The following is a 144,179-nucleotide window of genomic DNA, read 5'->3' as shown; positions in this document are numbered from 1 at the left end:
ATTAAGATCAGAGTTAAACACGCAGAGTCTGTAAAAGAGTTTACACACCATAAACGTTATTATCTCAACCACAAAAATTGTAGAGAAAACAAAACATGGTTGAAAGCTGTATATATTATTTCCTGAACAATATTCTAATCCAATAAATTAGAATGTTATTAAAAGGTCTCATTTATTTGCATTAAATTGATTAATTACAAACAGATGGATGTCGGATAAAGCCTTTATTTTTTGTTAATTATGACGATTTTCCACTTACAGCTAATAAAAATAAGATATTCAAAATTATTATGTAATATTACATCTGTTGTTGTATCAAACCACTCATTTCTTCTGGTTCTGGTTTTGGTCTGCTCTGCATCCCCAAAACCAGAACCAAACATGAAGAAGCAGAATTCAGCTTCTGCGCACCACAAACTTTAAGAAAACTAAAAAACAGCCAAAACACTGACTAAAAACCCACCTGTTTTGGTCTGCTTTTGATTAATAAAAACTGGAACATTGATCAATATATTTGACATGCCTTGATGATTTTCAGGATGTTTGACAAAATGTCAAATTTATTGCTTGTTCATAATTGGTGACTGATATTTTTATGAACTTTAAACTTGTTGCTGAAATGTGCTAAACAAATAAACTTGACTTCACATAAGATAATAACATTTTAAATACATAAATGTAGCCTTCATGGAAAGTATGGTTAATATCTGCTTAAAGGTTGTCAATTTTCATAAAGTACTGAATGCATATAAGAGTTTCTGCTGTGCATCTCTACAGCATGATGCTGATATTTCTTTTTCATAGTTTGTTACAAACTGCAATATTACAGATACCAATGTGCTTTGAAGAACAGATTTAAAAATCTATTATATATCCAGAGTTGGGTAGTAACTAGTTACATTGACTTAAGTAACTTTTTTGAAAAAATATACTTTTAGGAGTATTTTTTACTATGCTGTACTTTTTACTCTTACTTGAGTAACGTCTGGATTTTCTTCCCACTGAATGAAAAACAAACATGTTTTAACCAAAAAATTACCAGACACAGACACACACCTGCAGTTTTTGTTAAAGTTTCATAAGTTTTTTATTGAAAGAAACTGATTTGGAAAAATTGTCTTTAGCCTGATTTTGTTATTTTTTGTTACTTATATGAATTGTTGTCATTTCTGTCAGAATTTACACTTAACTTTATAGTTTGGTCTGTCTGATGATGCAACTTTTAAATATTAAATGACTTTTTACTTTTACTCGAGCGATTTCTTCAATGGCTTCTTTTTACTTTTACTTGAGTAAACAATTGCTGAAATATACAATTTTCAGGTACTCTTCTATCCTCTGAATATATTTAAATCGAGTCAATCTCACCCAGATTCAAAAAGAACTACTAAAAAAACTACCAGCCCTTCAAAATGATACTGATTCAGAATCAAACTTTAGCGTTTATGTTGGTTAATGATTTCTGAATCACAAACCCAGCTACTGCCCAAGTATTTTCAGAGTAAATATGTTGTACTTGGATGTCCAGAACGATATGAACTTCAGAAAATATGCAAAAATGTGAAAGCTTAGAATAATAAACGTTTAGAAATTATGATTGAGAGAAAACAAAAACTCGCTCTATAGCACCAGAAAATGAACAGGAGAATTTATTACAATATGAGAAAACAAAAACAGCACCAGAACAAACCTTTGGGCAAAATGTCTTATTGAGTATTTCTACAAAACAGAACTTAATACATTTTACAAAAATGACCTGTAATGAAAGAATGAACATCTATTGTTAAGTAAAGTTCCTGCTTAAAGAAAACTATTGGTGGTAAAAATGCAAAAACTATAATTACCTCCAAAATGCTCTAAAGCGCAGAAAGGATAGCGGCAGTGTCATACTTTGTAGATGTTTTTCATTTAGAGAACCATGGAAACTAGTAATAACAAAACAGGTAGCAGTAAGAAAAGCAATAAACTGTACACTTTACAAGAAGGTTTTTTACTGGAAGAGTGAACAATAATAACCTGCTGCTTAAAAAGAAACAAAAACTACGAGCAAAAACTCATCAAGCATGAGCACAGAGAGATCAGGATGTGCTACAAATGTAAAAACTCCCTCAGTGAAGCATGCAAGTTGCATTATACAGCAAGATAATGGTCACAATGTGAGAAAGGATAGCTGGAAGTAAGGAAAATGTAATTTTGAAGAACTAAAACGCCACATAAATCCACAAGAAGAAGAAGAAAAAGTTGCATCCAGGATAAACCTTCCTGTTAATTTAATTTCTGTAAATGTCTCCATGTGGAAGAACCAGGACTGCAGTGGAATCCTGCAGGAAGTTCCTGAGCAGTTCTTGGTCGGTTTCAAACTACCGTCAGCTACAGGTCTGTGTTGTACTTGTAAGCACGTTGAAAACTGGCCGTAAAGATGCAAAGTGAAAAAACTGAGACAGTCATCTATGGCCTTACAGGAAAAAACAGCTTGGTGGCGTCTTTGCTGTTGCTCTGGCTGTCGATCAGAACCAGCAGGTTCCTCTGGTGGTTCTCTATGATGCTAGAGACGCTGCTGAAGAACTGAAGGGTAAAAACACAGAGAAAAACAACCGGTTTATTAGTTTGACCTGGATATGTTAAAGCCTGAATGCTGTGATGCTTAGTGACAAAAATATTCCCATATATCTAATAATATTAGGACATTTAAATGCACAATTATCATCTGCATAAGGTTATGTTTAATTTATTCAACATATTTATTGTTGAGGCATTCAAAACGTTTCAATGAATTGTAAAAGCAAGAAATAAGTGGACAAGTTTGAGTCATTTTGAATATTCTTTGTTCCATAGAACATCTGTACACCTTTGAAAAGCAGAATTAGAGCCTCCTGCGCAACCAGCAAGAATGCACCAAGTGTATTCTGGATGGCAAGCCAACAACTAAACATTTGTTTTCTCCAGCAGCCATTGTACAGCACATACGGTGGTCAGACCAGTTGACCAAATGTGCTGGAGTTCAGCTTGGGTTGCTAGGTAACGGGCTGAGCTTTGCTGGAGTTGCTAGGTAACAGGAAGTTTTTGCAAATTTGTGACGTTTTTTTCCCCAGACGTTTTTGAAAAGGCTCATTTTCCAGACACCAAAAAATATTAATTTACTGTCAACAACAGATGCATGTTTTTTTTAAATTTGAGATCCAAATGGGAGCACAAAAATGTGCAAAATGTGAATTTTGCATAATTAATATGACATTCATCTTCAAGACAAATGTGTCTGCAGTGAATTTAAAAGTAGTTTGATGTTAGCAGCCCAAATGAAGGCGCTGTACCTCCTCTCCCTTCTTCTCTCTCCCCAGCGCGTACTGCTTGGTGCTCGGCACGAAGCGGATCGGGATGTTGTAGACTCTGCCTTTGTAAAACACCACTAACGTGTAAGGTTGCTGCACATCCTGACCCGAGCTTTTTCTCACCATGAACGCACCGTCCTGAAACAGAAAACACTCCCAGTCAACCCCTACGGCTTTCATGGACAAACACTTTCATACGCGCTCGCATCCATTCAAACCTTATTTGATTGCAGTAACGCTTCATCTGCTGTTTTGCGGTCACACCCGTTGGCAAACCAGGGTTTGTGATAAACATCTGCATCCTGAAATTAAAGCAGTTACAGAGCTGAAACATTTAAATCAACACTCTTTATATAAAAGTAGATGTCAAAGCCTACCTTGTCCTGGTCTGTGGAACCATTTTCACCAGCAATGCAACCCCGCTCAACTGGTTCTGGGAAAATAACTTGCATCAGTTGATTTGGAAAAACAGAGATTTAGTGTGAATGGTTGCGAACTTACGGATCAGAACTTACTGGGTGGTGTAAACTGTGGCAGGGGGATTCTGCAAGGAAGTAAAAAAAATCAGCAAAATGCAGTAAATACACAGACAGAAGCTGTGATTAAAGACAATTCATTATCAGTGAAGTATAAATGTAAAATTTGAACGTAGAGCGCCTTACTTTGGTCGTTTAAGATCCAGTGAGAAAGCTTTAGGAGACGGTTTCTGTTCTGTGTGCATCACAGGCAGGGAGGTACCTTTGAAAATGCAGACATCCTGAAATTAGCTGCCTTCCTACTTAGTTATTAGCATAATGACGGTTTCCAAAAATAATCATCTAAAGTTCTTTGCAGAAGTATTCACAGGCTTTCAACTTTTCACATTTTGCAATGCCAGAACCAAGAGGAATAAATTTGTAACATATCCACAAACTTTAATGTTTACATGCCTTGTGTAAGAGATGCCTAAAGTTTGTTCTTTGATGCTTGTTTCTAGTTTTTATTCACACATAAATGCAGGGTAATGTTTTTATTTTAAGTTATTGCATAATTAATTGTATTTAAGTCCAGTTTCTGTTTTCATGTAACTTGTTTTTGGCTCACTTCTGTTGCTAATTACACTGCAAAAACACAAATTCTACTGCAAAAACACTAGAAATAAGACAAAACTAATTTACAAGTAACTTTTGATTAAGCTATAGAGGCTTGTTTAAGTAAATAATCCCTTAATATTGATGAAAAGGTTTTAGTTGAACTGGGAAATTATTTCACTTACTACACAATTGTTACCGAGCAGCGCCAGCCAAGCTCTGAGCTGTTACCTAGCAACCCAGTTCTCGTTCAATTGGCTGATTATTTCACTCATAACAAGACAGTTTTGCCAGTGGAAATAGTACGTTTTCATTTCTATTAAGAATTTATTTACTAAAAACAAGCTAATATAGCTTGCTGAAAAGTTACTTGTAAGTAATTTTCTTATTTTTTATTTCAAGCGTAAGAAGATATTTGGACTAGAAACTAGACCAAAAAAACCTTTGATTTTGTGTTTTTGCAGTGCAGCGATGCATGTGGCTAACTGAAATGGTGCAGAATTAGCCACAATGGCTAATCATTTTTGACTACATGTTAGCCATTGAAAGATTAAAACAATACATCATATTTTTAAATGTGGAATATAAAACATGATTGTAATTTATTTCGATTTTATGTAACACAAAGTCGCTCACAAATCTGAAGCAGAAGGAAAATTATAAAATGGTTTTCAGGTTTTTTCATTCTTTAGACTAGATTTAATATTGTAGTATCAGGATAAAAGTGAGCTGAAGTCTTTTTTTTTTAAAGCATTTATTAGTAAAATAAAATGAAAACACACATTAATAATTGGGAAACAGAAGGAGAATGATGCATGATTTTTATTTGTGTGCATGTGAGCTTCATTATTAATGAGGTTAAATGAATAAAAGCACACAATGACAAATTTTCTTTACTACTTTACAGATATAAATTTGCAATAGTAAAAGTGGTGGATTAGCAGTGTAATATTGTGAACTATCATCTCTGCTTCCTGATAATTGAATTGTTTAAAATTTATTTCCCTTTGGGATTAATAAAGTTTTTTTTATTTGATTTAATTGAATTAGCATGTCAGGACGGTCAGTAACAGTGTCTTCTGTAAGAGGGCTCTTCAGATTAGCTGCAAGACTGACTGCTACTGGAAATCCTTCCTGCCCACAATGATACTTGTTGATAGGAGTTACAACAAAATTTAACTTCCCTTTAGGATAAATAGAGAATTTTTTAACTACTGAATGTGTTTAAGTTTGTAGTTGTGATCTGATAACATATTTTTAAAAAAACAACTGCTTTGAGTAATTTAGCTGTGAAAAAAAGATCTTTAATCTGTTGATGATTTACGTCAAAATAAATGTACTCCTGCCTAACTTTTGAGAAAAACAAAAATAAACATAGCACCAAGAATCTTTCAATTGAATTCACTTACTTTCAAATTGTCTTGGTTTTATGTCTTGTCTCTGCAATAAGACAGAGTATTAGAGTTGGTATCATAAGGTGAAAATCAAGTCGAAAAGAAAAAGCAACAGGGATGTCCAAACTGTGGCTCGGGGGCCATTTGCGGCCCGCAGGAGGATTTGGTTTGGGCTCTCGGTCCATAATTCAAGAACATAGCAAATTTGTGATTAATTTGAGATTTTTACAAATAAAATCTTAAAACAATATAAAGGATGTATTTTTTTTATTTTATAGATATTGAGGACAATAAATCCCCAAAAAAGTTTTAAAAAATATTTACCTGTTGTTTAAAACAGCAACTGTCCAAGACTGGGTTTATATTTTGGATCGACAAAGATCTCCAAAATGTTAACTACTTTGCTTGTGTATTTAGTATATTATTGAAGAGATAAAAACAATAAATGTCTTAAGTACTCTCATCTTGACATTTCTGGCCCTAATACCAAAAGGTTTGGACACCACTGGTCTGCAAGACTTTATTATATTACTAATTTATCAGCATATTCTTACCGGCAATAGAGGCGGCTTTGGTGACCTCCTGTAAACAGATCAGATACAATTTTAACCTCGTCATCAAGTAAATGATGTGTTTCCAGGGTGAGTAATGCTTACTCTCTCTGTACAGGTTTAGGTAGACGAGGGGGAGGACCGCCTGGAGGTTCATGACTGGAACCTATGAGCGGGCAAACAGTGCAACTTAAAATATCATTTTCTCTTCTAATTTACTCAAGTTGCATATTGTTGACTAAAAGCCCACATTTTTGACTAATTTTATTCTCTTTTGAACTAATACTCACTATTATCACAGAGTTCATATTCATCATCATCTGTGGGTTGCTGGATCTGAAAAATATGCAGTTTGTGTCCAAGTTCAGCTGAGTCAACAATTTTAAATCTACTGTTCAACATCTGATGACACTTACAGGACGCGTGGGTTCCCATTTATTCAGCCTGTAAAAACAGATTGGTATGAGTAAAATGTTGGCAAAACAATAGCTTTAGTTTGAGCTTTTGACCCTTTGCACCTGGCGTCACGCCCTCTAGAACTCCGCCCACTCCGCCATGACAGACGTCAAAACAACCAATGCTTTCATACTCTCATGTATGATTTATGTATGTTATATTCTGAAAAACTAATATATATATATATATATATATATATATATATATATATATATCCATCCATCCATCCATCCATTGTCTGTTCACCCTTGTCCCTAATGGGGTCGGGAGGGTTGCTGGTGCCCATCTCCAGCTACGTTCCAGGCGGGAGGCGGGGTACGCCCTGGACAGGTCGCCAGTCTGTCGCAGGGCTATATATATATATATATATATAAATCAATCAATCAATCAATCAATCAATCAATCAATCAATCAATCAATCAGCTTTATTGTCAATTCCTCTTACATGTCCAGACATACAAGGGAATCGAAATGACGTTTCTCACTATCCCACAGTGATACAAGACAGGGCGTTACTAACATTGAGTAACAATAAAAGACACAGTCTAACTAAAATTATCCTAAACAATTAATAAATAGATTTCCTTTGCTTTCCAATGCTTTCCTTTAAAGTTAGTCTAAAAACAGACATCTGTAACCTATTTTTTTTTTTTTTTTGCAGTTTTTTTTTGTTTTGTTTTGTTTTGGGTGTAGGGTAATATACATTTAGCATCCCGGTCAACACTCCACTCCAGTAGATGGCGGTAATGCACATCAATACCTTCCTTGTCAACCACCATAAAAGAAAAGAAAAAGAAGACCTAATATTGCTTCTATTTAGTTGATTTCACTTTAAAATGCTCATAGCATGCTGCGCGGTCGGCTTCACAATCAGACAAGGATGAAAAGCAAACTTTTGCATTTTACTTATAACTTTTAATGAGGAAAGATACGGCGGCGACCATGACTGTCAGCCCTCGGTGTTACCGCGGATTGGCAGCGAACACTTTGTAAAGGTAAGAAGATCAACTTTGATATACTTTAAGTATGATTAGAAAGATATCAAATGTCGCATTGTGGAAAAGGTACGTGTGTAACCGTTAGTAACCATGGAGACAAAACCGACACCAAAAAAACTGGTTAGCATCTCGTCTGTTGTGCCTTTGTAACGCTGCTCAGGTGTATAGGCAAACACTGTTTATGACATAATGATATAAATCTTGTGGTTTGAATTCAGGCAAAGTTGGTAATTTGATCAAAATGTCAGGAGGGAGGAGGTATGGGTCGGTTTCTAAGCTAGCTATTTCAGCTATTTTGTAAATACGGCCGTCTATGAGCTCCAACCAGGTGTGTCACCTTCATAGTCAAATTAGCTCGACTGGAACAAGTGGAAGCCAGGAATAAACTGGCCAAAACAATTCCAGTCGCTCTGAATAATCCTTCACTTCCTACGTTCGTCATGGCGAATGAAACGATTTAGTGACGTAGTTGCTTAGGGTCGATTCCTACCTGGGTGTTGGTTTTGGTAAAGAAGGACCCGGTTTGAAAAGAGGTGGACAAAGTCTATAAAGAGAGAAAAAAAAGATGTTAAATGTATTTATAAAGTTTTTCATAACCATAAAATAAAAGAGGAGTATTTTAATTATTTACTGAAAACCAAATACATTTTTTTATACCGCTTGAAGTTTTCTGCACTTTTTTCATGTTAAAAACACAAACTTGGGTTTTATGTTTTAAACCAACATAAATCAAAGCATAATTGTGATGTTGAAGGAAATTTTCACATTATTATATTTTTCCAATAAGAATCTGAAAAGCGTGTGCAGATTTACTACAATCCCTCTACTGCCTTTACACATCTATTGAAGCGTTTGACTATTCTTGGTTGAAATGAATGAATAACTGTAGGTGAAAAATACATTTTAAAGAATTGTTCTCAATGGAATATAGGTCAGAACTTTGACTGGGCCATTGTAATGCCTGAAAATGTTGTGATCAAACCATTCTGTTGTAGTTTTGGCTGTTAAGTTTACTAAACTTGTCTAGTAATGGGAATCTCTGCCCAAATCTAAAGACTATTAGAGCCTCTAAGAGGGTCAGGCAGTTTTTAAATGTTCAAAAATGTAAGGAAAAAGAATACTCTATATTATTTTCTTCCACTCCACAATTATGCACTATTTTCATATAATACAAATAAAACATAGATATTTGTGGATGTAACAAGACAAAATGAGGAATAGTAATGGAAGTAATACTGTATAAAACAACAAACCACTATTTAAAGCTGACTGAAATAGCAAGTATTATACACTTTTCATCACTATGCAACCAAGATTTTATAATTAGTAGTAATTATAAACATATTTTTTCTGCAGTTGTAGCTTTTTTAATCAACTAATATTTCTCAAACTTGTGGCCAGATAAATTAGAGAGATTCTGGAAGAAGAAATACTTTTCTCAAAGGTACATTAAGCTTTTTGTATAACGTTTTGGGGTTCAGCTCTTTAAATTTGACTATTTGAGAACGATATAAAGGAAATATTGCTAGAATTTTCTTCTGTCAAAAGCATTAATAACCCTTAAAATGTTTCATATTATAACCACATCCTTAAATGTTGACATAACATCCAGACACGGGTTAAATATAATGGTTTAGTATTTAAGACTTGAAAATGTATCTTTATGGACATTCTCCATCCAGTTTTATGCAATTGTATACATGTTTCTGTCAAATTTAAGATTACACATGAAGTATAAAAAGTAACAAAACATGTGGAAATATACTGTAATAAAGTCTAAAATTGACCTGTTTCTCTGTGGAGACGTAGACGGTTCCTGTAAAAGTGACAAAAATTATAAGTAAACAGCAGCATGTTCCACATATTATTGTTCCTATCGAGTAATTATTGTTCACAGAAAATTAGTGAAGTTACAGCAACTTGCCTCTTTCTCAGGTTCTTCATATAAATCTGTCAAAAAAAAAACAAGGGAAGAATCAGTCACGTAGCAGAAGTTACCTTTGCAACTGAATCAACTATCTGACATTTTCATTTCTATTTCACACATATACAAGCACCTAACAACATGTTTCACTAGCCCTATTTCTTAGCTAATTGTCTTAGTTTCACCTTTAGCAACTTAGCTTTTAGCTATGAGCATTAGTTTTGCCAAATAACCCAGTAGGACTATTTGAAAACCGTTAGTCTTAAGTTGAGCCTGTTTAAAATTCATTAGCAAATATTAGCAGGTTACCAAATAAGTAAATGTTAGCATTCAAACATGGTGGCATTTGTGCATGCTAGCATGTACAATTTAGCATTTGTAGCTAGCGACCGCCACACACTTTAAATTGACATAAATAAGTCTTATTTCTTATCCTTAAAATTAGTTTAACCTGAAAAAGAAATGTTAATTTTTCTGGGACGTTTATAACTGCAATTAAAAAGATGCAGAGGAGATTTTGTCAATTTGTTACTTATTCACTAAACTAAATAACTGCACAAAGAATTTATTTTTTATTTCATTTATTTTTTTACAAATTATTTTGAACAACATCCTGCTTGATGACTACTATTTAGAAAGGAATATATTTTTCTATGAAATGATGCGAGTTAAAACAAAAATGGTTCTTAGAAGAAGACTATTCTGATATCGCCACGTTGCGCTTGGCCAATAAAATGTTCAGTGTGGCAAATTATTCCTTGCGATATAACTATTTAAAAAATATTCTTCTTCACAAGCAACTGTACATCTAACAACCTGTTGCAAATCTGTTATTTGCAGAAAATGCTGCAGAAAGTTAGGGTATTAGTTGTGAGTTAGTTATTTTTTGGGGTAAAAACTAGCTTTTCCCTGCCTGTTTACAGTGCATATTCACATTTGAATTTCTTGTGAACTTTGTGCTGCATGTCCTTAAGTTATTTGTTGCTTGTGTATGTGATGTCAGCTAGTAATGCTGCAGAAGAGGGAATCATTTATATTTCTTTTTGTAGCACTTTGCACTGTTTTCATGCAGAGCTCCTGCAATTTTTGCAACTTTTCCATTATGTTGCTTTATATATTTGTTGTCTTTTTTTGAAGCACTACATACAGGTAGTTGTATTTATGGGCGCATTCACACCAGTCCTGTTTAGTCTGCTTTAATCAAACTTTAGTTTGTTTGCGTAGAAAGTCCGTTTAGTTTCTGATGTGAACTCTGGTCCGCCTAAACCTTGGTCTCGGATTTGGTTGAAGTGAACTGTGGTGAGGTTCGAATGCATATGTGCAAAAACAGGAAGTTCATTACAGCCCAGGGCATTCTGGGTAAATACAACCAACTCAAACAAGCGAGTCTAGCACTAGCGGGAGAAATGGTTCATGGTCTTTTACGACAAAAGAGAAATCCTACAACCACTAAAATCTGACGCTACTTCATTTTTAAAATATATTTTATGAAGAAGGAAATTGCGCTTGGTGTCTTCTTCAGAGGTTTTCATGTCATTTGTTCAAGTGGTTCTTGGTGCAGCACCGCCACAGGCGAGGAGGGGAGCAGGTTTTTCAATTAGTTTGGATCATTTGACTCAGTGCAGTGTGAAAACGAACTGCAGCAGCTGTAAATGTACCAAATGGTGCAATTTTGGTTCCCAATTGAACCAAGTCCACCCTAAGAAAACACCCTAAGTTGACAAAGTGTAAAATAACTGATTCAAGTTTTACTTAGCAATGTTAAAAGTAAGGTTTCATATAATCAGCATATTAAATAAACTCACATTCAGGACTGGATGGACGATCTGGTAAAGCTGGAGGCAAAATGGGATAGTCACCTCTGTTTCCACCTTCTAACATGGAGCGTGAGGAAAGGCAAGAAAAACACTTGACAAATTATTAACATTTCATATATATAAATTCACATTTTCTGCCAATTGTAACCATATGTTTCTTTTTTTTTTATATCTACTTACTTGGAGATGGATTCTCTGTGGGTTCTATGTAGTCGTCCTCACCATTAGCATCTGGGTCTACGTAGTCTTCCTGCAAAACAAAAAAAGAAAGTTTTAATAAAGGAAGGCATTTTACCCTACCCTAGCTTTTAATAAAGGTTAAAAGGAGGTAAAGAAAGCGGCTTCACTTCTTTGTCGCTCCATGGATGTGGCGGTTCAGGAGGAAGTTGTTTGGAGGCTTTAACAGGACGGATGGGCTTCTTGGGAGGTCGGCTTGGTCCGGCATGACTGCTGTCTGGAAAGAAGAAGAAAGACAAGAAACAAAATATCAAGGTATTTGTAAACAATTGACAAAATAAAAAAATATTCTTTGTTCAAGTATCTAGCTCAGTGCATTAGTAATAGACGAACTCTCCTCTGTGTCCCAGAAATGTAAACATTTCTTTTTCAGGTTAAATTATTTTACTTATAAGCAACAAAACTTATTTGTGATGGTCGCTAGCTATAAATGCTAAATTGTAAATGCTAACATGCACAAATGCTACAATGTGTGAACGCTGACATTTATTTGTTAATCTGTGTAGCATTAAATTTTAGCATGCTAACATTTGCTAATAAATTTCAAACAGACCCAACTTGAGACAATTGGTTTTCAATTAGTCCTGCAGCATTATTTGCCAAAACTAATGCTAATGGCTAAAAGCTAAGTAGCTGAAAGTGAAGCTAAACCAATTAGCTAGTGAAACATGTTGTAAAATGCTTGTGTGAAAACCTATTAACTTATGAAAAATGTTTTTTCTGATTATTTTACTTACAATTTTCTGGAAAACAAAAACACTTGAAAATGACTCGTATTGTGTGGAAGAAATGAGTCAATGTATCAGATATTTTCTGGCTGCAGTACTGACCGAGATACTCCCCCTTTGGTAAGGAAATGAAGGGACTTCTGGTGAACTCTCTGTGGACCGGAGGAGGCTCGTAGCTGTCATCATCAGGCGGGTCATCGCATGGCTCGTTCTGGAAACAACACATTTGTAACTCTTCAAATGAATATCTGGAACCAAAACGACTGGTTTTGAATTCATTTAAAGTGACTTACGTATTCTGGATCAGAGCATTGATCACTGTCTCTGAAATCTGCAAACAGAAATTAATTTCATCATGAATGGAAACTGAAACTCTTTAAATTTGCAGCATATCTAGAAAACCCCCAGTCATAGGTAACATGCAGGTGTTGGAGCACTTTGTCTATTTTTAGAAAGATGCCTGGGCTTTGAGTGCACCGTCCTGTTGTAGGGGTAAGCGGAGCGCGCCACCTCACCTCCCAAACTTCAACAGATTTATGATGGATTAAGACAGAAACTGCAATAATTTAGCTCATAAATTCACTCAGGCAAGCACTGAGGAAGTGAAACTGCAGTCAACCAAAATCCCTAATCTGTGAATACAAGTCCTGATAAAAACATGTTAACATCTTAATTGAAAGCTGTGCTTTCATATTTGTTATATTTAATTAATGCAGTCATGCAGCACCATTATTTTTTGTTATTAATATTATTTTTTACATACATTGAACTGTTATTGCTGAATTCTTACCTCTGTAGTCTCTGGCAGGAACGTTCGGACGAGGTTTGTTTTTCAGTCTGTTATAAATAAAACAATAAGAACAGGAATAATTATTTATGATTATCAATTTATTGAGCTTTGCCACATCTGTGAAGACTTTTTCTTTGTAAAGTCTCGGCTGTGAGACTTTACAAAAACCAAACATTGACAAGAACCACTCGGAAAGAAAAAATACAATTCTAAAAGCTTATTTTCTTTTTTTTCCATCCATACTAATTTATCAATTAAATAATTGATAAATTATTAGTAATAATGGCTTCATTATGGGGTTTATGTCTATTAATGTTGATTATGGCCTACAATGAATATTACATAAGACTAGGGCAATAACAGTCTTATTAAATAACCGCGTCTTCACTGTTAAATTAATAACAGTGAAGACTGTTATTGATTTGTTGGACAATAAATGGACAACAAATATCTTGCGATAGACACGTAATCAACATCAATAGATAATATGTCAGAATATTCAATATTATAAATGTGGAATATTCATTGAACTCTGCACAGCATTCTGGGAGATGTAGGCAGAGAAAAGATGTTAGCCTCTCATCCTCTGAGTTATCTGCTTGACTGCTGACAAGTCACCAGCCCCTTACTGCTTAGATAATATCAGAAGATTTCTCTATTAAAAACTGATTAGTTATTGATCTTTCTCAATATTATATTTTGGGTTTTCTTATGTTCGTCTCTCTCATCAGACATTGTTTTCTAGTCATTTTGTTTGTTGTTTTCGATATCGACTGCTAACCATTGCCGTAATCATTGCATTTGTCAGAAACAAAAGCTTAAAATAAACCATTCTGTGTGTAATAAAACTGGAGTCTTACTTTTTGAACCGAATTACTGAAATTAATCAGATATTTGCAAAGCAAGGTGAGAACAAACCGACTCATTTCAGGAAAGGAAAGTGAGAGAACGGCCATCTGTTTTAGGTATTTTGGTCCATGCGCCGCTCTCTCTTTCCAACGTTTGTGAAAGAGGAATTGGCGTTGTCCAGTGAAGCATGCACTGTATGCAAACCGCACGGAGAATTTTTAGATCAGCCGACTTCGAAAACATAAAAATCCTCCTACATAAAACAGACAAGTGGACAGAAATGTTTCAATCATTGCTTGTAGCTACAAGCACTTTTAAAACAATGCAACTGACAAAAGAAGTGAGCAGATGTTGAACAAGAGAGTTGACGCTGATTTAGTTTTAGTGAAGACGTTGCTCCACTGTAAAACATTTGAGTCACGTTTAGTTGTGTCTGCTATCTTCTACTTTTTAAAGTAAATTCAGCGAGTTTTACTTTTTGAACCTAAATGTGTGACTAAGTGAAAGATGAATTTACAGTAGTAAGTTGTGCTAACGTTTTATTAATTTTGTCAAACCTCCAAGAGTTTTTAGGATAGCACTTAAAAAACTGAAAGAAGAAAAAGAAAGGTGTGGGAACTATTTCCCAGAATGCTTAGCAGCATGTTTTTGTATCCTGAGATGGAAGTGTGTTACATTGATCTGACTCTGATGTTATTATGGCAAATGTACATTTTTATGTCCTGTTTTTGAGCAGAATTCACTGTGATGTTTAATAAAATTCATAATCAGGTCAGAAATTTTGTTCATGCAGTTTGAAACAAGAATTTAAATTATTCAGAAGTAAATTAATTAGTTATTTTAACTCGACAATGTGTGAAAATAATACAGAAATGCTTTTTAACTCGGTGAAGGCAGTTTCTTTCTTGCATATTGTGAAATAATTATTGGTTTAAATTGCAGCATTAAGTTAAAACTCACAATTAAAGATTAATGAACAAAACAATGTTTAGACAACTTGTTAAATCAATTTCATGAACTTTGATTTCTGAATTAAAAGCTAAACAATTTTTCTGTCAACTTAAATAGCATTTTCAAGGCAGCAGGTGAACTTTCATTTTCAAGTTAAACCACCTTCAAATGTTTTACAGTGTGCAACACAGCTCAAAAGTTCCATAAATAAATTTTAAAACACATTTGTTAGTTTATAAGTCACTGAATAGTTTAGCACCAACATACATAATAAGGATCTGTTGTGGTATGAACCTATCAGGCGACTCAGGTTTTCTGGTTTCTAAGTTCCTCTGCTCTGGAGCAAACTTCCAGAAAACTGTAAAACTGCTGAAACACTGAGTTCCCTTAAATCAAGACTTTAAATCAATTTGTTTAGATTTGCTGCCTTTGATTAATAACAATTGGAACATTATAAAGTGATCAATCTGTCATTGTTTTTCCTTACTCTGCCACTGTAATGGATTGTTTTCTTTTTTTGCTTGCTTGTTGATTTATTTCTGTCTAATCCTTTAAAGCACTTTGAATTGCCTAACTGCTGACAGTGTGCTGTACAAATGAAATTGCCTTGACTAAGAAACAAATGGAAGATGTTATAAAAGCAGCTTTATTACCAAGACGACAGGATATTTCAGACACTGACCTTCTGATTTTATTCAGCAGACTGCCGTCATTTTTCTTGATGTCTTGAACCATTTTCTGAAGTTGCCTGAAAGACACAACTCTGCCATTCAGAAATATGTCCTCAGAACATAAATTCTTCTTCACAAAGAGTTTTTTTCCCCACTCTTATTTAGTTAGAAAAACCTTCAATATCTATTAGAGAAACCCGATAAATTTGTGCTCACAGCTTGTTGAACAGCAAAAAGTGACCAGGAGTACAACTATTAAAAATTTAAAATGATCTTCTTACCGAATTTTTGCTGTTGCAGGCGCTGCAAGTTTATTCAACGTATCCATATTTACATTTAACCCAAGAGTTGACATTTTCCGAGCTTTATTCCTCTCGTAGGTTTGGACTGAGCTGCCGTTATTAGCAGGTTAGCAAACGAATGCTCTGTATGACTGTCAGTCTTGAGAAAAAAAAGGGAGTGCTTTTGTTCCAGTTGCCTGAGTCTGAAAAAAATCACTTCTTGTTTTTGACCACACTTTCTTGCATCACATGATGCTTTGTGATTTTCTTCAATGTCGCCCGTTTTTCTAGCAGCAGAAGTTGCCCTTTTAAAACCTTCACAAGACAATATGTAATAAAAAGACAACTTTGATAGAAATGTATTGAACACTGTAAAAACACAAAATCTTGCCAGGTATTTTTGGTCTGGTTTCTACACTTGAAATAAGACTAACTTAAAAGTAACTTTCTCGTGTGATGTGGGAGCTTGTTTTAAATAAGTAATTCCTTAATATTGATGACAAAATACTTTTTGCTTGCTTGTTAATTTAAATTAATTTCTAACATGAAAATATATCTTGCTAAAAATGAAATGTATCTCTATCATGCTAAAGTTACTTTTAACAAGTGTACTAGGATATTTGCACTAGAAACTTGGTAAGATTTTGTGTTTTTGCAGTGTAGCAATTACAAAACGATATATTAATGTATCAAATAATAATCCATTCAAATGTATTGATTCTTTGAAAATATTATATAAGCTTTAGAGCATTCAGTAGAGAGATAAACATGTAACTTTATCTAATTTAATGTGGTCATGTCATGGAAAACACTGTGTTGCAATCCCAAGGTTTTGCTATTTATAGTAACCTAAAGAAAATGAGTCTGCAGCCTTTCCTGTCAGGAAGATTACCACATGTGTGGTTGTCATGGCGAATTTTTTTTTTTTTTTACACTTATTTTAATTTGCCAATATAATTGCTGGCACAGCACATGATCACAAAAACAGGAAGCGGTTTTTGCGAAACGTCCACATAATTCTCTGACCAGGCTTCTGGATGTTTAAGACTTTGAATCATGAGAAAAAAATGGACTTTAGATGTAAGAAAGAACAAGAAGCTTCATGTGGTTTTTCTCCGAAGCGACTAAATTTTGACATCCTGTGACTTCATTTCCTAAGGGAATAAGTTTTAAAGTCTCCACACGTAAAAGGAGATATCATGCTTCTCCAAAATTAGCTTCTCTTTATTTTTAAATCCAGAGTCTAATTTTAAATTCTCACTTTGTATGTGTGAAGCTCTAAATGTTCAGACTGCAGATTAACTGAACGATAAAAGCAGAAAGAGTGATAAAGTTTTTAAACATCTAGTTCTGTGGAACAAATTTTAAAAGTTTTTTTTTATCTGTAAGAATTATAACATATTTACCTTTAAGTCTAGAACTTTACTTTTTTGATTATATTATCTTGCCATAAGTTTAGTTTTTTTCTCTCTCTTCATTTATGCATTATTTGCTTGTATTTCCCATTTTTAGCCTTCAGTTCTCTCATTTGTTATTTCTGCTAAAGCATAGTACTTCTGTGTTCGGATGAGACTATTTCCTGGACAATGCATTTAATCAAGCTGATTCATACACCTAGGCCAGCATGTTTATGTTTACTATGTTTTCTTGTGTTTCTTCCATGAACAAAGCTTGGACAGCGCTAATGCTGCAGCTAACTCTGTCTGCGTTTTTGTTTTTAATGTCTCATAATAACGGTAAACTTTATGTAGTGTGCACCTGAAACATATATGTCGCCATTTTTCCTTACAGGTTCAAATAAAATCTAGAATCCATGTTTAGCTGAATCTCTTTCCTGTATTGTTTCCATTGACTGTATGATTGCACCATTTAACATTTTGAAAATAAATGGTCTTCATAGAAACATAACAATTTCGAAATTACTCAAGTTTTTGGATAAAAATTTTTATCGCTAGGATGAAGTTTTTTTTTTGTTTTGCTGTATCAAAATTGGTTTATTTTGCAAAATTGCTAAGGAAACACTTTTTTCACACGACAACAGGAGTTCTTAACAGGATGTTGCCACTGGCGGAAACCACGAAGAAGACTATGACAGGAAGTAGTTGGAGGATCATGGCGCTGCTTGTTTTTTTATTATTACTTATTGCATGAATAAGTTTATACACATGGATTTAAATTAAGTTTTTAGTAAAACACCGCAATTGCAAAATTTATTTTTTGCGAAATTAACAGAATAATGACAAATATTGACAATACAGAGTCTATTCCCACTCATTCTTCCCTGATTGCGATTATTAGCACTATTTCTGCCAATACCTGTGGACTCCTTGTTTGTCAAACATGCACCTGGTCTGGGGCTTGTTTTTTTTTTTGTCTACTTCCTGTCCTCCCAACCTCCTGTTGGTTGCGGCAGATGGTCATACTCAGCCTGGTTCTGCTGGAGGTTTCTTCCTGTTTGAAGGGAGTGGTTCCTCTCCAGTGTCACCAGATGTCTACACAGGATGTTTACTTTAAAGATAACTTTTTTAACCAACAGGCAATACATGCTCAGCTGCAATTATTGTGTTGCATTGTGAAAATATAATTGCAAAGAGATTATTTATTTGGTTTGGAATTGGATTTTACATGAGATGATAGTCATTACAGAGAAGATTCTGATATATTTACGCCCAGTGGAACATGTTGCAACATCATGGTACAGCAGGATCAGAGGAATAATTTGAGTGGTTGTTATGTTTAACACCACAACACAATAAAAAGACAAGTCATGACATGCTATGTTGCTTTAAAACTTAATGTCCTGGTTCAACAAGTGCACAATGAGCCACAATAATACTGAAAATGGAAATGTTAAGTGGTTGGTCGGAATAACAATTTGTATTTGCAAGGAAGACTCTGTAAATCCACTATATTCAAGAAAACCTTTCCCTTGCATGTTAAAGGCAGGCTGATGTGGAGTGTTACCCTTTTCTCTGCTGAAATTGTCTTACTTGTAAGCCAAAAACATCAATTTATGCCTCATCTGACCAGAGAACCTCCAAAAAATGTTTGCTCTGTGTCCCAAAAAGCTTGTGCAACTCCAAATGGGAGCACTTCTTTTAAAAAATGGTTTTCTTCTTGCTACTTTTCCACAAAAGCCCAAATTGTGGCATGCTAACTGTCTCTTTGACTGTAGCAATTCTTGTTCGGCTTGCATTTTTACCTTACTCTTCACATTTTTGACAAATTATTACCTCAAAATGCTTTAAAGAGGCAGTATTATGTATTTTCTAGCACAATCAAGTAACTATGTCATGTCTAATTGTTATAGATAGAAATTAAAAGAAATTTGACTTCATAATTTAACGCCTTGAAATTTGGCCTGTCTCTTTAAGAAACTCCTGTTCTCTCTGAAACTCCGCCTTCAGGAAGTCATCTCAACAGCTGAATGGTAGAGATGGGAGAATCAAGGGTTTCTCAGACATGCATGAAAGAATCAAGGCAACACTCCAGGTATGTTTTTGATGAGAAAATAACTTTATAACATGATGTAAAGCTTAAAAAAAAGAGTCAATTTTACATTACACCGCCCCTTTAAATCTCTAGTGAACGGTCTCCCTGGCCTGTATGCTGTGTTTGGTCTTCATGATGCTTTGCATTCACTACTGTTCTCATCATGGTCCCCCATCTCTAAATGTTTTAAAAGCATCCCTGTGTGCATTTTGACAAAGTTTACTATCTGTGGAACATCCTAATACATAAGAAGTTATAAATGACATTATGTCACACTACTAATATACAAAGTACTTTAAAATAACTTGCAGCTTTCCATGCAAAAAGAAAAAAAACTAAACTAAAATAAAGAAAGCACCATCTCAAACCAACATCTCAGATTGTGAGATGTTGATGACTCAAAGTCTTCTGGAGAGAAATGTTGAGAGCAGAAACAGGTTTTTCTTAAGTTGTTTTTGTCTCTGTAAAAAGTTTAAAAAAGCGATTTAAAAACAGACAGTGACGTAGTCTGCCTGATGTTCTTTGGCAAGTCATTTTTCCACATTGTGGTTCCACATTTAAGTTGAACTCTATATAAAGGGGAAAAAAAGCTTCCTTATTTATAGAAATAGCTGATGTAATATAAGCTGCAAAGTTTAGCATTTGAGTAATCACTTAAAATAATCCACAAATAGTTGTAACGATACACTTTAATTGAGAAATATTTTTTAGATGTAAAGACAGCATAGTAGAGATACTGTAGGCTGTTTACTTTTTATAAAATACTGTCACATGGATGTTGCCATGTTGTTTACGTTGCAAGGCATTCTGGGTAATGCTTGCTGAGTTTGAGTTAGCTTTGTTCCCTCTGACCGTCACTGTTGCTCACACTCCAGTCCAGTAGGAGGCGGTAAATGCACCTTAAGTTGGTTTGTCATCTGCCAATAAAATACAAAAGAAGAAGAGCTAGCTCCGTCCAGCCAAAACAGCTATAAGTAATGTCATTAAGCCTTTTCAGTTTGAATGGGAGCATGTTTAAATCAATGGGAATGTAGAAATCACAAGGAGTAATGAAAATGAGAAGGACCAAATGGAGGAAGATGAAAAATTGGTCCGAGTAGCTGCAAGTGTTTGTGTTGCTACCGTCGCCTTCAGCTGGATAATGAAACAATGAATGAAATGTACCTCTGGTCGGACTACGATCCGGTAAGCAGTTCTGTAAGTAACGTTGAGTCCGGTCTGGTAACGGCTGTTTAGGGTCCAATGTCTGTTGTGGTTTCACATTACGTATCAGTGGCAGTAGCAATTAGCTCCATTTGTAGTAGCAGTTAACTGCATCTAAAACAGCTTCCAGTGCTGCCTGTCTGATGTTTCTTCTTTCGTTTTTTGCAGCGGCTCTTTGTGGATAAAAACTGTGGCACTGCATTTATTTTTTTTCTCGTTAAGGTAACGACCATTTGTTGGAGCCTTCATCAGTTTTGCTCGAACAAATCACTCAATGGCTTCGGAGAGAAATGTTGAGAGCACAAACAGGTTCTTCTTAAGTTGTTTTCGTCTTTTTCCCCTTGCGCTCTTTTTTTATGTAGGAAGCGATGCAGATTCACCTAAATTATTATTATTATTTTTAATTCCAGTCAACAATGACACCTTGTGGCCTTATCTAAAATTACACCAGTCAAACGCAATATAATGACCAACAACTCGGGTAAAGTTAGTTCCAGTGTTTACTTTGTAGATTCCGCTACAGAATGGAATCTGTGTCATCAACCCAGCAGATGAAAAAACAGCAACCTCCATGGGTGAAAAATATAACAAAAGGTCTAAATGTTTTGAAGTAATTATGTTTTGACGTACCTCAAACAGCATTTTTTTTAAGGTAATAGGCAAATTACAACATATTTAGGTCAACATGTTCAACTAACCGTGGATCCCACTAAAGCACTAAAAACTTAAGTATGAAATTACATATTCTTCTAAAACTGCAACTTTTGCAATAAATTAACAAAATAAGGAAGTGCATTTCTATTACTTTTGTTATTTAAACATAAATCTAAGAATCCAAGAAATTATACTTTTTAACAAAAACAACATATTTAAATCTTCCCTATTAATCTGAACAGAAATTCTTATTCGGCAAAGCTGGCACCGCTAAACGGGGAATTTGTTTCAGGTTGGCAAAAGGTTACATAACCCATAAATAAAGAGGAAATGAACATTTCAGAGTAAAATGCATATGCAGTCGGCCATAACCAAATCTCTTCTGTCTGTCTCTTTCTATCTGTATAACAAAACCAGCTGCTGCACACAGCTGTAAACACGTTTGCTCTTTCCACTATATTTCCAGAGAACTCAGAGATTTTATAGCTTCAGTGGGATGGGCCGTGTTTCTCACTTGAAGCTCTCTGAGAATCACAGCTAGTCTATGACTTCATGTCTTTTAGCAGCATTTATCTTTGGTTCATTTCATAAGAAATTATCAGAAATTTCAACACTTTTTCTAAGTGACACTGAATTTTGTATACTATTTTCTGTTCTGCGAGTTCTAGCTTTCGAACCTAAATGTGAGTTTGAGAAAGATAAACTTACAACAGTAAGCTGTGTTAACTTTTTATTAATTTTGTCAAACCTCCAAGAGTTTTTAAGTTAGCACTTTAAAAAAAAACTGAAAGAGGAAAAAGACAGGAGTGGGAATTACTTCCCAGATTGCTTAGCTGCATGTTTTTGTATTCTGAGATGGAAGTGTGTTATATTGATCTGACTCTTGTTATTATTGTTATTATTTTATTCATGCAATTTGAAACAAGAATTTAAATTATTCTAAAGTAAAATAAATAGTTATTCTAACTTGACAATGTGGGTAAGTTGCATTTTCAAGACAGCAGGTGAACTTTCAAGTTAAACCACCTTCAAATGTTTTACAGTGTGAAAAAAAGCTAGAAAAGTTTATACACTTACAGTATATAAACTATAATTTTCACTTGAAAAAGTTAATTTTACTTAGAGACAAAACATTTTTAAATAAACACTCTTGGGTCAGTTTTACTGGCACATTTTCACAAAATGTAATCTTTTATTTTGGCAGTAAAAATGAGAGAACGTAGTGGTTGTGAAAATGAAACGACTCGCTCATAGAGCAGTTTGTTTTGTGTATGCAAATGAAAATACAAAAAATATCTCATAAGAGCTGCACTGCTCTGAACCGATTAAGTTTTGGGTTCTACCTTTTCACCTTAAACACATTAAAACAATTTCTTTGTGACAAATTGATAGCCAATCTCGAATATCACCTCAAATATTCTAAGTTAATTTTTAAAATGTTTTTACCTCAGTAGAGCCTCAGCTTGTTTAGTATGATTCTGTAGTACTCAATAATTTTCATAAATTAATTTTCTGCATTAATAAAAAAGTAAGCTGGGGGTTACTTACGGCTGCTGAAGGAGGCTGAACTTTCTGATGTCGTTCTCAGTGAGATTCTGTCAAAACATGAAATAAAAAGAAAAAACGAATTTACAAGTGAATCTCAATTAGAAAATCATCACAAAGGGAATTTATTTCCGTAAATGATCTCTGATAGAGCTCTACGATTTTCTGGTAGATGGCTGGAGGGACTTTGGACTTGATAAAAGAGCTTCTCTGCTCTTCTTTCTGACTCTGGGATCTCGATTTTGAATTTAAACAAAAACTTTTGTCAGTGGGATGGGCCCAAGTAACGTTTCTGACATCCCTTCTTAAGGAACAGCTTAACACAAGAAAACCCCTAAATGGGTTTGTTTCACAGTCCTCTCCTATCCCAGTTGCTACCAAACCTTTTCCTTCCACTCAACTTTCCACTGATATTCTTATATACAGCAGTCTTTGAGCATCCAGCTTCTTTTATGATGACTCTTTGTGGATTTTACTCACTTTTTGAATCAAAATAAAGAAATGGATATAATTTTATAGATATTCTTATTTATTGAGCTTTACATTAGAAATTAAACTAATTTAAGCAGGTGAACAGTGAACGCAATATCTGCTTAATAACAGCAGATGGCAGCATATCTCTGAAGGCTATTCACAAACAGAGCTCAGTTAAACACTTAATGCACTGTTTGAAAGCTCATTTGAATTGCCTGCAGATCAGAGACACTTGCAAACATTATATTAATAAATTACATTTTCAACAATTGTATTATTCTTTTGTGGACTAGATTTACACAAACTGGAAGCTGAAATGCCTAAAAACCCACCACAAAAGGGACAAAATGCCAAACATAAATAAAAACATGTAAAAAAAAATGTATTTGGCTTACCATTTCAATTAATGACATTAAGTATTCAAATAAAAACATAACCAAAATGATCAAACATTGAAGAATTAATGTACCTGCCTGTTGCACTGTATTTTATTTTGTCATATTTCAACATGTGCGTTGTTGCAGGAAGGCAATTGTCACTCCTAAATGAAAGGAAAAATGATTAGGATAAAATATGCAACTAACCCTGCTAAATTATGTATTCCCCTCTTCATTCATAATTCATGGCTCCAGGTCGTTATTTGCTCTAAGTCGCTTCAGTTTCCAAAATTGCTGTAATGTGATGAAGACCCATGATGGCAGATTTCTGAAAGCCTTTGCATTGAAGTTTGAGGGATGAGCAACGACAGAAAAGTTTGTCTTCGGCTGGTTATGCTAAGATACAAATTAAATACAAAATACGTATCAATGATGTAGAAACTGGCCATTATGAGCCGAGTATGTGAGTATTAAATGAACGAGCAGTAAAGGGCGGGACCACCTGGCAGACCACTCCGGACATGAAGGGGGCGCTATTTCCTTTTATTATATACGGTCCCCCTTTTTTATTTTCTTTGACAGCTGACAGTATTCATTGATTGGCTCCTTATGGGCTCTTTGCACCTCAGCTTCCGCGTTTGGGCAAAAGCGGCTCAATCGTTTCTGATCTATTGAAAAAGGCTCTTTACACCGGGTGTTTGCAGGGCTTGTCCAAGGTAACAGTTAATGATGTACATCGATCCGAAGCCCCGACAAGTAAGCTGGAGAAAGGTTTTAAGATGTACGCCTCGTTATACACAGATACGAAGGTAAGTTTTACTTTCTTTAAACTTTGCGGCTAACATTAGCTTTAGCTTATGCTAGTAGGCAATATTCTCGGACATTTTTCTTGTAAAAATGTGCTATTTAAGTATCTAAACATTTTTCATCCATTCTAACAGACAATGTTTTTACCTTATGTTCAAGTATATTATGTGCGTTTATTGTCGTTGGTGTCAGAGACCAAGTAACGAGGATTTTACGGCTCAGACTTTTTGCTTCTGAAGCTTGAGGAACAACAAGCCCATAGCTTAACAGTAGAGCAGCTCTGGTGTCGGAGTTCTAGTTCAGCTAACTGTTCAGGTTCAGCAGCGTGAATTAGCAGCGATGCTAGCTAAAGAGAGAAACGGTGCAGCTGTGGTCAGCTTTCTGATGGAGCTGCTGTTTTGTGACAACTGTGAAACTCTGGACCTACATAATGTTAAATTGTGATGTTAATTTTATTTTTCATTTGGATTAAAGAGTAATAATAAAGTTTAAGCGTGGCTATTGATTTACATATGTCCAAAATGTTGCATATTTTAAAAAATAAAGTGCCAGGATGTAATTATAGTGAAATAATCAGCTGATCTGAACCTTTATCATTATGTCTGGGCCACCTATAAATTTCTGTAAGACAAAATGAAATATCTGGGTTTATTTTAGTCCATCAGAATCAGAACCCTCTCCATTGCTGAGTGTTGCTGAAAACGTCCACGGAGAATTGACCACAGCTGCTGCTGCTCAGGTCCTGCCCACAACCAGATAATGGAACAGATTAGATAATGGAAAAGCTTGCTGCCTGGTGTAAAACCAAACCGTACATTAACCGGTTAGAGCGCGACTTGCCAGTGGAAAAGCGCCTATTGTGTTCAACGAGTCAAATCCTTTGCGGTCCCAATTGTATCTGGTTCCGGTCAGAATACAATGAAGGACAAACAAAAATGTTGTGAATTGTCACAAGTCTATGATGTAAGATTTTATATCTGAGTTACATTAAAATGTTATTTTTTACGTTGTTTTTAGGCTGGAAACAGTCCGTCAGATCTGGCAACCCTGAGCTGTATTATCTCTAGGAATACGCCCATAGCATAGCTTGGAGCCCTTTAGGCAAAGCTTGTGATTTAATCATTTGTAAATCAGAGAGAAAGATCACTTAATACGAAAGGCTTTACCTCCTTCAAAGAACTGAACCTTGGCCTGAGAGAAACACTTAATCATAATTCTGGCTCACAGCAGAGCAAAAAGCATCTGTATAAAATCAGACTTAGCCTTTTGCCTTTTGACACAGAATGAAATATCAAATAGTCTACCCCAGTGGATACTCGGGTACTACTCCTAGCGTGAATTATTTATAGGAGTGTCTGTGCTTGTTTTAAATGAGACACAGCAGCCACTTTTTTTTTTTGCTCCACAGACCTGGAGTCTTCACGTTCAGCTTCATTTTTATTCTCCAAGTGCTTTTTCAGGTTATATCCAGTCCAGAACGTGATCAGAAAACACGTCCATGTGGCCCTTCACAGCTTGAATTCTTGGATGTTGTTGAAGAACGCCTTCTCTGTTTACGTTGTGAGAAACTTCAAGGTTTCTGGAATGGCAACCTGGCCTCAGGGTTCTGGTCAGACTAATAGCGATGTAGGAATGTTGATAAGGGAAAAAATCCCAAACTCTAGCTTTAAATACAAACTGCATTTATAAATGATTAAATTATATATTCTTTCTGATTCAATGTTAAATTAACCAGAGGAGAATTTGAACAGGCTTTGACTTATTAAATTAAGTCAATTGTTGTTTTGTATAGGACATTTGAGTGACGGCTGGGGCTGTAAGGATTTCTCGAATGATTCGAGTACCTTGATTATTAAAAATTCCTAGAGGAAAATTATCTTTCTCAAAGCTTTAACTTATGTTTTATTATTTAGGGTCATGCTCTGGCCGGGTGATTGATTATGTTGCGCAAAGCTCTAACTTCCACCTATGAGTTGTTGACGAAAGCTAAGTGTTAGCATCATAACATCCAATTTTCAAGTTCAAAGAAGATGAATACAAAAACTAAAAACTGGAGTATAGACATTTTTATAGAAGTGTCCTTGTGAGCCTGGTTGTTATTAAATTGAATATAATTTCAGATATTTGTCTAACCTTTCTTCAGGTTAACTTAGAAAGTGAGCTATTATTGTTACAGGTTAATTTTCTAAACTACAGAAAAGTTGATGTTAGGGATGCTCAAATGTGAAAAATTGGACTGATGTTGATATCCGATATTTATTTATACTGCTGCTATGGTGGAATTTACCAGTGTTTTATTCGATCAAATTTTTACTCAATTACTCGGTTAATCATCAGAATAATCAAGTTAGTACTTGATTACTAAAATAATTGTTTACAACAACCCCAGTGACAACACAGTTCAAAGTGCTTTGTGTCATAAAAAGTCATCAATTGTGAAGCAAGCAATAAACATTTAATCAAAATCAAGCCTCAAATATGCTGATCAATTTTTATGTCAATATTAATCAAAACCAACTCTAACCAGGTGGGTTTTAATGAGCTCAGTGTTTCAGCTGTTTTTCAGTCTTCTGGAAGTTTGCTCCAGATGTGAGCTGCATAGACGCTGAGTCTGCTTCTCTAGGTTTGGTTCTGGTTCTGGGAAATAGTTGTGAAAATACGTAAATTCAGCATGTTGGTGGAAATAAGCTAATTAGCTATTTGGAAGCAAACTGTTTTTGAGGTTTTTAAATTGTATAATGCGTTCTATGTTAACTTGAAGGGAAAGATTTCCAACAGGAATATTTTATATTTGTTGTCGAATATCAAAATTTGACATTTCCAATTTAGAAAACTCAACTGCAGGAAAATCAGAGGTCCACCACCAACCTGAGGCTTCACAATCCAACATAGCTGCCATCTAAAATTATGTAATAATTATGTAATAAGTCTAATAATCAACTGTTTATTTCCAATTTTGACCCAATCTTGGATAAGCACAAGACAACAGATGGATGTTTTTTATGTTTTTATTTCCTCTATAGGTATAATAGTTAGAGATGTCTGTAATTCAAATTCTTGTCCAATAAAACTAATTTTGATTCTGATTGATCAGCTAACAACCCAACATTTCTAAGTACAAACACCTGAGCTGGTATTATGCAGCTTAAACGCTGAACTAAAACAATGAAAACCTGGATTGCTAGTAGTGATAGTTTCCAAGCAGGAATTTAAATGATTTCTGTTCCTCTTCTGATTAAAATTGACCATACATGGAAAGAAAATAAAAAGCTTTTGTAAGAGTGAAATCTCGGTTTCAACCAAAAGCAGGCACGAGGAATGCGGCCATTGTTTCTGTACATGTGGTTTGCTGGTGAAATGTCAACCCAGCAAGTAACACTGCTATTCACAGGTTTGTTCAAACTGTTTTTTTTGTTTTTGGTAAAAATGAGTTTAATTTTGCAGCAGACAGAACAGTTTCACAGCTACATGCTCACGTTATTACCTCTGGTTCTTTCATCACCACTGCATGACGCCTCCTGACCCCCAACATGTTCACAGGGCGGCTTTAAACGCTCCCGAATCACCAATGTGACAAGCTAATTCCAGGGAGAAGTGTTTTATTTTTCCTTCCTTCATGACCCAAAACATTCAGTCCATATTTGTTGCTTTTCCATCATATTTCGAACCAAAATGAGGATAAAATTTGATTCAAGCAACATCTAATCCAGGAATGTCAAAACGTTTTGCTAAAAAAACCCCAAATGTAGCAACAAAAGTAGTTTGATATTTATTGTAGATCCAAAATTTTAAAGCGTTTTTATTTATGTATTTATTTTTGTCCATTGTAGATAGAATAAAAGGAGTAAATTTCCACCAAAAATTCAGACATTTTGTGATTAATCTCAGAATTTGTTTTAGAAAACTTATAAGAAATTTTTTGACATTTGAAATTCAGAAATGTTCTACTTTTTTGTAGAAATGTTCTGATGAAAATCTAAAAAAATAGTTTTTTAAAGAAAATTTCTGAGTTTTCTTTGACAGAAATGTACTACTACTTCAATTTTGCATGTTTGCTGTATTAAAAGAAATGCATCTAGTTTTCAGTTTATTTTGGGTTCGATTGAATAAATTTATTTTATCCAAGTTAAAGAAAGAAAAAAAGCTGCTTTAGGTGCAGCAAAGTTGACTTTTCAGTAAAAGTCCCTGGACAAACTTAGTTTTACCTTTTGTTATAAACTTGGTTATAAAAAGACGAATACTTTGTGTTGTACTTCATATTTTCCTAAGTAAGAAAATTATATTAGTTACAATTTTCACCCTGATTCCAAATTAAAAGTCTTTGTCTGCATCTACGGACCAAATGTGTATAATTTTTGAACTGCAGTCGGAGGCCTCACAAAATCAGTCCGAGGGCCACAAATGGCCCCTGACCCGCATTTGGACACCCCGGATCTAATCCATAAAAGCTGTTCCATCTTTTAACAGAACTACGGTTTACATTTTTAAAACATCTAATGTGAAACCCATCTCTTAACCTGGATGCTGTAATGCGTTTATTTAATGTGTTGTCATTGACGGGCTGTCCTCTATGACTGGCCTTTGTTTGTAGTGTTGATGTGATACACAAAAGCTAAGAGTAACTTCCTTACAAAGCTGCCAAACAGGCAGCGTCCCAGAGATACAGAGTGACACTTCTTTGATCTGCTACATGTATTTTCTTCTTACCTTCTCTACCTGTGTGAGCAAATCTGACTTCAAAAAGAGAGATTACCTTTATCTTCACTGTGCTGACTGGCTGTCGTCCTCAGCCCTGCTGTAGTACTCTGAATTAGACTGTATAAATCCACACCTTTCATTCTATCTGATAAACTGACAGGGAAAGTAAGAGGCTAACTTTGAATATTTTTCATGGCAGAGCCAGCTGCCACCATAAGCTAACAATCTAAGGTGTATTTCAGGTCTTTGTATATAATAATCAGTAGGAATTTTAGAATAATTTTGGACATTTTATCACTTATTGGAACTTTTTTTTTTCCAAAGTGGAACTCAAAGAGATTATGGTGTACATAGATGAACAGACTGAACTTATATGGCACTTTTACGGTTATTGTGACCGTAAAAGTTAACGCACTAAAGCCAAAGTGCTTTAGTGCATTAACCCAGGCAGGGGCGCCTTCGAGATATTATCGGAGGATAAGCCCAAAACTATCACTGCACTTGACCCACAAGAGCACAACCACATTTCTAACACGCATCATGTGCGTGTCGCACAAGCCTAAAGTTTGCAGCTGATCAAAACGCTGCTGCTCGCATTCTCCCTGTTTAACTCTCCAGCAGTTTTAGCGCAACGTTCAATAAAAGCGTGGCAGATGTTACAGTCGGCCAACCGGGTGAAATGTTTCCTCTTCAGTTTGCGAAACCACAAAAGAAAGCCGACCCCCACCCATCAGAACTACGTAGTGGTAAAAACTTAGGTGAGGTCCACTCACCCCTCTTAGAACTACGCTTATTCATTTTTGGCTTACGAAAAGTGAGCCAAGCTGCCAAATAAATAAAAGTAAACTGACCAAAAACATTTAGTTTTAAGACGGACACATGTCCCTCCCAGTACAAGGCGTACAAGGCTACAAACAATGTTTTGACAGAAAATTTCTTTTTTCTCCAGAGTTTTGTTAATAATAAAGAGGGTTGGATAATAAAAAAAAACAACTATTCTTTTAAACTTAAAGGAAAATTTGAAGATATGCACAGTGCATACAGCTGCAGGCGCTAGCTACTGAACCCAGGGGCACATCGACATGTGACAGTTGAAAAACAACAACTCTACCCACTGAGCCACGGTCATCCCTTATGTACTCTTCTTGGCACAAATAGTAGAACAAAAGTAATAGTAGAGTGAAACTAGTTGGTTTCCTTGGAAAGACAGGGCTATTAAGGATAGTCCATAAATTTTAAATAGGGTTCACTTCTGGGCCAGACGCTTAATGTTGGTCTACTTCCTCCACTCAACAACCATTCAACTCTGCCAACCTTAAACCTTGTGTATGTTTTGATGTGAGGGGAGGAGAAATGCTTCATATTTCACACATTTTGCAGTGAACCAGAAAAAACAGAACCTTACTATGAAGCTACCACCACCATACTAAGTGTGTTAGTCTGGTAGACACGGTTTGATTGGGGACCAGAGTGGCTAAATTTGTTGCTTTCACACTGCACTGTGTCAAACAAACCACAACGTTTTGAAAAACCTGTTCCCCTCTTCGCCTGTGGTGGCGCTGCATCATTGACCACTGAAGGAAATGACACAAAAACATCTGAAGAAGACATTGAGCACAACTTCATTCTTCACAAAATGTAAACAAAAATGAAGTGGCGTCAGATTTTAGTGGTTGTAAGATTATTATTTTTTGTCTTTGCCAAAAGACCACGACCCATTTCTCCCACTAGCTCTAGGCTAGCATGTTTGTTTTGGTTGTATTTACCCAGAATGCCCTGCGCTGTAGTCCGCTTTCTGCTTTTGGAAACTGCGCCAGAGTTCACTTCAAACAAACTCTGGTCCGCCTGAGGCTTGCAGGTGGACCAGAGTTTTTATTTTTTGATCCGAATCAGAGTCTGATTATGCATTCACACTTCTCCAAACAAACCAAACTTTCTCAGCAAACAAACTAGAGACTGATTAAAGAAGATTCAGCACGGCTGGTGTGAATGCACACTTAGAACTGGTGCAGTCTGATAACTTTATGTATCATGTATGTTGGCTTTAGAGGAACAGGGAGCAGGCAGCTTTATATCAGAAATGATTTAATGAAAGATAATGCCAAACTTACCAGCAGAGTTCAGCAAAGAATGTTTAGAAACAGGAAGTGAGACTGATTAATTGAATAAATTATATCTGAATGGAAGCATAAACTGAGCTAACTGAGTAGAAAAATGGCAAAATATAAAGACACCACCACTATTAAGAGATGAAACATCAAATGTGACAAAAGAGATCAGGAACAGATGTTAAACGGAAAACAGAATATAAATAAAACTCATTGCAACTAGTTTACTAAAAATAAAAAACAAAAGTATAGCTTAAAACCGAACCTAAGCCAACACAAAAAGACCTAAAGTGCAGAACAAAACCTTACAATTAAGATGAAATCCTTCAGTTTGGACTTTAATCGAATTTCCATAAACATGCTACTCGCTGTCCCTCATCTGATTATAAAACATTTCTCCAGAAGGTGTTTGTCTTGTCCATATGGACAGCCTCAATTAAGCATGAAGGTGCTGATTTTTCAGCATTGACACATTTCCTTGTCAGCACAGCGTTATCTTTGGGAAGTCTTGGACATCATGAGACGTTTGCTTTAATCATAACGGGACTGTTTGGGTCGGATGGTTGAAACTGGGACACAAATGAGTGCTGCAACAGGACAAGATGCAAAACAATCATTAAATCTGATTCTGGAATAGTATTTGTATGGACTATGCTGAAAAACTAGGTTAAAACCAGAAAACCAATTAGATTTACTGAACTCCATCTTATTTATGCCTTTAAAAGGTGTTGAGTTTCTTGCTAAGAGAAACTTACTGATTCTTACTTGTAGTTGGATCAGTGAAAAACTGATAAATTTAAAACTGCAGGGCATCAAATTCATGTTTTTACATCTTTGACGTTACATTTTTAAAATCACTCAAGCTCCTAATTAATCCAACAAAACTAATAAATGTTTCTTTTTGCTTTTCTCCTGAAATCTCCGCTCGCTGAGCACCCAGCTGCTTTACATTGGTTAAAACTGAAGCCTTCCTAATTATGCATGATCTGAGCTTTCTGATACTGGAGATGAAATAAAACATGTAGAAATATTCTCGCTATATCTCTTCCTCAAATAAAACATGGAGTTGGAATGTCTCAGGATTTTTCTACATCACACGTCCATTCTGGGCCGTTGTTAGATTTTCGCAGATGTAACACAGAATCCTGCCAGAATGTTTTTGCAAAATAAAGGAACAGACATTTGACTGCCAGACGAAAATTCAAGCCGCTGAAAAAAGAACTGTGTGCCTTAAAACCAAGTGTCTTTTACAACAACACATCCAGCGGAAATGTAGCTTTTAAATTTTACTGCAATATTTATACTTTTGTACAATAATCCATCCATCCATCCATCCATCTTCTTCCGCTTATCCGAGGTCGGGTCGCGGGGGTAGCAGCTTCAGAAGGGAGGCCCAGACTTCCCTCTCCCCGGCCACTTCTTCCAGCTCTTCCGGGGGAATCCCGAGGCGTTCCCAGGCCAGCCGAGAGACATAGTCCCTCCAGCGTTTCCTGGATCTTCCCTGGGGCCTCCTCCCGGTGGGACGTGCCCGGAACACCTCACCAGGGAGGCGTCCAGGAGGCATCCTGACCAGATGCCCAAGCCACCTCAACTGGCTCCTCTCGATGTGAAGGAGCAGCGGCTCTACTCTGAGTCCCTCCCGGATGACTGAGCTTCTCACCCTATCTCTAAGGGAGAGCCCAGCCACCCTACGGAGAAAACCCATTTCGGCCGCTTGTATCCGCGATCTCGTTCTTTCGGTCATGACCCAAAGCTCATGACCATAGATGAGGGTGGGAACGTAGATCGACCGGTAAATCGAGAGCTTCGCTTTTTGGCTCAGCTCTCTCTTCACCACGACGGACCGGTACAGCGCCCGCTTGACAGTAGACGCTGCGCCAATCCGCCTGTCGATCTCCCGCTCCCTTCTTCCCCCATTCGTGAACAAGATCCCGAGATACTTAAACTCCTCCACTTGGGGCAGGACACCCCCCCTGACCCGGAGAAGGCACTCTACCCTTTTCCGGCTCAAGACCATGGCCTCGGATTTGGAGGCACTGATCCCCATCCCGGCCGCTTCACACTCGGCTGCGAACCGCTCCAGCGAGAGCTGCAGATCACGATCTGATGAAGCCAAAAGGACCACATCGTCTGCGAAAAGCAGAGATGAGATCCTGAGGCCACCAAATCGGATCCCCTCAACACCTTGGCTGCGCCTAGAAATTCTGTCCATAAAAGTGATGAACAGAATCGGTGACAAAGGGCAGCCCTGGCGGAGTCCAACTCTCACCGGAAACGAGCCCGACTTACTGCCGGCAATGCGGACCAGACTCTGACACCGGTCATACAGGGACCTGACAGCCCGTATCAAAGGGCCCGGTACCCCATACTCCCGGAGAACCCCCCACAGGGCTCCCCGAGGGACACGGTCGAACGCCTTCTCCAAGTCCACAAAACACATGTAGACTGGATGGGCGAACTCCCATGCACCCTCCAGGACCCTGCCGAGGGTGTAGAGCTGGTCCAGTGTTCCACGACCAGGACGAAAACCACACTGCTCTTCCTAAATCCGAGGTTCGACTGTCCGACGGACCCTCCTCTCCAGGACCCCTGAATAGACCTTGCCAGGGAGGCTTAAGAGTGTGACCCCTCTATAATTGGAGCACACCCTCCGGTCCCCCTTTTTGAACAGGGGGACCACCACCCCAGTCTGCCAATCCAGGGGAACTGCCCCCGATGTCCATGCGATATTGCAGAGTCGCGTCAACCAACACAGCCCTACAACATCCAGAGCCTTAAGGAACTCCGGGCGGATCTCATCCACCCCCGGGGCCTTGCCACCGAGGAGCTTTTTAACCACCTCGGCGACCTCGCCCCCAGAGATTGGAGAGCCCAACCCAGAGTCCCCAGGCTCCGCTTCCTCAGTGGAAGGCATGTTGGTGGGATTGAGGAGGTCTTCGAAGTACTCTGCCCACCGACCCACAACGTCCCGAGTAGAGGTCAGCAGCACACCATCCCCACTATAAACAGTGTTTGTGCTGCACCGCTTCCCCCCCCTGAGACGCCGGATGGTGGACCAGAATCGCCTCGAAGCCGTGCGGAAGTCTTTCTCCATGGCCTCTCCAAACTCCTCCCACGCCCGAGTTTTTGCCTCAGCAACCGCCCGAGCCGCATGCCGCTTCGCCCGCCGGTACCCATCAGCTGCTTCCGGAGTCCCACAGGCCAAAAAGGCCCGATAGGACTCCTTCTTCAGCCTGACGGCATCCCTCACCGAAGGTGTCCACCAACGGGTTTGAGGGTTGCCGCCGCGACAGGCACCGACAACCTTGCGGCCACAGCTCCGATCGGCCGCCTCGACAATGGAGGCACGGAACACGGTCCACTCAGACTCCATGTCCCCCACCTCCCCCGGGACGTGTTCGAAGTTTTGCCGGAGATGGGAGTTAAAGCTCCGTCTCACAGGGGATTCCGCCAGACGTTCCCAGCAGACCCTCACAACACGTTTGGGCCTGCCAGGTCTGACCGGCTTTCGCCCCCACCACCGGAGCCAACTCACCACCAGGTAGTGGTCAGTGGACAGCTCCGCACCTCTCTTCACCCGAGTGTCCAAGACATACGGCCGCAGATCCGATGAAACGATGACAAAGTCGATCATCGAACTGTGGCCTAGGGTGTCCTGGTGCCAAGTGCACATATGGACACCCTTATGCTTGAACATGGTGTTCGTTATGGACAATCCATGGCGAGCACAGAAGTCCAGCAACAGAACACCGCTCGAGTTCAGGTCGGGCGGGCCGTTCCTCCCAACCACGCCCCTCCAGGTCTCACTGTCGTTGCCCACGTGAGCGTTGAAGTCCCCCAGCAGAACAAGGGAGTCCCCAGGAGGAGCACTCTCCAGTACCCCCTCTAAGGACTCCAAAAAGGGTGGGTAATCTGAACTGTCGTTCGGCCCGACAGTCAGAACCCGTCCCCCCACCCGTAGGCGGAGGGATGCTACCCTCTCGTTCACCGGGGTAAACCCCAACGTACAGGCGCCGAGATGGGGAGCAACAAGTATGCCCACTCCTGCCCGACGTCTCTCTCCCTGGGCAACTCCAGAGTGGAAGTATGTCCAGCCCCTCTCGAGGAGACTGGTTCCAGAACCAGAGCCATGCGTCGAGGTGAGACCGACTATTTCTAGCCGGAACCTCTCGACCTCACGCACTAGCTCTGGCTCCTTCCCCACCAGAGAGGTGACATTCCACGTCCCAAGAGCCAGTTTCTGCAACCGAGGATCGGACCGCCAGGGTCCCCTCCCTTGGCCGCCACCCATCACACAATGCACCCGACCCCTTTGGCCCCTCCCACGGGTGGTGGGCCCATGGGAGGGATATTTATACTTTTGTACAATAATATGTGATTTATAACATAGTGAAACAATCAGTTCTAAATTCTTTGGCAGGCCATTTAACATAAAATCAGCTTGGTTTTTTGTCTTAAAATAAAGGAATCTTTCATTTCAATTGTATAATTTTATTTATAAATTCAGATTCTAATCAAAGTAAATTTATTATGTGAAGAAAAAGGGGTGTTAAAAAGCAAATGTTTTAAAGCATTAGGCCTGTCATAATAACAAATTTTGCTGAACGACAAATTGTCCCAGAAGTTTTTGCAATATACTATATTTCCATTTTGAGACCAAATGGTAAAGGCATATCAATGCAAAAAAATACATTCTCAAAGATCAATAAACATTGAATTCTAATGAACATTTAGCACTGAAACTGGAAGACATTTTAAGTACCCAAATAAATAAACAATAGAAGCAACAAATAAAATGAATTATGAAGTCTCTAAATAAATTGTCCTTAAAATATTGGCTAGTTGAGACTAAAGCATCCGACTGAAGACTTTTATCAAGTTCTTGGTAGAAAGAGAGAAATTATTGAGCTCATTTTAATTTGTCATGCAATTAATTGATTTATTGACTATTGTGACAAGCCTAAGACTGACGGCACAATTATTGGTAAACTGCCGATCGATTCTTTACCAACAGTTCACTTCCTTAGCTGCAGTACTGCATCTTGTTTTGGTACCTAATCATACGTTCTAGGCTAAGATGTTTTTTGTACCCAGATAGCAGTTGAGCAAAATTTCTTCCTTTTTTGAATTTTGCAATAATACAACATATTAACAAAGCTTAACAAATCCAAACAGCCCTACTAAAGCTAAGGCTGTGTAGATTATTTTTGCAAAGTTTGGCATAGTTTCTCATGGTTACCACCAGAATGGGAATCAAAATAAAAGCGACACGACATCCCCGAAGGTTTGCTCCTTTTACTTATAAACTAACACTGTCTGGATTACATTCAGTCAACGCGGACACACGTTGTGGTGCGTTTTGAATGTCTAGAGCTCCGCAACTGAAGCGTTTTGAGCATCCGACGTTAGAGTTTGAAAAGCTGAACTTTTGCCGCTGGGCAATGTGTGTCAACCAATCAGAGAGACTCCGCTATGTAACTATTGGCGGCTGTAGTTGGTGTCCTGCCAGGAGATGAAGGCACGCTGCGGGTTCACAGATCATCAAACTGGGCTCAGTTGAGACGAAAACAGAGCTAATAGCGACCCTCGACAGCGCCCGTCTAGCTTGTGAAACCCACGAACCTCACAACACCCTTGAATTATCTGGTGAATTCAAACACTCGCATGATGGCCACATTCTGTTGAATTCAGTAAATAAAACCTACATACTCTCAATATTTCATCCGCCATTGTTCAAAGTAACCAGGAGAGGAAAAACAGGCAAGAGGCTCCTTCTATAGAGCGTTGGGCTACTATCACCTGTCGTTGCTAGTTCAATAAAAACTGAACACAACATGTTCAGCAAAGACATCTGAGCCTCTGTTGTGATTGCAGAAGCTGTCACTACGTAATATTTTGGTGCCACTCTCTGTTTCATTCACCACTGTACAAAGAGACCGGCAACGGAAACAACGGCTCGTCCCAACGCGCTTACAGAGTGATTTTGATGCAATTTACACTTATCTAGAGTGAAATGTCAAGCGTCTGACTTCAAAGTGCAAACTCGTTGAACTGGAAGTGTTGGACCCGTTTTTGGCGCACGAAATGCATTCGGTGTGAATGCAGCATTAGAGCGCCAACGGTGCACTGATGAAATAAGTTAGACTGAACCGCAGTGCAGTGTTTGTTGGCCTAATAGGGCTGAATCTCTCTCTCTGATAGGTATTGACTGGGATCTATCAGTCAATATCTCTATGCTTATGTATTTTTCAGCTCTGCTCTGGCACCTGGCTCATCAAAGCCTCTGCTCTGAAACATTCATCATTTTTTGACTGATCATATTTCCTGTTGAGTCTCCTTTAGGAGAAATAAGCCTGTGAGACATAAGGCGCAGCTCAAGGTGAGTAAATAATATGAAAAAAATAATACATTATTGCTGTCATGTGGAGTGTGACAGGTAGGATGTATACATTACCCTGAACTTGTTCATTTTATAAGGTCACAAACATAAAGATCAGTGTATTTTTTCACATTTTCTGGGAGAAATAAACATTTTGGGGGAAAAAATGGTTGCCTTTGACCATCCTCTCCTTTTGTTCTGATACTGCTAAATAAAATCTAGTGACACTAACCAACTTCAAAAGTATTTTATCTGTAAATGATGTCCACCTGAAAGTGATTGTCAGTTCTGTGAACCAATGGACATTTATAAAGTAGATTATACAACAATTAGCACTGCATGGCGGCTTGGAGGTCTCAGTTTAACTCAGAAGTCTAATTTTCCTAAAAGGCAAAAAAAAAAAAGAGTAAAAAAATGCCAAGTGGAAAACTATATATCATACAATTAATATCATGCCAGAATATATGTGGCATGAGAAAGATGGAATCTAATTTACCCCATTTTCAATATAAAACATGGTAGTGGCAGCATTATGCTGTGGAAATGTTTGTCCTTAACAAAGGAAGTCTGTTCTGATTTGATGGGAAGCCAAAAAAGACTTTAGATGGCAGTAAACCTACAACCAGAGATACAGTGGAGCGGTTTAGATCAAAGCATATTCATGTGTTAGGACGGCCTAGTCCAAGTGCAGACCTAATTCCAACTGAGAATCTGTGTCAAGACTTAAAAATTAATCCATCTTACTGAGCTTGAGCTATTTTGGAATTAAGTAATGCTGATAGAAACCCCACAAAAAGACTTTTAGCCTGAATTGCAAAGAAAGGTTCTGAAAATAAAAGCATGCCACACTTTATAGATTTTTTATTTGGAAAACTATTCATTATCTTACAAAACATTGTGGTAGTCTATCGCACAAAATCATTAATGGACAAAATCATTAATGATTAATCGCTATTTGATTAATGCCAACAGTTAATAGAAATACATATTTTCTACCGTGGAAAACTAGAACATCACAGTTAGTTGATGTCAAATTAAATTTCTTTCAGTTTCAGCTGAAATCATCATTTCTGGGAAACAACACAAATGTGCAGTGAATACAAACGCAGCCAAAGCGATGAAAGTGACTCTCAAAGCAGAAGTTGCAACAGATTTACTGACTGCCGTAAGAGGAAGGGCAAATTGTGGGAAGTAATACAAGCAACTGTGTTCGGTTCCGTCATGGTTGTAGTCGTGCACTGCCCCGTCTGTTGTCCCACGCGTTTGCAGAAATACACACAAAAAAAAAGCTGAATGAAAATGGTACAGAACGAGTTTAGCCTTTTGTTATTTTTAGTGATTTAATACAGAAATCCCCATTTTAATAATTTGCAATAGGGGAGTCAAACATTTTCAGTTTCAGTTTGGGCCACATTAAGATCATGAATGTTCTTAAAGGGCCAGAAAGTATCAATAAACCAACAGTTGGAACTATTTATAAAATAAATAATATTGAGCATCTTTTCACACCGATCAGTCCGTCCAGAATTTCAAAATTTTTTGTGATTTTTTTTTTTTCTCTCTAAAAATCAGAAAATAAAATTTTTCTTTTGTGATTAAATTTTTTTTTTTTTTTGAAAATCAAAACGTTTCTGATGTCAATTTAGAAATATTTGCAAGAAATTTTGAAATATTTGCGCTTAGGCATGATAAATTTCTCTCAAATAATCAATGGCAGACTAGAACTTGAAATAATTAAACCCGAGTCAGAAATGTAGAAGTTAAATATACTGCCACCCTCTGGTGGGAGTTGGCATCACTTCATGTTCTTGACCATTTTTCAATACTCATTTATACACAAAGGTAAAAATTATGCAATTTGTTGATTTTGTGTTCATTTCCATGATCACAGTGAAATTAGACATATTGATTAATGTAGTTTGACAAGTAAAGAGAAAAAACCCACTTTGATTTGATTAATAAAATAATATTTAAGCACATTACTGTTGCCTTGAAGGCTCTAATTGTGCATATCTCAGCCGTTTAAAGGCCACATAAAAAGGATTTGTCAATTTTAATGTTAAAATAAAACAAAGTGAGGACAACTAAATGTAGTTTGAGATAAAACTTTTTTTTTCTGCAAAACTAATGCAAGAATAATAATACTAGCAAAAAATAGACTCACCAGAAGTCTGAGTCCGTCAATCTTTAATCTGGTCACAGTTCCGGCGCAGTCTTGCATGTTATTCTGACGGTAATCGCAGAAAAACGTTATCAGTAGCCACATCCTGTCAGTCACTGTTTAATTCTTCAAATGTTGAGGGAAATAGATCCCCGCCATCAGCTGTAAAACGTTTTGTTATTCCTCTTAAACCCACCTTACACATAAAAAGCGCCACTTTCATGTGGTCCCACCCTTCACACTCTTCTCTGGTCGGCAGGTTCATGTCTGCCGCCCCTGGGAGCCTCTAACTCCTGACGTTGTGGTTCCAGAGCGAGTTTCCACACACTGATGGTCCAGCGCTGCTTCAGTTTGAAGAAGTACAGGCACCGAGGTCACCTTAGAGTAAAAATAGATGCCCAGTCTCATTCTTCATCATACATATATATCAAATGTCCTGGAACTGTAACTAAAACACAAGTGAACATTTCCCCATTGACGGTCTTACGGCATCAACGAAAGGGAAGCTGGAACTTCCTGAAAAAATATTCTATATTAAAATTGCAAGAAACCAAATGTGTCACAATAACAGGGTTTACTGTTAGGCAATGTAATATGAAATGGAGTTTTTATTTTGAGCATACTCATTATCCTGCTAATCAGCACTAAATGGACATTTCTGTAGATTTTGCAAAACCCAAAAGATTCTAAAAACAAAAACAAGTTGAATCCAAGCTTTGTTTACATCTCAAAACACATAAAAAATATAGAAAACGACATTTTTTAATTATAAGTCTAATACTATCATCAATATTCAAGAAACATTGACTGAAAATAAGCTCCTATATCTTGCTTAAAAATTACTTGTAACTTACTTTCATCAGTGTACATCAGTTCACTAGAAACTAAACAAAACAACTTGATAATATTTTGTTATAGCAGTGAAAATCTCACAACACACTCAAACTCAAAAGTTAGTTATTTTGTAATGTACATCGGCATGCCCGCATTTTCTCTAGGTTTAAAGAGATAGAAAGAAAAAAATCAACAAAATGTGGAAATCCTTGAGAATTGTTACTTACAGGGAATCCATCATGCAACAATTCTCAAGGATTTCCACATTTTGCACCTTTTTATACTTCCATGTGAGTCTAAACTGATTCTTAAAACAAACCAAGCATTTAAAAAACAACAACAAAAAAAACACTCATCTGTTTTTTTGGCAACAAGTTAATGATTTTTGGTGTTTTATGGTTTCAAAAACCTTCTGATTGTTAAAAGACATTCAACAGGCAATGTGCTCTTACCTGGCCTACATTTGTACAATGACTGCTGGAAAAGATATATAGATAAATCTTTATTGTCATTGTCACAAGAACAACGAAATTTAAACCCCACAGAGACTAGTGTTTTATTGTTGACTTACCATACAGGAACCACTTGCTGCATTCTTGGTCATTGTGCAGGAGGCTCTACTTCTGCTTTTCAAAGATGTACAGTTGCATAATTGCACATTTTAATTTGAGAGTGTAAACGTTGAGTTTCGGGGGCGTGGCCAGCAGCAGCTTATTTGAATTTAAAGAGACAAGACACCCTGGAACAGGCCATTCTGAAATGGACCAGGCTAAAATCTCATTATCTAAGAATGATTTTGTGAAAAAAAATGTAGTGATTATGTTTTGTATAGACCATAAATCCTAACCAGATCAAGGAAGCATAATAGGTCCCCTATAGGGCCATATGAAAATATAATAAAAGCCAAATATAATATTTTAGCATTACGCCTCCACTTTCCACCTCTAAAAGGTTGAACTATGGTTGATTGTAGCTCCTTTTGAGAATCAGCATCAGATGCACTCGCTTCATTTCTCATCTTAAAGAGAAAAATCTGCTTGTACTCAACAAGTGGTACACAAAAATAATCTAGAGGAAGTGCATTCCTCAAATATAACTTCAACTGCAGAGTTTGACCGTGTGAGCATCACGTTTACACCGTGTACCAAATTATTATGCAAATTTGATTTAAGTGTCATAAAGATTACATTTTTTGTTGTGCTATTAAATTTATATTGTGTGTCAGAAACACAATATAAGAAGGATGTTCCACATTTTTAAGCAGGCCACAGGTTTCAAGCAACATGGGAAAGAGAAAGGATCTCTGCTGACAAAAATCATCAGATTGTGTAGTGCCATATGACACGGTATGAAAACATTAGATATTAACAAAAACTGAAATGTTATCATTGTACTGAGAAGAGATTTGTGGCTGTTTCAGAACAAAGATGGGTTTGTACAGATAAAGGCAGAATGAGGAAGGTTTCTGTTAGACAAATTCATTGGATTAAGAGAGCAGCTGCTAAAATGCCCTTACAAAGCAGCAAACAGTTATTTGAAGCTGCTGGAGCCTCTGGAACCTCAAGGTGGAGGATCCTCCAGAGGCTTGTGGTGCATCAACCTACTATTGGGCCCCTAACCAGAGCTCACAAGCAGAACCAGTCACAGTGGGCCCAGCCGTACATGAAGATTAATTTTCAAACAGGCTTGTTCACTGATGACTGATGTGCAACCCTGGATTGTCCAGATGGACACAGTAGGTGATTGGGGGTGGATGGTCACCACGTCCCAACACGGCTGTGACGTCAGCAAGGAGGTGGTGGAGTCATGCTTTGGGCTAAAATCATAGGGAGAGAGAGAGAGAGAACTGGTCGGCCCCTTCAGAGTCCCTGAAGGTGTGAAAATGACCTCAGCAAAGTATCTGGACTTTCTGACTGATCACTTTCTTTCATGGTTCAAAAATAAGAGCCGAACCTTCTGTAGCAAAATCATCTTCATCATGACAATGCACCATCTCATGCTGCAAGGAATACCTCTGTGTCATTGGCTGCTATGGGCATAAAAGGGGAGAAACTCATGGTGTGGTCACCATCCTCCTCTGACCTCTGACCTCAACCCTATTGAGAACCTTTGGAGTTTGATTAAGCAGAAGATCTGAGGGTTTAATGCAGTTCATATCAAAACAGCAGCTCTGGGAAGGTTTTCTGACATCCTGCAAAGAAATTCCAGCAGAAACTTTCCACAAACTCACAAGTTCAATGGATGCAAGAATTGTGCTGTGATATCAAAGAAGGTCCTATGTTAACATGTAACTTGGTCTGTTAAGATGTTTTTGATTGAAATAGCTTTTGATTTTAGTACATGTGACCATTTAATGCTGCACATTCAAAGAATGACCTTTTGCAGTTCTTTATAATCCTTAAAATGTTTAGAAAATCTGCTGTGCATAATATTTGGAACATTTTGCATTTTGAGTTTTTTATTTTTGAAAAAAATACTGTTCTCATGGGGAGCTTTGTTCAGTAAAATTAGATTTATACTGTAATAGTTCATGACTTGAAAATTATACTGACCATCATTTGCATTGACCATTTAAGAAAATCTGAGAAAATATCACTAGCATAATATTTCTTTACACAGTGTAGATGATTGGTGAAGTTTTAAGATTTGAAATTAGTAACTAATTCAGTGGTTATGCTCAGCTACTAAACTAACTCTTTGGCTGAAGCGGACTTCCTGTTTGGTGGGTTTCACTCATGCAAATGTAAATTTATAAATGTGAAGAATGGGGATGTGGATGAAATACAAAAATATTGGCAGACAATGTTAAAGTATAGAGGGGAAGCAAAGACTGGCATTTTATCGGCCAAAAAAATCTCAAAATACTTTAAAAGATGAATTCAAATGACCAAAGGAAGTCATGCGATTTTATCAAATAGTTTTATTTAGATCCAATTGGAGTCCAAGTCTTAATAGGTAGACAGTTTGGGCCATCTACCAAGACCAGCTGAGGGAAAAGAAAAACAAAGAGAGTACACAATGTTAATGGCAGCAGCTTCATTAATAACTTTGTCTAAGAAAGATGCAACTAAACACAGAAGCACTTGGCAAGGAGAAACAAATGACAACATGGTGTTAATTGCAGCAATAATTGAAAATAATGCATAAGCAGTGAGTAGAGGGAGTACAAATTTAGTAACCGACAAGAAGCTCTGCTTGCCAATTTGTCCAACTGTGGCAGGTGAAACTAAAGGAGTGTCACACTTTACTCTCAATATGCATATTTTTGTGCCAGAAAAACAAACTAAAACTGAAAAATCTGAATCAAATTCAGCTTTTTTATTGGTTTATTGCTTTATTTTTTAAACAAAAAGAGGCTTTTCAGTCACGTCCACTAAAACAAGTGTGAATATTATTTAAAAAATTATTATTTCAGTTGCACAGTTCACAAAGTGAAACACATTATCTTGATTAATTAGACAGACTGAAGTAATTAAGATGATTTTCTGCTTACAGCTAATTAAAACACAACAATTACGATTAGAATATTACATCAAGCCAATAAAAAACATTTTTAATACAGAAATGTGACATTGCATATAATTGTGCCTTTTTTACAGGAATATGCTAGATGGATTTGTGGAAGATTATTTATGAGACACAAAGACTTTAGTGATCGCTTTCATTACAGAGGTGAGCAGAGTAGCCAAAAATTACACTCAAGTTAAAGTAGCACTACTTCAACATATTTTTACTCAAGTAAAAAGTGGCCATCCAAGAAATTACTCAAGTAAAAGTAAAAAAGTATGTGGTAAAAAGTATACTCAAGTAACTGATCAAATTATTAATATTGGTTAAAAGGTTCTAGTTCTTTAGGATATTATTTCACTATCAATGGGCCCTGAAATGTTACCTAGCAACACCAGCCAAGCCTAGCCCGTCGCCTAGCAACCCAGTTCGAGTTCCACTGGCAGATTATTTCACATGTAACCAAACATTTTGCCAATGTTACAAGTGGAACATTTTGCCAGTGGAACTAGCATTTTTTCATCAATATTAACTTAAAATAAGCTCATATTTCTTCCTGAAAAGTTACTTATGATCAGAGGGGACAAAGTAGCCAAATATTGTACTCAAATAAGATTAGCACTACCTCAACATAGTTTTACTCAAATGTAAAAAGTGGTAGAAATTAGTTGGGTAAAAAAAGTATTTGATAAAAAGTCTACTCAAATACTGAGTAACTGATCAAATGATCAATCATTTAAAATTTACATCATCAGATGGACAAAAATATAAAGTTAAGTGGAAATTTTTATATGTTTAGGACCAAAATTTAAATAATTCATATAACTAACAAAAAATAACAAAATCACCCAGAAGAAAATTTTTCCAAATCAGTTTCTTTCAATATAAAACTTATGAGACTTTAACAAAAACTGTAGGTGTGTGTCTGTGTTTGGTGAATTATTGTTTTTCATTCAGTGGGTAGAAAATCCAGAAATTTTACTCAAGTGAGAGTAAAAACACTCCTAAAAGTAATTTTATTCAAAAAAGTTACTCGCATAAATGTAACTGAGTAAATGTAATTAGTTGCCACCCAACTTTTCTTGGGTGCAAAGTTGTTTGTAGAAATTGGATTGTTTTATTTTAATGATACATTATTTCAGATAAATCTTTTATTATTTTAATAATACACTTTTATAGTGGAAGCTCAAAAGCATTTTTGTTATCTAATTACTTAAATGTGATGTGAAAACTTGTAAAGGTCCATTTAGAGGTAATGTAACAGCTCCTTTTGTCAACATCATTGTTTGTTGCAACCAATATATTTTTCTCCTTTTGTAACCCAAACAGTTTGCCTTCAGAACTGTGTGAGAAGTTAATGCAGATTGAATTTTATCTCAACTTCGTCAGGTTTTGTTGAGTATTTGGTTTTGTTTGACTCTTCATGTTCCCTTGTGTAGAGAGATTTTCCAGTTTTGTTTTCAGATCCTTCGCTTGTCTCGCTCTTTTGTTAGCACCATGTCAGCCTGATGTTTGAGTCGTCTCTCATTTTAAACTTCCTGCCTCAGCATCAGGTTTTTTTCCCTTTTTTGTTGATTTATAAAAGTTGTTTATTTTTACTTTCCAACTGCTTTGGGAGTCTTTCTTGTTTTTGAGCGCTGCTCTTTGCAAAAAAAACAAAACAAAAACAAAAGGCTCTTCATGCCCAAAGGTTGTCAGGCCAAAATTTCTCCATGAATAATAAAATAAAAAAATATAAAAACAAGGGAAATGCACTCTAGCTGAGCTCTTTCCGCAGAGGAACAACAACTTATTTCTCGTCAGACTAAAATAAAAATATGTGTACTTTTGTGCTATCCATATGAACAGAAAAATAAGGATAACAGTACAGTGAGGATAAAACTCAAATTAAAACAAATGTGCAACTGAGTAGGAAAATAAATGTAAAAAAATCCAACAGACTATTTACAACAAATTAAAAGAGAACAATTAGATTTGTTTTTTATATGTGTGATCCTAATTTATCCTTATTTGTCAACAGGATAAATATTTCAAATATTACACACCACCACAACTGGTTTCTTTATTTTATTTCAACACATTAATGGCCTAATGTCCAAAAAGTGAATACAGCCCTAAATGATTATCAAAGTAAGAGATATGCACCATTATTTAATTAAGAAGGATTTTCTTTTTCTTTAATATTTGCATGATAAGATTGTCACTAGGGCAGTTGTCCAACTTTTGGATGTTTACAGATGCCTGAAGATGATTGGTTCATCGGAGGAAACGATATGTTGAAGTAGAAACATCATGGAAACTTAAAGCGTCACTGTCCTCAGAAAGCAGAACAGATTATACCTCCCAGAGGTCAACTTGGTGTTTTTATTTATTTTGAACATGATAGCAGTATTAAATAATAACAGACATAAACAAGGAATGCAAAACGCATAATCTTAACATGTTTGAAAAGGAGGAGGAAGAAGAAGAAGTAAAAAACACTCATATTTATAATTACTCCAGTTTACAATCTATTACCCACATTTCTGTCTCTTGTGAAAATGATACAGAAATGTTTTTGGGAAATGTGTATTGTTTTCACAACATAACATTTGAGACCAGAACTGACTCCGTTACACAACATCTGTCAGGAGGAATGGGCCAAAATCCAAACTTATGAGAAACCTGTAAAAGGACCTGCATTGTTATAAGAGAATATTTATTTTAAATAAAGTGGAAAGCAAAACAAAAACTTTAGAGACTTTTCAATGTTACTATTCTGGCATACAAACAGTTTTGATTAACCTGAATTAACGTATGATTGTAAAATTCTGGTTTCCAATGTTTCCACTGTTTATATCTGTTTATATGTTTTGAAAAGCTTTTTTTCCCTTTTACATTAAACACACCACTAGTAAAGCTAACAAAGATATGAGGTGAAATGTGCAGATTAACAGTTCCAGTATTAAACCAAAAACCTGCCTATTTATTACCTGCAAATTAGTTGCAAAGAAACAAAAAGTCTGTTATTTTTTATTTTTATTTCTTACTGTTGTTTTTCATTTCTCACTCTGAAATATAAATGAAACTAGAAAAGTGACATTTTAGCAAGAAACCTCAATAGTAAAGCTTTCACAGAAGAAATGTTCCCAACCTCCTGACACGTGTTTTTGGTTTATTGTTCAATATAGAAAGCCTTTTGAGACTGACTTTGAGGTCGACTTTTAAAACGTAACCTGCTGAAAAGGTTGCTGTCGGATTCTAAGCATTCAGGTTAAGATTTTCTGTCACTTTTTAGCAAAAGAAATGCCTAAAAATACTCAGCACTAAATTCATTTTCTCTCGTTTTTGAAAAAGCCTAAAAGTTGCATTTTTAATATTTCATAACTATGGAATTGAAATCATTGGGGAGTCACCAGGTTTCAGTTAGTTTTCTACTTTAAAGCAAAAACAGAAATAAAATTATTCTTTTGGAGGACCAGGATTTAAAATGTGAATAATTAGTACCTCCAGTAAAGGTGTGCAAAAATTTTTAAATACACTTTTATTGGGATAATATTATTTTCCACAAAAAAATATAAAGAAACATACAACTTTAATTTACAAACATTTATTCAGAGGGGAAATATAATCCCACTTTAACCCTCCTGTTATGTTCGTTTCTGAGGTACAGCAATAATGTTCGTGGGTCAATTTGACCCGGGGAGTGTTTAATCATGCAATAGTGTCAGAAACCAAAAAATTCCTCCAAAACATTTTTCTATCTGATTATTAACTCCAATACTAACCATTTCAATTCATATTTGTGCAATGATGTTTGATTATTTCTCCCAAATTAAGGATCAATGACAACAACCTACTCATTTACTCATTTGGACATAAAAAATGGAATTTGCATTTTTAATATTTACTGAATAAATCCTAGACACAAAAAAACTATAATTTCCTTGAAATTGATTTTTGGTAAATATTTTTATATTACACTTTTTTTTTTTTTTTTTCAATGGGTGATCTTTATAATTGAACTTGAGACACACAAACTGTTCAGGGTCAAATTGACCCACTGATTAAAATCAAGATAAATGAGTCATGCAGAGAGTATTTATGTTTCCCTCCACTTCTGCTGAGTGTCACTCAGTGTGGGTGGAGTTTGTCCACAGGAACAGAAGAAGTTCTCCTCAAAAGTTGTGTGAACACCTGCTTTCTCGCAGTTTCCTAGTGAAGTAAAGAGAATAGTGAGAAAGTGGGCTTGTGTGTGTCGGGGTGTGCATGGATGTGTGTGGTGTTTGTGTGGTGAAATATGGTTCATAGCTGCAAGGAAACATATAGAAATGGACATTTTTTAATCTTTTTTTGCACTTTAACCTGACTGCCGGGTCAAATTGACCCGAACAGTATCTGTGTAAAAAGTAGACCTAGGGGTTGGTACAAATGTGTAAAACTAATAAATTTTCAATTGATATGTAGAGTTCACCTATTAAGACAAATAGGAAAAGTTTCATGCAAAAAAAATACTTCCAACTATTTTTAGAAAATTTTCAAACTTTAAAACGGGTCAATTTGACCCGGAACATAACAGGAGGGTTAAGGAAAAACGCTGGAAATGCCTCTGCCACGTTGTAGGCAACCATAATGGACTGACTGACTTTTATCTAAAACAAAACCTAACTCCTCTCCGGCCACAAGGGGGCAGTAAATCAGTAAATCAACAGAAGACAAATACACAATACAGTCTAGAAAGGCCGTTTTGTTTAGGGAGGTGTGAATGTGCGATCAAATCTTAATTAGAACCAGAAAAGTCAAACTCTGGTCCGCCTACAAACCTCCGTCTCAGTTTGGTTAAAGGGAACTCTGGTTCGAATGCAAATGTGAACACCAAACGACTGGAAACCGCTCCCAAATCAGGAAGCAGGCTACAACGCAGGACATTCTGGGTAAATGCAACCAAAACAAAAGTGCTAGTTTGGCGCTAACAGGAGGAATGACGTCTGGTCTTTTAACAAAAGCAAAAGAGAAATCATACAACCACCAAAATCTGAAGCCAGTCTATTTTTGTTTACATTTCATGAAGAAGGACTTTGTGCTCAGTGTCTTCTTCAGAGGTTTTTGTGTCTCTACCTTCAAGGGGTTGTGGTGCAGCGCCCTCACAGGCGAGGAGGGGAACAGGTTTTCAAAGGGTTTAGTTTTGACTCAGTGAAGTGAGAAAGAGAACCACAGCAGCCAGTTCAGTTTTGGTCCCCAATTGAACCGAGTCTACTGGACTATCAGGTGTAAAAACAACCTTAAGGGAGAGCTTTTGTCAGGTGAAACCAAGACTGACATTGATCCTTTCCCAGTAAATTGAAAACAACTTCATGTGTTGGGTGTGTCATTGATGCTGTCGGCCATGTTGTTTTCTACAAACCCTAGAAACCTTGAGAATGGCATTAACAAATGTCTTTACGTTTGAGCTCCATTCTCTATTTTAAGTGTGACTGAATTGAAAAAGTTTTTCACTCAGAGGCAGATTATTTTGGATAAATACAAATATTATTCAAAAACTGCATTTAGTATTTATTCAGGTTGTTATTAATCTGAAACATTTAGCTGTGACCAAAAAGCCAGGCGCTTATTTAATAAAAAAACTCCACAGAAGTTTTCACAGAGTTCCTGGCAGGATTTAGCTTTCCCTCCAGGGAGGCGGCTGAGTCCCGGTCACCTGGCGAACCCCATCTCAGCTGTCCTGCCATGTCCGGTTCGTCCCGCCACTCATCGTCTCATTATGTCCGGACCAAGTCGGCACCATCTGCTCTCCAGCTTTAATTAGCTCGCCTCCTAAAATGAAAGTCTTTGTGTGCGTTTCCCCAGAGGGCCCCGCCGCTCACATACGGCCTTTGCACACATACAGGTTCTGCATGTGCAAGCTGTTGATGATTAGTACCATTTACCGGCGGGAATATGACTGCATGCGCTTTGGTCAGGAACGCAGACTGAAAATAGATTCGAGATGCAAGACCCATTGATCGTTTTAATTTCCAAAGAGGTAATTACAACAAGAGGCATTCTGCTGCAGAGAACAACGATACAAAAAAGGTCTTAATTTGCTTCAGCTGTAATTATGCACAAAATGCTTTAGATGCACACGCAGAAACGAGTTGTTTATTTTGGCACTGAATAAAACCTTTGCAGACCTTGATTCTTCATCCAATTAGGACAGCCTTGTTCTCATCCTCACCCTAATAAGCACACCTTGCTTTCCTGTGACAGGAATTATTACACGACTCTCATTAGTGTGGAGTGCCGGGGGTTAATGGATGTCAGAGGACAGACACGACTAATTGGTGGACTGTTTACCCCTCCAATCAGTCAGCGGTAGATGAGGGGGCTGGCCCCTATCCAAAAATGAAATCAAGGAAATTATGCAATCTTTAGGAGGAATGCAACTATCTCTGCAAAAGATTTCTGCACCGGATTGGTGCTAATAGCCTGCGCAGGAGTGCTCTAACATTAGGTTCAAAAATGCTTATGAACCCCCCTCACGTTGTTTACATCTGGAAATGCCGCACATGCTCACAATGCTGGAGAGTGAAAAGACGCAGTAGAACAATCCCTGAATGAAACATGGAGATGTACAGTAGCTATTATTACTTTAGTGCTGTGGGCCACAGCAGAGGGAAAAATAACGCAGCAAAACTGTTGAAGAACAACTCAGCCACTTTTTTCTCGCTCTCTTTGTTGGCTATGATAATGGCGTAGATTCGTTGCCATAGCAACTGACATCATCACAAAATGCTTCAGGATTCAACGCCAAAACACACTCAGACATTTCTCACAAAAATAGCAGAACATTCAGTTTGTTACAGTTTTATGTTTTAAGACTTGACGATTAGTCTGTGATTTTAAATAAGTGATCGCTGTGGTAGATTAGCTACCACAGCTATTAGCTAAGCTAACACTGCGGTGGTTCATTAGCTAATTTACACACCTGTTCTACTGATGATCTGTCAGAGTTAGCTTTTAGGTCGCCTTGTGTTGCTTTTTAACTGAACTGAAACACACCGAATTCCACAGCGTATCTACATGTTAAGGTTGTCATAGTCAAGCTAGCATAACTGACCTACTTCCATCTCACTCGCTATTTTTGTTCTTAATTAAATCTTTTTTCTGAACTTAAATAGTTATATAGTTGTGGACAATCGGTAGCAAAGCACTGCATTCCTTTTTATTTTGTATATCAGGCGTACATTTAACATTTAGAGTGTTTTGTTGACAGCTAAACCAATGCTAAGCATTGTTAGCAAGTAGCTCTTTGCCGTCAAGCAGGGAGATGCAAGGAGTCCGTAGAGGGACCTTTGACCTCTTGGTACAATTTCCTTGCATCAAGTAGAGCCCTAGGTTCTCTCTTTGCTCTTCACCCATTCCACAGGTTTTGTGCTTAAATTAGGGGTGTCCAAAGTGCGGACTGGGGGCCATTTGTGGCTTTTAGACTAAGTTTGTGTGGCCCCCCAACAGCAGTTTGAGAATTATACAAATTTGGCCCATCCAAATTAACTTTATTTTTAAATCATGGTGAAATTATTACCAACATCATGTTATAATAATGGAAAAGTTAGGTACAACTCAAAATGTTGGTGTTTTCATAACCAAGTTTTTATAATAAGTAGAACCACATTTATCCAGAGATTTTTACTGACCAAAATCAGCTTTCATTTAATTTTCTGAATTTGGCTAAATATTCAGTTGGCAAGCATTTTCAGTTGGATAAACTTGATTTGGTTACTTGTAACAAATTAATTTTTGCATTTCTGAATTGTTTCAGATGACACTACTAGTTCAGGGAGGAAGTGGAAATTTACAGATTATCTGTCTCATATAAAACTGTCATGATATGGTGACAATTTTAATAAATATGAAAAAAATATACAGCTCTGGAAAAAATGAAGAGAATACTGCACTGAACCCCATTGAAAACCTCGGTTATTCTACCGTATGTTGGTTTCTGAACTCTTCCTGAGTTAAAACATTAGTATTGTAGATTCTAAATGAATATGAACTTGTTTTCTTTGCATTATCTGAGGTCTGAAAGCACTGCATCTTTTTTGTTACTCTGGCCTTTTTCATTTTCTACTAATAAATACAAATTATTTGCTTGTTGTCACTGACAAGTTCATAGAATAAGAAAACAATGTTCATTTTATTGAAATATATACTTAGAAAAAGTAAAATGAGAGAAACTGATCATTTGGTCTCTTAATATTTTCCAGAGCTGTTTATTTAAAGAAAAGTTACATACTGAACCTTTAAGTTTGACAAATTACCAAAAACAGAGGAAGTTTTTCATGGCATTGTTGTTCCCCACCGAACAGCTTTTACTGGAAATGAACGACTTCATACCAGCAGAGTGTTTTTATGTTTTCTTCCCCTCTGGTATTAATAATCAGTCGATCTTGGCAGGTGGTTTTTTGGTAAACACCAAATCCTCAACACCTGTTGCCAGAAGCCTTTTCAGCCTGGCTCTGAGCAGCTTTGTTTCAACTGAAACGCCGTCCCAGAGAGCAACGAGACATAAATAACCAACTGTGCCACGGCCAAAGTGGCCGTTATTCCCCGACAGAAGCTGCACACAGCAACTAAACAACAGCAGGAATTCCCGGAGGTGCAGCTCATATCCAAAGAGATGTTTCACGCTCCCGCCGCACCCCGTCCGAAGAAGAGGTCGAAACCAGCAGAGGACAGTTTCTGCAGGCGTGAAGAGGCAACGTTCCAGGATGTTAGAATATTCCTGGTAGAGAGGAAAATGGGCCGCAGCCGGAGAAGCTTTCTGACCCAGCTGGCCAGGTCAAAGGGCTTTGTTGTGGAAGACATTCTCAGGTTGGAAAAAAGAGATTTTGTTGTTGATGTCTGGCCCTAAAAGCTTTTTCTTAGAGTGACGCTTTTCTAAAAAGGTTCTGATGGATTTCCATGGCATTTCCTAACCTTGAAGAAATAATTTAAAGGCCTCCTTCAGTCGGTCCAGCAGGCAGGCTTATGGAGATGCTAAATTAGGGCTTATCTTTTGTCACAAGCTTCTGCTTTTGTGTCATTTTTATCTAATTAGCCAGTGACAGTGCCACTGATGCCTCATGAAGATCTAATTATGAAGGATTATGGAATCATAGGGCATTATGAGATTCCCCCTGTATGATAACCTTGAGTAAAAATACGGCATTATCACAGAAATTACAAAACCCCCTGATAATTCTCTACAGATATTTATTGATATTTTTCTAATTTAAACCTACAAGATTAGAGAAAGAAAAATTCAGACTTTTTTCTCAGAATTTAGACTTTTTTTCTTAAAATTTTGACTTTAATCTCAAAATAAAAAACCCCCCAAAATATTTTGTTTTTTGACAAAAAACATTTTTATGCCAAAATAAATTTGATTTTTTTTTTTGACAAAATGTTTTGACTTTTTTGTCAAAATTTTGATATTTTTTATTTAGAGGTTTTACACAAAATTTAGACTTTAATCTGAATTTTGAGTCCAAATCTTGATATTTGGACTTTTTTCCTCCATTTTGTTTTCTTCTGAAAATTTGGCCTTTTTCTCAAAATGTTGACTTTATTTTCTTAAAACTTTGACTTTAATATCAAAATTTACAGTTTTTCTCAGATTTTTTTTAATTCAAACTTTTTACTCAAATTTCAGACTTTTGGTCACATTTTGGACGTTTTCTAAAAATTCTGACTTTTTTCTCAGAATTTTGACATTTTTTTTAACATTCTGACTTTGATCTCAAAAGAACTTTTTTTCTCAGAATTTTTATATTTTCTTATTCAGACTTTTTTCTCAGAATTTTGATTTTTTTAAATAAAATTTGACTTTGTTTTCCTCAGACTTTTCCTCTCACAAGATTAAAGTCAAAATTTTGAGTAAAATTTTTTTACTAAGATTAAAATCAGACTTCTTTTTTTCTTCAGTGGCCCTAATTGTCTTCTGTATAAACCTCAGCGATTATTAGTAATTTTGAGAAATGCTTGTTGCAGTCAATATTTGAAAAAACTGAAAAGCAAAAGAAATACCACTTTTGTTGACTTTATTTATCGGGATAGTAAAAGTGCTTTTACTATCCCGATAAAGAAAGTGCACTTCTTTACAGACATGAAATGTTAAACTGACCCACAACGATTATTGGAGTTTGACAGATTAAAAAAATAAATGTAACTGCATGTTTACAAATATTTACAGAAAGCCATGTGAGGTGGTGCAGCTTTTTTTTAGCCTTATATTAGTCGCCATATCACAACAGCAGCTCACTGACTTCCTGCTTTCTGCAGAGGGAAGAAAAGAAGCAGGAAGGAAGACAGAGACACGAGTCTGAGAAAAATACCAAAAATAGAGACGACAATCCACATGTCTGTCTAAAATCAGCCGAACCGGGAGAAGGCAGAATGGTCTCTATTCAGAATAAAGACCTTATTATTCATAATAAAGACCATCCTGAGAGTTTAAACTTTGTAATGCAGAGAGCTGCAATCACATTAAACACATTTTACATTCAATCTGAGTTACTAAAGAAAACAATCCAATTTTCCTTCCTTTCTGCAGATCAACAACAAATGTGATGATCTTTTTCTTCATTACTTTGGGATGAAATGTGCATTATCCCCATTACGTTTGGAGCTTTGCTCTTTTTGTGCCTATTCAACCACAGAAAAACTCTGAACTCTAAACCAAAAATTGCATGTGGTTTGAAAGTGCAGCTGGTTAAAACTTTGATATATTTTCATGGACTCTTGACTCTTTGCTCAAAAAGAAAGTAGAAATTGACTCGACCATCTGCAGATTGCTGGCAGTAAGAAAACAGCACAAAAGAGGTAACAAAGAGCAAAAAAAACCAAAAAAAAACTTTTTTAATTACTTTGGTAACACATTTTTATGCCAAGTCACACTTAAGAACAAAAGCTTTGTGTGCCTGCTCCTTGGAGCGATGAATCCTCCATTGTGTGGTAATTATGGAAGCAGCATGCCCCGTTTGTTTCTTCCGTCTCTGAATGAAAGTGTCTTTCAAATCACAGACTGTGAGCGCAGCAGAAGTCCTCTGCTTGAAATCAGCCGCGTTTCAGTTGCTTTCCTTTGAGACTGGTTGATACTCTGGATGCAGAAACCTCGCTTTTTTAAATATCGACAGTTTTGCAAAGCCGACACTTCAGGTTTTAGCTTTCGCAGCTTCGCTTTCATTTAAGAGGAGGGGGATAAAAATGAATGAAAATAGGCTCAGTAAAAGCGTCCAGACATGTATACAGCCAGTGCTACATTAAATGTGCATGTGTGAGGAAGAGATTGTTTGAACACGTTTCTTAGCGTTCCTGCCAGCCTGGCCATGGCAGCATTCCCAGAAACACAGCTTGAGCGTTCCTACGGTTACACTTGGCTTGATACACTTGTTTGAAACCAACGACAGGAAGTGGAACCCGCCTGCCTCAAACTGACATTAATCCTGCAAGCTCACCAAACTGAAATCAGCTGCAGTTTGATAGCAGCACCTCCCTGTCTGGTCCTGTGCGTGTTATAGGCAGACAGCCTGGAGCATATGGCCTGACAAGCTGCGCAATGGGTTCGCAGAGACTCCAGCAGCAGACACACACGTCTTCCCGCTGGTCTGCCTTTCAGGTCCGATGCACATGAACGTCCGTCCAAATATCGGCATGTTTTTCCTGGTTGACGGATAGGCCGCTTCAGAAATGGGAGTAACCCAAATGTTCACACATGCTGTTTTGGTGTCTTGTGCCAGCAGTCATATGAACTAAAACAGTAAAAAAAAAAAATTCACATTTTGCTACTAATCTGAGGTAATCAGTGAATTTATACTCTATATATTCTCTCTCTCTCTCTCTTTTTTTTCCTTCCAAATTTTTTCACATTTTCTGGACTAAGAAGAACGTTTTGTGTCAGCCGTCATAAGAGATATGACACCACCACACATGGATGATGAGGCTGAATCTGTGAAGCCTGTTGCTCTCTGGATGTACACAGATTCATTTCTCTGTAGGAAAAAAGGCCTTTTTAACTGGAACATACAATACGTAACCATTCTATGTTCGTCTCAGGTCCAGTATGTCGACTTCCCGACAGATGCATTCAGACTGTATTTATTCTAACAAAAGGGGAAATCAAGTTGGTGGTTAACACCAGTCCAGCAGCTTCAGCCCCTATACTTTAAGGAAAATACGATAAATAAGCAAACTACAGAGCAATAGCTTCAGTTAGCGGCAGTTAAATACCTAAAATGGACATTAATAGCAGTTAAAAACGTTTACAAAACATAGCAAAATTATTGATGAAACGCTGTATTTTATTAAATCTGTCTAAAATATATGTTAAAATATAATACTTGTCAAGAAAACACAGAGCTGATAGTAATATGTACCACAGCTACAGACCAAAAGAAAAAAAGGGGAGGAGCTAACTGCCCAGAGCAACATAACAGAACTTAAAACACCAATAAATGTCTGAAGAAACAGCTTGTTGACTAAACAAAATAAATCCAATGAACACATTTTGTCAAATTTCACATGTTTGTTAAAATAAAGCCCTGTTACATATGTGTCAAATGGATGTAGGTTTACTTGCTGGAAAAGAGAAATAATGCCGTTGACAGAAGGAGAAAACATCTGGAAATGGATTTTGCTCCAGGATTATGAAAAAAATCATTTGAATATTGAATTGATATGAAAGCAACTTTTTTGAGCTTTACCTCATAATGTCATTCCCTTATCAAAAATATACCTGGAAAGTTTGAGAAATGTATCTGTGAGAAATTATTTAATCACCATGGCAACCACTCAGCTGTTCAAAACGCCTGGTTGGACCTAGCCCCGCCTTCGAGACGCAGCTTCCGAGTCCCCGCCCAACTCGGCTCCCACAGACTAGCCAGCCGCAATTAGCAAACACATTTGTGTTTGAGCTCAGGAGCAACTTGTCTGAGCGACACCAGTTAACAGAGGAGCCATGATGTTTTGACTTCCTGAAGGCGGAGTTTTTAAATAGGCAGAGATCCAATTTCAAGGTTTTAAATTTCTTTGAAGTCATATTTCACAAATGTAACATTCGTAAGAGCTGAATGTAACAATTACTTGGTTGCTATAAAATGGCTCTGGGCCTCAAGCTGAATGAGGTCCTAATGAGATTTTTGAGCTATTTGATTTAGGTACTTTCTTTCAAAAATTAAAAAATGCTCGCCAAAGAATCCATAAAGAGGCAGTTTTTTTTTTGTGAATTTGGAGTTACGTTCTACAGAAAAATCGATGAATTTGCAAATACTGAACCGTGAATATGTTGATTTCCTCTGTATCTCTTGGATTCGCTCATGGCAACGAATAAAACTATTATGATCTACAAGCATAAACACAATTAAGAGATAAAACTTCTTAAAAATTAAAGACATTGTGCCTACATTATTCAAAATACTACTTATTTAAATAGTTGGAACAGCATTTACATGCAAACCAGATTGTACGCTGAAATAACTCTTGAGATAAATCAGAATCTAATGTAAGGGGACTTAGACTGGAATAGAAAATAAACTGCAGCTTTTACTGCTCCAACATGCAAATAACCTGCCTGCTGTGACTTGCCTGCTCTTAAATGGAGCCTTTAGCCAGACTCTCACCCGCTACTTCCTACTGTTTCTCTTTTATGTTTCAGTTCCTTTGGCGAGGCATCAAAGCTTGTGAAATGGAGTCAACTAAATAATAATCGCATATTGATTGATTAGTATTAACATTTTCGGTAATTGCAGTGAGTCTCAGAAGATGAAGGGGATTATGTACAATAGAAAATAGGTGAAATTTGTGATCTCATCTCGAACACAGTTTTGAGATATCGTGTTTCTCACACCAAGCACTTTGCAAACTTTCCCGATCCGGGTCGACTTTTACTTTGGGAACAATTTTTCCCGTGTTCCTTAGTACATTAATAGCCTGTTCAGAAATTTTACATTTTTATTCAGAAAGTTGAGCTAAAAGTATGGCGTCATTCATAATGAAAATTTTGCGGATGTGGCAAAGGCATCAATAGTTTTGTCAAAAGAAAATGTCATAAAAAATGGATTTAGTTAAATTATTAAAGTTCTCAGCCAACCAACCTCTAATAGTTTAACTATCCTTACCAACAGTTATTGCTTTGAAGCATCATGGGGCTTTAAAGGAATATAGCTCAATATTATCTACATATGATTAATAATAAATGTCTTTGAGCACATTGTGCTAAAGAGGAAGGAAATACAATAGAACTATAAAGGGCCCAAAACAGGACCTTGCGGTACACTGCAGGCAAGAGAAGTGGACGAAGACCTAAACATAGAAGAAGCTGCAGAAAAGGATTATTGAGTCTAATATGAAGAAAAACACTCCACCGTCAACCTTATCAAAACTTTAATGTGTAATACTAGCCATGCTGAAGATCATCAAGAAATGTTGGACTAATCAAAAACAATTTCCAAAATCTGACCAGTAATCGAACATTCTGAGATTTTAATAAATTTGACTACTTCAGGAAAAGTAGTTGATTGTTGAGCAGATAGAGGATTAGCTTTGGTAGAGCTGTGGCCAATCAAGGTGCAGCCTAAAGTCTTTCCAATTACTCCCAGGGGGCAAAAGAGAGGAAGAGGAGGCTCACGCTTGGGGTAATTAAGCATGACTGGAGGCCTTGATTGGGTGCAGCACATCTGAATATGGAAGCGGGAAAGAAAAAGAAAGTCTCTCGTGAGATGAAGAGGGCAGTGGTTCAATAACTTCAAAACCAAAGAATGAAGGGATTCACTGAGCTGCTTGTTGTTTACCCAGTGTGGATCTCCCAAAACAACGCACACAAAGACCTGAACTGCATTTAAAAAGTCTTCTTTCACTCTTCTGAGACCATGATGGAGATGCACTTGGTGTTAAAATGAGGAAAATATGGTATAATTTACAATATGTGATCAATCTTCCTTTTGCAGATTTACTTATAGAGACTTATTCATCAGTATTATGAAATTATTGACTTACAGTATTTCTTGCTGAAAGTTACTTGTAAGTTAGATTTGTCTTGTTTCTAGTGTACTTATATTTTTGCACTAAAATCCAGACCAAAAAGTAGTTGGTAAGATTTTGTGTTTTTGCAGTGTACCTTAAAGAAGTCATGGGCCAAATCTGATCCAACGTTTTTAATTCCTTCAAATTAAATGTTTTTATTCTTTTGTCTTTTGTAACCTAATAAGTTTTCCTCCAGTCAGAGAGGAGAAACATTTAAATCTATGTTATTCTGGTAAACAAGATAATCATGTATTTTTTTCTGATGTGCACATGGGGTTCTGGTGGTACTTATGCAGAGGATCATATTGAAATTAATGCTCACATTTAGCATGTTGTTCCCAGTGATACTGATACTGACCATCTGGATAATGATGACTCCCATATCAAAAGAGGCGCCGTCTGGGGTTGTGTGTTTGGTTCTGTGGGAGCGAGCCAGACTAAATAAGAGTGATGATAGATCATTGAACCCTAATGGGTTATACTGGGACCGACCCAGTTAACTCAGTGTGTGTTTGAGAAGCTGGGTCCTTTGTTTTTATTGCTGGTTCAAAAATATCAAATTAATGGGTGGCAGAGATTTTTTGAGAAACAAAAAAGAAACATAAATACCTGGTAAAAGAAACTATCTTTGAGTTATAATTTTAGGAACTTTTTGTCTTCAATTTCACTTTAAGTTTAAATTTGAGTGGCTTTTGTAATATTTGTTTATATTGAGGCTAATTTTCTAGTCTGGCTCAAATTTTTGTTGTGTGAAACTGAACATCAACTCAGCTATTTTACTATTATTAGGATTTTCATACTGGTTTTTAAGGTTAGGGATGTCAAAGCACATTATATTATTTTCCACATCAGCTAAAATTTAAGGGGAGGTTTTATGCAAAATCAACTTATATCATGTTATAAAGTCCGTCCCTCATCAAAAACATACCTGGAGTGTTTTTTCCCCACTCAGCTCCTCCAGACTAGCGGCAGCAGCAATTAGCAAACATCTGCTGAGCTTATCATACAAACTACTGCTGAGTCCAGCTATAGTAATAACTGTTGTAAACGGCATCATGGAGAAGTATTGTGAGGAAAGATTAGGTGATTCTTAAAGGGAAAGAGGTCTAACTTCCAGTCGTCAAATTGCAAAGTCAAACTTATTTTAAGTTATTCTTGACATTTACAACATTTGTATCACAACTGAAGGCAACATAGTTACTTGACTTTGCTATAAAATGGCATCATATGCCTGGAACATACATAATACAGCCACTCTGGAGGATTGGACTTGGCCATCCTTTAGCCAAGGATTTTTAACAGTTTGGGTTTTTTGTTGAACTCCAACTACCAGCCAGTTGTTATGATATTATAACTTTAAAGTCTATTATGTTTTTAGTATCTGAAATGACATGTAGAAAACCTGAAGAAGCTCTGACTGGATTTATTCCTCTCTTCACAGCGATGCCGTCACCCATGTGGTGTCAGAGGACAGCCAGTCGTCTTCCCTCTGGGCGTGGCTTAAAGGTCGCTCGTTGTCGGATCTTTCCACAGTAAACGTGTTGGACATCAGCTGGTTCACCGACAGCATGAGAGAGGGAAGACCTGTTCCCGTGGAAACCAAACACCTCATTCAGGTTAGTTGAAGCCGATACACAGCTAAACAAGCGACTACAGGTTACAAATTAACTCAGTTTTTTAAAGTTAGAGCTCCATTCTCTTTTTTCAGTTATTGTAAATATGAATTTATTCTTAAAGTGTAACTATCTCCCTTGTGAAAGCATAACCCTGGCCCCTGACAAGTGTGAAAAATGTCAGCAAAGTGGGGGGAGCAAAGAGACACTGAGGGGCATGGTCAAGTCTGGGGATATTACAAAAAAATCACTGTTACTTACTTATAAACTTTGTCGCTTTATTTAGCGACTTTCCAGAAACCTCTAGTAGCTTTTCACACTCACTATTCAAACTCCTGACTCGCCGAGTCTGATGTATGGCTGGGCAATAAATCAGTAACAATGTACATCACGGTACACGCATGATATGTCTGATAAAATATTAAATAATTTCACTGATCCCTGATCTAGAACTGCATGGCATTCTGGGGGATGTAGGCAGAGGAACGGCTTTGGCTGCTCAACCTCTGACAGCTAGCTAAGCAAGGTTGTTCACTTCAACTACCTCCCTCACTCTTTGGTTACCTAGCAACTCACTCACTCTTTGGTTACTTAGCAACAAGCTGTTGAGTAACTTGTGCATTAGCAGTTTAAGGTTTCAGCACCATGCCTCATAACTGCTCAGAAATAGAAAAACAACGGCGTGGAGAAAGGAGAAAATGAGTCCAACAGCTTGAGAAGAAACTGCAAATAAAACAGGAAAGGTCACGTCACCAGTTTGGCCGAACATCTTCACCTTGGTCGTGTTTGTGTGATAAAAAGTGTATCCCTAAACTCTTTTGCAAGTATGACATGTAGCGAATAGATTTTTTTCAGCTGTCTAACCTCAGGTTGAACTTGTAACATTCAATATTGTGGAAGATTATCAGCCTTCGTGAACATATTCCTCCAGTCTTGGAAGAAACATTCTTACAAGGACAAACGGATTCTTTCATAATCTTTTCACAGCGCTGATGATCTGTTACTACTTTACACTACATAGATCTCTTAATCAGAAGACTTCTGGTATTCAGCTAACATAATGTTTGATAATTATGTATGCTGACTCACTGTTAAGACAGTTTTGACATTTAGCAAGCAAATTAATATATGAATCATTCAAAAATGTACCAAAAAATGCTGGAAGTTTGATGCCTAACTCCAGATGTCTCTGCTCAGTTCTCTTCTCTTCTCTTCTCTTCTCTTTTCTTTTCTTTTCTTTTCTTTTCTTTTCTTTTCTTTTCTTTTTTTCTCTTCTCTTCTCTTCTCTTCTCTAATAGTAAGAAATAAAAAACAAACATCCTCCAGATTGTGTGGGAGTGTCAAATGAACCCATCAGCTGTATGTCAGGGCTCATAGCAGCCCTGACATAACAGACACACATGGATGTATATATATATCCATATTTTCATGGATGCACAGTATTTTCTCTCCTGAATGGCAGCAGCAGAGCCTGGGAGCAGATCAGGCCCTCATACATAACACTCAAGCGTTGCCAGTTTGACAGCCATGATGTTTTCTCTGTGTAGCCTGCTTGGACAGTAATGAGAAAATAATACATTGCAGGTACTTTATATTCTTTGGCGGTGAGTTAGGGGTGTCAGCAGATTTGTTCCCATTCGTCCTTAAAATAGACACCATCAGAAAGTATTTACAGCGTTTTCTTTCCCTACATTTTGATATGTTACGTCGTTATTCCAAATTGTGCTAAATTAATGACTTTCCTCAAAATTCTGCACATAAGCACTTTGTTACAGTAATGTGGAAAAAGGTATAATTTACTCAGATAAATATGAAAAACCAAGAAATCACATTAACGTAAGTATTCACAGCCTTTTCTTAATACTTTGTTGATCCACCTTTAAATCTGAACCTATCTGTAGTTAGTTTAAGCCATTCTTCTTTGCACCAATCTGATGTTTGAATGTCCTAAACAACAGATTAAAAACAAGAGATGTCTTTGTTGTTTACCTTGTATGCGTATTTATTCAACAATTTAGCTGCAATTTAAAGTGTTGGTTATTTTCTTGGTATATGGTTTGATTAAAATACAACTAATTCCGATTAATTGATTAGACGCTTCAATTAACTCAATTAAAACATTTAATTGAGGACCACAGTTAATCTCAATCTAGCTGTATGACTAGAATTTATTCAGATTAACTGGATTTATTTAATCTGAATCCAGTCTGAATTTAGTCTGAATCTATGTAAACTGGAGTTGAATGGAACCAGTTTGTCATGTAAACTGACCTGCCATCAATTTGTTGTGGTGATATTGCATTTTCCCAGTGCTAGTTTCACATCGTGTTATAATGTTACTCCCTCATAAAAAAAAACAAAACAAAAAAAAACATGGAGTGTTGCTTTAATTCTTTCATGCATGTTAGAGAAATCATTTAATCTCTATGGCAACCATTCACATGTGCGAAACACCTGGTTGGACCTAGCTCCGCCTTCGAGACGCAACTCCTCCTCTGAGCTTCAGTTTCCAAACTCCGCCTCACATAACAGCCCTCTCTCTCCCACTCAGATCCGTCAGACTAGCCAGCACCAATTAGCAAACGACTGCTGGAACTGCGCATCACCTGAGCTCATTATAAGAGCCACTTATCAGTGAAACGCTGGTAAAACCGTTGTGAAAGGGTTAATAGAGGAGCCGTGTTGCGATGGCTTCCTGAAGGCGGAGTTTTAAAGAGACAAAGGCCCAATTTCAAAGCCTTAAATTACAAAGTCAAATTTCTTTTCAGTCATATTTTATATGTACAAAAACTGAAGGTAACATAGTGACTTTGTTGAGCTATAAAATGGGAATATGTGCCTGGAAAATACATATTACTGTCCCTTTAAAATTAAGGACATTTCTGGTACTAAATCTGCTGAATTGGGATATTTTATTTTCTGGTTTATAGAATGGCTGTTTAAGTGTAAATTACTTAAACAAATTTCTCATTTGAAAAGAATGAAAATGGAAAATTGACTCCCAGAGGAACTGAATGTGTGAGGATGTGTGTGCTGAGGAATAGGTGCAGGTACAGGAAGTGGAATCTCATGGACCTTTGCCCTGGTTGCTGGTCTTCGTTAACCCGCTCATTTGGCCGTGTGACGGGCTTTAGCGTGGCAGGAGCTACAAGCCTGGATCGTCTCGACGGTTCCAATGCGTACATGAGACTGCGTGAGAGGTAGCAAAGCTTATGTTGCCCTTTCATCTAAGCATATGGTGTGTGTGGAGAAACGAAGCCCCGGTGTGCAGACTGCACACATTAGATTAGTTACATCTAAGTCACAGAGCAAAGGTGAAGAGGACGCTGGAGGGAAGCCCAGTGGGGGATGTGCTACCTCTGCGCTCTGGCTTTCTCCCTCTTGTACAATATGGCTGCATAATAACTGAGCCCAGATGGGGGAACCAACCTCAGCATGCTGAGGCACTGAGGTTTTTCTCCACGGAGTCACAAAGCCATATTACATTAAACCAACTGCAGTTAAAGTGGAATAGCAAAGGAGAATTCCCTCCTGTTGGGTTTTAAGGAAACAAAGACAGGAAATAATGAAGGCAGTTTTAGTTTTGGCTGCCTGAAAAAAAAATGTGGCGTGAAATAAATTCAAAGCTGTTATTTTTCAGGAGGGAAACAAAGAAGTGTCCTAGGGGAGAATAAACGCTGATCATGTTTGAATTCAGCCCAGGATTTGATGTGTTAAATCATTTTATTATCTACTAAACAACATTTTCCACTCTGAATTAATTCCTGTATCAGGATTGTCTTTCCAACAGAACAAAAACATTTACTTTTATGTTTTCCAGCCTCTTTATCTTCCGGAAACTCACAGTAGTTAGTTCAGTCTTCTGAATAAAAGCATCCCCACAGAATCATATTGCCTCCACTGTGCTTCACAGATAGGAAAGTGAATTTAGTATGTAGGTCAAAACATTTATTTTGGTCTCAAACCTCCTCCATAAAACCCTGATTGTCCTGTCAATGCTGTCGTGTTTGGTGATATTTGCGATGTATGGAAAATACATTTTGTCTCAATAGAAACAAACTTTTGTTGGACAGTGAATTTATAACACTGATTTAAAAAAAAATCCTTTGCAGTTATGCATATGATTTTACTTTAACTAGCAAAAATTTCCCCTGCAGAAATTTGACTGCAAATGTGGCCTTCTGGTGATGAAGTCAAAACAATCGGCACTAGAGCGAGATGAACAGATTGCAGCCACTCAAATCACTCTAATCTGATCATGTGACAGAGCGCTAGCTGGTTAGCACAGCTAACTGCTAAAGGGCTTCTTTACGGTTCTTTTAAATGGCAGAAAAACAGTATCTGAGGTGAAATGGTGAATTTGGTTGCTGCATTAGGTTTGTAAATACCGATATGTTTTAAATTGTTAAACTGAAGAAAAAGTTTCTAGAGTAAAATGCACAGCTGTCATTGATATGAGGGAAGCTTTTTGCTAGTGAATTTAAAGTTAAAAAAAAAAATCATATGCATAGCTGCACAAGATAAAAAATCTGTTTCTATTAAGACTTTGTTTCTCCCATAAAGCAGGAACACAAAGTGGACAAGACAGATTAATAAATGAACAAACTAAAACGCAAAGTCTAAGCAAATAAAAAGAGAAATAATCAACAAACAATCAAATACAAATTTCTGCAGCTCCTCCAGAGTTACCTCGGGCCTCCTGGCTCCTAACGTCCCCAGCCTGGTAGGTTTGAAAAGGTGCTCTGAAGATTGTGATATTATTTTATAACCCAATCCACACATTATATTGCTAATTGGATGACTTTTGAAAGCAGTTTGATGGATTATATTTCAGGGTAAAAGAGGTCATATATTTTGTATGCTGCACTTTTTTTGACTTTTGTCCTTTCACATTTGCCCTGCTTTGCATTTGTCTGCCACATATAATTCCAATAAAAAGAAGCCATGAATATTTTTCTCATGCATTCTCTCCACCCACATATACGGATGATTGTCAAAGCACGCCTTGTTACATTTTATGATGTGTAATTGTCTCCACGAATATTAAAAATTACTTTGGTAATCCGTTTGCAGCTTATTTTACAAACGTGGAGCGTTTTATTCGTGGAATGAAAAGGCAATTTACAGGAAGAAAATTGGATGATGACAAGCAGATTTGTAATGCCACGGGTCAGGTAGTGTAATGGATTTGGATGCCACCAGACTGTGAGATGAGTGTCATTAGCCTGTTGCCCCGGAGACACATAGTCATAAAAATAACTTCTCCAAGGCAAATGGCTGCATTTAGATGTAATTGAATTTGAACTCTTGGCTGTGGGCTCATCAGGAAGTGACCTTACACACTTTTACACATTCAGACCATCAATGGTTTGGACTTTGAGGAAATTATGACCATGAATTTGAGCGTGAATGAGTTTGTGACTCTCTGGTTATTTATTTATTTATTTTTTTACAATTGTTTTTGTGAACAGGACATCCTGCCAGAAGCTCCTAAGGCCGCTCCCGTGAACACGGTTTCACAATACGCCTGCCAGAGACGGACAACCACAGAAAACAACAACAGGATTTTCACAGTAAGAAACACTTAGTGGCTGCCCTGCTTTGCCATGTAAAACGCTCCCCTAATCTGTTCTGGTCTAATTGGATAGCTGGCTTGCCTCACTCACTGGCACTCTGACACAAAAATACATTAACCTCCGAATGAGCAGCATCTGCAGCCGCGACATACCGAGGCAGAGCAGCTGACATGCCGGTGATCCCTGCCACAGGGGGGCAGACATGGACACGCCCTGCAGCTCTGCCGCCGTATCAATCTCCTGTCTTGTCAGTGGAAGCGATGGGTCTTTCTCTCTGCCATCTGTGGGTTTAGGATCACAGGAAGGAGAGAATCAGCAGCAGAAGAAGGAGTTACTCAGCTTTATTAAGTTAAAGCTGCAGTATGTGACTTTCTTGTGGTATGAGATGGATAATTTGTGAAAAACATCAAACCCCTTTGCCTTCGTCCCAGTGCTAACTGGAAACAACCAATCAGAGCCAGGAGGAGGGTCTTAGGGCTGTCAATCAAACTCTGTGTGGTGCTGCTCATCCCCCCCTCATTGTTCTCTGCTGATTTGTAGAGTAAAACAGTAAAAGTAAAAGTACTTCACTACTGTTCATATATCTGAAAAATCAACTTTTCAGAAATACAAAATCTTACCAAGTATTTTTGTTGTCTAGTTTCTTAATATACTTGAAATCAGACAACACTAACTTTTAAGGCTTGCTATAAGTAAATAATTCCTTAATATTGATGAAAAATTATTAGTTCCACTGGCAGATTATTTTACTTATTTCGCAGTCGTTACCTAGCAACACTGGCCAAGCCCTGAGCCGTTGCCTAGCAACCCAGTTCTAATTCCATTGGCAGATTATTTCACTTACAAGCAGACATTTTTTCCGTGTTATAAGTTAATTTATATGCCAGTGGAACTAGTACTTTTTCATCAACATTAAGGAATTATTTATTTTAAAAAAAGCCTATGTTGCTGAAAAAATTACTTACAGTTTTGCTGTATTTCAAGTTTACTAAAATATTTGCTGTAGAAACTAGACCAAAAATATTTGGTAAGATTTATTTTGTGTGTTTGCAGTGCTTGAGCATTTATATTTCTGAGGACATTTTAGTTTTACTTCCTAAATGTTAAGAGAAATATTTGTACTTGTAAGGAATACTTTCTACTCCTTATATTTTCACAAAGGACTGAAAAAAAATAATGATAGAAAAAAATCCACCGCTCGCACAAAAGCTGTGTTATAGTGTCGGTAATTCACCATTCATTTGGATGCGGCCAAAGCAAAGCAGAAGGAGAACACACTGTGGCACGAGAAAAACAAATCAATGGAGATTTTAACCTGACTAACATTGCAAACAACAGAGGAAAACATTCAGAGACGCAAACATTCCCCATCTGTTGCCTTATTTTAAAATATCCCTGCATTTGTTTGCTCAAGGAATGACTAGGGACGAATTCTCTGTGACTTGTGCAATCGAAATTATAAGTATAAAATTAAGTATAAAAATAAGTATTAAATTTCTATGCCAATACAGTGCAAAAGAAAAAAATAATATATTTTGTATGACTAGAACGTTTTATATATTTTAGACTTATCGAAAGTCATTTTTTATCCTTTAAGGTGAAAATTACCTTTTACTTTTTGTACCTCAAAACTTGTACTTTTTCACTTTTACTTGATTTAAATTGGATTTACTTGTACCTTCACTAGAATATTTTTTTCAAGTATCTGTACTTCTACTTACGTAGAGAATGTGAGTACTTTTGACACCTCTGGCTCTCAGTCGGTCATGAATGCTATTATGGAAAAACAGTTTTCTTGCAACAGTAAGTTGTTTCTCCACCATTTAGCACATTTAGCAGCGCATTCATGGCTTTGATTGACAGCGCTAAGTCCCTCCTCCTGGATCTAATTGGTTGTTTTTGGTCGGGAGCGGCGTATGTCTTAAGACGGCAATAGCAGCTCAGGGAGGAAATGGAGGAGATTGATCTTTTCACAGATTATCTGTCCAATATTACACATTCACAACATAGTGACAATTTTAACAAATATCTAATAAAAAGCATAGTTTTAAAAATCAAAGTTGCGTACTGTAGCTTTAAGATTTGGTGAGCGGGAAAGGAAAAGGGAAAGGATGTTCCATTTATGATGATAATTAACAGCAGCTGCAGGTGGTGAGCGAAACATTAGTAGAGGAAAAAAGAAACAAGCTGGTGTCAGCATGTGGTCAATGTATTTCTCTGGTGAGGAATAATTGACTCGTATGCTGATCATTTAATCGCGTTCCTTCCCACTTAGATTAAATACAAAATTAAAATGTATTTTCAAACAAATAATACAAAAACTTGATACTTGTCTGGCACAACATTATGACTACTAGTTTAGTAGTTTACTGGTCCTTTGTTTGGTGTTAAAACATGCCTGACGCTCTGAGGGAAGGACTATTTTAATCATTTTAAATAATAAAGATAAAACAATTAAAAAAAATAGAGATATAATTACAAATGCAGGTCTTACTGGTTTTTCAGCGTCTTCATGGAATAATTGCTCTTAATTAACACAACAGAATGACACGAAAAGTACCAGTAATATTCTTTAGATCTTATCTTTTTTTCTGGTCATTAGGTTAGAAATTATGTAGTTTTTCCACAAAAAAATGAATCCATCCTCTTTTTGTAAAAAATAAAAAAAGTAATAATAATATAAATATCTTGATTATAAAACCTTAAAATAGAAGGGAAATCATGTTTTAAAAAAACGGTATCACATTTCCTATTGTAGATATTTATCTAAAATTCTAAGTTTTTAAAAATGTTATGCAACGTTTGTAGCTCTAAATGTGTCTAATTTTGTTGGACGAAAGTAAAAGTGTCTCTTTGGATTGTAAAAGTCGCAGATCTCTGGTCTACTTCTACTGATACTCACTGCAGTAAGATCTGGGCGTTTCTGACGCTAAGTCAACACCTGAAACTGGTTGTTGTGCTCCATATGGTAGAACACACTTCAGGAAATATTGTCTCCATCAAAGGCTTGTATGGTCTTAAGTCATTTATAAAGCACTTTAAAAACGGCTATTAACTGCACCAAAGTGCTGTACAGTATTCATAAAGACCTTGGTTACTCTTGTTCTATAACACGTTTTTCTTCCACTCAACTTTCCATTGATATTCACACTTTGAAAAGCCAGATATGTTGTGGCTTACCCTTAATGAATGTCTGCTGGATTACTTGCGAGTCAGTTTCATCTGTAAGCCATCATCATTAAAATTCCAAGAAATAAAGACCTGAAATATTTTTATATATTATGCAGATTTACCTCAAGAATCTACATAATATATGAGTTTTTGAAACAAATGACAAAAATATTATACTTCATCTCAATATTCTAATTTTCGGAGCTGTACTTGCAGTGAACTCCTCTTTGTAGGAATCCAGCTTTCTGCTTCGTTATTCTTATTTTGCATTTTGTTGCATCTTTCAAGCAATCTCCCCCGATTTATTTTTGCCTCTGATTGTGGAGATGAGGATCTTCTGTGTGTAATAAGGTGAACCAACTGCCAACTGCAAGTTTGCGCTTGTGTGGGAGCACGGAGACCCCTTGATGAGTTTTTGTAAGACCTATTAAGAGCTGCTTATGAGGGCCTGTGAGGCATCTGCTTCATAATGAGTCTTTACTTCCCAGAGAGGCTAAATGTTCATATTCTTGGCACACGTGCCACGCTGCTTGCCCACGTGTTTTTGCATGTGTGTATTAAAACTCTCACACGTGTTTGTCCACATGGACGGGCAGGTGCAGATGTGCACACCATCAACACGTTCTTACCTAAGGGAGGCTGCTGTTCAATTTCTGATCCACGGTTTCTTTCCACGGCATTAACTCCGTAATTAGCAATTCCCCTCCGTTTTCCTATCCCCATGATTAACTCATTATCTCTGCATAAAGCCACATGGAAGGAGAGTTTCTGATTAGGAAGGTTGTTCTATCTGTGGACCTGAGAAAACTACAGGTAAAACACTTCACCGGGGCAGAAAAAAGCAATTACTTTGACTAGCCAAGTCAGACAGGAGTAGGGAAAAAAATGTGTTGCATTGCTGTTTGACTGTAAACCAAGTCACTGCTTAGAAATTATTGCTAGCCAACCACCCAGGAGAACTGTGATAGGATAGTGTGATAGTGCTAATGAGGAGAAACCAATTGATCCATATTGATGATTCTGAATCTGCTTCACTGCCTGCTTGGTTACACGATATCTCTACCAAATGTACCTTCCCTGCCATATTTGCATTTAGTTTTCTGCATATTTGTTGAAATACTCACTACACTTAGTTGCTTTATTCTATCCCTTAAACCAATGGTGTCAAACACGTTTTCATTTTGGGCCATATCAAAAATGTCCTTAAAGAGCCAGTTGTGCCAAAATTTGCTAATAAAACACATTAAACTGTTAAAATATTAACAAATAGCTGTTTAATAGCATTCAATAGGTGTTTTTAAAATTAAATATTGAACATCTTTTCACACTGATCACTCCATCCAGGATCTTGTGATAGTTTTTGCAGTTTTTTTCGCAATCAGAATCACAGACTTACAGCTGAGGCAGCAGTCACTTAAGTTTCTGGAGATTTTGAGAAAAATTTTCAGTAAAAATTTGAAAAAAAATTGATTTGGAGTGATTTCGGCAGATTTCTGAAAAACTGGAGGGACTTATTCATGTAAATTGGAGTCTAAAGGACCACAAAAAAAAGCTATGATGGGCCAGATTTGGCCCCCGGGCCCTGAGTTTGACACTTGTGGCTTACACTATGTCACATTTCACACACCTAAGTTGGATTTATTGAGGACTTTATGTTATGATAGATAAACAAAAAATAGTGCACAATCATGGCAAGGAAGGAAAATGACACATAGTTTTCAAAATCTGTTGCAAATCAAAATCTGAAAAGTGGCTCAAATTGATATTTAGCGTATTTTCCTCTGATATAGGAAAATATGCTAAATATGTTCCTCTATACATTTCAGCTTCACAAGTTGTAGTTTCTTTCAAATATTGAAGAAAAATCCACCAATCTGCACATTTTCCATGACTAATTTTGAGTTACGTTCCAAAGAAAAATCTGAAAATATGGTGTAGGTCCACTGTACAGACCATTTATTAAAAGGAAGATATTATTTTAACATAAAATATATGAAGTGTAACTAAAGTAAAGTAGCGTAACTACTCGATCTGTACTGAGTTAAATGGACAAATTAAATTTTAGATAATGAATAAGTTATTAAGAATCTAGTGTTTTTTACAGTCTTAAAATAATTTTTTTTCATGTCTCGTTGCTCTGTTCCTAATTTGACTCGCGATATTTTTGCATGACATTATTCAACACTTTCCCAGCAGTTGTGAGTCACAGTTATGAATGGCAGCTCCACAAATAGGCAGTGAGTCAGTGGGTGAACTGTGAATGTGAATGTTATCACTAAATGCAATCTCGTGGTGAAACGCGAAACTGTGTGGACTGAATTTGTGTTCTGTGTCACAAGCTTTGCTCTTTTCATGAACTCAGACTAAACGCTGACTTTTGGGAAACTGACCCGAAAGAAGAGAAGGAAGTTACAATCGGATGTCTCTCTGGGCAGCCAAGTCAATTTCCTCTCTGACTGATTTCCTTTTACACTTTACACTTCTCAAACTTTACTTTTCCCTCCTATTTCTGCACCTATTTGTCTCAAATTGAGACTATTAGTCCCTCTCCCAATTATGTGTTGAATCAACTCTGCTTTTGTCCATGTTCTGCTCTCGATGTAGCAACACCTCTTAGCCTAATAGCTGGTTTATTGTAAAAGCCACTTCTGGTCCTAAAATGAAAAAAGCCCTTTAATTATAAATCACTCAACTCAAAAAGTCCAAGCTGTTGAAGCACAGAAAGAAAATTCATGTTTAAACAAAGAATAAAATAAATTTGAACTCTTTTTATCCATGAAACTAGAATGATTTAAGATGGAAAAATACATTTTCTTGATACAAAGAAAAATATTTTAATGTCTTTGTGTATAGATTAATTCATTAAAAAGATATAGGAACCACTAGAGAAAAAAACTCAGCAACAATTTATGCCTTCAGGGGTTGAGAGGCGCATCTGGCGGAGCGGGGTTTGTTGGTGTAAGAGCAGGAAGTAGGAGGTGCAGAGAGGTGTCAGGAACACCAGGAGAGAGAGGATGAGCATCATCCCAGCAACACCCCCTACCAGCTGAGGCGTCAATCACACACTGGCAGCGAGCGGCCCTCCACTCCACAGCCATGCACTATTGATTTATTCATCCCTGCTTCCTCTTCCTCCCCTCTACACCCATTTTACTTCTCTTTTCCCATTTGTTGTTTCCAATAGCATCTTCCTTCAAAATTCTTCGTCTCTTTGTTCTGCCTCTCTCCACACTGTGTCTACACACACACACACACACACACACACACACACACACCCACGAGTTAATCCCCCAACCTATTTTTTTCCTGCTCACCCTCACGTCGACTGCTGTCATCACTTTACCACATGCCGGACGTAAGGAAACACAGAAACTGATGTTTGTTTCCTGACTGATTGATGTGCCGCATGGGCAAAACTTTTCTCAAATGGCAACACACACACACACACCCACATTCACCCCCCCACATATATACACACACACCCATGTGCAGTTCTGTGATCCAAATTAACCTGGTTCTGTATGACAAAACAATTGCCCCCAAATCTCATACTCGTGTTTTCAACTGATTAACTGGTAATTGGCAATAATGACTGTCAAGTGTTTTCTTTTATATTGCTGTGGAAGATTTGTTTTTCACAAAATTGTTTTATTTTCAGCATTGAAGAGTTTTCCAGCAAGAACTGCCTGTTTAAGGTTGAATCTTAATTGAACTTAAGTCTTGTATTTGACTAGACCTCTCCAAATCTTTTTTTTCTTTTCATTTTTTTTTGTTTCATTCAGTAATGGATTTGCTAAATGCTTAAGATTTAAAGGGGGTGTATTGTCTGAAAGTCATATTTTGTTTGTTTTTGTGTTTCCATTTGGGTTTCTACTGCTTCTAAAAAACAGAATAAGCATTTTAAAAAACACTCAACTGTTTTCTTTTGGCAAGAAGGTAATGTTTTTTGGTGTCTGGAAAACATCACGTCACAAATCTGCAGGCACTGCCTGTTACCTCGCAACTCCATTGGACTTCCAGCATGTTTGGTCAGCTGGTCCTACCACTGATGGTACAATGGTCGCTGGAAAAGACAAGTGTTTTGTTGCTGGCTTAAACATCCAGATTCTTGTTGGTTGTGCAGGAGGCTCCACTTCTGCTTTTCAAAGGTGCATGGTTGTATGATTGCATGAGTAGAAGTTGATTTGGGTGTGCCAGGCGGATTTAAATTGGATTTAAAGTGATAAGAGGCCCTTAAAAAGCTCAATCGGAAATAAACTCAAAATTGGCAGAACTGAGCAGACTAAAATCTCACTACCTTAGGCTGATTTTATGCAAAAAATGTAACAAACATATTTTGTAGTGCTTAGAAGCATAGTGGGTCACATTTGAAGATTCATAACTTGTGGCTTTATCTGCACTTCTAGTAAAACACAACATGACACTTCATGGTTTCTCCAACAACGAAACACACATATATATATATATATATCCATCCATCCATCCATTGTCTGTTCACCCTTGTCCCTAATGGGGTCGGGAGGGTTGCTGGTGCCTATCTCCAGCTACGTTCCAGGCGGGAGGCGGGGTACACCCTGGACAGGTCGCCAGTCTGTCGCAGGGCAACACAAAGACATACAGGACAAACAACCATTCACACACACACACACACCTAGGGAGAATTTAGATAGACCAATTAACCTAACAGTCATGTTTTTGGACTGTGGGAGGAAGCCGGAGTACCCGGAGAGAACCCACGCATGCACAGGGAGAACATGCAAACTCCATGCAGAAAGACCCCGGCCGGGAATCGAACCCAGGACCGTCTTGCTGCAAGGCAACAGTGCTACCAACTGCGCCACTGTGCAGCCCTATATATATATATATATATATATATATATATATATATATATATATATATATATATATATATATATATATATATATATATATATATATATATATTACCTTTGCCAAGGTGGGTCAACTTGGGTCCCTCATTCTGTGTAGAATTTTACAAAACACACCAAGGCTTGCAGAGCATTTATAGATTTTTGCTTGGAAGGGGCTGTGTGAAATGCAGGAGGCCGTTTGAGCTCTGTCCTAGTTTAATCAATATTGCAGCTGTCACTTTATGGCTCCAGCTAATTAAGCACACATCATCACAAGACATGGTCCACTGGAGCAGGTGACGCGTAAAAAGGCCAAGGTGGCTTAAAAAGGGGTTCCTCTTGGTGGCCATTTAAATACTGATTATCAGATTTTATAAGACTCATTTAGGTTAGAAACATGTTTAAGTGAGCTGGAAGAAGAATGTAAAATGAGCTGGCATAATTATTCTTGCTGTAAAACATCAACAACAACAGGAGTACATAAGGTCCAGAATCAAATCCATCTGTTCTCTGTTATTTTTTCCCTTCATGCATTGAAGCAAAGAGCTGAGCAAAAAACAAAAAAGTTCTTGAAGGCATGTCCGTTAGAAGTTGGTGGTGGGGGGTAAATGGCTGCACTATATCAATGTCCCCACACACCAAGCCTCCCTGCCTACCTTGTCTCCTCATTAATCAGATAAACGCATATGCAGGGTGTAGCCTGGAGCACGAACACCACATAACTGCTGCAACAGCATGACAGCTGACAAAACCGCAAAGATCGAATGCGTGTGTGAAGTTCCATTTTTCTACAGGTTAAGCAATTACATGGAAATGTTGAGTTGTTTTCTCTGCTCCATTAATTTCAAAAAGCTTAAGGGTCACCAAGGCTTAATTACTCCAATTAATTTTTGTCAGTGATATAAAAGAAAGTTTTAAATGAAGAGCTCTTTGGAAAATTTTCTTGACAAGAGTTAAAACAGAGAATGGCTCATGCAGCTTGTTGAAAGCATGGCTCTGTTATTTGTTTCTTCCTAAACCTTTTGTGTGAAACACTGGAAATCACAAACAAAACGATATAAACTATAGTCCCTGTTAATTAATGGGGTAATGTGGACAGGCTGATTACTTGTTTGATTAGTGTTGGTTTTTCCACCTAAACTCAAATTTTGAGAAAAGATCTTTAACTTTTCTGGTTTAAGAGCTTAAGATCAGTTATTTTATAAATCACATCAATTTAAGATCTTAATACAAACTTTGAGCAAAAACATTTTTTCTTTCTCCGAAGAGTTTTTGCGGTGCTAGTGGCTCGTATTTTTGCGACAGTAGGCAGACAGGAAGGAAGACATGCAGCAAAGGTCGTCGGGACCGGGAGTCGAACCCGCATCGAGGACTAAGGCCTCCAAACGTGGGGCTTGGTAACCCCCTGCGCCACCACAGCGCACCCCGAGCAAAAACAGTTTTATGTGAAAACTAAAAATGTACGGGACCAAAAACTGAGCCTTGCGGAACACCGTAGTTTAAATCCTGTAAAAAGTCCTCTTTTGGTTATGAGAGTGGGAGATTTTGGGGCAGATTGAAGAATTTTATAGATTAGATTAGGGTTGGGACATCGTAATTTATACTTCAGCTAACACCTTGAAAATCTTGAGATGTCTAAATGTGCGTAAATGTTTGTATGTGTAATTTTATGTTCCCTTTCTCTGTACAATACTGTGCAGATTGTTACATATTCATAAACAACTAAATAAGTAAAAAATATTATTAAAAAGTTGAACCGCTTGGAAGAAAAAGCACCAAAGGCTTCACTGACGCTGTTCTGAAGTTTTTGTTCCCGTTCATGTTGTAACTAATGTTTAAAATCAGTAGAGATTAATCTGTTGATTTTGAGAGTTTTATTTAAAAATCTCAAGTGATAATTATCCAGAAACACAATGGCATTGAATGTCATTATTTTTTATGGTGGAAAAAAAGCCATCCATCCATCCATCCATCCATTTTCTGTTCACCCTTGTCCCTAATGGGGTCGGGAGGGTTGCCGGTGCCTATCCCCAGGTACGTTCCGGGCGGGAGGCGGGGTACACCCTGGACAGGTCGCCAGTCTGTCGCAGGGCAACACAAAGACATACAGGACAAACAACCATGCACACACACACTCACACCTAGGGAGAATTTAGATAGACCAATTAACCTAACAGTCATGTTTTTGGACTGTGGGAGGAAGCCGGAGTACCCGGAGAGAACCCACGCATGCACAGGGAGAACATGCAAACTCCATGCAGAAAGACCCCGGCCGGGAATCGAACCCAGGACCTTCTTGCTGCAAGGCAACAGTGCTACCAACTGCGCCACTGAGCAGCCAAAAAAAAAAAAGCCAAACTTCCCGAACTTTATTTTTTTTCCTGAAAGTGTCTCGGCAGGTAGATGTGTTTATATCTAACATGCATATTTCTTCACACTGTCAAAAAAGTTTCAAAAATTTTTTACAGAATCTGCCACCCTACAGCACCAATTAAAAAAGTTTGAAAAGGTTTATTATTTTGTTTACCGTGGCTGCATTATGTTTATGGCTTCCAATGAAGATATAGGCTGCAGTACTTATGGAAAATCTTTGCTAATCCACTCAGTCCATGTGTGCATGTGGCGTCTGGAGTAGAGAAAATGTGAGTGCAACAGATGCAGAGTGTTGTCGGCTCAGCTGGAAACATCTCCTATATAACATCAGGTTATGTTGTTAAGTTGGAAAACATTACACTGAAAATATTTAATCTATAATAAAAAAAGGGAGAAATTAGCATACTAGCGCCCTGGATCATCTTTTCCATTTGAAAGTGACCCAATTACTGTGTTGTACTTGTTGTTTGGGATGCGATGTGCTTACAACACAGCCTTCCACAGCACCAGTCAGCCGTAAAACCTATTGAGTAACAAGCTTGAATTTTCTATTTGTTGCACGCTGAGAGGAGAGCCCAGCTGTTTGTGTGTGTGTGATGTAAAGTGTCGTTTTCTCCCCATGTGCAGCAGTAAACGGGTCAGCGCCTCTCAGGGGTGAGCCGGGCTGAAGGCTGCAGGTCTGCGCCGGACCACGGGCGGTGCAGTGACCTCACATTTCAGCTCGGCTGGAGGAGAGGAAAAGCAGACGTAAATGTGCTAAAGTCCAACTCTGCCGAGTTCATGGCCTGAATTTCACTCTCTTCAACTTTAGTCCTCATATAGCAGCAGCCACTATTTTTTAATCAGGCGTAGTGGAATGATTTATAGATTGGTGGTTTGCACTGCGAGTCTTATAAATATTCCCTAATGATATATTTTATAAGTTGGCTTTCCTTTTGTTAACCTCAGTGTCCAGAATGGAGGAATAAATACCCAATCTCATAAGACTTGATACTGACTCCTGCTACAAATACATTGTTAATACAAAACATCTAATATTTCAGTGAAAGTGAATGGAATGATTTTGTGCAGCTTTTAACTGCAGTTCAAGAATTATTCAAATTCGTCTAATTATTATTATTGATGTCACAGTACAACACTTTATAACCCGGCTTTATAACAAGTAGAACCACATTCTGTGCTCAAATCAGCTGTTATTTAATTTATTAAACTATAGCAAGTGTTTTAAAAGAAACTGATCCTATAACTGAGAACAAATCTGCAATTTGAAAACTGCACGCCTTTCTTTTGTGGAAAATCCTTTTAAAGTTTTGGCTCTATGATGAATGACATTCCTTTCCTGCAAAATAAAAAAAAAACAACAATAAAATAAGACTACTTTATTTGCTTGTTTTTGTAGTTTTACACTGAAATGCATTGCACAAGGTAAAAGAGTGATTTAAAATGAATTGTTGGTGCAAAATCAACAAAAATATGTGATGAAAACATGAAAACAACGTGTTCTTTGATTTAAAAAAAAACGTTTTTACAAATAGGAGAGTTGATTTGTGTTTTTAAAAGTCTGTTTTTAATCAAATCAAAATGTTAAAAATGTTTCTTAAACATAATTTTGCAAAGTTACAATAATTTTAATTTGACACCAGATACATACACACAACTGGAAATACAGCTTTATGAATAAACTGATTCACGATTTGAAATAATGATTGAATTAACTTAATTTTCTTTCACTGTGATGTAGTGTTGTCCAATAAAGCATCAACAAACCGCTCCGGGTTCTTCTGGAGGATTTTATTGTTTAATAATTTTGTTTTCTTTCATCTATCCTGAATTTTACTGTTTTTTTTATTTTTATTTTAAACCAATCCAGCAACACACCTGCTCTACATTAGACCAAACCATGACAGAACAGGTCAAACCAAACAACAAAATCTAAACAAAGAATCAAAAGAGAGATTATTAATCTAATTTACAAACTCGTCTACTTAATTAAATGATCTACAAAATAAAACATCTAATACAGAGCAACTCAAAAGGTTTATTTAAAGAAAATAATACAAAACAAAAAAGAAACCCCTCCACTTGGTAGAACCCAGTGACGCAATCAGTGACATCATCATACATGCGTTTAAACAGGAAGTGCTGGGCCGGTCCCTCCCATACTCCGGCTCAGCTTTTAGCGTCTAAATGTTCAAACAGTGGTGAGTAAAAAGAAAAGAAAAATAATTTACCAAAAATGTACCTTGAAACAAAAGACACATTCACGTTTATCTAAAATGTTAGCTTTAACTAAAACTTACACATGGATATAGACGGCAACCTAATGCTACCACAAACACCAAGAATAGTGAAAGTTGTGCAAGTTACAACAGCAGTGTTTAAATTAAAGCATTATGACCAATGTAGAAAAATAAAATTAATAAATATATTTAAGGGACAAGTGGTAAATAAACTCAAACTTAACCACTTTATCAGAATGCTAACATGGGTAGGCTAACACCAAATTTATATAAAATAAACTGGATGGAGCTGACAAATGTTCCCTCCAGAAAATTAAAACAATTATTGGAATGTTTTTAAACTTTTCACCAGTTTAATTGATAGATTAACCATTTTTTTTTACACTTCATCTGGGAATAACTGAAAACTGACCAACTATTGAAACAAAAAAAAAAACTGCTCAAGGAACCAACACTTTATTTAAAAGTAGCTAAAAAAGAAGTTTTGCACTTTAGTTATTGGTGAAAATATTCTGTATCAGTTGAAATTTGTTCGTATAATGTCCTAACTAATGGAACACGACCACAGAAACTGTTCAACTTTTCAGTAAAGAATTTTTTTTTTCTAATATGGAAAGTAAAATGTCAGAAACTCTAAATGAACAACAGCAGATTCTGTTCTGTTTCTAATACACACGAATGATGGTGGGGACATTTTGTTCTGTGATGCTAACAACAAAACCTGAAAATAAATTGTTGGGGGGATGGAACAACCACACACTAACCTGATTTTGAAAGATGAGCAATTTGAGAGGAGACAGACACATTTCTGTTAAAAATGATCGCTGCAGTATGCAGATGGACCAAATTATAACCTTCTGTTCAAACCCTTTTATTGCTTTTACTTTTTGGACATGAAGGCAGCGGGATATTAATAGCTTGACTTTATGTCCTCCTCCAACACTCTTTTTGTTGTTCTATATTTAGCAGCTGTCTTTTCCTGGAAATTGCTGACTATTAGGAATAATTAATAACTCCAAAAAATTTCTCATAGCTCCTTTTTTTTTTTACCCCTTCAGGGGTCTTTTGTGGGCTCTAGTGTCCCTTATGTGACAGTAGGCTGACAGGAAACAGGGAAGGAGAGGGGGGAAGACATGCGGCAAATGTCATCGGGTCCGGGAGTCGAACCCGCGACGGCCGCGTCCAGGACTCAAGGCCTCCAAATACGGGTCGCGCTAACCACTACGCCACCACGGCACGCCCATACCTCCTTTTTTTTAAGGTTTTTTTCAGTTTGTGCTTATGTTTTAAAATTGAATTAACCAACTAGAGACATGGAGGCCGTTAGCCTGTAGCTGCTAATTTGGTCTTCACCTCGTCTGCACTCAGGGGTCTAGTGTCTTATCTTTTTCTTTAGAATACTCCAAAGATTTTCTGTAGGCTTTGGTTGGGCCATTTGGCTGACTAATTAAGAAAACTGATACCCATTGCCATTGAAGTCCTTCCTCTGGCTCAGTGTAGTTCAGAGAATAGACTTTAAAGTACTGTTGTTAGCTTATAAAGCACTAAACAGCTTAGCAACAAAATGCATTAAAGATCTGCTGTTGTTGTACCAACATTCCAGACCTATCAGGCCTTCTGGTACTGGTCTGCTTTGCACCAGAACCAAACATAAAGATGCAGCATTCAGATTCTATGCACCAGAAATCTGGAACAAACTTCCAGAAAACTGTAAAACAGCTGAAAAACTGAGTACCTTTAAATCTATCTGCTTCTAAAAACAGCCCATGTGCTTAAAACAACCGCCCAGCTGTTTTTTGGTAATAAGGTTATGTTTTTTAGTGTCTGTAAAAGGAGCCATTTCAAATCTAAATGACCGGAAACAAGATGGCTGCCAGTTTGTATTAGTTTGGAGTTGGTCAGAAAGTGGTAGATTTTGTTGCGCTACAATGTTGGGTCATAAAAATACAACAGGGACCATAAAAAACATAAAATATACCATTTAAAAAAATACTATTTATACAATGAGAGATGAAGCAAAGTGTTAAAGATAAGAGGGCAATCATGAAGTAAGTAGGAAATTAAACTAAAAGAGTAAAAAGCATTGTAATTATTGTACAGTTAAATAAAACATAATCACAAAAACTGATCATCAACATGTGAGGGGTGTTACAAATAAGACTTTGATATAACTTTATATTTTTGTGAAAGCGTGAATTAGACACCCTGGACTCAGAGAGAGAAGTTCAAGCTTTGGCATTGTGATATGAAATTTTTTTTTCTTCTTTTTATTTTGACTTCATTTTTGTTTTGTACTCTTCAGGTTTGATTAAAAATAATTAGCTCTTTAAATCCGTAGATTTAATAAACGGTGCACTTACTTTTTACCACGGCTGATAAAATCACAGAAAAATAAAACATTCTGGCTCCTGGCTGTGGGCGTTTCATGTTAACATTAGATTCTACCTTTGGAAGAAAAGAAGGTACTATCACCACAGAGCCTCTTACAAACGTGTGGAAAATGACTGGAAACTGTCTCCTGTATCTGTGTGTGTGAGGGCGTGTGTGTGTGTGTGTGTGTGTGTGTGAGGGCGCGTGTGTGTGTGTGTGTGTGTGTGTGTGGTCATCCAAGAGAAAAGCAACATGCAGAAGGTCCTAGACGGGGACACTGATGGAGAAAAGACAGAGGAGTGAAATGGAGCGTGCAGTTATCTCTGTCTGGTTTTCCTTTATGGTTGAGTGAAGAGAATCCTCATCTGGCATATTTTTTGCACAACCTCATTTTCTCTCCTTTTCTTATTGCCTCCTCTCTTTTTAAAGCTTCACAATGGTTAATATGTCGTATCTTACAAAGGGAGGAAAAAGCTGCTCCTCTCTCCTGCATTATCCTCCAGCCTGCCTTAACCTGCCCTTGCCTTCATCCCTTTAGGATGCGTTTGAAGTTCTGGCGGAAAACTATGAATTCAATGACATTGAGGGACGGTGCTTGGCCTTCAGGAGGGCGGCCTCCGTCCTGAAGAGTCTTCCCTGGGCCGTGCGGTGTGTCAGGGCCACACAGGACCTGCCATGCCTGGGTGAACATACCAAGGCTGTCATGAAGGTAAGGCCCAGCGAGGCTTGCTTCTTCGTGCTAACTGAGCCCCACCTACTTCAAATCAAATGACATTTGTCTCAAACGTTTGTGCAGCAGAAATTTTCGTTTGTGCCGCTATCATTTTTAAGATACTAATAAATGTGTATGTAGCACAATTGAGTGACACCATGTTTTGTTTGATTTTGCAGCTGTGGACTGGCTGGCTGACCTTTGACCTCTGGAAACATGTATTTGTATCTTTAAAATGATAGAAGCACAAAGACAAATTTTTGTTGCACAAACATTTGACACCAATTTAATTTAATTTGAAGAAGGTCGGAGCAGGTGGCTTCACTCGGGTTCACTGTGATTGTATTTTGTTCTGTTGATAGTTCTGTTTTAACTCCCTAAAAAAGTACACAGTGTAATAAATACATGCACACGAAAACTACTAGCCACTTAATAGTTGATGTTAGTAGAAATAAGTGCTTTTTTACAAAAAAAACCCACAATAAAATAAAACAGGATAGTTTTAAGCTTCCTCGGTCTTCGTGATGTTATTTATTCACATATATTCTCTAACAAACCTCTGATATCTTCAGAGAACAGCTGCAATGGAGCTGAGACTAAATTCCATTCACACAATTTTCTTAAGTGTTATTTTCTGGTAGTTGTACTGAATTTTGTTTTGATTTGATTTTTCAACCCTGTCCCTTTTCAACCAGGGTTTGTGATGAAATGAGAAGATTATTCTTTCAATGCAGTGTAGAAAGGATCCTTTCTATGAGCTCCGGTCCATAAATGTTTATCTTTTACCATTTGAGAATAAAATTAATTGAAAATATCAGCCAGTCAGAGTAAGATATTCTCCTCTGTTTAGTTTCTTTGCTAATTTAGTGTCAGGAATCACATCCGAAGGAAACGAGCAGAGAGTGGTCAGTGGTTTTGCTAATGCATGTAATTCTATCAGTGGTAATGAAGGACCCAAAGGAACAGTTGTGTTTTGTAGTAAAATATGACCTTGAGTGTGTTTTTAATAATTCATTAGCAGAAGAAAACCATGATTCTAGTTTTAAACCATATCTCTGACTCCTGCATCACTATTCGATCAATTATTAAATTAAGATAGATGTTTAATAGTGTAGTACTGAACTAAAACCATTCCTTTACTGATGATTGAAAAAAAAAATCTTAAACAAATCTACTTATGGTTTTCTCTGATAGGTTAGAGGGAATTTTTTACTGTTTTTTTAAATTTTCCTTTCAGTTGTAAGTATTTTTAACAGATTTGTTCTGTTTTTTTCTTCTGTTTTGTCACATGAATGTTTCAGATCATAAGAAAAACTTGAATATCAAACAAAAAATTCAAATTGAAGGTTTAAAATGATGACATAAAAGAATTTATATCCAAACAAATCCTAAATCTGTGTGAAGGAACCTGTTGCCTATAAGTCAAAGTCTATTGTGGATCTTAAAAAAACTCTGCATGTTCGTTCATAGGACATGCAGATCAAAAAATGCTTCTCTATGCTGAAAATTTGAGGATTCAGATTTGATTGCACGAGGTCAAGTCACTGTACTCACAATATCCCAGAGAAAGAGCAACAATCATTCAGTGCACACATGGGATGACGTAAAGCAAAATCACAATGAGCGGTTATGAAAAACGTGGGTAGGGGAGCTGTGGTTTAGACACCAGGAAGGCCGAACCGCGCTCTGTCTCTGCCTCGTGTTAACCTTGATCGCTGCTGCTGCTTTGTTAAAGTCATTCAGACTGTTGACGTACAAAGCAGTCTGCAGTCCTGTCAGTCTGTCAAAGCGCTGTCTCTCACAATGCAGCTGGCTTCTGGTGTTGGCCTTCTAAACCGTACTGACTCCTCATTTCAAGTATGCAGAGCTGTCTTTAACCCTAACACCATCTTTGTTTTCTGCATTCTTGTATAGTAGCACGAAATACACCACCAAGGCAGCAGAAGAAGAAGTTAGTTTATGGAGAGGCCTTGCCAGCCTGCAGGCCTGAGTCCTAAAGAAAAACCTGTAGAAGCCAAAAGAAGAAACAAAACCTGAAATATTGACCAAGCACAAGGGCTGTTTTAGCGTTGTGCTTTGCAGCAACGAGTCATGTTTAGCTTGATGATCAAACACTTCATTAGCTGCGTTTCCATTGACCATAAAATGTAGCAATTTGACATTTTGTAAAAAAAAAAAATCTGCTTCAACAAAACATGTAAATTGTTTTGTCGATTAAAAAGGATGAGGTGGTTTTTGGTTGTATCAAAATTGGTTAATTTCACAAAACTGCAATAGAAGCACTTTTTTTGCATCACACCAGTCACATGCTCAACAACCGGATGTTGCCATTGGTGCAAACCAAGAAGAAGAGAACAGGAAATAGTTGGAGGATGATGGTGTGGCGTGGTTTTAATGACTTATCACGTGAACAAATGTATTCTCGTGTGATTTTAATTACATTCCTTATGTAATGGAAACATCACAAAATTGTGTTGTTTTATTTTTTACATTAGCAAATTATTGACAAAAGTTTGCACGAGCACATTTGTAATGGAAACATGGCAATGCTGTGGTTCTCAGTCTTGGTCCTCAGGATTCATTGTTCTATATGTTTTTGTTGTCTAAAATAATGATTGAATAACTTCTTCAGAATGCCATTAAGTGTTCCAGAAACCTGATAATCACCAGTCAGGAGTGTGCTGGCAGGGAAACACCTAAAACATGGACCCGGAAGATCAGGGTGCAGAACCATTCTGCTAATCAATTTCAAATATTGTTTTGTCTTTTATGAATTTCTAGTTTCAGAAATTTTTCATTTCTTTGTAATTGAGCAAGCTTAAAACAAATCAGATCTCGAAAAATTCAATTCAGTTTATTTGTGTAGAGCTCATTCGCAACACATGTCATGTCAAAGTGTTTAAGAGAAATATGTTGAACTGAAAACTATTTGCTTCTTTATAAATTTAGCGTATAGAATTACACAGTAAGTAGAGGACATGTATAAACTGCTTTCTGTGTGAAAGAAGGCAGAAATAAAATGAACAATAATTGACTTTGAGTGAAAGTGCAGCTGTCCTCTTGGTTACCACACAGTTTGTTGAGTTTCTTGCTCTGTAAAATCAATACGAACACAGTAATTACAGTCATTTGGTCCCAAATTGCTGCACGAGTTGAACAGTTGTGGATGAAAAAGGCTACACATAAACCACACACAGGAAGATGTGACGAGCACACAAAGGCAATCGATGGTGTTCATCCTTGGAATAAGAGGAGAACTCATTTCAGGGCTGATCAATACAGATCCAAACACACAAATCACAAAATCTTTACTATATTTACTCAATATGTATATTTTGTTAATGACAAAGCAGAACACATTCAGTGCTGGTCACTACATTTGGCAACAAATCTAAAGTGTGAAAGATATAAAAACATGATATACATGACGTTTAAAGGTACAAATAAAAACATATGAGAGTTAAATTTACATAAAAGCACTTAAACCAGTGCAGACGGGGTTTGGACTACAGGGACGGCTCATAATGAGTGTTGTAATAAAAATATTTGTGGCACCATTTGGACGTTTCATAAACAAAAATTATTAGTGGTGCAATTATTGGGGCTCCCACTGTTAATATTTCTTTCCAACAGGACAATCCTCAGTTTTAAGGAATATTTCACAAATATTCCTCTTTGCACAAAATATCTTAGATCATCAAGAGTTTTGGGTTATTTCCTGAACTTTGCTCATCACTGTTTCCTTCCTGCCATCCCCAACACATTTGCTAAATAGAGATTAGATCTGATATTTGGGAATTTAGTCAAGAAGCTCTGTTCTTGTAGCCATTATCTGATTCATAAAGATTCTGATTCATGGAGTGTGCATCTGTCTTTCCCATGTTGAAGAGAGGCTGCACTCTATGGAAATGGAGAGTCTTTAAATTCTAATTAACTTTTTAAAAAGAGCTAAGTAAAATTGTAAGAATGCTTCAAGGATTTTTTAAAATTAACATTCATGTATCGAGAGTTTTTTTTAAATAATTTTTTTTTAAAGACAGCATTGACTGAGCTTCAAGTTTGACATTTACATCAAAATACATAAAGTAAAACTAGTCAACATAACAGGAATGTTCATCTTAGAAACCAGCACTGTTAGCTACAAAACTCTGAAATAGCTTTTAACCAGGGAGACTTTAAGCGCCAGAGTCCTCAGAAGGTTGCTCCATAAGCAAGGTGCAAAATAAGAAAAGGCAGTTCAGCCTTGATCAGAGAAAAATGTGGTACACTCCAAATAAAACTCAAGGACCGAAAATGCACACTGCACATTTCAGCAGCAATGCAAGTTGAGATGCTTTACATGATGAAAGCATAAAAACAAAAAATAAGTAACAAACATTAATTTTTTTTAAATGTCATCATCAAAATCATCAGATGTCATCATCATCACAAATGTTGGAATAAAAACTAAAATTAATCAATTTTCCAGTAATTATTGATCAAAAGCAGCTTTAAGCAAATGGGTTTTAGCCTTGTTTTAAAGGAACTCAGTGTTTTTGCAGTTTTCTGGAATTTAAAGCCTATCAATTGCCTGCCTACAGTAGATCCAGCTTAGTAAAGTTTGGTGTTATCTGCATAACTATGCAGTATGTAGTTATTAAAATGTCATCAATAAGAATGGAAAAGAAAACGAGGCTTGAAAGTTGGACGTTAGTTTTTGTCAACAACTCAAAGGCGGAAGTGAGAGAGTTGCGCAACATAAATAATCACCCGGCTGTAACACGATGCTCTAAATAATAAAATGATTTAGTGAAGCTTCGAGGCAGGTAAGTTTCCTCGAGAAATTTTAATAATCGAGGTACTTGAGTCATTTGAGGAATCGGTGCAGCCAATAGCAAAAGCACACTGTGTATATGAAAGGTAGCTATCACAATGCCGAATTGGTAAAACCAATTTTACTGAGGTCAGTGTAATCAAATGCATTGGACAGACCAACAAAAGAAGCAGAGTGATGCTTCTTCCTGTACCAGTTATGCTACAGTGACATTTCATAACATTCACTCAAATGTTCTGAATATAAAGGTTAAAATTTTCTTCATTTCTTTGTGTGACCTGAAGTTGTTGCAATAAAAAATAAATTCATTTTAAGGCGTCTTTTAAAACAACTTTCCAGGGGTGTTAATAAATGCACTGTACAGTTTTGTTGAAGCTTATTTATAAACTCTCACCAGTACACATGGGTCACACCGCAGGAGAAAACAGTCTGCGAAAGTTACTTCATCCTCTCACTTTGTCGAGTTCAGGTCAGAAATCATGGCATTCTGTCAGAGAAAGTTTGCGTGGAGAGAGCGCAGAGTCCCTGCAGATGAAAAAGTTAAAAAAGGGCAATCCAACTTTCTGACACGTTAAACCTAACATCGTCACAGCGGGTCTAAGAGCAGGCCTCCAGATCTGTCAGAGCTGTCAGCGCTGAGGCAGAATTATAAAACAAAGTAACATAAATGTGCCGCGGAGACCAAATTAGACAGTCTGTGGTTGACCTCTCGTCTTTGTTTGCTCGACGCAGACACCCACCTCACTCCGAGCTCTGCGCTCCCAGTGTTGTCTCTTTGAACGGATTGCCGAGTGAAAACAAGAGAAGTGACATGACATGAAAAACAAAGTGAAGCCGAATGGAGTTAAAAAAACAAAAAACAAAATGCTTGATGTGGCTGTGAACATCAGAGTGACACCATCAGCGGCGACTGAGCTCCTCGCTGACAACTGAGCATCCAAAGTGTGGAGAGGACATAAGCGTAGCAACATAAAAACAAGGCGGCGCTGAGGGAAGCGTGGGGATGAATGTGTGTAAGGCAGAAACTGCGCTTGTGAAGGAGCATATCTTCCCTGGAGCAGGAAGTGTGGTGAAGCATTATCCTCCCGTTTGAGGTTGGCCTTAGCTGGAGGCTTGAAAAGCAGAGGTGGACGGTTGGATGCTTCGCTGAGCAGTGAAGGCTGCTGCACACTGCTCTGTACTCACAGCCTCGACCTTTGGATCAATAGTTCATCCATGCTGGTTGCCTTTCCTTTATGCTCAAGCTTAAAATGAGCACTAAGCCCTGCAGAATTGAAAAACATATCAATCTCAATTTTTTTTTGTTTTTTAGTACTAGCCAGGTAACTGCCACTTGGTTCACACAATGGAGACGTTTAAAATGGAAGTGCAGACGATTTCATTTGGAGCAAATAATGGAGTCTGAGGAAAAAACCCCGTCACCCTGGGCGTTTAATGATTGTCATTAAGCTGGTGTTAATCCCAGGTTTCACGGCAACAAAGATGTTTTTTCTGGGAACAAAATGGAAATGACGACACCTGATTTAAGTGGAAATGGTTTGCAAATGAGCAGCTATTTGAGGGCATTTGCCGACGGCAGACAGAAAATAGAAACCCAGGAAAACAGCACTCTTCTCTAATCTCATTTGCTTTTATGTTTTACAGGAGATCCTTCAATATGGCCGCTCATTTGAGGTCGAGAAAATACTCTCTGATGAAAGGTGTCAAACTCTCAAGGTTGGTAAATAAAAACCAACTTCAGTTAGTCATTCATTTGCTTTCTCAGTCATTTAAATCGAACCTCGTTCCCCGGCAGCTGTTCACCAGCGTGTTTGGGGTTGGACCTAAAACAGCCGAGAAGTGGTACCGCAGAGGGCTTCGCTCATTCAGCGACGTTCTGGCGCAGCCCGGCATTCATCTGAACCGGATGCAGCAAAGTGGTACGTCACAAATTTTCCCCCCGTCTTCAGAAAACCACTACGCAAATTATAGATCAGGGAATTCAATACAAGCTTGCTTCCAAAAAACACTCAGCAGCCTAATCGTTAAATTTCCACAGTGACTGTATCTCAATTAAACTTTGAGGTTTATGCAGAGGTATTCACACTTGTTGATCTTACATTGCAATCCTCTGCCTGTTGAAGATTTCCTCTGATGAACATGGAGCAGTTTAGTGTGATCATGAAAGTTTGCATTTATATTCAACCCCTTTTACTTTAATACCTCTAAGTAAAATCCAGGGCAATCTAAAACAGTACCCAAAACTTTGAACTCCTAATAAAATAGAATAGAATAGAATTCAACTTTATTGTCATTGCACTGTCACAAGTACAAGCAACGAGATGTAGTTTGCATCTATCTAGAAGTGCTCTATAAGATATAAATATTTATTTACAGATGTACAAGACTATGTATGTATGGACTATAAGGGGTTATAGCAAAGAGATATAGATATTGTGTATAAATATAAATATGGGAGCTATATGCACAGATTATACAGATTATACAGAATATACAAGAATGTTGGGGAATGGATTATATATGTATATAATATAATACAAGATAAAATTGCATTCAATCCATCATCTAAACATGAACCAATTGCAAAGTTAACAAGACATGTTTGGTGATTGATTAAGTTAAAGCTAGTGTAACTCAGCGTTGTGTGTTTCTATCGGCGTATCAAGTAGAACAGCAGCCAGGTCTGGGTTGACCATCTTTTATTTTGTCTCTTTGAGATATCAAAAGAAACAGCAGAGAGTACTCTGCACAGTCTGGTCCAAAACGCCTCCCTTTGCAAGAAAATAAAATGCAAAATAAATAAAAAAATTAGTCAAATAAAACAAACAACATATTGACTGAGCGTGAAAGGACTTGGATTAGAATTGGCCCTGGAACACGATTTCAAAAGGCAACGATGGAGGTTTACTTTGTTTCTTTAATTATTTTCTTCCTTTGCCTTTAAAAATGGTAAAAGTTATGAATCGTTTTCTTTACACTTCATACTTATGCATTATTTCAAGCTGTGTGCATAGTTTAGTATGGAGCTGCAGGTGGATAAATCACATAGACACCCAGCCTTTCACTAGCTGAGACTTTCCAAAAGATGCTGCCAGTAGCACATAGTGTTGCGCTTCATGACCGGGTGATTGAAAACTTCAAATTGCAGTGTTCACAGGTTGCCATTCATTTCAAACTCCATTCAATAGTTTATAATGCTGACAGACACGTCCATCAAAACGGTCACAATCCATCATTCGGAACGGCGGATTCGTCACTTTGAATGGAGAAATATCGCAGGTTTTTGAAGTGGAAAATGTCTTTGAACCCTAATCGCCTCGCTGTATTCTGGAAATCTTTACTGAGCAGAAACAAGAGCCATCCCATTAATTTTCTGCAGCACCGACAGAAAAATCATTAAAGGTTTTGTAATTAATTGGAGGTGCATCGCTGTTCGTCTGAGGAAAAGAAAGGAGAATTAAGTGCTTTTTAAGTGGCACAAAGACGGGAGAAAATGCAAAGTGAGATGCATAAAATGAGATAATCATCAATGCATCAATTATAATTAGGAACAGTTTGTAGATACAGTAATCCTCTTGTGTCTGCAGCCGGAGCACGGCGTTAGTCGGCTCCTATCAACAAGCAGAGCGTATCACATTTCTACCTTACTTTGAATCCACCCTGACTCTGTGCTTCCCCAGAGCAAATGGCTGTGATTGATGGCTAGCTGCCAGACTAATAACCATGTGGTCTTTTCCCTGCAGGTTTTCTGCATTATGGAGACATCTCCAGGGCTGTCAGTAAAGCAGAGGCACGGGCCGTGGGGAACATTATTGACGAGGCCGTCCATGTGATCACACCGAACGCCATACTAGCGCTGACAGGTGGCTTTCGGAGGTACAAGGCTTGTCTCCTTCTTTCAGCGTTGAAATTGTAGATGAAGTAGAACAGCGCCTCCGCCTTTTTCTTCCCGCCGCTTTTCTTAAATATCTTTTTTGTTATGCACAGGAAAACACGGGTCTCGGGAGGTGTTGATTCCCATTTGAATTTTCCCTGCTACCTTCTGTCAGAGCAGCAACTGAAGGAGTTAGTTTGGCGTTGAAAGTGGATTCTTGGTCTTTTTAAAGGAAAAAAGAACAGGTCAGTCCTGTTCCGCACCAAGTCTAGGTCACTCAAATGCATTACATTGTCAGTATCAGGGCGCATGGCGAGTGTTCTTGTAAAGCAACCTGCTGAGTGCAACTTTTTGGTCACAGACAACACCTCCCTCCGCTCCCACCTCTTTGTGCTGCTCTCTTTTTATGTGCGCTGCTTTGTGCCCGAGTAAGCACGGAGCACTCTGCTCTGTGGCGCTGTAAAAATCCAGCCATAACCCAGCAGCGTGTGAGGTAAATAATTCAAAGCGCAGTCTGGCAGTGAGGACATGCACTTGCTTCTCAATGGGGGTGAGAGAGCTGCAACGACTTAGCTGATGACCTTTAATGCTGTCTGGGCTACAAACATAGTTTACACTTTCTCTTTCCTCCATAAACCTTAGAAAGGTTCATGTTTCATATTTTAACGTAGATCTGGTTTTCCTGCTTAGCAGAAAATTACTTCAGATTGAGCTTTAAATGTAAATAAAGCAACTTGCTTAGTCTACGTCTCAAATGATCACCATCGCTAAATAATAGCAGCATGCTGTCACCATCCATTCATAGAAATATTTATAGTTTGTTTTTTTCAACCCTTTAAAGGGATCCATGATTAGTTGTAAAAATAGACTTTATTTGAGAAATATTGATTTTAGATGTAAAAACAATACCGTAATAAAACTATTGGCTGTTTTGTTTTCATAAATTTTAATAAAATATTGCCACACGAATACATTTTGGGTAAATGATGTCTAAAGGTCCAACTGCCTAGCTCCGTCCTGCCAAAACAGCGACGAGTAACGTCACTAAGCCTTTTTAATTTGACCCGGAGCGCGTTGAAATCAATGGGAATGTAGAAATCACAAGAGGTAATGAAGGTGAGGAGGACCAAACGGAGGAAGATCACAGAGTTGGCCGAAAAAGCTGGTGTTTTGCTGCTGCTGCTACCTTCAGCTTCGTAAATGAAACAATGATGCCTCTGATCAGACTTCAGGATCCGGTAAATACTTGATTAGCTTTGGGTCTAGTCTTTGTTCGAACATAAACGACAGTAGTTCCGCTGGTACTACTACAGCAGAGCTCTGTTAGCATTTAAGAGACAGGAACTGCTTGTCTGATGTTTCTCCCAGTGTTTTTTGCTCTTTATGTCATAGGCTCTTTGTGGATAGAAACTGTAAGCATGGCATTTATTTTTAGCTCGTTATGGAAACGATCACCTGTTAGAGCCTCCGTCGGTTTTGCTATTACAAATGACTCAAAGTCTTCTGGAAAGAAATGTTGAGAGCATAAATATAGGACCTTTGGAAGATTTGTTCAGTTACTGCACTCTTCTGTTTTTTTTTTTTTTTTTTTGTGTAGGAAGCGATCCAGAATTTTTGTTTTAATTACAGCCAACAGTGACACAGTGTGGCATTACCTAAAATTACACCAGTCAAAGGCAATATGATAAACACCGACTCAGGTGAAGTTAGCCTTCCTGTGTTTACTCTATATATTCCAGTACAGAATGGACCAAAATGTGTCTTCGGTCCATCGGGTGAAAAAATGGCAATCTCTATGGGTGAAGATGTACATTTTTAAAATTAATTATGAGTTTTGGTGTATCACAAACAGCAATTTTTTAGTTCATAGGAAAATTACAACATATTTAGGCCAACATGTTCAACTAATCCTGGTTCACTTTAAAGTGTGGTAAATTTTGAAACATTGAATTTCTATTTACACTCTTAACATTCACATTTTTGTCATAACATCTGTACTGCAGTATAAACAAAGAAAGTGTGCAGCTTTTTCAAATTAATACCACATCAAACACTGCCAAAGGAGGGAAAAAAAAAGTAAGCATCCCTAATCTACAGAAGGACAGATGACAGCTGGAGAGATATCTGATTATGTAAATAATGGCTCCTCGATGAGGGAGTGTTGTAAAATGAGCTGAGGAAAGTGATTAGCATATCATGGATAGTTAACATCAAGAATGAAGGGGAGGAACTACTTAAGATTTATGGGCCAGCGGCTCGCTGCAGAGCGTAAAGGGGCCTGTGAGTGTGCCGTTATGGATTTAAACTCGACCAGATGAAGCACTCATTTACCTCGCTTTAGATTTATGCAGACTTGAGGAGTCACATGAGACTTCATTGGAGCCATCCAGAGATGTAGCTGAAAAGTAATGACTTTTACTCCATCAGTCACTAATTTAGCATGTTCTTGCTCAAAAGCAGACGACGCCTGGAACAGTTCAGACGCTCCAAGCTGCACCACTAATAATCGTCTGATTCTCTGCAGTGGGATATATTAGATATCTTTTTGAACGTACTGTCAAAGCTTGATTTAATAACCTATAATTTGAGACTCTCATTAGCTTTGTGGCCAATAGCCCTTGTCAAAACTTACAAGTACAGTGTATCGTATAGCTCCTCGGATAGATATTTTTGGCTCTATCGCGTCTTTTATCTCTGGATAAGATGCACAGAAAATAACTCTGCTCCCAAAACTTTTGCAAAATAAGGGCTGTACTTCATAGGCTGGAGTTGTCATCCACTTCAGAGGAGAGCAGCATGGCGGGGATTTGTTGATGCCACTGACATTAGGCTTATTGAAAGGACAGCTGTGGAAGGCGGGTGACAAGCCTTAAAAGCGGTTTTGTTGGGGTGGAGGGGGATTAAAAATAGATTAGGCGTGAAAATGCATCTCCTACCAGCACTCTGCGTGAAAAGGCTCGCACTGTGTCAGTGGAGCGCTGTATTTATTTCAGCATGTTGCCAGCGATTCCCTGCTGTGGATCTTGTGTAACATCAGATTGTCTGGAATATTAACTCAAAGTGACACTGATGAGGGGGGGCGGTGGTATCTGCTCTCCAAAGCCTCAAACAGGGGCTGAATCTTGTGCTTTGTTTGCCTGCAACAGCAGCTCAGATAAGGATTCCTTATCGGCTTAATTCATGGTGTCATGATTGTTCAGCCCAACTCTATTATCAGCTCACAGGAGGGGAGAGCAAAACAAGATGTCTGGCCTTAATGTATGATCCAAAGTACTTGGTGTGTCTCCATGGCTTCATGTTGCATCCATGAAATCAGACAGAGCCGGAGTCAACACATTGCTCCTGGTGATTTAGCTTCTTGAGCGCGTTCCCAGTGAATGTTGGACTCTGCCAGGTCTGTCCCTGATCACTGATCTTATTTGTTGCCAAGTGTTGGCAGCAGAACGTCCAATTTTTAAGTTTGCTCCGTGGATTGATTGATTGATGATAATGTCCGGGATTTCATAATTTTCGGGGGACCAATAAGCCTCCTTAAATTAATGGGTCCGATGCCTGGAGTACGGCAGCCTTTCCCCTCCTGGAGCTGCTGCCTGGTGGCCGGTTCAGAGCGAACGGCAGGGAAGAACACGGCAGGTGTATTTATACAGGTGAGCAGATAGACTGATTGTCTATCTGTTGATGCTTTTAATGTAAGTATAGCTTTACGGACAAACACAAAAAATTAATTTACCACAATTTTGGACAGCGGTACAGCTGTCATTTGTGAACGAAGGAGCATTGTGTCCATGTTGCTAACATGGACACAAAAGCTGCGAAAGGCTGGGCAGGGTGAGAGTTCATCTATTAAATTGACTGAAGAGGAATATATAAATTAAAAACTGGTTTATAGATATCTTTTATAAGTGTCTCTGTGACCCTGCCTCTTTATTATTAAATTGAATATAATTTTTATCCAGGTTAACTTGAAAATGGAACTATTATTATTAAAGGTTAATTCTCTAAATTACAGCAAAAGTAATTGTTAGGGATGCACAAATATGAAAATTTGAGCCGATGTTGATATTCAATGTTAATTCTGTTGTTATGCTAGAATTTAACAATATTTTACTTTATCACATTTTTTATTTGATTACTCAATTAATCGTAAGAATAATCAACAAAATACTCTGTTACTAAAATAATCGTTTACAACAGCCCTGCTTCAGAACCAGGAAAATAAATAACCACTTCACATCGTTATAATGTTGAAATCCTTTAATATCCATGGCAACCATTCACCTCCTCTGAGCTTCTGCCTTGATTCCCTCGCTCAGCTCCTTCAGACTAGCCATCAGCAATTAGCAAACATCTGGTGGAGCTGCTGAGCTCATTACATGAGTTACTTCTCAGTGAAACGCTGCTAAAAACGTTGCTGAAAGGTTAATAGAGGAGCCATGTTGTGATGACTTCCTGAAGGCGTAGTTTCAGGAAGAGCAGGAGATTTTAAAGAGACAATTTCAAGGCGTTAAATATCAAAGTCAAATTTCCTTTAAGTCATTTACATGTATCATTTTTGTAACAGATGAAGGTGACATAGTTACTTGATTGTGCTGTATAACTCACAATACCTCCCCTTTAAGCCCTTTCTCCATTGATACGTCAGTGTGTTACTCACAGACGTTGTCGTAAAATATGGGCAGGAATGTTGGAACGTGGGAGGGAGCTGTGCTCAATGGAGAACCTTGAGTTTGTGGTTTTGATGCTCTCAAATAAACCCAGTAATTTAATTTTGTCTTATAGAAATTCATTACCAGCCCAAACATAATTAAAACAATCCCAAGACTTAGTGGTGGAACTATTCAACTCTGGACATCTGGGTTTCCATCTTACACCTGTTACCTTGGTGATCACAATGCATTGAATAAAGATAGTTCTGATTTCTTTTTCTGGACCACCTTCTGCTGAGTGCAGCTGAGCTCTCTCCCTCCTGCAGATGACTTCATTCTGTGGATTTTCCATCAGCAGCAACAACACTTCCCACTTCTTTATTATTCATTCATGTCGCCTTGTCGTCCATAGAAATTTGTAAATAGCTATGTATATTTTATAGGCCTGGTGCATACCTGTGAATAATTTAGCACTTTCCCTCACGCAATAAAAAAGTAGACATGCTGAATTCACACCAGGTGTTCAAAATGTTCTCCACTTCAGCTCTGTGTTGCACCACGTGCTGAGAAACACATGGCTGCTACTCCACACTTTGCATCGGTGAAACCTTTGTTTCAGCCAAGAATAAAGAGGAAAATATTTGCTTTGCTATAGAAACGTTGCAATGTGATGTCACGCTCGCAGACACTGATTTCTAATGCAAATATCTTAGCAAACGTGAAATAAGACTAAACTAACTTACAAGTAACTTTTTTTTTTTAGCAAGATATAGAAGCTTGTGTTAAGTAAATAATTCCTTAATATTGATGAAAAAGTTATAATTCTTTTGGCAGTTTATTTAACTTATAACAAGACATCTTCCCATGTTGTAAGCTAGTGGAACTAATGGTTTTTAATCAATATTAAGGAATTATTTACTCCAAACAATCTTCTACATCTTGCGAAAAAGTCACTTTTAAGTTAAAGTTAGATATTTGCACTAGAAACTAGACCAAAAATACTCGATAGGATTTTGTGTTTTTGCAGTGCAATATGAAAAGTTAAATCTTAAATGTACACCTGATATGTAAAAGAAAAAGGTATAAAGTATTACATTTCACATATCCGTAAAAAGCTTTAATGAAAAATAAACGTAGCGAGGGAGAAGGAAGTAGGTCAGCTATGCTAGCTTAACTTTGACAACCTTAAGATGTAGAGGTGCTGTGGCATTCAGTGTGTTTCGCTCTAGTTAAAAAGAAGGCAACCCACACAATTAGCTAATCAACCGCCACTGTATTCAGACGATCACTTATTGATAATCACAAAATAAACATCATGCATGAAAACATAAAACTGTAACACACTGAATGTTCTGTTCTTTTTGTGAAAAATGTTTGCTTGTTTTTTTGTTTGTTTTGGTGTTGAATCCTGAAACACCAATGGAGCTGTTGTCAGTTAGTTGCTACGGCAACGGGTCTGAGAAAAACAAGTGGTTTTGAGTTGTTGTTCAGTGATTTTTCTGTTTGTTTTCCCTTTGCTGTTGCAAATTGCACTAAGTTAATAATAACTACATCTTCAGGTTTTGTTTGGTTAACAGAATTGTATAAATGTGCAAAATTTCGGGATGTTAATAGTATCTTGAAATGTGTATGCACGAACAGACATTTTTAATATCTTCAGTTAAATAATTGCGCTGACCTGACAGATTTTACTAAAAGAAGCCATGGTGTCTTTTCTACAGATTAGTACTGAATATCACACAGAGATCAGGTGCAATATGAATGTTTTTTTTCCAGATTTTCCTCCATTCATGAAGCACATTTAAGCTGCACACTTGAGTGAGTTTTGCCTGCACAGCAGAAGCCACCAGTAAAAGTAATTTAACAACATTAGCACAATGTACGTGCTGGAAACATTAGAGGATCTCGGCTTTGCCGTGTTTAATTAGAGGAATGATTCTCGCTCCACCGAAAGAAATCTTTGATACATTTTTAAACGGTTAAATCCTACCAGTAAAATATCCTTCTATCCTCCAGGTGGAATAAATATTAAAAAATAAAGGGCAGACATAACATATGTTTAGCTAAACGCCCCATTCTCTTCTTCTTTTTGCTTGTTTTTGTTTCTTTGTCATTCTTTTTATGTCTCCTACTTTGTTCATAGACAAAAATTATAACTCATGAGCAACAAGCATGAACAAAATAGCAGAAAGAAATCTTGTAAAAACTATGATTTATGCCCTTTATCCTCTGCCGACTCATCCCGATGTTCCATTAATGCCACCATAACTGTAAGGGCTCAAACTTTTCTTATTTCTGACTTGCTACCTGATTTAGCCGTGTGAACCTTTGAAGCTTTCGCCTGCAGCTATCCTCAGCCTCTCTCCATTCCTTTAATGTCACTCACACTGACTGCCGTCAGTCATTTGCCAGTGGCACGAAGGAGAGATCAAACGCAGAGCCTTGTGGATGCAGAAGCTGCTTTGGAGCCGTATCGCCCACAACATTCACTGACATTTTGCTTTGTTGTAACAGTGACACTGGAGCATACTTCTGCAGGAGTTCGCCTGTTGTTTATCAAAGGGTTTCTGTGGGAAAGTGTGTGTAATGTGTGTGCGCTAGGTAATGATCAGCTTGAAATGAATCTTTTTGTTTGTTTTTTTTTTGGCAGGAAGGGCCAAATTGATGCGGACAAGTCCATCATAATAAGCTTTCTTCCCACACACAAAATCCTCGTGCGTCACTTCTATTAAAGCTGCTATTTTCTGTCATCTTACTTAAATGGCAGCCAGAAACCTACAAAGAAAGAAAACCATCCTGTGAATCATTGTAGATCAGTTCTACAAACAGTTTAGATTAGATTTTTATGTAATTATTCCTAAAAAAGAACAGCTGTTGTACACTGTAAAACACTTGACACCTTCTGTGACATCAGCCATTGATTTTCAAGTTTTTTCTTTATGAATTGACTTTAACTAGGCCAATCTGACACATGAATAACCTTGATTTAAAATTTTTTATTGCTCCTGACTCTTTATGGTTATTATTTTGTCCCCATTCAGGTTTTATTTTAATCATGGATTATATTCTTATTATGTTACAATTATGCTCTACTTTGTGTAGAAATGGAGGAATGATTATAGAGTTACTGATTCAGGTGCCAGAGAAATGCTCTGATACACCTTTTTCTGTGCGTACTGTTCCTGTGGGGGTCCTGCTGAGTTTTATCTGACATCCGTTCCTGGCAGATACAGTAATCCTGTCATGATAACCTTACAGGACTGAAACCTCCTTCCAACACAGCTGTACTGATGGATAAAACATCAATTCATCCAGAAAAAAAATGAATTGTTGGTACAGGAAGCAAACAAAATATTTGAAACTACTCTAATGCCTACTGCCTGTTTCAGCTACAGTAGGATTAGTTTTCCTTTGAGGATCAAACAGTATACACTGTAGCAACACTTTGTGTTTTATTTTTAGGGGGAAGGACTTTGGCCATGATGTCGACTTTATATTGACCACAACGGAGCTGGGAAAGGAGGAAAACCTTCTGATCAGCATCATCGAAAGTCTGAAAAAACAAGTAAGTAGACGCTTACTGCAAAAATTTGGGGATTTGTGGCCAAAAAAAGCAACAGAAAAAAGAATAATTATTTTCAGATGCTTAGAATCTTTTGATGTTTGCAAGTTTACTATTAATTGCAAAGTGACGTTTGAACAGCACTGCTCATCTGAGAGTTTACTGTCACGTTGCTTCACTTTACTTATGCAAACATTTATTTCGAACATAATAGTCGAATGAAATAGCAGAAGTAAACAAGGAATACAAAATTATAAACTAAAATCATTATATTTGATTTTTTTTGTCATGGACTCAGCAAACACAGATATTCCTAAATATTTGCATTTACACATTTGTGCCATTCCTCACCCATATTTCTATATCTTTGAAAATTACCTTCATATATTTCCTCTTAAATTTGATTGAATTTTGATTTTGTTTTAACTCCTCATTTAACGCCTTCCATAATTTTACACCGTGAGTTATAAAACAAAAGTTATTACGAATCCTTTAGTTTAAGTAACTAAAAAATAAAATAAGTTGTAGGCAATTATCTTCAACTAAAACTTCTTGACCTCAAATAATATTCAACTCACACATCTGAAAATTACACTATATAGCAGAAAGAAACTTTTCAATAAAGCTCTGCTGTTTCAGAGACACTGAGTGAAATGTTTGGGAAGGTAAGACGCGGTCAAACAGAGATGTCAACACAATCGCTCCGTACCTGGAACCTACATAAAATCTCTCACACCTCAGCAGATGAGGCAGTGCATGAACTTAGCTGCAAATCTTTCAAACACATTCACAGAAAAAGAGAAAGTCTTCAACACTGGACGCATTCAAAAACACTGTTTCATTATCAACACAAAAGCACTGCTGGCTTTCCTTTAAGAGATGTTAATAAATACTGAGATTTTCCTGCATCGTGTGCAGCGGCGACAGCTGCTCCTCAGCAGACACACCCCCCTATTCTCCAGCTGTAGGAGCACATCTCAAACTCTCTGGGAAATATATATATATATATATATATATATATATATATATATAAATCTCCCCCTGTGATGCAGATGTGTGAATAGTAATGTGCCAAAAAAAAAAGTCTAAACCAGATTGTCAGCACCTGCCCTGGATCTTCTGTGCTGATGTGTGAAAATAGGCTTGAGTTTGTTACAATGTGTTCACAAGCCATGTCTGTCTGCCAAAAATAATACAGCTAAGCGCTGATCATGTTCGAAGCTCAAATCTTTGCTCCAGGCCTTTTTTTTTTATTATTTTCAAACTGAATAGCCAATTTTTACCCCAGATTGTGTGAAAGTAGCACAAAACCTAAAACTTTCATGAAAAAAATTGAAAGCGCCAGAACATACTTTCTAATATTCATACTACCTCACCTTTGAAGTTTTTTTTTTAAGTTAGTTGGAGTTTCTAAGGAGTGAAATGTTAGAGTTCATATGGTCATCTGCTATCAAATATTCTGAATTAGTTTTTATTTAACTTAATTACTGTTGGCAGAAATAGCCATCTATTCACATTTTAGCAGTTTGCTAATGGGCTTTATCAATATGTTCTGGCACAGCTGGACATTCATAATCTTTACAATGAGTTTGACATCCCTGATCTAGCTAAATTTGTCTATGTGTTTATCTTTAGTCGCACTGATTACTGCAACAGTGTATTCACAGGTCTGCTGGAAAACCCAGTCTGTTCCAGAACGCTGCTGCTTGTGTTCTCACTAAAACCAGGAAGATGGAGCACATCTCACCAGTTCTACAGTCCTTACAATGGCCCCATGTAGCTCAGAGACTTTAAAATACTGTTCTTAGTTTATAAATCGCTGAATGCCTTGAAGATCTGCTGTTGTCATATCAACCTTCCAGACCTCTTAGGTCTTCTGGTTCTGGTTCTGCTCTGCATCCCCAGAACCAGAACCAAACATGGGGAAGCAGCATTCAGCTTCCATGCACCACAAATCTGGAACAAACTTCCAGAAAACTGCAAAACAGGCAAAACACTGAGTTCCTTTAAATCTAGACTAAAAACCCTCCTGTTCAGAGTTGCTTTTGAAACATAATAAATAAAACATTGATAAACATTCTGATGTGTAACGACGGCAAAATGTTTCAGTTGTTGAATGTACGTTTTACGACTTTGTGTTTTTGTAAAGCACTTTGAAATGCCTTGTAGCTGAAATGTGCTACACAAATAAATTTGACTTGACTTAAGCTACAGGGATGGATTTTACCAGAGTTCACCTGGTTGCTCATGGTAAATGGAGCTAAGCAATTTACAGCCAATATAGCAGATTCCCATTGAAGCTTTCTTTTTGTTCATTTTACTTGAAGGAAATAACAACAGTTGTGGTACTTAAGTTATATCTGAAATTGAAAGAATTAAAAAGATGTGACTGAATTTAATAATAGATAACATACAATTGGTTATTTCACAAACTTGTTGCAGAGCATTTAAGGCCATAGATCGCTCTGGACACCTTTTAATGGAAAATGGATCCTTTAATCAAAAGTGGGCAAGATGGAAAGGTGGCTGAAAGAATGAAAGAAGGAGAGCAGGAATGTAAAAGGCAGGCAGCTGATGAAAGCAGAGGCAGAGCCATTAGAAAACGATAAAGTGAGAAAATGTGTCAGCCAAAGATAAAACATGGAGAGTCACAGTGTTAATAGCAGGTTATGTTTACATACACTTGATGTTTTAATTAATAGCTGCATTACAATGACGACAATTACTTTCTTCTAATTTAACAATATAATTTGACAAATATTGTTGTGCCGCAGGGGTGTCTAATTTAAGCGCTACATGGAAACACATTCCTCTATGCTGAGAACGGCACGTAATTGGAAATGAGCAAACAATGAGACTTTTTAAAAGACTTAAAGAATCTGTTGAAGGGATTTGAGACAAATTGTCTGTTTTTTTTTCTTTAGTTTGTTACCATAAATGTTCAACTGGGTGGTCAGAAATGTTCAAAGCACACCAATAATCCAAAAGTACTTTTATACATTACCAACACAAAGTAGGGTATAGTTGTGGAACAAAACATGGTATAGAAGTGGACTACAACACAAGGAATTCTGGGTAAATACAATCACCATGTACAAAAGAGAAATGCCACAATTGCTAAAATCTAACGCCACTCCATTTTTGTTTGATTTCATGAAGAAAGAAGTTGCGCACACGTCTTCTTCTGAGGTTTTTGTTTTGTTACCTTCAGCGGTTCTTGGTGCAACGCCCCCACAGGCGAGGAGGGGAACAAGATTTTCAATTAGTTTTGTTTTTAAAGCATTGATTTTTGATTACTTAGCTTGCAGGTATTGGTCATACATACAGAACTGCCTCTCAAGCGGTAGCTTATGGTCTGATCCAAGTACTGTATTTTGCTGAAAAATACATTTTTTAAAATTTTGTTACATCTGACCAGTTGACAGACTTGTGTTGCTTTGTTTGTGTTGTAGCCACTGTGAACTGAATGAATCTGAGGCTTGTTTTTTGATGTTGGTGTGAAGGATTACCAGGTATTGTTTGTTTTCATCTTGCCTTCAGGTGTTTTTCCAAGCCAGAGTGTCAAACCGGAGCAGGGAGCCTCCAAATCCTCACATATTTTTAGGATCTACTGTTTTGCCATCTTATTAAGCAGCTAATGATGTGTTGCTAATGTTAGATCCCGTTCTCTATGAAGACATAGCCGGTTCTAATTATTCCCAATACTCTGTGTATGGACAGGTGAGAGTGTGTCTTTTCATATGTGATCTTTAAAATCAGTCCAAACCTGAAAAGAAACTGGACTTAGAGGTAGTAGAGTTAACCCAGCATTAATCAGTGACAATCTTTATTCATTCACCATAGCCTGATTCTAAATTTAGCTGAAGTGATCATAAGTTATTTAATCATCATTTCAGAGCCCATTAAACAAAACTCTCCTTAACCAACTGACTGTCAGAATAATAGATCTTACATTGTTCAATCATGACCTTGAAAGTTTGCTATAAATCTAATAACAGTAATGAAGTATATTTTTGCTTTTGTATGTTTCCAGTTGTTTGGAAGACTATCTTGCCATCACCCTAGGTTTTATTTTACCCCTGTCAGATTAAGTCAAGACTGCAGCTGGGTCACTCCAAAGCATTAAAGGTGACCTATTATGCTTCCCTGAACAGGTTAGGATAGATCTATGTGGAATACAATACATTTTTCTTTTACACAAAATCATTCTTAGGTAATGAGATTTTAGTCTGCTCAATTCTGAACATGTTGAGCTCCTTTCAGAATGAGCTCTTGTCACTTTAAATCCAAGTAAGCTGCTTCTGGCCACGCCCCCCCCAACTCAATGTTTACTCTAGTAAATGAAAATTGACACAGACAGATACGTAATTATACAACTGTAAATCTTTGAAAAGCAGAAATGCGGCCTGATACACAAACAACAAGAATGTAGCAAGTGGTTTCTGGATGGTAAGTCAACAACAAAACACTTGTCTTCCAGCAGCCATTGTACAGCGCATACAGCGGTAAAACCAGGTGGAGCTCAGCTTCGGTTGCTAGGTAATGGGCTGGGCTTTGCTGGGGTTGCTAGGTGGTGGGCAGTGACTTCTGGTTTGCAACGTTACAATTGGAAAGTTTTTGAAACAGCTCATTTTCCAGATACCAAAAAAACATTAATGTACTACCAAAAAAGATGCACTTGGGCTGTTTTCAGAAGCAGTAGAAGCCCAGATAGAAGTACAAAAAGTTCAAAATGTTAATTTTGCATAATAGTTCCCTTTTTAATGCTATTTACAGCCAGAAGAACTATGTCGATAAAATTAAAAGATGACTTAAAATCACATAATTCATTTTCCAAGACTTGGTCTCCAAGGAGCTTTATTTGTCAGCTTTGACACTGATTCAGAGTTGTGTAGAGATGTACAGTATGAAACGGAGCAGTGAGGACTAGGGTGGATTGTTCTCACTGAATGCTGTTCTAAACATAGTTTGAGAGGGTTAAACAGGAGATAAGTGCTTCACAGACCTGCACTGTCTAGCTACTCTCGTCTTTTTGCCCTCATTGGGTTTAAAAATAAATCCCTCCATCTTCATTCTCTGTTTCAACCACTGCGCCTTGTGTCTGCACCCCACCAGAGGTCTGTCCTTATGATAATTACCTCCTACTTACTGTCTGGTATCACTGGGAACCCACATCTTGCAGCTATTTCCATTCACTGTAGGGAGACAGAGCAAGGTGAAGGTGTGAAAGTGTGTGCAGATATGCGAGGACAGCGAATTAGATGGATAGGTGTTAGAAAGGCTTTCAGAGCCTAAGAAAGGACAGCGTGATACGACTGGAAGCTTTCTTCTCAGCGGGGCAGGCAGAAAAGGGATGAGGAGAGAGGGACTGCTCTGCAGGGACGAGGACACGAGAGGTAGTGATTAAGTGGAGGTAGCAAAGGTTGACTTTAAGTCGTGTAACCTTGTCATCTGCAATCGAGCCCCCGGGGGCCGTCGTGTCTTCACTCAGGCCTTGTGTCATAGGCAGGCCTACATCCGCACCCCGTCCAGTCCATCCAGGTCCCCTTGTACAGCCTGAAGATAAAAATACTTCCATCTAAAAACGTCCTTGTAAAATGGGGTTCATCATTTTTACCTGCCCCCTTCTGATGCTGGTATTCAGGAAGCGTGACTTGGGGGCAGAGTCAAGGTCAGCCAGGAACTTCTTTATCAGACGGATGAGTTTAAGCTTCACCCGGCTAATGGCAATGGATGTCCATATGATGCCATCAATCATCTTTGTCTCTAAATATTGTCCTCTATGGATCTACAGTAACTTCTAAAGCCTTATTATTAACTGAGTTTCAATTACAAAACTGGGCAGAACTTTGTCTATATTCTGCTACTGTCCAAAAAAAAACCAAACATACAATTTCGCAAATGTGTTGTTTCTATTAAACACAATTAAAATCACATGATTACGTTTATTTACGTGATAAGTCATTAAAGAATATGGCGTGCCATCATCCAATTGTCTTCTTCTTAGTTTGTGCCAGTGGCAACATCCAGTTGTTGATCACGATTCATGATGGGAAAATGTTTCCATTGCAGTTTTGCAATACGGCCAAAAAACCCACATAAGCCTAGAACCAAAACTTTTATCAACAATCGAGAATTTTTATTTTCATCTCCATGGATCCATTAGGAAAATTTATTTTCAAAATATCAAATTGTGCAGTAATGTTGTCAATGGAAATGCAGTTATTGCTCCTAGATATTGAGATCTTAGTCTGGTCACAATAAGTCATTATTATCTGAAATAATAATGACTTATTATTTCAGAATAAGTCATTTTCAGAATTCTGTCACTTTAAATCCAAATAAGCTTCTCCTCGCTTGTAAAATTATGCAACCTTTGAAAAGCAGAAGTTAAGCCTCTTGCACAACCAACAAACACAGTAAGTTGTTTCTGGATGGAAAGTCAACAACAATAGACTTTTCCAGCAGCCATTGTACAGTGGTAAAACCAGCTGACCAAATGTGCTGGAGTTCTGCTTGGATTGCTAGGTAACGGACTAGACTTTACTGGAGTTGCTAGTGGCAGTGTTGTTGATTTGTGACGTTACATTTGGAAGGTTTTTGAAACGGCTCATTTTCCAGACACCAAAAAACATGAACTTATTGCCAAAAAAATGGCTGGTTGTTTTTTTTGAGCAGTAGAGATCAAAATGGAAATATAAAAACATACAAAATGTGAGTTTTGCACAATATTTGTCAAAATTGAAATATTAATCAAGTGTTTACATATGACAACTTAACCTTAGAATCCGGAACATTTACGTCATAGACTGAAGTTTGATTGTGCTGTGCCTGTTTTTAAATAAAAAAAACAAACTAACATTTTAGTTAATATAAACCAACAAAGCTCTCCATGCAGCTGGGGTTGTTTAATAAAAATTAATCAATTTAGGACCTAAATGAAAGTTACAGTTACTTTGGCACACAGTTACACACAAAATGTTCCACTTTTATTTCAGTAATCAGTCGCTTTACTTCTAGCAAATCTCTGTTTCAAAGTCGCAGTGCAGTTCAAACAGACCAGGCTAACACACATTAAGCTACAACTTGAAGGCAATTTCTCCGTTTCTGTGAGTCAGAGGGAATTTGAGATGAGATCAGAGCGCCTGGCTGGCCCCTGACGACGTATCGCTCATCTTTCGGTTACGGGTGGCTGCTGTGGCCTCCAGTCACACTCCTTGAAGGAAAGAACCCAGGAAATCAAGCTAATAGAAATTATAACAGCGTCGTCTTTAGATCACCTTTTCAGAAGGCTTGTTTACTCAACTTTTATTATTTATTTTTTAAACCACTGCTCAAAGAAAAGGCTTTAGGGAAAAGTTTATCCTCCTGCTGAACTCTTTTATGATTCTCTGTGTAAACAGTTCTGGTAGAATAAGCTTACGCTCAGATGCTGGCTAACGCTACCTGCTGCGAGTGAGATGATTACAGAGAGCTGTTGGGCTAAACAGTTCTTGGAAATGCTGAGATGGGGGAGCTTCATGACATCCTTTTTATGGTGGATTTCTTGGTGACTGACTTTCAGCTGTTAGATATTGAACTGTGTTGGCGGTTTAGTTTGTAGCGACAGGAAGGTTAAATCTCACAGAACAATCCAGTGATTTTTCTATAACGGTTTGAACAGTGTCTTGTGTGCATTGCTAATGTTTCAGGTCTACTGTTGTAGCTACTGAATATTCTGCTTAGTATTTTATTTATGCGCAAAACCTTGAAAAAGTGCATAAGCATCCATCCATCTATGCTGGCTCATCCTTGCAGGGTTGCATTGGGAAATAATGCTGCATGAGTTTTTTGTTTTACTTTCACAAATTGCTTTTTTTTTTACCATTTAATTAAAGATGTACCTTTATCTAACTCCTGTTTGCATTACAGATATCTGAAGAGCTTCTGTTGATCAAAATTTTATTTCAGCTATTTGCTTAAATGGTGTTTGTGATACACTAACTGAATAGGGAATATGTTATTTGGATATCTAAAACATACATTTTTAATATTTATAGGTGTACTGGCTGCCTACATAATAAATACAAAATGTCTTGGCATAATCCAGGAAACAGCTTTGTTGCTTTGTATACATGAGACAGATACTGCGGTGAAGACACTCGTCTCTGTCAAGTATGAATCGCTGTTTACTGTACCTTATCCATGCAGGCCAAAAATGTATTTTATTATTTCTATCATGGTTTAGGTTTGACTAAAATGTTGACATTTTATTTTTACATGTTTCTATCTTATCTTTATGCTTTTATTTAATGTTATGGCTCGTCTTCTTCGTGTATTTTGGTGTTGCGTTGTAAGGGACAGCCTAATGTGTACAACCTGGTGCTTTACAAGTAAACTTGCCAGCCTATTATTCAAAAGTTTTCAAATCACATTAATGCCTGTAAATCATATCTGTAGGAGATATAACGTGCTTTCTTTGGTTCACTTTCTTTCTAAGTAGAAAGTTTTCTTTTTCACTTTAAGTGAATTCCTCTAAGATTTACTTAAAATTACGTTGCAGACCAGGTTTCGTTTGCTTGCTCTGCATCAGTATGTGAATTTTCACATGTGCTTGAATGAAGCGAGAACTCTGGTTTATTTAAAGTGAACCAAACAGATATAATGAGAAAGATTTAGGATTACGGTTTTGATTTTTCTTCCAACAGAACAATGATTCTGACCATACAAGCAAAACTACAATGAAACGTATGAGAATGGCCAAGTCAAAGTCCAGAGCTAAGTTATGCTCACTGTCCAGTTCCTCTGTAATTTAGCTGTTTGCAAAGCAAAAACTGCAAATGTTTTGTTTTACAAAGACTAAATACAAATGCATTCCAGTGTTTTTATATTGTAATTAGTTCAAAATTGCATGATTTACCTTCCATGTTATAATTATGTGCGACTTTATTGCACAAATTGCAGTAAAATACATCATTTCAAAAAGTTAAAGGCTTGTTATTTCTTTTGCAAAGCACTGTGTTTTCTTAATACTGCACATGTGAAATGCTCTATACCTGTAGTTGGTTCTGCTGTCTGACTTGGGGAGGATTTTATTTTCAGATTTGTCAGTAGTTTAATGCTTTTATGCTGTCATTCCAGCCTCATCTTAGTTTGTACTTTTAGTGCCTGCAGCTACACTATTATTGAGCATCAGGCAAACTTTAAGAATCCCAGGCTTGTCCTATTATTGGAGGGTGAATGGTTATCTGTAATTGCAGAGTTATCAGGGATGCAGACAAGGGGTGACATGGAGAATTTCTCCCTACAGTTGCACAAGAAATGACTCCACTTAGAAAGATAATTAGAGAGTGGAAGTAAAGAGGGCCTGCCGGTTTCTTTGAGGTTTTTCCTCCTCCTCTGTCACTCAAGTTTTCCAAACTGCCTCTGGATTTCTCATTGCCTTGTGAGAAACATTGTTCCTTTCCAGTGACCTGTACTCAGGAGCAGCAATTCACGCTATGCTGACAAGGTGTTAAATGTTTTGTAATTACCCTCTCTCATCAGATGAGCAGGCAGAGAGGTGGCTTCCTGGATTTACTTCCTTAGTTATTGGTCTTTAAGGAGAATGTGACAAGTTTATGGGCAGCATGAGGAAAGTGGCATCCCAAACAATCACGGTGGGCGCTGGAATTAAATTGAAAATTTGTAATCTAAAGCGCACTAACTCTTTTGGATCTAGGAAAACCTTAATCTTCCAGAGAGCGTCCCTAAGGAAATCAGTCTATTGACTTTTTTTTGGGTTGTTGCCTCAATCTAAGTTGAACACTTTGTACTCAACTGTGCTTTACTTTTTCTTCAGGGTTGCACATTTTAATCTTTAAAAGCAATGTTTTCAACTTTAATTTATATTAGTTTCTCAATAGCTTAACATCATGTTTGACTCTTTTTCACTGCTGCATCATATAAAAAGTATTCAATCCATATATGTTTCACATTTTTTAATACTTTTACAAACCAACCATGATCAACAAAGTTTGGCTTATTTGACAAAAGAAACACCTTCCATGTCAAAATGAAACATGATTTCTACAAAAATAATGACAATTAAGTAATATGCTGCGTTCACACCAAACGTGATTTGAGTGTCTGGTTTACATTCAAGGTCTCACGGCGTCGCAGCGCGTCAAGGGGGCGCTGTGACGGGTTTTGTGCATCTGGCACTGCGCGATTGGAGCGTTTTGAATGTCCAGTGCGTCCGACACAGGAGTTGGAAAATCTGAACTTTTGCCATTGGAAGTGGAGCGTCAACCAAACAGAGAGACTCCGCCATTTGACGTAGTGGCGGCTGTAGTTGTTGAACACAAAATGTTTAGCAAAGGCATCTGAGCCTCTGTTGTGATTGCAGAAGCTGTCACTACGTAATATTTTGTTGCCACTCTCTCAATTTCATCCACCATTCTACAAAGAGACCGGCAACGGAAACAACGGTTCGTCGCAACGCGCGTCTAGAGCAAAATGTCAAGCGTCTGACTTCAAAGTCAACTTGAAGCGTCAGATGAGTTTTTGACACGAAACGTGTTCAGTGTGAACGCAGCAATATGCAGCATCAAGCATCTTTACAAGCCTTTTTGCTTTTGTTCTGATATTGATGCGTTTGGGTCACATAACCCATCTACTTCCTGAACAGTTTGATGGTTTTGCATTTCCAAACAGATGAGCAAAGTACCTTCAAGACTCTGACCACTTTTAAGGTCAACCTTTAAAGTGGCGTTAAAGTGACCATTATCAACTGCTGTAATTATTACACATTCTGTAATAAGGCCTGTCTTTCTCTTTCCAGAAGTAGTTTATATTGTTAGTTCTTTGAAAAGTTCACATATACTATCTCTGTGAGAATTACTGTCAACAAAGTCATCACTCATGCATATTTGTTTGTTGTTTTCTCTGAAAATTTACATTGAACCTTGTGGCAACACCAGATAATAAAAAAAAGAAGAAGAAACTAATTGCCTGCAGCAACGGCATCCACTGGATAAATTAAAATTAGTTTTGCTGGGAGAAAAGAAACGCAGATCAAAGTTTTTGTATAAATCCTGCGGCAGTGTAATTCACAGCAAATTTCATGCCAGTTATTTGAATAATTATCAGTCCTACTGACCATCAACAATAAACAAATATCAGTCTAGATACTCGCTGAGAGCCAGTTACTGAGAGGATGTTGAGACTTCATCTTTATTCATCAGCGATCACATGAGAAAAAGAGACAAATTAACCTCAGCATCACAGCATCCACTTGTCAGCAAAATTTTGTCGCTGAATTCTGCTCCTTCCTTAGTTCACTGCTTTAAAATGGTAACTATATCCAGCCTTGTTTAAAGAAACATAACCTTGATGCAACCATTTTGAACACCGGAGGGTTTGTGTCTGAACTGACTTTTAGCTCCAAGATTAGACTCGGTCTGGCTCTCAAACATTCCCAGTTGAAATATTTTCTAGGAAAGCATTCGAGTTTCCAACAAAACCACACTCCTCTCTCTTCAGGTGAAATTTTACAGAACTTGAGGTTCTGTAAAATCTCTTTTGCGTCTGTTGCTAGAAAGCAGGACTTTTTAATAGTGTTACGGTATTTACACAAACATTCATGCCAAAAATGTGTTACATAATCTAAACGCTGTTACTAAAACCCTTTGCTTCTGTATGCAAAACGTTACTTGTCAGAAAACTACAAGTCAAACGTTTGGAGCTGAATCTAATCGCAAAGCTGTTGCAAGTCTTGAAAATTGCTGTTGACGGATGCTCTCCATCCTTTCTGATATAACTTGAGATATTTTGCAAAAGAAAAGAAATGTCTAAAAGGTCACTTTAAAGCTTTAAAAATCTGGGAGCGTTGCTGCAATTTGTGCTTCTGCAAAGAATTGACTTGGTGAGATGAAAATGTTTCAGAGTTTTATTCATATGTATAATAGTGTGAATTATTTTCCTTCCACTTCACAGTTACACACTGTTTTATGTTGAACTAAAAATAAAATCACAAATATTTAAATTTGTGGCTGCAATATGGCAAAAAAGAAAAAGGTCCAGTGGGTGTTAGACTTTTACAAGGCAGGTTTTTCTCTTTTACATATCAGGGTCATATTTATAGACATATATATAAAAAATTACAAGACCAAAGTCAAAATAAAGTTGTGAATAAAGTTGAAATAATTAGAATAAAGATATATATTGAGAATAAAAAAATATTTTGAGAATACTCATATTAATAATATTAAACCAATAAAGAAATGTTATTATTTTTTATGTTTTTGCTGTTCTTTTTCTTTAGAAATGACCCTTTATTATTTGAATGGAAACTAATTACAACCCCCACATTTGAAATCTATTGCATGATTTAATTTTCAGAGTGAATCCACTACAAATGAGCGCTTGAGTATTTTGGACCAGAGAGGAAACATGATTGAGTTTTCACTATTGTAGCCTAAAGGCTGAAAGAATTGTACATATTCTCCAGAAGATGCAGTATTTTATCTTTGGAGCTCAACGGTCTACAAGTCTTTGTTTTTCTCCATCAGGGCCTTCTACTCTTCTCTGATTACCAGGCGTCGACCTTTGACATATCAAAGCTTCCCAGCCACAGGTTTGAGGCCATGGATCACTTTGCGAAGTGCTTCCTGATCCTGCGTCTGGAGGGCAGCCGGGTGGAGGGAGGCCTTCAGAGAGCCCAGGGCGACGGCCGCGAGTGGAGAGCGGTGCGCGTGGACCTGGTGTCGCCGCCGGTGGATCGCTACGCCTACACGATGCTCGGCTGGACCGGCTCCCGGGTAAGGAAGCTCTTCACTGATGGTTTGGGTGGAAAAAAGCTGCCATCACCATTTAGATGTGGGTTTTTAGTCTCGTCACTGATTATTTTCTAATGAGGGCGTCATATTGAATGTTAGCCTATCATAAGGGTAAAAATCAAAAAGATTATTTCTGAATTACGTAAAACAAAGTGTGGACTTTAAGCTGCTAATTCCCTCTTTCACAGATGTTTGAGAGAGACTTGCGAAGGTTTGCTCGACTGGAACGACAGATGCTTCTGGACAACCATGCCTTGTATGACAAAACAAAGGTACTGTGTATTTTAGGGTACATAAAAATATACTTTCAATCTAAAACTTTATTTTTTCATGTTTATTTATACTGGTTGTTTTATTGAGATCCAGTTCACTGCAAAAACAAAATCTTATCAAGTATTTTTGGTTTAGTTTCTAGTGCAAATATCTACACTTGAAAAAAGGCAAAACTAACTATGAAGTAACTTTTCAGCAAGAAATACGAGCTTGTTTAAGTTAATAATCCCTTAATATTGATGAAAAAGTACTAGTTTCATTGGTAGGTTATAAATAAAATAATCTGCCAATGGAGCTAATACTTTTCTATATATATTAGGGAATTATTGACTTAAGCAAGCTCCTGTTTCTTGCTGGAAAGTTGAAAAAAAAGATCTCTTTTTGTCTTAAAATAAATTTAAATTTCTCTTTTGAAGAAAAAAATGCTGATGAACATTCATTTAAAAAAGACCCACAGACATTTTAAACAAAGTAAAAATGATCTGGTCGACGTCTGTAGCCACCATGGATCTACATGGTGCTCCAGTTTTTAAATTGATTTTGATTTATGCAAAGTGTGTTGGTTTTTTAGATCTTTTAGCATTTTTTTTGTTATCAGACAGGTTTTTTATGTGATTTCTTGATTGTACAGGTCTAGCGATATTCAGGCCCGGGTGCCGCTAATGAAATTGTACCAAAAAATGTGTATAATTGCAGTTAATTCATGATCTCATCAATCATGAAAACTGATTGTAGTATGTCACATTAGTCTAGTATCAATTTATGTGGTGATCTAAAATATGTAAGTATTGACAAAGGCAAACAGAAGCGATCTATAGTAGGAAAATACATTTTTAGATCATTCTAAATGAATTTAAATGAAAGAGTATCTCATTAGAAATTGTTTTTATACAGTTTGTTATTGATACAAAAATGTTTTGTATCAGTAAAGATCCATGCAGGCTTTAAATCGAACTCCGTTGATTTTCATGTCTTCACCTAGAAACACCATCTCTGCTTTCTTTACGGCCGTAGTATTCTTAGATCCTGAAACAGTTCATATCTGCATGGTAACTTTAAAGACGCCAACATTTGGCTTATTATTCAGTAAACTGATGGGAGAACAACCAAACCATCAATCTCATTGACAGCCATCTTCCAGCCTCGGTTTTTTCCTGAGCTTGCGACTATTCATCGCCCGACTTATTTCCGATGCATGGAGCAGACAGGCGAGCCGATTTTGTTTCGAGTCAAGTGGGACAAGTGTGTTAGGTGGATCAGCGTGCAGATCGACAGGGAAGAAACCCTGTCACTGCGGCGTCCCGTCAGCGGCTCCCCGGGGACGGAGGTCAGAGTCCCCGGGATCCGCGGGCAGCAGCTCCCTGACAGATATTATACACGGCCAGCCAACTCAGATGGTGTTTATTCAAATGCAAGGGCAGAGCTGCGCCTGCTGACAGTGCAGTCACCCATGCGCAGGGGCTGCATAAGAGGGTAAAACACACAAACAATCTTTTCTTTCCTTCCTACTTTGCTGAGTTCTTTACTTTTTCTGGTGCATTCGCCGCTCTGCCGACGGATGAACCGTCACTTCTTCTCTCTGAACTGTCAAGGTCAACAGAAAGCTTCACATGTTGCGCTCAGAAAGCTCTTCACGACCCATTTCTCATTCTGAGTCCAGCATCACAGCCATAATTAACCCAATGAAGATCAATTAAATGTCTCTGCGTCTGTCCTTCCTCCGCCTTCACACAACATGGCTCATGTTCTCTCGTTCTCACTTCGCCTTGGGCAAAAGGAGACTTTTTTTTTTTCTTGTCCATACTGACTGCAGTTAATTGGTTGAACGTATGGCTTAGGACAACGTGATAATAGGGCTTTCATCTTTTCCGTGTCCTTTCTAATTGGCCGTCAGTTTTGAAGGGACTTCTGCGTTGCTTGTGTGACTGGTGTCACAGAAACAGGGGGAGTGATGAGGACTTGTGTCTGATTAAAAGGGAAACATCTCAGCTAAGGACCAAAGGCGGTCGTTTAGAGGACTTTAATCATCCGGGTCTCTGGGAGACTCTCAATGGACACCAGCTGGTCTCTGTCTTATTATAAAATGCTTTAAAAAAAGATTAGAAGTCTACAGCATCCTAATGATCTCCACTCAATTATGAACAGACTCTGGGGAAGTCCTTGAACCGCCCTGGGAGTGTCGCACAGAAACACGCTGACTTGGGGTTCGTACATGTCAAATACATTCCTGATGTTACACATTCAGTGAGAGTCAGTTTTACTGGCAGAGAATGCGGTTATTGGCCGTTGTCGAAACATAATCCAAACCAATTACGGAAAATAACACGACAACACAAAGCTTTATGAGCGTATGGCGATGGATGTTGACAGCTTTACTCATAAAGGTTCACATTACACAATATTCACACTGGTGTTGAGAGTATGAGCAGAGGAGAATACTTAACAGGAAAGCTACTTATTGTATGGGGGATAATAGAAAGCAGTACATCTTAGAACGGCAAGGAATGGTTGCCACAGTGTAATAGGACCATTGTAAAAAAAATAAAATACATTTCCACCAAAAAAAACAAATACATCTGAGTTTGAAGTCAAAACTTGGCTAGAAAAAAAAAATCTCTTTGAAATTTTCCAGAACAAATCACAAAATCTTTTAGACTTTCCAAAGTCTAAAATTTTTGACACTTAAATTTTCAGATTTTTGACATTAATCTCAACATTTCAGAGTTTTTTCTTATGAATTTTGGGCTTTTTAAACTTGGATATTTCCATGTTTTTTCTCACTAATTTCAGAGCTTCATCTCAAAATTTCTGAGATTTTTTTTTCTTGCAAATGTTAAATTTTTGCAGCACAGACCTTTTCAGTTTTTACTAGAAAACTTCTGATGTTAATCTCAAAATTTCAGAATTGTTCTCTCGTAAATTTCTTAATTTTCAAACTCAGGAATGTCCATGTCTTTTCTCCAAAATGTCTGATATTAATCTCAGAATTTCTGGAATTGTTTTCTTGCAAATTTTAAAGAATTTTCCATGTTTTTTTCTAGAAATGTGGGAAATTCATATCAAAATTTCTGAGTTTTTTCTCGCACATTTTTGACTTTTGGAGTTCAGGATTTTTCAAGTTTTTTGTAGAAATCTTCTGATATTAATCTAAAAATTGTTGAGTTTTTTGATGGAAATGTACTAATTTTTTAAAATGATCTATAATGACTCTAATGGTTGAATCCATTTCATTTTTCTGTTTATTTACTTATTTTTTCCATTCCAAGAATCCTAACAGAGATTTTCGGAATTAAAAAGTCTCTTGAAACTAAAAGAAATTGTCATAATTAGTCCTTTATACACATGTGCAATAAAAAACCCGAGAGTTTTCTCGATTTTTAACTAAGAATTTTTTGTGAGTGGACATAGATATATGTAAATGCCCTGAAGAAGGGGAGTGTTTTAATAAAAGAGCTGGACACGGTGCTTCTGCTCCAACGGTTATTATTAACTCGATTTAACAGCAGTATGTTAGCAACAGCGCTAACAACGGAGCTAACAACAGAATTTAACATTCGGAGTGCCAAAAGAACTCACAGCTTTCTGAAAGTCAATAAACTCATTTACAATATACAGGTGTGTATATATATATACTCATACCTGAAGAAGGGGAGTGTTTTAATAAAAGAGCTGGACACGGTGCTTCTGCTCCAACGGTTATTATTAACTAAGGAGGAAGTTCCGGTGCTCTTCACTATAGCTAGCGCAAGCGCTAGACTCCCCCTGCTGGTTGAATTTGACCACTGCTTCAGACAAATCAGACTAGCCAGCCTCTGAAATAACCACATTTCAATCCATCACATATACAATACATTTATTTGTCCTCTGAAAATGTTCGTGCCTCAAACGTCGGAGGTAATTACTCCAAACGATATTTCCTGAGCAGCTCAGCTGATGAAGTCTAAGTTGGTGATGTTAGCTTGGGTAGTGAACCGTCCAATGGAGGCTGGTGTGTGTGTGTGTGTGTGTGTGTGTGTGTGTGTGTGTCCTCTGCTGTAACTCTGAAGGTTTGTGATAATTAATATGTGTTGTGGGTTTGATGAATGAGGACAGGTGGAGGATTTCATCATTCCTAGACAGACTGACTGCCTCCCCAGGCAGTAGGGATCCATGACCCTGCCCAGCACCTCCAAAAACACACACACCTCTGTACGTGGCTGGATCTACCCTTGAAAGTTGCTGCGTACGTGTGTGAACGATCAGCGATGCGACTCCGCCATCGCTTTGATCAAAACCCAGGTACTCTTGTTAAAGATGTGTTTGAGCTCATTAAATTCGCCGTCATTTGTTCCGACTGTTCGTGCATACTTTCACACACTGAATGCACGGAGTGCATTGAATGCAGTGAATGAGGGTGTGTGCATATGTGTCTTTCTGTGCAGGTAATTACTCTACGTCATGTGTAGGAGTGTGATTAATGAGGCTCTGGTCAAAAGGCTGTGAGCGTAGATGTCCTGGGTTTAGTCCTGAAGCACATGTTCAGATATGAAAGGTTCATTTATATTTTCTTTGTTTTTACGCCGACATCCTGCAGCTCTGCGGTTCAGCTTCAAACGAACCTTCAAACATGAATAGAAAACTGCTGAAACGACAGCCAGGCATCAAGTCAGAACAGCGACTCAGGTTTGAAACAGTCGGAGGAAAGTTTTGTTTTGGCTTCTTTGCTCGACGTCTTCTTACAAATTATTACTGATTTACTTCTCTGGTCTATAATTATTTCTAGTTTAACTGGATTCGCTGGGAACGTGTTTCTCTTTTCTAAGTTCAGTTATGTGTAAAATATCTTAAATTTATATCTAATCAAATTAAGTTTAGTTGCCTGGAATGATGCTGCTTTGAAATAAGTGTGATTACATGTAATTGGACTTGAATTAAAGCTTTTTCTGTTGATTCTCTGCACATTCAAACTAAGACCTGAATATCTGGAACTAAAACAAATGTGTAATCTCCTGATTAAAGGCACATAGCCATTTCATAACACAAACAAGTAACTATGTTACCCTCAGTTTTATGAAATGCTGCACATATTAAACATAACTTTAAAGAAATTTGACTTTAACTTGAAATTGGGTCACTGTCTCTTTAAGAAGCTGCCATTCTTTCCGCCTTCAGTCCCATTATGCAGTTTCCAACTGTTCTTAGCAGCGTTGCTGTTTGTATGATAAGCCCAGAGGATGCGCCGTTCCAGCATAATTAAAATTATGTAATTAATTAATTGAAATTAAAGTGTTACAGTCTTTGCCTTAAAATTAATATATCAAATCTAATCAATAAAAATGTATTTGCACATTTCAGCAACAAGGCAGTTCAAACATTATAGACATATGACACACATGAAAATGACTGTAAACATTTCAATGAACTCTACACTTTATACAAAAACACACTGGCAATAATGTACTTAAAATACTCAATGATTCTAAAAATCCCAACAGTCTAAATTATGAACCAGCCACCCCAAAATATAACAAAGTAACTCTCCTTTCTTAGTTGCCAGGAAAAATCCTCAGAAATATTGGCTGTTATGAAAAGATAAACAAAAAAAAGGACATTTTTAATTAATCGCAAACTGAAAAACCAAGAATTGCTTCAAGAGGCGCTGGAGATTCTTTTCGAAGAGATTTAATTGACTAAATGGAAATTATTCTGCAGGTTGGTCCCCCAATTTTTGACAAAAGTCATAAAATCTTTCATTTAAAAGTGCTGATAATTTTAAGTTAGTTCGGTAATCCACAGGGCACTTCAGTAGTACTTGTGTCAAGCACAGGGCTAAAAGCTAAATTTAATTCAACTCTCTGTCAAATTATTGTATCTTTGATTTGAAGTTCCAGCATGCTGCTCCACTCCTCCACCGCCCTTCCAGCAGTGGATGAGTGGACAATAGCGGGGCAATTGCACTGGGCTTTGGGGAGCAGCCGTTTTGAAAGTTCCCCCTCGCCCCCGGCCGGCCGGTTGGTGCTCACAGGTGGCGTCTGCATTGAGGACAGCAGGCCTGCCTGGAAGGAGGGCCTCGGTTTGCTAGCTGAGAATGAGGGAGGAGAAGTTCAATTTAGCTGTTGTTGGCATGTGGACTCTAAGGGGTGTCACAAGCACACTTCCTGACAGACAAGTCAGCCAAAATGGGGGTTATATTGAGGCTTCTGCCCTCTAAATACCCTCCTGGCATGTGAGGAGAGATGGGAAAATTGCCATTCAGAGACATGAGGTTATATTTGGACACCATGCCCTGCAAAAGTTAAAAATGTTTTAAAAGTTGTTGCAAAAAGTGAAAAAACTGCTACATGTTTATTCTCTGGCATTGTGACACTCAAAATTGTTGTCTGATTGTCGATATGAGGCCCAACAAATTTACCTTCACAAGCAGAACATGGCGGCTTTCGCCATGATGCTCCACTTGGTATACTGCTGGGTTAAAGACATGTGACCTGGATGATGCACGAAACTCAAATGGGGGTCAGGAAGTGGATTTCCCTGGCTCAAAATGTAGCAATATGGATAAGAGTGAGTACGTTCATGCTCCAAAATGTTTCCACCCTGACTCTTTTTATTTTACCAGTAGTAATACTCAAGGTAGAATAGTGGAGCAGAAAAATACATTTAAAAATCAACAAGGTCTAATGTAAAAGTTCTTTTGAATCAGCTTCGAACACATTCCTTATGGACGTTGTTACATTTAGATCCACTAACGGAGCGCAGATGACCATGACTCAAATTAAAAGCTTGCTGCAACAATCCAATAAGCTTTAATTCAATAAGCTTCATGATATCTATTTATAGGAGCACGCATGTTTACCGTACTCATGCAATGGATAGATCTGTGCGGAAGTCAACTTAGTAAATAAAACAAAATGGCGAACTGCTTTGTCTATCATCTGTGTAAAATGGGGCTGAGGAGGACGGCATGTAGATAATCAAAAGCCGGAGGGAAAGTTTATTTTTTCCTCTCTGTCTTGTTTTATATTGGCCACAAACAAGATGCTGCATTTCATTAGACGTACTTAGCGGCTCTCAGGCCGAATTATTGTCAATGTTTATTACTGCTGAGTATTCCTGGAACATTAACCTGATAATTGCTACATGGGCAAAACTATTTTCAGGAACTGAAACCGATTTAAAGTTTTTGTTTGCGTTTTTCCTTCCTTTTAGACTTTCCCCAGTTTGGGCTACTTTATTATGGGCTGCATGCGGTTTGTTAGTGGTTGATTTTGCCCACTGAATTGAATTATTTTCCCTTTTGCTTGACCAACCACACTGAAGTTTAGAGTGCATCTAGGCACATGAGGATTAGACCAAAAAGGCAAAAGAACAAATCCGGTGCTGGTATCGTTCTTTTTTTTGAGGAGTGATTAAAAAAATCATAAGACAGTAGGAATAAGAAAATTATTCCTGCATGGGTTTACAGAAATCTGGAGTGAGTTAAAGATTAAGGTGATGACAAGGGTGATTTCCAATTTCAGGGTCTGTGATGTCATCAGCATCAAGAAGAAGAGAAAAAACTGGCCTGCAGCTAAATGAACAGAATTAAGCAATTCAGAATCAAACCCTTATTACTTAAATGCAATTTTTTGAACTTTCCTGTTTGATAGGTTATATTTAGATAAGCCTGTCTGAAACTGTAGGGCGCCCCCTAATGGTCCACAAGGTACTCAAGCTGTACCTCTGTACTCAAGCGGTACACAGCTTGAGCTCTGAGCTCAAGCTGTGACGCTACAGCTAGCTTATCACTCAAAAGATAAACTGAAGATACTGGTGGAAAGAAAATGCCAGGGCTACTAATATGATCGGAGGACGCCAAGAGAATGTCAAATTTTTTATTAAAATTATTAAATTAAATTAATTAAATACAGATAAACGACTGAAAGAGTTAATTTTTGTATTTAATGGTGCAGAAGAGGATATTTGTTTCTGCCAAAGCGACTCAAGTATATTTTTCTTTTATTGTGCTTCTAAATGACAAGTAGGCCTAAATGTTGTTAATGCACACAACACTTGGTAGAAAAGAGCTTCTTTTTGGACTTCCATGAGTTTGACATTATTAGAAAGCGTAGAATACACACCGTTAGAATCTGTAAGTAATTCAATGTGCCTCCAGTGTAGGGGTGTTCATGACTTTTTTGTGTCCATTCACATTTACCACACAGCACTGCCTTTGTTCATTAGGACGAACAAAGAAAACATTACTTAAATATTTTCATTTTAGGTTGTATATATTAAGATGATGTTGTTGCAGGGCAGTTTTCATGTTAAGTGTTTGTTAAATGGGTTAAATAGTCCTCAGCCTGAAAAAGCTTGAGAAACACTAATTTAGATCCACTCTAACAGTGGATTTAAATTTTAGAAAGATTGAAAGACCTTTCCTATAAAATCTGAGTAAAAACATAGAAATTGGCGGCTGCAGTGTGACAAACTGTGGAAAAGTTCAAGGTGTAAGAATATCTTTGGAAGGCAACGTATGGCCAGAGGCAAATGTCAACCTTTACCTAACGGCTATCGGCTATGCCGACCTCTAACCTCAACAAAAAGTAATTACAGAAGGTGTTAAATGATAAATTCTGTATTTTCTTGGTGTATTTGGATAGAGTGTCAGAATACCAGCGAGAATCCACGGCTGTTTATTATTGAGTACGTAAAAACAAGCAGCATCAGAGGGGAAAGCGTAACGTCTCAAAATATAATTGAGCATTAATGACAAAATTAAAGAATATACGCAAAAAAGGAGATTTGATTGGTTTGGTAATTTGTGTTAAAATATTGTCACCATGAGAGGAATGTTTCTCACAGTGGGTCGAGCAGCCACTCCTGTAAATATTTTCACTGCAGATAGAAATGTCATCACCATAGGTATCAATGTCAAAACTACAGGTGAGGATATCACCTCGGGTGATAACAGGTCTTCAACTGCTTGTCACATTTCAGAAAATATCCAATTATTACCCCCAGAGCCAGCTAAAGACTTAAAAAGACACGACTCCATGTTGTGAAAACACTGCCCAGTAAAAAATGGGCATCTAGAAATGGACCGATTCACTGCATTTAAGTCATCTTTAAGCAGAGGTGGATGAGGAATAGCTTCCTAAGCTGGGATCAGAGTGGAGGATTTAAAGAAACTCAACATATCTCATATTTTCAGGCCGTCAGCTGCAGATTTAACTCATAATACCTTGTCTTACGCTCCACAAGAAGCTTGCACCTACCAGTGAGATAAGGACAGGAAATGACAGATTACAAGTCACTTGGATTTGTAAATGGGATTTGGAAAATTGGACCACCTCGAATGTTGCAAACATGAGCTTTCTCTCTGAGTGCAGTCACAAAGTTAGGACAAGCACGGTGCTAACATTTCCAACAGATATGAACTATTTGGAGGAAATGGAGAGGAAAACTTATAAAGCAGACACAATCAACGTTCATGACCACAAGGTGAACAGTTTAAAAAAGAAAAATATTTTATCATTCTCAACTTTATAACTTCTTATCCTTTATAGTCAACCCAAAAATCATATAGTCATCATATATATACATATATATATATATAATTTATGTTTTCAGTGAGCATGTTATCCCCCCTATTAATGAATCAATCAGTTCAGTAACATAAGTTAATTTGATCAACAGAAACAACCTTTCTGTATTCTGCATGTTTACTTCTTCTGCTCTCTTTCTGCATGCAAATGTTTTCTCTTCTTTCACCAAAATAAAACCAGAAATAGCAGACAGTTGTCAGACGCAGTGCAAAACAAACGATTTATTGATCTCAAAAGTATTCATGGATGCATACGGTATTTCAAAGTGCAGTGGAAGTATTTTTTTCTTGTTCATTATAGACTTTGTTTAAAGAAACGGGCAGCAGTAGGTAAAAACAGAGAAGGTCCTGTGGAACATTTCGCTGCCCTTCGCCTTGCTTGTCATTACTGATTACATTCGTTCGCCTCCAGTCTGTGTCCAGGCGCTGTAATTAGGATGAATGTGTTTATCTGTTCCCCGTCCATGTTAATACGGTAGCCGCGCAACAGGTCTGACTTCATTTTTCTGCTTCCCTTTCCTCCTCTAAAAGAACTGTCACTCAGCATTACCACTACTGGAGTTTCTTTGTTTGCACAAATTTCAATTTTTTTCTCTGTCAGTCAAAAACGGGTTTAAGGAATTTTTCATTTCAGGGATTTGCTTTGATCAGAGCAGTCCGAATGGTTTCTCCGGTATGTCGCTGAGTTGGTTATGAAAGACTAGCAGCCTTGCAGAAAGGTAAATCAAAGTGGACTCAGAATGGATAAAACAGAGGAGACGTTTATGATCTGTACTGTTAAAAAGTGTTTATTTTGGACTCCAAATATACTCTGAAATGTCTCGTCAGTTTACATTTTCTCCTAGAAATATCTAAAAGGTCTGTTTCACCCTCCAGATGAGCTGTTGAATTAATTTCATTCTGCCTCAAAACAAGATGACTGTCAGCTGCAGCTGCCAGGAAACGATGTTCCCATGACAGGCGGACAGTGCAAATACAAAACGTTAATTTTAAGGTAGAGTTGCCATGTGACTGGGTCGTTTCTCTTAGAGGTCAGAGAAACAATTAAGAGACTTTAATGAGGAGGGGTGGGGAGTGTGAAATGGGAGGGCTGCTGTAATAATGGAGGACTGTGATGGAGTAAACCTGGTCATCTGGAGCCAGTTAAAAATGCCTTGGTTCCATTCTGTTTTACTAACATCGACAGTTTTATCTTTAAAGCAGATTTGAGACTGTATCTACACTTAGGATTAGGAAAATGGGAATATTCCTTGAATTTTGGTAATTTTTGTTGTTGTGACAACGCTTCTTGGCAATAAATCCTACACCGTTGAAAAAAGATTGCTTAATTCCCTTTAAATGCAAAATGCATTTCTGGATTGCGTCCATGAAGTTCTTGCCAAATCATCTCTGCCAAAGCCGAAAAACATTTGGTGGAGGCGTGGTGGGGCATCATCTCCCTTTCTGGAAAATAAGGCTAATCACCACTGGAGGCAATCCTAATCTTCAGAGATATCAAGATGAGATTCTGCAACCAGTGTGAAGAAATTTCTTCACTCTTAGGGACCAAACTGTATCTTTCAAGATGAAAACACACTCCTCCACTTAGTGTGGTTAACTAAAGTATCTCCAGATTAATTTACGCGCTCAGGTTAAGCATAAGGTATTGATTCAGTAAATCATGACACTTTTAATACAAAGTTGACATTATTCAAAATGTCTTTGTTATGACAGCTTGACATTAACCAAGAAATTATGATCTGACATAAATTTGTTCTAAATGTATTACTGATTAAACGTTAGCTTTAATAACATAAAGCTACATAATTTTACAGTTGTCTTAATGGTTAGCATTAGCTCCTGCTAATGTTTTATGTGTTTTGCGGTTTAGCATTAGCGAAGCTAAGATTCTCATTACTATATTAGTAGTTAGTGAACTTCCCCTTTTGTTTGCTGTGCCTAACACTTGCAAAAATAACTACTGTCGATTTCAGTGCAACCATGTTATTCTCCATGACTACCACGGCGGCCATTCTGAAAAAAGGAAACACAAGATCAAGAAAATGTAACTGATTTCTGTGGTTCTAAATATAAAGTCAGATAATTTGGCACCCATCACATTCATCTAGTTCAGTGCAAAAAATAAATTTTCCATGATAACCATGGTTGTTGAGAAATCAAAACATTGTCAATAAATATGATTAATATGTAAAATTAGGTATAATTTGACAGTAAAAGTATTTGTCTGTGATAAATATTGGTAAATTTAGTGCAAAAATAAATTTTCCTTGACGGCGATGGCAGCCATGTTGAATGTTTTGCTGTTTTACAGGAAGATGTAAAAAATCTGTAATTTTCTTGGATGATTGGCCCTGTTTCTCAGCTACAATTGAATATTTCATTACTTTTAATGCTTTAATATGTTTACTACATAAAAATTGAGGTAAATTGATTCTTTAGGTAGGACGAATTGCTGAAATGAACTGACTGTATTTATCACCGTAGTTCAGCAGATCTGGAGATTCTCACAAATTGTGAGTGTTATTTTCCAACACATTAAAATGCTTTGGATAGACAGGCTACCACTTTCTGTATCACAAGAATTACACTTAGCTTTTCATTAGATGTGTTTACCAAGTAGCTGTTGAAGAGCTGGGGAATTTGAGTCAAATCAAATATGGTAACCCCAAAAGTGTCTCAGCTGGAAATGTCAGAGGTTGTTCGCAGAGAAATTATCTCGACTGGATAAGCAGAATGTATCCAATTCCTAGACAATCCATTCTGCTCAGATGCTTTACTCAAATTCAAAAGGTGAGGTTGAGGAGAAACCAGCACGTTATCAGGATTCGTCCCCTCAGGTCTCTGAATGTCTGAATTTGGTTTCAAACATAAAATAATCGTTGAGATATTTCAGTCTGGAGCAAAGCCATAAAGCTATCACTTACCAATACTACTCATGTGAAAAAGGCATCTTTCTGCAAATAATACTGCAAAAATCAAAGCAGAATGCAATCTTAATTACCAGATATAGTCAGATATCCTTCGCTATCAAAATAGATGAAAACAAATGGTGAAGCAAATAAATGAAGAGCATTTTACTCTTGTTTAAATGAGATAAAATCCAGAACAATCGTTGGTTGGTTTGTTTTCACCAACAGTTTTCTTCTCCATCATCACATTTTGTGTGTCAAACAAGGCAACCCTGTAACATCAAAGAGAACGGAGCAAATACAGAAAAAAATAAAATAAAATAAACATGAGCTGCAATTTATATGCTAACAGGATGGGAGTATTTCTGAATAGTTTCCATGTGAAGCATGAAAGGGGAGGCAGCTCGGGGCAACAACATTTAATACGGACCTATAGTGAAGAAACAAAGGAAATAGACTACAGGAAAGACTTAGGAAGAATTAGCATTGGCTCAGAATGGAGATTGGATTTAAGAAGGTTGAGTTTTCAATCCTAAGCTTCCTTTTTTTCTGATTTACTCATTTCTGTAAATTGATAGGGAACGATTCTTTTGCTTCAAGGTGTACCAGGCTCTAACCGAACAGATAGCCCAACAATTCAACCATTTAACATCAATGCTAGTCTTTTTTTACTTAGTAAAGGGTAGAATGGCAAAAAGAAGATATATTCTGTCACAAGTAATAGATTTTTTTCTAAACAACAATAAATACATAAATGTTATTATTGTGCTATTCTCAAAGACAGGACACAGTTCAGATCCAGAACAAAACTGCAGTTTGTTGCTCTAATATCAATGTAATTAATTTATGAATAAAAGGAAAACTTCTCTCTCTGCAGGGTTCTGCCACACAGGATTAATTGGGAACACACAAAAAGATTTTAGTTAAATTATCAACGAGTCATATGAAAACATGGAGGAGAGGAAACAATAGGATGCTATATGTGTTGAGTCAGATAGCCTTTTAAATCACTTTAAGTTTATACGTTTTGCTGTAAATGTGCTCCATCAACACAACTGACTATAATTTTTAGCATGTGTTTTAGATGAAGTGTTATTAGTTTACTAAATTCAAGCTAGAGCAACCTATATCTAGTTCTGGCAGCTGATTTACACACCGCACCATTTACAAGAAAACGGAGAGAAAAATAATAATATGGGTATGAGGGACAAAGAAAACAACAACTGACCAAACAGAAATAACTGTGAAAATATTCACTATTAGTTAGCATTCTAACTCCATATAGGAATCCACTAGACAATTATTTGATCTGAAAATACTGATAACTACCACTGTGCAGCTTTTAAATAATGAAGGAAAATGAGATATTTACTAAAAGTTTCTAGCAAATATTATAAAGAATTCATGTAGCTGCTGTATGCTTGTAATTGTGCAATTGTTTTCTTTTTCCTGTAAATTGGTGTGTGTAAAAATGTTCAAAAGATGATCACTTCACAACTAAAGATAGAGCAGCTTAGCACCACAAACTGTTGTAACTGTTCAGAGGAATTTCTTTTGCTTGAAAGTTGTAACAAAATTTGATTAAATGGTTTTGGACCTTTGAACACGGAGTAGGTCATACAAGTTTGAATTGTAAAAACCATTATATATTATTGTTTTAAAGACATGCAATCAGTGTATTTGTGAGGTAAAAATGTGGTATTTTTTTAGGCTTATGATACAATCATGATCTCAAACCGTCCTGACTGGTCTGTGGTTTGCTGTGTGAAAGTCAGTCAGTCTCTAAGACCGATTGCTAAATAAATCAGAATGGTCATCTATTCAGTTTTCACAGCAGGACAAGTAACCTCAGTGATAAATCACATTGCTTCCTGCCGCGCAGTGAAGGGAAGGAGTGCTGGCAGCACGACGAGCTTGGAGCTGTTGAAAAATAGACCAAAAATTAAGCTGATTTACAAGCTGAGGAAGAATGATGAACACATGTAGCAGAGGGGAAATTTGAGTAATGTAAAAGAACATTATCTTTTCCCTTAAACTCTCCCATCTCTTTTCCCCCTGTCACCATCCCCAGCTCATCCTCTCCTCCTCCAGCCTCCCATCCACCCACACGCTGCCTGTTACCACAGCCTAATGGGTGAAAATAAAGGATGGGAAGTATTTATAGATCCCATTGAGCTTGTGTTTTGCATTACTAAAGAATGGAATTCAATAGCAAGCTATTATCCTCTAAATCCTGCAACCTGCAGTCTGTTTTTTTTTTTTTTGTCTTCCTCTGGGCTTACTGCGTGAAGACGAGAAACGGTTCGAGTCTGTGAACTCATGGAAGAAAAGAACGGAGAGGGAAGATGTGGGATTCCGGGTTGAGGGTTGGGAATGTTCCTGGACAAGGACATGAATCGGTTCGTTCGGCAGACGCGTCCACTTCCATTATTGATGAAACCAAATGGCAGAGGATTTTTAGGAAGGCCTGCTGGTTAGTTGTCTGCCTGTCATGTAACATTAATTGACACTGCTGCTGCTGTAGCTCTGAGAAGCCCTCAGTCCAGAACTCCTATTTCAGTTTACCCCATGATTTATTTACAGCAACACTCAACTGAACAGTCATTGGGTTGCTTCAGGTTGGCTCTGTAGTCTCGGCTCTGACTTGCTTCTGAAAATGGATAGATTCACTGAGGAGCCTGGAAAAGTGAAGAAAAATATTCACCATAGAACTTCCTGAACTAAACCGCAGAAACCTGACAGATAAGCAATGAATCAATTAATTGCATGACAAATTAAAACGAGCTCCATCATTTCCATTCTGATGATTAATATTTTATGAAGGGGGATTTTATGAAGAGAGACTTCATAATACGTTTTATTTATGGTTTTGCTTGTTTGGTGATTTTTATATATTATTGTGTCGCAAATCTTCCAGTTCCAGTGTCTTTAATTTTGTAGTCTTTACAAAATTAAAGTTTTTTTTTAAAATTTGAAACAGTAAATTGACATTATTATGCCATTATCAATATATTGCTTGAAGATGGTTTCAAAACAACAATATCATTTATCGCAATAATTATTGGCACAATTTATCGTTCAGTAAAATTTATCGTGACAAATTTTAATGACAAAATTTATCAAAGCAAACTTTCAATGTTGCTTTGATAAAATGTTAAGTTTTATCAAAAGTTTATCAAAAATTGAAAGTTTTTCATAAAAATATCAAAACGTTTTTGATATTTACAAAATTACTTTCAATAGATCAAAAATGGAAATATTTTTTGTGTAAAATATTTCCTAAAATATTTTTGCGAATATTTACAAAAATATCTATCTTACAAAAATATTTTTGCAAAATGTCTTTGTATTATATCAATTGCACCGCAGGGCAATTATCCGGGTAATTTGTCATCTAGCAAAATTTGTTGTGACAAAATTCAGTGACAAAATTTATCAAAACAAACTTTCAATTTTGTTTTAATAAAACTTTCAATTAAAATTAAGTTTTTTATTTTTAGTTTTTTTTTTAATTTTAGCAAAAATGTAAATATTTTTTGCAAAGAAATATTTCCAAAAATATGTTGTAAATATTTTTACAAAAGGTAAATACTTTTTGTAAAAATATTATTGTATGCTATCAATTGCACGCCAGCGCAAAGTAGCCACTTTGTGTATATCTCACCGTAAATGTCACCATATTTATGTTTTTATTGTATACATTTCTTACACTATCTGCACTGGTTGTTTTGGCCTTAATCTCATTATAAATTATTATATTAACAATAAATTCATTCATTCACTTTCCTCCGATATATTCAAAATTTGTTCCATACACTCAAACTCCAGACAATATAAATACACGATTCCCTGAATGCCATCCCATAATATATTTATATAAATGTACATGAAAGCACTCCAGGAAGCAGCATAGCTTTTATCTGCTGATGTCATGAGGCAGTGATTCAGTCTGCACCCGATTCATAGAAGGTCGAGCAGAAGCTATTCCGAGTGCAGCCTGTTGATTAGAGTCCGTCTGCACAAACATGAGAGCGAAAAGCAAAGCAGCGATGTGATGCTCTCCTTCACGCAGGGCGCCGCTTCTATCATGATGCAGCCGCACAGGATGTGGCTCGTCACCTCCTGGCCTCAGTCACCAATACTGTACGCAGTCTGGGCTAAACAGGGATACATTAATCAGGCTGCGTGGGCTTTGACATGAGTCGGACCAAATAAGAACCTTTTCCCCTTTGTTCTTTTCAGATGCAGTCCATTCACGACAGTTTAGTGATTCAGAACAGTTTAGAAGAAAAAAACCCACAATCACTGATGCATCACTTAGAAACCTTCCTTTGTGTGAACTGTGATTTATCTACAAGTTTCAAACTAAATGCATTTCTGTACAATTTAACAGTGAAAAATGAAGGTGAGAATGGGAATACTGTTTACCTTGTCTTGTTATGGCTGTTGATTTTTCAGTCATAAGGAGAAGCAAACAAATACACATTTTAAAGCTGTAAAGACTCTGGGGAAAATCCTTTTAGCACCTTATGCCTGTCTGTGCAGTAGATTCACTCTGCAGACACAAACATGTCCAACAAGTCCAGCAGATTTGCACCTGGTTGCAGCTCTTCAGTCACCAATAAAGGAGATATCATTAAGCAAACATAAAGTTGGAATATTAAATGTTTCAGAAGTATTTCCGTACACAGAAAAGACTTGGTTCTTACCATCAGAGGCACCTTATTGTGTCAGAACAGTGTTTCTAATGCTGCAAAATGTAAAAGAGAGTAGAATGATGCATCCCTTATTTGTTTATTGATATAAAGAAATGAGTGAAGTCAAATGTTCTGAATGTCTGCTGAAGTTGGTATTTTTTAAGCGTTTAGTTTCCATCATACCTGCTGTGCGTACAAGATATAGTCAAACAGGTCTATATGAACTGTTTCTGAGAACATCAGGTAACTTTTGCCTCTTTAAGCCAATGTTACACATAGTGACTTTAAACAGCAGGATCCTTTAAATGTCTAATGTGGAGATGTGGTGCATTGCAACAATTTAACATATCCCAGTGTCTTCCACCTTGCCAAACTCAGATATGATGCGGTTCCCAGACATGTCAAATGCAACATAAAAAATGCATCAGATTATAAAATATTACACGTAATCTTTAGAAATAAAGAAATAATATTTCCCTAATATTTTGTAGTTATATCAGGATAACAAAAGAATCACTCTGGTTTCTCTTGGGGGTGGTGGTTGTGTATCCTTTCTGGCACCAAATTATAAAATTTTTTTAGTGAGAAATCTTTGTGATGCAAACAGCGCTGGTTTGTCATAACATAAAGCTTCCAGCTCTGCTTTTAGGTTACCTAAATATGCATAAATATGGATGGTTTTCCCTTGAATGTACTCATAAAGTTTTATTTAAATGTGTCGGCACACATCGATGCTGTTTGCTCAATATCAGTATCACAGGAGCAGCTCTTATCCTGTCTTGTTTCAATTTTGGAGGGCATAAAAATGAGGTTTGCCCCTCTGGCTCCTCAAACTTCATTCCAACACACAGGTAATAATGGACTCCTTAAAGCTTCCTAACAAGGCAGGGGAAGACTACAAACGTAACGCAATTAGCCACTGTCTAAATTAGTCATGAAATTAAGCAGTAGCTGTTAACAAGAAATCTGACAAGGTGATTTATGGGAGATCAAAAACACATTTTGAGTTTAGTTTTACTGGGATGATGAATCAAAGCCCTTGTTTACAACCATCAGAGAAACGCAGCAGGCTCTGATAATGACCTGTTGCTGTGCAACATCAGTGCAAATGGACACAGAAATGAGAAGACAACTCGTTTTTATGTTCTTACTGCAAACGTTTTGATCAGTTTCCAAAATATTTTACCAGATACACTGCATCTTTTTGCACATTGAAGTCTTTCTACGTGATTTAAAATTATTTGATGAGAATTTGTAAGACTAGAAGCGGCTCTACTTCACTTCCCCGTGATGAATAAGTTCCTCATCTTGTATTCAAAGCTAAGCCCAGCTTATTTCAGCTGCTTGTATGTTGGATTTAATGTTTTTGATCTTATCGCCATCTTTAAAGCTGGACAATATGGCTGAATAATGTATCACAATATAAGTGTTTCATATCAGTCAGTATCAATAATTATTGATATTATTTTTGTTTTAAGTATCTACAGTACTGCCAAACTGGTGACATTTTGTCCCCAGTTTCCTCTCAACCTGTTGTAATCATTTTTTCTTTCACTCCATACTGCTGCTTCTTTTTTTATTTTATTTTTAAGGAGTTACAACAGAATCTTAAACTGCTACTGCGCCTAGTTGTTGCTAGGTAACCAAGAGTAAGTGAGTTGCTAGGTGACCAAAGAGAGTGAGTTAGTTGGTGCCACCAATCTTGCTTTGCTGGCTGTTAGATGTTGAGATGTTGAGTTAGAAAACTGCAGTTCTGGATCAGAGTTCAGTGAAATTATTGAATTTTCTATTAGAAGTATTTACTGCTATTGATCACTGACCTATTGTGATATATATATATATATATATATTTTCCAGCCCTACTTGGAATTCAGACTGGTCTAATGACAGGAACTTTGTTTTCTTTGGTAAATTTAACTTTCCACAGACGTTCTGTAGGTTTGGGGTCTGGACATTTCCTAAGCCTCTCCATGACTTAAACCTGATTCTGTTATTCACTAATTTCCTGTGTATTTTGGTTAATTCTAACACTGAGCGACCCATTCACAACCCAACTGGCTAAAGGAGTTTTCTTATCCAATATTTTGTTATGCACTTAAGCCCATGATCATTTATACTCCTAGCAGATTTTGTTCTAAGGAGATCCAGTCTTCTATATCAGGTGTTTTTGGAAACTCGGGCCCCGGTCAGATTAATCCCAAACTGCTCCTGGGTAGGTGTGTGCTAATCCCTCACATTTCACATTACAATCCCTTTCGACCTTGTCTGCTTTATGTTTTCCCTGGATTTTTTAAATTTGTTGATATTCTGTCTCTCCAAGCTAAAACTCTTCTATTCTTCCCAAGTCAGCAAACTTAATAGCAAAGATGATAAACTAAGTAGTAAATCTCCTTTCATCCCTTTGCATGGTTATCCAAGTATAAAGTATAAAACAGGTTTATATGTCTTTAAAATGTCTTTCCAATGGCTTTTGCTGTGATGGATGTCTTTTTCTAGATCAGAGTGAGACATTAGAAAAATGTTCCAAAGAAAACACATAAATTAGATCAAACACAATCCTTAAACGTCCCGGATTGACCTCGGTGAAGCTGAACCCTAGGGAGACATTCAACCTTTTTGAACGTGAGCATTTTAACCCAGAATGAGAAAAACATAAAAATGAAAAGTTATTTTACAGAAGGTCGCTGGATTATTCCCTGGAAGACTTGAGGCTCCCATTGCTGCCAAAACGTTGCTACAAACATCCCAGAGAAGAAAACATGCAAGTGTAGCTGAAAAAGTATTCCAAGGACCTGAATTCTTTTAAGTAAATCAAAATTTCAGTGCTCAGATCAACAAAAAGGTGAGAGGATAATTCACAAACAAAGCTTAGATTTGCCATTGGGTTGCTTTAATTAGGCAGCATGAGAAGAACGCTGACGATGCAGGATCCACTCGCTCTGTCTGAAACAGAAAGCTAATTGGTTGTGCAAAGTTAGCCCCTCTTCAATAAGCCGATTCATTATTTATTAGCTTCAGTGGAGCAGAGAAAGTTAATTTATTGTTATCATTAGAAGACTGTTTTGTAAGGGTCCGTTTGAGAGGAAGTGGAGAGACGGCAACAGGCGCTGCCAGTCTGAGTTAACACCACGCTGCAGACAATAATGTCCGTTTTAATGGAAAAAGTTTCACAAAAACAACAAACGTCATCACAAGCAAACGTTCAACACAAATAGAGCCAAGTGTACAGGAATAATCTATATAATCAATTAAATGTGTACAATTAGATTCATATTTCATTGAATATAGTCCAATTCAATCCTAATTATAATACAATGCGGTTCAGTTTAGTTCATTATGCAGATGGGCAGATAGAGACTTTAAAGGGGCAGTATTATTTAAAATACATTTTTGTGAGTTTTACATCCTGTTATAGTGGTGTTGCCTTGATTCTTTCATGTATGTTTGAGAAATCCTTTAATCTCCATGGCAACCATTCAGTCATGCAAAACGACTGGGTGGACTTAGCTCCGCCTTCCAAGAATTTAAATTTGGAAGTGAGAAATATTTTAAATCATATTTGATATACAGCTCTGGGGGAAAATTGAGACCATTTAAAATGATCATTTTCTCTAATTTTACTCTTTATAGTTATATTTTTGAGTAAAATGAACATTTCTCTTTTATTCTATGAACTTCTGACAACATGTCTCCGATATTCCAAGCCAAAATTTTGTATTTATTTGCAGAAAATGAGAAATAGTCAAAATAAGAAAAAAGACGCAGTGCTTTCAGACGTCAAGTAATGCAAAGAAAACAAGTTCATATTCATTTAGAAACATCAGTACTAATGTTTTAACTCGGGAAGAGTTCAGAAATCAATATTTGGTTGAGTAACCATCAAGTTTTCAATATGTTCAATGGAGTGGTAGCTTAATTCTTTCCGGAGCTGCGTAACATTTTTATGACAACTGAAGTAAACATAGTTACTTGACTATGCTATAAAGTATCATTATGTGCCTGGAAAATACATATTGCTGCCCCTTCAATAAAGAAACGCATCTAAAATATAGCACCATGGAAACAATACTTGTTATTTATAAATGGCTGTGGTCAACAGGAGGCGTTGTGCAGCAGGAATCAAGGATGTCCTTTTAGAAGTGGTTAAAATTTCTCTTTTCTTTTTAAGATTTTAATGCGTCCAAAAGTTTGGAGACATTCCAGCGGACTGTCTGCAGATAACGATGTGGATGCTCAGCCAAAGTTATGGGTTGAAATTAAAGTGAGTGAAGATTGAGCAAAACCTTGTGAATTACTTTGTGTAATTCATTCCTACATATGACCTCAAAAGTGAATTGAATTTTCACCTTAAACATAACTGTTCTGTTAGAGGAATAAAGACCTTTAATGTGTCAAACATGTTGTCTTCGCCTTCTCTGTGAGGATGAAAGTTTTACCAAGGAGCGAAATGTTGCAACGATGTGCAATGCATTGTCATCTCTTACTTCAAGTTCCTTTTATCAATGAGGATGTACGCAAATGGAAGTATGAACTTTGAAGTTTCAAACTAATGCTTTGGTGACATTAGGAAGGCACCGAAGAAACATTAAGCTCTTATTGCACCTCTCCCCGGCGCTTTACGCGCCTGTTCATTGCCTTTGGGCAGCCTAATCAGCTAAATAACTTTGATTTGCAAATGTTTACTCCTCCATGGGAGCAGAGCACCATAACACTGCAGATGTCAAGTGAAGATCCCATTGTTTCTGATTAGAAAAATCATTATTTTCTACCTGCCTGCCTCTGTGCCCCGTGCACCGGCTGATTAGCAAGCCAGAGAAGAATAAGCAATGACGATAACACTAAACTCGATAGCTCTTTTATAGACAGCGGTGCTTTATGATGCTTGCACTAATTGCTGGTGTGATTAGTGAGGTGTCTGTCCCCTCCTTGGTTTCTCAGGCTGTCCTGTGAGCTGAGGGCTAGCAGGACGCCGCCGCGGAGAGACGGGGGCGTGCCGCATATTGTTACGGGAGGAACACGCTGGGGCATAATTCACCTCCTGCTTTTTCTGCCCCCGTCAGCGATTTTCCGCACACTGCAATAAAACCAGATTTAGTTAGTCAAAATCAAACATTTTTTCTAATCTCCTGACAATAGTCTATTTCTAACAGTAAAAGAGAGACAGAGAAACCTCAAATGAAAGAAGTGGGTACATTTGTTGACTGTGGAATTAACCAAGCTTTCTTAATAAAAGGTACTAAACTCTCATATGAAATACAGCCTCTTGAACCAATAGATCTATAAAAAGACAAGCTAAAACGTTTGGGATATAAAAGTTTTATGCATAGCACATCTTTGACTTCTTAATATCTGGCTCTTAATGATTTCTGCTGTGGACAAGCAAAGTCAAAGCCGGAAAAGAGATGACCACACAGGATGAAGCCTGAGTGCAGATAAATTTTCTTGCTAGAGAACTTCCAAGAGAGCATTTGCATAGATTTGAGTCGTGTTTGCATATTTATTTGCCTGACCTTTAGCTCAGCTCCCTTAGCTGGCTTCCTTTTTATTTTGTATTGCAGAGTTCCCCAACACTAGTTTTCTGGTCTTATGTAACGTCTTTGCAGCAGAGTGCAAACGTTGACATGTCACTGAAGATGCAGTAATCTGTCAAAATTTTTAATTATTTATGGACAGAAAACAGTTTGAAGTTTTTTTTTATTCAGTCAGGAGACGGATGATGTCAAGAAACATTGACATACAGCTTTCACGTTTTAAGTTCAGCTCCAAAAATTAGAAAATTATGAAAACCATTTCTTATCATTTTGATGGTTATGGCTTAAAGATAATGAGAAATTCAGTGAAAACCAGGTAGTAACATCATTTTTTCTCTCTCCTACTATGCACTTCATGCATTTCCTCTTATTTTCATCAGTCATACAGACAGGTGACCATAAAGAACCAATCAGTGGCTATGTTACCTGTCAAGCAAACATGTCAGTAAAACCACAGAAAGAATAATGAACCTGATTGTTTGTCTATTGTTTATTGTAGTTTAATTCTTCGTTGTATATATATTTATCAAATTTTATGGCCATTCAGTTTGCATAGTTAATTTTTTTTGTGGATGTTGCACAAAATTCAAATATATGTTGCATAACAAACATAAATTCAGTCTGTAATGCTTAAATACTTACATCTTCTGATAACTAATTCATAATAAGACTGATGAAGTTTGCTATTGGTACAATTTACCAAAAATAACATACATTAGTGTCTCAGTAAATTAGTATATTCCCTCGTATCAACAAAAATAAAGGATATTTTAAACAAATGTCAGGATTCTGATAAGTATGTTCCTTTCTACTCACTTGCTCATCTAAAAAATGACTACATTTTGATTTTGTTCATGTAGGCCTTGATATTCCCACATTCCTCATTTTTCCAAGGAGATGTGAAAGTATCTCATCCTTAACATGCCAGGGAGTGATGATGGTGTCGTCACTCCCTCAGCTGGATGCTGGTGAACGAGCTGAAATGAAGCAAGCAGGCAGCAGCTGCAACACTGACGTGAAGTGAAGATCTTTGCAGCTTAAATAGACCGTCCATATTGGGATGCTAGCAATTTGGGCTAGCACACCCAGCTAGAGCTGCTTCACTGAAATTTCTCATTGCCTTATTTAACGCACATTAAAGACCTTCTGGCCATTGTGTCTAATTTTAGGGCAACAAATAGTGAAACTCGTCTTGAATCCAAACCAATAATCGAAGTGTTGGGCACCATTGAGATCAGAGGGTGACTTTAATGTAGAGAATTGTTTCAGATGATACAAAATATGCAGTAGCTCAAATAATCACTCACTACAGGCAAGCAAGATGGAGTAGCTTCTCTGTATGCAGAGCAGGTTCATGCCTGAAGCATTCATGAAGTAGAAGTAGACCACACTAGACAAAACAAAAAGCACAAGAACTGAACACCTGGTAAATTTCTACAAGAATGCTTGAAGGCGTGTGTATGAAAATGACCAACGCCCTCATAGAGCTCTTCAGCAGAGGAAAGCATGAAGTGCTCTACATTCCTGGTTGATTACTGCGTTTACTTTAGATTTAATAAAATACTCTGGACTAACACAGCACGTGACTTTACTCCACAAATCGTTGTTAGCTGTGGAAACTTCAGAAAAGACCTTCAACAGCTTTGATTCTGAGTTTTTATGCTTTCCCCCAAACTCTCTGGAATGTTACTTTTCAGATAAATGGCAAGATTTCTTTTCATGTATAATGAATCTCACTTAGACCATAAATTCAGTGGTTAATAAAGCCACACATGTTAGTCACAGGAAATTAGTTTGTTTGCTTAGAAAGTTTTGTGCCTTTGGGAAGTTGTGTGCAACTCTGATCCGGACCAAGAACGCGAACTCTGATCTGCCTACAAACCTAATGCTGCGTTCACACCAAAGGCGATTTGAGCGTCAGGAGTGTTTGGTTTATATCCAAGGTCTATGTGGATGTGCATCGAGAGCGTGGCGCTTCTAGTGCTGTGTGATTGAAGCGTACATCTGATGCTGGAGTTATAAAGTCTGAACTTTTGCCGCTCTAGGAGGAGTGTCAACCAATCAGAGACGTGACATAGTGGCCTGTAGTTGATGTCGTGCCAGGAGATGCAGGCACCGATGCGGGATAGCAGTTCGGTTGAGACAAAAACGGTGCTCATCGCGACCGTCGTCTGCGCCCAGCTGGCTTGTGAAACTGACAGCACCTCTGAATTATCTCATAAATTCAATCCAACAGCAACATTCTATTGATTTCAGTAAATAAAACCTACATAATGGCTAGAAATGGCTTATGGTCTTTTATCAAAGCCAGAAGAGAAATCCTACAACCGCTAAAATCTGCTGCTATTTTTGACATAAAAACCTTTTTCTTCAGAGGTTTTCATGTCATTTCTGTCAGTAGTTCTTGGTGCAGCGCCAGGTGAACAGGTTCTCCAAAGGTTTTAGATTGTTTGACACAATGCAGTGTGAAAGAGAACTGCAGCAGGTGAAAATGCAGCAAATGCTGCAATTTTGGTCCCTAGTCGAACCAAGTCTCCTGGACTATCAGGTGTAGCAATCTAGTCAACAGTCCTAATCTAAGTTTAAGTTTGATTTCTAAGTATCTTCATCTTGTTCTGTGAAGAAACTCACATTTTTCACTCTCTGTGTCCTACATGCCTCCCCATTTGCCTCCTGGCAGGGTTAGCGTTGAGCAGCGATCCTAGTTTTCCTCTCCATCGCTCTGTCTCCTTCTCCCGGCTTCGTGTGTCAGTTGATTCGGCCCGGAGGCGGGCAGCCAGCCATGTCCATCAGCTCCTTCCATCAAGCGCTACGCCGGGTGGCAGGGAGAGGATGACGGGCAGCAGAGACGCAGCAGATGTTTTGCAGGAGCTGATATGTGGACGCGTCCATGAGGGATGTCATTATGCGGTGGACGGAGGAACGTGTAGCTGATTAGTGCCTTATTAATTCAAGGACACAGGCTCGCAGGAACACACGCTGCCGCCTCTCTGGCATGTGGCGCTGATGGTTTGCCAGTCGCAGACAACATGAGTGTCTTAGACAGATAACCTCTCTTCCTAATTAACTGCCTCTCTGTTCCTCAACTCGGCTCCGTTTGATACTCCATAAAGCTCTGAAATGAAAGCAGCCTTTTGCCGTTTTAAGGGCTGGCTTCCTGTTTGTGCCCAAAGGGGAGAATTTACAGGTACAGAAGGTTTGTGGATTCATCTCCCATGGAGCCTGTGCTGTGTTGTGGTAAGTAAATAAAGCAGCAGCTACCTGAGGGCATGTGAGGGTTGTGGGAATTGAGGGTCTGGGACAGCACAGTGAACCGAGGACAATGGCTAAACTGGTGATGTTAGAATCTCGCCTGTGCTCCTGTTTTTCTCCTTTTCCCCCCAATTCCCTTCTGTACGAGCCTCAGCACGTGATGTTTTCTCCCCATTACACATTGACCTTGTCTTACACTCTTATTTGTTCCTGTTTTCTTTTATTCTTCTTCCACTACTTTTAATCACGTGTTTGTTTGATGCAATAAACTGTGGCAATGTGTGCATTTGCCGCTGTGTTTGGTGGTAGGAGCCAGAAATAGGCTCAAAGTTATGAGAGCAATAAAGAAAACACGGGCAGCGGTGAGGAGGTTAATGGACCTCAGGATGGTTTTAGTCAAACCAAATATCAGTGGTACGCTGTTCCTGTGAGGGAAAGGGCAGCTTTGATCTGGAAAATGGGAATCTAGAGCTGTCTCTCATTTTGTACTATTTATTTCTTTATCTTTGTATATTATGTATATACACATAACCTGCATCTTAACTCGAGTTGAGCAAATCTCAATCTCGTTGTAATCTGTTGATGACAATGACAAATAAATCTTATCTTATCTTGATTGCAAGAACAAATGCTAAAACTAGTGGTAGGACTTGATTTAAATTTTTATTTGAGTTCATTGCAGGCTCTGTGATTAATAATCTTATTTCAATTAAAAATAAGAAACATGTTCAATTCAAAAACCATTGTTGTTGCTAAATTATTCATTAAATAGACATATTAGCCCAACAACAAACATACTTACAGTTTTTAATCCACTATTCAGGTTATTCAACCATCAGGTTGGTGCAAAGTGCTGTTATACCCGTTCAAGTTTCAGGAATCCCTGATAATTCATGGAATGTCTTTGACAAAAAATCCTTCTTTAGAAAAGTAAACGCTGATGTTTAGCACTGAGATGCTATTTTAGGCTAGCTCTTTTTAGCACAACTCCAACACAATAATCTTTTCCAGCGTCCAACCAGATCGTTTTTTGAGGCAAAAAATTAAATTAAATGACTTTTTCAATACACCTTTAAGGTTTTTGACACCCTGTGTTATGTTATCTAATTTTTATTTTTATGATTTCATTTGAAACTAGCTATCATAATTTTAGCTTTTGCTTTTTTCTACCATCTTCTCCAGTTAAGAAAACAGATATAAATCCAACATACTCTAGCAATTACTTTGTGATAATGTCACAAAGCATATACATCTTGCCTTCAAGCAGTTTGTTTCCAAGCAATTATTGGCCATTTGTGGCAAGTCTGAGTTTTAGCTTCAGTTTTCTGTTCTTGTCCAGCAGGAAACAAACCCGGTTTAGTTTTCTGCTGCTGTAGCCCAGCTACTACAAGGTTCAACCTAAGGTTGCAATCACTGATATGCCCCCTACCTTGGTTGTAACATTTGAATTTCTGTTTGATTTTTATCATCTCAAATGAGTTTGACAATTCTCTTCTGGCCTCTGATATGAAAAATTAACGGTTTTGCGTGAGAAACGCAGACCAGCGCATCATCACCCACATTGCAAAGTCACTTCATTTCCCTTCCTTTGCTTTTCTGATTGAATAGTTTGAACTTCGGTTAGTCATCTTCACTGAGCCTGTCTGAATGAATGACTCACTAATTTATTAATTTAACAAGCGGAGGCTCAGTTGTGCAGAAAATACACAAATTTATTATTTTTTTTAAATGGGTTTCACCATCATGCTAGCAGGGTCACCCTGGACAGTCTGAGATATATTTGTAATGATCCTCTGCTTTCTTTAACCACATGTTACAATATATATGAACACAGCCCAGTGTAAGGTCAGAAAGCCGAATAAAAGTGAAACCAAAAACAAACAATGCGCCACACCTTGACCTGCACAGCATTGTCAGGTTTTTCTCTGATGACTCTACATACAGGTTTGTTGGCAAAATGCTAAGAAAAATGTAGAAGTGAGAAGAGAGGTTTGGTGGAAGATGTGATTGGTTGTAAAACCACAGTCCTCTGACTGAATGGCTGATTAAATTAAAGGTTTCCACTTCACATCTTCCTTTTTCTTGAAAAAATTTTGTTTTTTGATTGGACAACTAAATTAAAATATTTATTGATGCTTGTCTTAGGGCTTTATGCAGTGTCAGGTTAATTACATATTTATATTTTCTGTTGCAATGATGTACAGTGGAGTATTAGGCTCACACTAACAAAAAACAAAATTAAAGTTATGGGAATAAAGTGATAAAATTACAAGAATAAAGTAAAGGTATGACGAGAATAAAGTCGTGTGAGAATAATTTGAAATAATACAGGAATAACGTTGTAGTATTATCGTAATTCTCAAAATATTATGACTTTATTCTTGTCATACTATTACAAGAATAAAGTTGTACAAGAATATAGTCAACATATTATGAGGATAAAGTCATGACATGAGAACAAAGTTATAATATGTTGAAAACAAAGTAATATAAAAATAATACTTAAACTTTATTATTGTATTATTTCGTTTTTATGCTCATAATATGATGTACCATATTTATTGTAAGGTAAGTATAAGAAATATACTCTATATAAAAATTGTAATATTCTCAATATTACAATTTTAATTTCAAATTACTTTTTTGTGGAATATCATAACTTTATACCTTTTTTTTTTACCTTTTATATGGGAAGGTTAAACATTACAGAAAATAAATTGAATGTTTTTATTGCCAGAATTGTATGACTTTCTTCTCTTACATTTTCTTAGCGTCGCTGTGATACGCCGTCGTACTGATGAAAGAATTGCAGTGCAGTTTCCAAATATTAACGGTGCAATTTCAACCAAACTCCCATCTGGAAAAAGATTTAAACAGGTCTGATATGAGCAAAGTTTCCTGCCGAGCTCTCGACTCTCCCTGCAGCACGACCAACCTGTCATTTGCATTAAAAATAACAAAGCTCTATGGAGGGAGACGTGCCTTGTGGTGGTTTTTCCTTCTCCTCCCCGTCTGCGAGTTTCCCTCAGTTAACTCTGCCTTTGGCTGGCAGTGGGAGCTGACAAGCTCTGGTGTCAGGTCCAGTTTAGCACTTGAAGGCAGTGCGTGTCACAATCACAGGCCGCTTTCTCTCCCTCTGTCTCTGCAGGCTGCTTCACTCCCAAGGTGAGTCATGCCTCGTCACCACTCCTATAGAGACATAAGCCTTCACATTGTGCTGGTGGACGGCCGGCACCTAATAGCCCTGCCGTGATTTGTCAGGGAAAATACTCATCTGCTGAAGAGAGCAATCACTTAGAGCAAGGTTAAAGTGTTTATGTGTTGGAGGAGAGTGGGCTTCTAAATCCACGCAGCCTCGGCATGTCTCGGTGTTTGTGCCGCCAGGGTTCAAGTAGACCTGAAGTGATATTGGCAGTTTGAAATCGAGGTAAAGTTCCTACGGAAATAAAGGGAGAAGTTAAAAACGATGTTTGGAAATTTGTTTTTTTTTTTTTTCTGTGTGGTGTGTCGGTTCAACTGTTGGTTGTTTGATTCTGTCCTAAATGTTCAGATCAGATGTTTATTCATATTGACCCCCATCCATTTTCTTTACACCCTTATCCCACTGGGGTCCGGAAGGGTGCTGGTGCCTCTCTCCAGCTGTCAACGGGCGAGAGGTGGGGTCACCCTGGACAGGTCACCAGTCCATTTTGCCAGTTTATTCATGGCTTCGAGTCGAGCTAATATATCTGAACGTAACACACCTGGCTGGGGCTCATAGACGGCCGTATTTACAAAAGTTGGAAATGGCTAGATTATAAACCGACCCGTACCGCCACCCTACTGACGTGTTGATCAAATTACCGTCTTTGCCTGAATTCAAACCACATGATTTATGTCACTGTCATAAACAACGTTTCCCTGCACACCGGAGCAGAGGGCCGACAGTCGCTATGATTGACAGCTGCTATCTGTCGCCACCATAACCTCCCTTATCAAAAGTTATAAAAAGTTTGGTTTCTATCCTTGTCTGTTTGAGCAGCCGACCACGCAGCACCCTGAGACCATTTTGGAATCTACTAAATAGAAGCGATATTACGCTACCACGTGTGTTTTTTGACAGCTTTTACAGGAGCACATTGGTTGTTTTGGAGTCTGTCATGGCGGATGATGAGAATTAACCGTTTTCCATGCTGAGTTCTTGATGTATGAGGCTAAAGAAGAGTCAGTGAGCTGATTTTATGAATTCCATTTATTATACCAAAATACAGCTGGTCCATTCTGACATGCTACCTTTAAGAGCTAATAGTCAAAATGGCGACAAGCAACAGTTGGTAACTTCTTTTGTTAGCCTCTGTCTAAGCTACGCCCCAAAGAGGGCGTTCCCTAGTGTGTCATTTCTTTGACTAGGCCATTCTAAAACATGAATATGATCAAAACCATCCCATTTAGACTATAAAAACACCAAATCTTACCCAGTATTTTTAGTCGAGCTTCTAGTGCAAATATTTTAGTACACTTGAAATAAAAGAAAATTGACTTACAAGCAACTTTTCAGCAAGAGCTTGATTTAAGTCAAGAATGATTAAATATTGATAATGTACAGACTATTTCACTTATTAGATGGGGAAAATATCTTGAAAAGTTACTTGTACGTCAGTTTTGTGTTATTTCTAGTGTACTAAGACATTTGCACCAGAAACTAACAGAAATACTGGGTGAGATTTGGTTGTGTTTGCAGCTGTATGTTTATAGTAGCTACAACACACTAATGCTGTCTAACAGATTTTCTACAAGGGTTGTCCTGTACCTTTCTCCATTTATCCTCCAGAAAACTCCAACCAATTTTCTTTCCCTAGCTAAAGAAAACCAGCCTCAGCATGATGCTGCCACCACCACCTTTCACAGTTGGTGTAGTCTGTTCAGTGTCGCATACAGTCTCCGACCTTTCTGGTTAAGTTGGATGGTCGTGTTTTGGTGTAAATGCACAACACAGTTTTTAGCTTTTATTTAAGAAGCTAAAAGGAAAGCAGTGCAATATTCTACTTTAATTTCATAAATGTGCTCTACTGTCTGCAGGTGTTGCAGTTTTTCTGTAAAGGCCGTGGGCAGGTGGTTTGGTTTTTGCACACGCTTCCAACGTGATTGTTTGGGGATAAAAAAACAAACTTTAATATTGAACCCTATGGATTAGGAATGGGGTGTCACTAAAGCTCATATGTGGTTAAAGGCAGGTGAGCGAATACTTTTGGTATAGAACTTACTATTTACAAGAAGTCAACATAAATGGACACAACAGTTATGCAAAGTGTCAATGAAATGTATTAAAATCTTTGCTGCAAAGCACAATAAAGACACGTTTAGGAATTATTGCACATTTCTGATCAAGCCGGTGACACAGTGTTTGCTTGTCCTGTCTCTAGAAGGAGTTCCTGACAGCGACGACTGAAAAGGACATCTTTGACCATCTGGGCCTGGAGTACATCGAGCCTTGGCAGAGGAATGCATAGGCCTCCGCTTCTCCCTAGATGGATGGTACCCTGTGCGCACATCAATGATCACCCCATCTGCTTGCTGCTCTCAGGCCTCTCCCGTGATTTACTTTCAAACGGCTTCTGATTCCCGTGTCTCCTTTGTGTTGTTGTTGCTGTTGTCGCCTGAATTACACGCTGATGCATGATTCATAATTCATAATTCGCCCTTGTTCGCTATTGTCTGACAGAGAATAAAAATTCTCCCATACCATTCACGGCCTGCTTGTGTCTAAGTGTTGTAATCATGGGCAGGACAAAGAGGCAAATCAGCCGCCGTAGGAAATCGCCTGCAGTGCCTGAGAAGAGGCAGGAGAGAGGGAGCAGTAACAGGGTTGACCAGTCAGAGAAGAAAAGGGTGAGGGAGAAAACAGGAAACGAGGAGAGAGGCGAGGGGGAGGGGAGCTTTTTTGTCAAGCAAAATGTTGTAATCACCCTCCTCCTGGCAGGAAAGTGCTCAGTGTGAAGCTGAGCCAGGTCTCCGGGGGAATGGAGAGGCGGGTAATGAGCATCAGATAAAGGAGTGC

General features: G+C 37.5%; 2 protein-coding genes across 5 annotated transcripts; one reads left to right on the top strand and one right to left on the bottom strand.

The window, feature by feature from the left end:
* Positions 1-1,623: 1,623 nt before the first annotated feature.
* On the bottom strand, positions 1,624-40,433 carry blnk (B cell linker). 3 transcript variants are annotated; one of them, XM_028007452.1, is made up of 24 exons: positions 40,141-40,433; positions 39,948-40,010; positions 22,944-22,990; positions 15,777-15,842; positions 13,295-13,341; positions 12,798-12,835; positions 12,607-12,715; positions 11,887-11,993; positions 11,720-11,789; positions 11,528-11,596; positions 9,723-9,748; positions 9,586-9,614; positions 8,289-8,342; positions 6,755-6,788; positions 6,635-6,680; positions 6,450-6,510; positions 6,348-6,375; positions 5,809-5,839; positions 3,992-4,067; positions 3,845-3,873; positions 3,707-3,762; positions 3,548-3,631; positions 3,312-3,467; positions 1,624-2,565 (listed from the first exon to the last, which is right to left on the bottom strand). In XM_028007452.1, exons 1-24 carry the CDS (start codon positions 40,207-40,209, stop codon positions 2,449-2,451), a joined length of 1,512 nt encoding a protein of 503 aa, XP_027863253.1. In that variant the 5' UTR covers positions 40,210-40,433; the 3' UTR covers positions 1,624-2,448. The 3 variants fall into 3 exon arrangements, with proteins under 3 accessions (XP_027863253.1, XP_027863254.1, XP_027863255.1); XM_028007453.1 differs by having other exon boundaries at positions 6,761-6,788; positions 40,141-40,432; XM_028007454.1 differs by lacking the exons at positions 22,944-22,990; positions 39,948-40,010; positions 40,141-40,433 and adding an exon at positions 16,047-16,221.
* A 12,315-nt stretch (positions 40,434-52,748) lies between these two features.
* dntt (deoxynucleotidyltransferase, terminal) lies at positions 52,749-143,866 on the top strand. 2 transcript variants are annotated; one of them, XM_028006024.1, is made up of 11 exons: positions 52,749-53,114; positions 60,742-60,916; positions 66,385-66,486; positions 82,053-82,223; positions 88,684-88,755; positions 88,835-88,958; positions 90,783-90,915; positions 99,022-99,124; positions 111,652-111,900; positions 112,107-112,190; positions 143,545-143,866. In XM_028006024.1, exons 1-11 carry the CDS (start codon positions 52,921-52,923, stop codon positions 143,629-143,631), a joined length of 1,494 nt encoding a protein of 497 aa, XP_027861825.1. In that variant the 5' UTR covers positions 52,749-52,920; the 3' UTR covers positions 143,632-143,866. The 2 variants fall into 2 exon arrangements, with proteins under 2 accessions (XP_027861825.1, XP_027861826.1); XM_028006025.1 differs by lacking the exon at positions 143,545-143,866 and adding an exon at positions 116,284-116,463.
* The last annotated feature ends 313 nt before the right edge of the window (positions 143,867-144,179 follow it).

The sequence above is a fragment of the Xiphophorus couchianus genome, chromosome 22 (genome assembly GCF_001444195.1).
Source record: "Xiphophorus couchianus chromosome 22, X_couchianus-1.0, whole genome shotgun sequence".
Classification (NCBI taxonomy): Eukaryota; Metazoa; Chordata; class Actinopteri; order Cyprinodontiformes; family Poeciliidae; genus Xiphophorus; species Xiphophorus couchianus.
This window is presented reverse-complemented; position numbering and strand designations above follow the sequence as displayed.

What these genes read in the sequence shown, in the direction of transcription:
- dntt (XM_028006024.1), top strand. Translation starts at nt 52,921, where the DNA reads ATGTTTCACGCTCCCGCCGCACCCCGTCCGAAGAAGAGGTCGAAACCA. An exon ending in GTTGTGGAAGACATTCTCAG is followed by an intron (nt 53,115 to 60,741) that starts GTTGGAAAAAAG and finishes CTCTCTTCACAG; the next exon opens with CGATGCCGTCACCCATGTGG. An exon ending in CCTTGTATGACAAAACAAAG is followed by an intron (nt 112,191 to 143,544) that starts GTACTGTGTATT and finishes TCCTGTCTCTAG; the next exon opens with AAGGAGTTCCTGACAGCGAC.
- blnk (XM_028007452.1), bottom strand. Translation starts at nt 40,209, where the DNA reads ATGAACCTGCCGACCAGAGAAGAGTGTGAAGGGTGGGACCACATGAAA. An exon ending in AACCCACGCGTCCTGTAAGT is followed by an intron (nt 6,681 to 6,754) that starts GTCATCAGATGT and finishes CATATTTTTCAG; the next exon opens with ATCCAGCAACCCACAGATGA. An exon ending in CGTTACTGCAATCAAATAAG is followed by an intron (nt 3,468 to 3,547) that starts GTTTGAATGGAT and finishes TTTCTGTTTCAG; the next exon opens with GACGGTGCGTTCATGGTGAG.